This window comes from Mobula hypostoma, chromosome 6 (genome assembly GCF_963921235.1).
Source record: "Mobula hypostoma chromosome 6, sMobHyp1.1, whole genome shotgun sequence".
Lineage (NCBI taxonomy): Eukaryota > Metazoa > Chordata > Chondrichthyes > Myliobatiformes > Myliobatidae > Mobula > Mobula hypostoma.
Window position 1 is genome coordinate 184,794,686 of NC_086102.1, and position 121,896 is coordinate 184,916,581.

Genomic DNA, 121,896 nt, shown 5'->3' on the forward strand with positions numbered 1-121,896 from the left:
GGAGGGAGAGAGAAACCAGGGAATTATAGACCTGTTAGCCTGATATCAGTGGTGGGGAAACTGCTAGAGTCAGTTATCAAAGATGTGATAACAGCACATTTGGAAAGCGGTGAAATCATCGGACAAAGTCAGCATGGATTTGTGAAAGGAAAATCATGTCTGACGAATCTCATAGAATTTTTTGAGGATGTAACTAGTAGAGTGGATAGGGGAGAACCAGTGGATGTGGTATATTTGGATTTTCAAAAGGCTCTTGACAAGGTCCCACACAGGAGATTAGTGTGCAAACTTAAAGCACACGGTATTGGGGGTAAGGTATTGATGTGGATAGAGAATTGGTTAGCAGACAGGAAGCAAGGAGTGGGAATAAACGGGACCTTTTCAGAATGGCAGGCAGTGATGAGTGGGGTACCGCAAGGCTCAGTGCTGGGACCCCAGTTGTTTACAATATAAATGACTTGGGTGAGGGAATTAAATGCAGCATCTCCAAGTTTACGGATGACACGAAGCTGGGCGGCAGTGTTAGCTGTGAGGAGGATGCTAAGAGGGTGCAGGGTGACTTGGATAGGTTAGGTGAGTGGGCAAATTCATGGCAGATGCAATTTAATGTGGATAAATGTGAAGTTATCCACTTTGGTGGCAAAAACAGGAAAACAGATTATTATCTGAATGGTGGCCGATTATGAAAAGGGGAGGTGCAACGAGACCTGGGTGTCATTATACACCAGTCATTGAAAGTTTGCATGCAGGTACAGCATGCGGTGAAAAAGGCGAATGGTATGCTGGCATTTATAGCAAGAGGATTCGAGTACAGGAGCAGGGAGGTACTACTGCAGTTGTACAAGGCCTTGGTGAGACCACACCTGGAGTATTGTGTGCAGTTTGGTCCCCTAATCTGAGGAAAGACATCCTTGCCATAGAGGGAGTACGAAGAAGGTTCACCAGATTGATTCCTGGGATGGCAGGACTTTCATATGATGAAAGACTGGATGAACTAGGCTTATACTCATTGGAATTTAGAAGATTGAGGGGGGATCTCATTGAAACGTATAAAATCCTAAAGGGATTGGACAGGCTGGATGCAGGAAGATTGTTCCCGATGTTGGGGAAGTCCAGAACGAGGGGTCACAGTTTGAGGATAAAGGGGAAGCCTTTTAGGACCGAGATGAGGAAAAACTTCTTCACACAGAAAGTGGTGAATCTGTGGAATTCTCTGCCACAGGGAACAGTTGAGGCCAGTTCATTGACTATATTTAAGAGGGAGTTAGATATGGCCCTTGTGGCTACGGGGATCAGGGGGTATGGAGGGAAGGCTGGTGCAGGGTTCTAAGTTGGATGATCAGCCATGATCATACTGAATGGTGGTGCAGGCTTGAAGGGCCGAATGGCCTACTCCTGCACCTATTTTCTATGTTTCTACACACAAAATGCTGGAGGAACTCAGCAGGCTAGGCAGCATCTATGGAAAAAGTACAGTTGATGTTTCTGTCAGGTCAGTGAGTGTTTATTGGTTCGCGATCAACCCCAGTCTGCAGCTCCAAGAACACCACTGCTCTGAGCTGCATTTTAGACTCAATCTATAATCTACATTCAGATCTGACAACTTGTGACTGTTGAAATTAATATTTGCTATATTCCATAACTCCAGAATACACCCTAACGGTACAAATTCTTTACATTTCCTTCTCTTTAAACTGCCTAGGTTTACTTGGAAATTCATTATATTGTGTAAAATCTCACAGAAGGCTGAGATAGACTATTGGAGTATTGATATTGGATATTAAAAACATTGGACCTTCCTCAACTGCAATAGTATCCATTGGAAAGCCTCTGTCTTTTCTACTCACACGATAATGCCACTTCACTCCTCCAGCCCTCTTTTTCTGCTCAGGGCACTTGTAGTGCAATGTATTGGCTGGAAAGAAGAACAGAACAGGCCCTTTGGCCAGTGATGCTTGTGCTGAGCATGATGACAATTTAAAGTGATCCTTTCTACTTGATCCATATCCCTTCATTCACTCTGTTTCATGTGCCTCGCTATCTGCTTCCACTACCAACTGTGGTAGCACATTCCAGGTACATGACAGTCTGTAAGAAATTTGCTCCCTTTCACCTTCAAGCTATGCCCTCCAACATTCGATATGTCTACCCTGGGGAAAAGATTCTGGCAGTCTAGCCTATCAATGACTCATAATTTTATCAGGTCTCCCCTCATCTTCTGGCTGGAGCCCTAGGTCTGTGAATCTGCGAGTTCACCGGGGAAGTTTAGGGCATGCTGTCCATGAGCCCCTGGGGCTGAAGTTCTAGAGATGGCTTGTCCTGGGGTTGGTGTGGGTGTTTGCGGGGGGGGGTGGGGGGAAGGTGATGTGGAGAACAGGATTTGTTTTGCTGTTGTGTGGTTCTGTCAACATGATGAACATGCTATGTTGGTGGCACTTGTGGGTGCACACGAGTTGTGTTGGTTATTAACACAAATGGAATGTTTGACCCAAGAAAAGATGACTGGAGTTGCTGAGCACTTTTGCGCAAAGATGTATTTTCAGTGCGTCAAAAGTGTAACTTACCAAAATTTGTGAAAATAGCAAAAACTGCCAATATTTACAATAATTATCTACTAAAAAAAAGATCTATAATTATACTTGGCCAGTGTGATATCTATCTCTCCCTCTCTCCCTCTCCTCTGCCTCCTCTCCCCCTCTCCGTCATCTGCCTCTCCCCCTTTCTCCCTCCCTCCTCCTCTCTCCCTCTCTCTCTCATTTAGCCACCAGAATATACCATCTTTAATTATCCAAAGTTAACTTGAAACTACACATGAATTGGGATACGATACACTCCACAATGTAGTTATAGTCATATTACAGAATAAGTAGAAATATCTACTTTAAATGCAGTGTACATGTAATATATACACACTTACAGATCCCCATTACTATAGAAATGAAAGGTTCCACTGTGTATCATGGGAAAGTCAACATAAAGCCAACCCAAATATATCGACTCGGTTTTGGACCAAATGTGAGAATATACCGGGGAAGATGCTGAAGTGCTCACACTCAGTGTAACAACAGAATGACAAGGCAATATTTGTGCGTGTTGATGTTGCATATGTACAGAGAGCATTTACCGAGTGCCCTCCATCACATTACCACTCTCCTCTCTGGTGGCAACAATGCTCTTCAACCAAGAAAGGTAGTTTGCAGTAACCTTTCCTTCCCCAGCTTAATGATGGACACAGAATTCTAAGAGTTGGAACTCCAGTTACCACCGAGTTACTCTAGCTTTAAGGTACTTCATGTCTGTATACATTTCAATACCCTGTGGTCTGTATAACGGCCGAACCCCCACCAAGGAGGTAATACCGAAGACTGACAAGACACTCCTTTTCAATGCTGGAATACCTGGTTTCCCTTGGGAGCAGCTTTTGTCTCAGGTAAAGGACAGGTCGCTCTTCTCCAGGTTCTCCTTGGGCCAGCACTGCTCCAGTGCCTACTCCTGAGGTATCCACCTTGGACAAGGAATTATTTGTCAAACACGGGGTTCTGAAGAACAGGAGAAGATTACATTTGAGCTTTAAGGGCTTGAAAACTGTTCTCACACTCACTTGTCCACACCACTGCGTTGCTTACAGACTTCCCTTTAAGATTAGTGAGAGGTGCAGCCAGAGTGGTGAATTGGGGATTGAACCTGCAATACCACCCTACCAGATCCGGGAAGGACCACTTCCCTCTTGGCGTGAGGTTAAAGACAGTTGTGGATCACTTCCACTTTGTGCATCTGGGCTCAAACCTCTCCACATCCCAGCTGGTAGCCAAGGTATCTGCCATTTTTGTAGATTGAGGGAGAGACCGGCAGCGTGGATATTCGCCAGGACCCCGCGCAGATGGTCCAAGTGGTCTGACCATGCCTGGTTGTAGACAACATCGTCATTTAGGTAGGCCGCACTGCATTCCTCACAGCCTTAGAGCACTCAATCCATCAGCCACTGGAAGGTTGCTGGTACACCGTGAAGACCAAAGGCTGTCTCTGTGAACTGAAATAGATCCAGGGGTGTGCGGCAGGCAATGAAGGGTTTTGATTGGTCATCCAGGGGAACTTGCCTTTACAAAGGTCCAGTGTTGTAATACAGTTTTCCCTTTCCAGTGGGTCATCGATACAGGGCATAGGATTATCATCAAATAATAAAATGACATCCACCCTGTCTATCGCCACCAGCCTGTCGATTGCCATCACCCTGCCTATCTGTGCCACCCTGCCTATAGTCATAGTCATAGTCATACTTCATTGATCCCGGGGAAAATTGGTTTTCGTTATAGTTGCACCATAAATAATAAATAGTAATAAAACCATAAATACCTAAATAGTAATATGTAAATTATGCCAGGAAATAAGTACAGGACCAGCTTATTGGCTCAGGGTGTCTGACCCTCCAAGGGAGGAGTTGTAAAGTTTGATGGCCACAGGCAGGAATGACTTCCTATGACGCTCTGTGCTGCATCTCAGAGGAATGAGTCTCCGGCTGAATGTACTCCTGTGCCCACCCAGTACATTATGTAGTGGATGGGAGACATTGTCCAAGATGGCATGCAACTTGGACAGCATCCTGTTTTCAGTCACCTCTGTCAGAGAGTCCAGTTCCATCCCCACAACATCACTGGCCTTACGAATGAGTTTGTTGATTCTGTTGGTGTCTGCTACCCTCAGCCTGCTGACCCAGCACACAACAGCAAACATGATAGCACTGGCCACCACAGACTCGTAGAACATCCTCAGCATCGTCCGGCAGATGTTAAAGGACTTCAGTCTCCTCAGGAAATAGAGACGGCTCTGACCCTTCTTCTAGACAGCCTCAGTGTCTTTTGACCAGTCCAGTTTATTGTCAATTCGTATCCCCAGGTATTTGTAATCCTCCACCATGTCCACACTGACACCCTGGATAGAAACAGGGGTCACCGGTACCTTAGCTCTCCTCAGGTCTACCACCAGCTCCTTAGTCTTTTTCACATTAATTCTGCTCACACCATGTGACAAAGTTTCCTACCGTAGCCCTGTACTCAGCCTCATCTCTCTTGCTGATGCATCCAGCTATGGCAGAGTCACCAGAAAACTTCTGAAGATGACAAGACTCTGTGCAGTAGCTGAAGTCCGAGGTGTAAATGGTGAAGAGAAAGGGAGACAGGGAGACTATCTACTATCACCTTTGGGTACACCAAGGTTCCTTTGTTTCAGAATATTGCCTCGGCCCTGCCATTCAAGGTATAATCTTCTTTTCCCCCTTCCCCAAATGCATCACCTCACGAATGTCAAGAGTAAGTGTGCCATTGTTGTGATTACCAGCCAATCAATATCATTCTGTAGTTTGAGATTACCATCTATGATATCAACCCCACCAATTTTCATATCAGCTGCAGATGTATTCTTTATAACTCTGCTATTGATATCTGAATCATCAATGTGCAGGGCTTCCTGGGTTAAGAATCACCTGATTTACAGAAAAACAACTCTACATGGGTTCTGCCATTAAAGTATCTTTCAAGCTAGTAATAACATGTTTCATATATTTATTAATGACTGGATAGAATATATATTCCATTAGTTTAATTATGTGCAGTCTTTTTTTGTGGGCTCTTAGCTCCCAGTTTAGCATAGGCCATCGATGATCTCCTGTCTCCATCGTCCTCTGAAGTCGATGGTATGGCTGGAGTTCATCAACACTTCCGCAATCTGTTGCATCCACTGCACAGCTTCACCAGAGCCCTGTTGGTCTTCCTTATCCATTTTCACCTTTCATGATGGGGACATAGCTTTGGACTTTGAGAGGCAGTTACATGTAGTGTCAGGGTGATTGTTCAATGAAATGAAAAAGCATTACAGCAAGTGCATGCAGAGTGATTGGATATGGGTAGCCCTAAAAGATGGATGCAGTTGACTTACAGAAAACTGATTTTACAGGTAGTTCTCAGGAGTGCAATCTGTGGACTGCCTTTATATAACAAACAGCAAATGTCCTAACTCCAATTCCTATGGTACACCACTGGCCACTGGCGTCCAATCACAGCAATCCTCTACCATCACACTTCGTATTCTATTGCCAAGCCAATTTTGGGTCCAGTTTACAAACTTGGCACATCTTCCATATGGGACCTTATCAAAAGCCTCACTGAAAACTTTATCCCACACTGCAGTCATCAATATATTCAGTTCATCATCATGATTACTGTACGTGCTGTGTCATATGATGTGGCCAATTATGGTCATTTGAGCATTATTACTCTCGGTATATTTTTCTACAGAAGTAGTTTGCCATTACTTTCTTGTGGGCAGTGTCTAAACAAGATGGGTGACCCCAGCCATCATCAATACTCTTCCGAAACTGACTGCATGGCATCAGTGTTCGAATAACTAGGACTTGTGATATGCACCAGCTGCTCACCACCTGATCCCATGGCTTCACGTGACCCTCATCGAGGGGGGGGGCTAAGCGGGTGTTACACATTGCCCACGGGTGACCTGCACACTGGCACCTTCCACATCCTTTGGTAGAGATGTATCGCCACCCCGCCACCAGGATATTTAGTTACCTCTTCAAAATCTCGGTTCGCCAGATTCTTCAAGAAAGCCATGCTCACTATTCGTGATCGACCCTCGACTTTCCAAGTGTACGCTAATCCTGCCCCTCAGAATTTTTTCAAATGCCTTTCCTACCACTGATATTAGACTTAATGACCTTCTTAATTACGCATTCTTGATACCTCCACAAAATAGTTTAATCAGATTACGATGACCTGATCTAACAATTTCATTATGACTGTCCTTCATTATTCTGTATATTTTTACATGAAGGGTTATATTCTGTCTCAGAATGAACTGTCACGTACCTCGTGACAGGGATAAAGAAACCAGCAGAAATAGAAACCACTTTGGAGTCTCGTATTGCTATAAACTGCTAATATTTATTAGTAACTACGCAATACAATAATATAAATGAAGATAATTCACACAGGTTAGCAATGATTATATATATAAGTATGTAGATCAGTAAGTGTGGAAATATATGTATGAAAACCAAGCTTCTTTAAGTCTAGGGGTAAAAAGATACAGTCTTACGATGTTGAGTAAAGTTCAGTTCAGTTCAGTTCGTGGTATTTAGTTGAGTAGTGATGGAGAGAGAGCGAGAGAGTGAGTTGAGTCTTCAGGTGAGCTGATGCCGTCGATCTCCTCGTCGTCCTCCGAAATCCTTCACAAGTCTCCGACTGTGACTTTAACCAGGGGGACCGGTTTTCCTGTGGTGGAGCGATCACCCTGGCAAGGGTGGACACATAGACAACTCCCCACCCCACTCCCCAGTCAATCCCTTCTCCTTCACTGGAATAGCAATTTGGATCGATCCACCTGATCGATCCTCCAAAACCCACTTTCTCTGCGGGCACAACAATGCTCATTCAGTGTCCAGATCATTTGTCCGAGGTCTGTATCATCTGACCTCCTATTTATCTCCCTGTGCTGAGCATCACCTGTCATTCAAATAATCCCTCCTTCCTTTGTCTGTGAAGGAATGCAAGCAGGCAACAAGTCCTTGAAAGTAACATCAATAATGTCCTGTCGGTCACCATAGCAACTTTCGAGCTGCTGGGTGCTGTCTCCAATCCCAACTCAGTAGAAATCCAAAGTTACTTCCAATGCCTTAAAGTGACAGTCCAACTGTTAATCTTTGTCTCTCTCTCTCTTTTCAAAAGCAAACCATTAATGATAAATGTCTATCTCTGTCTCTCTTCAAAAGCAACATATCAGTGGTAAATAACTCTCTCTCTCTCTCTTCAAAAGCATGGTTAATAGGAGTACTCCAGGATCTCCTCACACTCCCCTTCCTCAGGGAAAAAAAATTGTCGAAGACGATTTTTAAAAAAATATCCATCACAGAGTTGTAAACCATACAGGGAAAAAAAACATCAGATGGCAAAGCAAAAACGTGTACAATTTCCAACTTAATATCAGGATAAGCAATCAGGTATGATGTTTTCAGTACCTTTTACATGTTTGATTTTTAAGTCACCTTCCTGCAATATCAGACTCCAATTTAACAACCTCCTATTCTTATCCTTCATCTTAGAGAATAGACAATAGACAATAGGTGCAGAAGTAGACCATTCGGCCCTTCGAGCCTGCACCGCCATTTTGAGATCATGGCTGATCATCTACTATCAATACCCGGTTCCTGCCTTGTCCCCATAACCCTTGATTCCCCTATCCATAAGATACCTACCTAGCTCCTTCTTGAAAGCATCCAGAGAATTGGCCTCCACTGCCTTCTGAGGCAGCGCGTTCCACACCTCCACAACTCTCTGGGAGAAGAAGTTCCTCCTCAACTCTGTCCTAAATGACCTACCCCTTATTCTTAAACCATGCCCTCTGGTACTGGACTCTCCCAGCATCTGGAACATATTTCCTGCCTCTAGCTTGTCCAATCCCTTAATAATCTTATATGTCTCAATCAGATCCCCCCTCAATCTCCTTAATTCCAGCATGTACAAGCCCAGTCTCTCTAACCTCTCTGCGTAAGACAGTCTGGACATCCCAGGAATTAACCTAGTGAACCTACGCTGCACCTCCTCCACAGCCAGGATGTCCTTCCTTAACCCTGGAGACCAAAACTGCACACAATACTCCAGGTGTGGTCTCACCAGGGCCCTGTACAAATGCAAAAGGATTTCCTTGCTCTTGTACTCAATTCCCTTTGTAATAAAGGCCAACATTCCATTAGCCTTCTTCACTGTCTGCTGCACTTGCTCATTCACCTTCAGAGACTGATGAACAAGTACTTCTAGATCTCTTTGTATTTCTCCCTTACCTAACTCCACACCGTTCAGATAATAATCTGCCTTCCTGTTCTTGCTCCCAAAGTGAATAACCTCACACTTATTCACATTAAATACCATCTGCCAAGTTTCTGCCCACTCACCCAGCCTATCCAAGTCACCTTGAATTCTCCTAACATGCTCATCACATGTCACACTGCCACCCAGCTTAGTATCATCAGCAAACTTGCTGATGTTATTCACAATGCCTTCCTCTAAATCATTGATGTAAATCGTAAACAGCTGTGGTCCCAATACCGAGCCCTGTGGCACTCCACTAGTCACCACCTGCCATTCCGAGAAACACCCATTCACTGCTACCCTTTGCTTTCTATCTGCCAACCAGTTTTCTATCCATGTCAATATCCTTCCCCCAATGCCATGAGCTCTGATTTTACCCACCAATCTCCTATGTGGTACCTTATCAAATGCCTTCTGAAAGTCAAGGTACACCACATCCACTGGATCTCCCACGTCTATCTTCCTGGTTACATCCTCGAAAAACTCCAATAGATTAGTCAAGCATGATTTGCCCTTGGTAAATCCATGCTGGCTCGGCCCAATCCTATCACTGCTATCAAGATATGCCGCTATTTCATCTTTAATAATGGACTCTAGCATCTTCTCCACTACTGATGTTTGGCTAACAGGGCGATAGTTCTCTGCTTTCTCCCTCCCTCCTTTCTTAAAAAGTGGGATAACATTAGCCATTCGCCAATCCTCAGGAACTGATCCTGAATCTAAGGAACATTGGAAAATGATCACCAATGCATCTGCAATTTCCAAAGCCACCTCCTTTAGTACCTTAGGATGCAGACCATCTGGACCTGGGGATTTGTCAGCCTTCAGTCCCATCAGTCTACTCATCACCGTTTCCTTCCTAATGTCAACCTGTTTCAGTTCCTCTGTTACCCTATGTCCTTGGCCTATCCATACATCTGGGAGATTTCTTGTGTCTTCCCTAGTGAAGACAGATCCAAAGTACTTATTAAATTCATCTGCCATTTCTCTGTTTCCCATAACAATTTTTACCATTTCATTCTTCAAGGGCCCAACATTGTTCTTAACTATCTTCCTTCTCTTCACATACCAAAAAAAACGTTTGCTATCCTCCTTTATATTCCTAGCTAGCTTGCGTTCATACCCTCATTTTTTCTCCTCGTATTGCCTTTTTAGTTAAGTTCTGTTGCTCCTTAAAAATTTCCCAATCATCCGTCTTCCCACTCACCTTAGCTCTGTTATACTTCTTTTTTAATGCTATGCTATCCCTGACTTCCTTTGTCAACCACTGTGGCTACTTTCCCCCCTTTGAATCCTTCCTTCTCCGGGGGATGAACTGATTTTGCACCTTGTGCATTATTCCCAAGAATTCCTGCCATTGCTGTTCCACTGTCTTTTCTGCTAAGATATCCGACCAGTCAACTTTGGCCAGCTCCTCCCTCATGGCTCCATAGTCTCCTTTGTTCAACTGCAATACTGACACTTCTGATCTGCCCTTATCCCTCTCAACTTGCAGATAAAAACTTATCATACTATGGTCACTACCTCCTAATGTCTCCTTTACTTCAAGAACACTTATCAAATCCTGTTCATTGCACAAAACTAAATCCAGAATAGCCTTATCCCTGGTCGGCTCTCGTACAAGCTGCTCCAAAAATGCATCCCGTAGGCACTCTACAAACTCCCTATCCTGGGGTCCAGTACCAACCTGATTTTCCCAGTTCACCTGCATGTTGAAATCCCCCATAACTACAGCGACATTTCCTTTGCCACATGCCATTGTTAACTTCCTATTCAACTTGCACCCAATATCCATGCTACTGTTTGGGGGCCTGTAGATAACACCTATTAGGGTCTTTTTGCCCTTACTGTTCCTCAGTTCTATCCACACTGACTCTACTTCTCCTGATTCTATGTCCCCCCTTGCAAGGGACTGAATCTCATTCCTCACCAACAGGGCCACCCCACCCCCTCTGCCCACCTTTCTGTCCCTTCGATAGCACGTATACCCTTGTACATTCAATTCCCAGGTCTGATCCCCCTGCAGCCATGTCTCCGTTATCCCAACAACATCATAGTTACCCATTCGCACCTGAGCTTCAAGCTCATCCGCCTTATTTCTGACACTTCGTGCATTCAGATATAGAATTTTTAACCCATTTCTCCTCTCTCTGTTTAAATCGTTGCCTATTGTGCATAACCCAGCTCCCCGAACTCTCACCGGGCTATACGCCCCTTGAATTTTGTTGTCCTTCTTAAATTTACTTACTCTTTCTGCACATTCAACTCCATGCTCCGTCAGACCATCCCTCTGCACATGTATCCTCCTTATCACTCGTTCCACCTCACCTTTCTCTACTTCACACTTAATATTCCGGAACCGTGTAGTCCCCACCTGTCCTTTATACTTCATCTCGCTATCCTCTCTCACATTCTGGATCCCTGCCCCCTGCAAATTTAGTTTAAACCCCCCCCAAGCAGCACTAGCAAACTTTCCTGCAAGAATGTTAGTACCCCTCCAGTTCAGGTGTAAACCGTCCCGTCGGAACAGATCCCACCTTCCCTGGAACAAAGCCCAAATATTTAAAAACCTGAAGCCCTCCCTCCTGCACCATCCTCTCAGCCATGTATTGGTCTGTATAATCATTCTGTTCCTCGCCTCACTCACACGTGGCACAGGTAGCAATCCTGAGATTGTTACCCTGGAGGTCCTGCCCTTCAGCTTCGCACCTAACTCCCTGAACTCACTACGCAGGACCCCCTCACTCTTCCTACCCACGTCGTTGGTCCCTACATGGACCACAACATCTGGATTCTTGCCCTCCCTCTCGAGAATAACCTGCACCCGATCTGAGATGCCCTGGACCCCAGCACCAGGGAGGTAACATACCATCTGAGACTCCCGATCTCCCCCAAAAAATCTCCTATCTGCCCCCCTGACTATAGAATCCCCTATCACTACCGCTGTCCTCTCTTCCCTCCTCCCCTTCTGAGTCGAGGGTCCAACCTCAGTGCCAGAGACAGGACCACTGCAACTTGTTCCTGGTAGGTCATCCCCACCAACAGTATCCAAAACGGTATACTTATTGTTGATAGGAATGGCCACAGGGGTGCCCTGCTCTCTCTGCCTGCTCCCCCTCCATCTCCTGACAGTCACCCAGATGTCTACTTCCCGTCTTTTCGGTGTGACTACCTCTCGATAACTCTTATCTATCTCTGTCTCTGCCTCCCGAATGATCCGTAGTTCATCCAGCTCCAGCTCCAATTCCCTAACTCGCTCTGATAGGAGCTGCAGCTGGATGCACCTTCTGCAGGCGTGGTCATCAGGGACAACTACGTTGACCCTGACCTCCCACATACTGCATACGGAGCACACCACTGGTCTAACTATCTCCCCCATTACCTGATCCCAGATTAATCAGAATAAATGAAAAAGCACCTACCGACCTAACCTTTTTTCCTCAGCAAGCACGTACTCAGGCTCACTGATTACCTCTCACCAAAGACCCCCTTACGCCGAAGCCCACTGAGCCAAAGCCCAGCACTCTGCTCCCGTGCACTCCGCTGCCCGCACCGACGCTGTCCGCACCTGAAAGTGGGCCTCTTTTTAAACTCCACGCTCGCCGCTGACGTCACCCACGCCTGCGCGGTTTTACCTTCCTCCTCAGGTAATGCCTAGGTAGTCCCAATCTTCCTCGGCCTACCTACAATGGCTGATCCTCCGATCCTCCGATCTCCAGTCGTCCGTCAACCTCCAGCACTCCTTGCTCCCTCACCGACGGGAGCAAGTTCTGTAAGAACTTTGCTGACATCGCTCTCCCCCTAACAAAACTCCTGGGGAAGAGTGAAAGATTTGAATGGAGTGACCTTTGCCAGGAGGCATTCGAACGTCTGAAAACCATCCTGTGCTCAAAGCACCTGATTTTTCAAAGCCATTTTCTATAACAACAGGCGTTAGTGATGAAGCTGCTGGGGCAGTACTCTTACAGAAGGGAGTGGATGTTATTGAACATCCAGTAGCTTATTTCTCAAAGAACTTTAATGTACACCAGAAAAATTATTCAACTGTTGAAAAGGAATTACTAGCACTTATTCTGGCTTTACAACGTTTTGACGCCTATGATCAGAGACCTCAAAACCTTTCTGTTGCTCAGAGACCACTTATGGTTTACATGGGTTGATGTTTCTAACTAAGATGAAGGATAAGAATAGGAGGTTGTTAAATTGGAGTCTGATATTGCAGGAAGGTGACTTAAAAATCAAACATGTAAAAGGTACTGAAAACATCATACCTGATTGCTTATCCTGATATTAAGTTGGAAATTGTACACGTTTTTGCTTTGTCACCTGATGTTTTTTTCCCCTGTATTATTTAAAACCCTGTGATGGACATTTAAAAAAAAATCGTCTTCGACAATTTTTTTTCCCTGAGGAAGGGGAGTGTGAGGAGATCCTGGAATACTCCTATTAACTGTGCTTTTGAAGAGGGAGAGAGAGAGACATTTATCATTGATGGTTTGCTTTTGAAAAGAGAGAGAGAGACGAAGATTAACGGTTGGACTGTCACTTTAAGGCATTGGAAGTAACTTTGGATTTCTACTGAGTTGGGTTTGGAGACAGTACCCAGCAGCTCGAAAGTTGCTATGGTGACCGAAGGCAGGTTGTTGATGTTACTTTCAAGGACTTGTTGCCTGCTTGCATTCCTTCACAGACAAAGGAAGGAGGGATTATTTGAATGACAGGTGATGCTCAGCACAGGGAGATAAATAGGAGGTCAGATGATACAGACCTCGGACACATGATCTGGACACTGAATGAGCATTGTTGTGCCCGCAGAGAAAGTGGGTTTTTGGAGGATCGATCAGGTGGATCGATCCAAATTGCTATTCCAGTGAAGGAGAAGGGATTGACTGGGGGGGGGGGGCGGGAAGTTGTCTATGTGTCCACCCTCGCCTGGGTGATAGCTCCACCACAGGAAAACCGGTCCCCCCTGGTTAAAGTCACATCGGTGACTTGTAAAGGATTTCGGAGGACGACGAGGAGATCAACGGCATCAGCTCACCTGAAGACTCAACTCACTCTCTCTCTCTCTCTCCATCACTACTCAACTAAATACCACGAACTGAACTGAACTGAACTTTACTCAACATCGTAAGACTGTATCTTTTTTTTACCCCTAGACTTAAAGTAGCTTGGTTTTCATACATATATTTCCACACTTACTGATCTACATTCTTATATGTATAATTATTGCTAACCTGTGTGAATTATCTTCATTTATATTACTGTATTGCGTAGTTACTAATAAATATTAGCAGTTTATAGCAATACGAGACTCCAAAGTGGTTTCTATTTCTGCTGGTTTCTTTATCCCTGTCACAAGGTACGTGACAGTTCATTCTGAGACAGAATATAACCCTTCATGTAAAAATATACAGAATAATGAAGGACAGTCATAATGAAATTGTTAGATCAGGTCATCGTAATCTGATTAAACTATTTTGTGGAGGTATCAAGAATGGGCAATTAAGAAGGTCATTAAGTCTAATATCAGTGGTAGGAAAGGCATTTGAAAAAATTCTGAGGGGCAGGATTAGCGTACACTTGGAAAGTCGAGGGTCGATCACGAATAGTGAGCATGGCTTTCTTGAAGAATCTGGCGAACCGAGATTTTGAAGAGGTAACTAAATATCCTGGTGGCGGGGTGGCGATACATCTCTACCAAAGGATGTGGAAGGTGCCAGTGTGCAGGTCACCCGTGGGCAATGTGTAACACCCGCTTAGCCCCCCTCCCCCCCCGATGAGGGTCACGTGAAGCCATGGGATCAGGTGGTGAGCAGCTGGTGCATATCACAAGTCCTAGTTATTCGAACACTGATGCCATGCAGTCAGTTTCGGAAGAGTATTGATGATGGCTGGGGTCACCCATCTTGTTTAGACACTGCCCACAAGAAAGTAATGGCAAACTACTTCTGTAGAAAAATATACCGAGAGTAATAATGCTCAAATGACCATAATTGGCCACATCATATGACACAGCACGTACAGTAATCATGATGATGAACTGAATATATTGATGACTGCAATGTGGGATAAGGTTTTCAGTGAGGCTTTTGATAAGGTCCCATATGGAAGATGTGCCAAGTTTGTAAACTGGACCCAAAATTGGCTTGGCAATAGAATACAAAGTGTGATGGTAGAGGATTGCTGTGATTAGACGCCAGTGGCCAGTGGTGTACCATAGGGATTGGAGTTAGGACATTTGCTGTTTGTTATATAAAGGCAGTCCACAGATTGCACTCCTGAGAACGACCTGTAAACCTAGTTTTCTGTAAGTCAACTGCATCCATTTTTTAGAGCTACCCATATCCAATCACTCTGCATGCACTTGCTGTAATGCTTTTTCATTTCATTGAACAATCACCCTGACACTACATGTAACTGCCTCTCAAAGTCCAAAGCTATGTCCCCATCATGAAAGGTGAAAATGGGTAAGGAAGACCAACAGGGCTCTGGTGAAGCTGTGCAGTGGATGCAACAGATTGCGGAAGTGTTGATGAACTCCAGCCATACCATCGACTTCAGAGGACGATGGAGACAGGAGATCATCGATGGCCTACGCTAAACTGGGAGCTAAGAGCCCACAAAAAAAGACTGCACATAATTAAACTAATGGAATATATATTCTATCCAGTCATTAATAAATATATGAAACATGTTATTACTAGCTTGAAAGATACTTTAATGGCAGAACCCATGTAGAGTTGTTTTTCTGTAAATCAGGTGATTCTTAACCCAGGAAGCCCTGCACATTGATGATTCAGATATCAATAGCAGAGTTATAAAGAATACATCTGCAGCTGATATGAAAATTGGTGGGGTTGATATCATAGATGGTAATCTCAAACTACAGAATGATATTGATTGGCTGGTAATCACAGCAATGGCACACTTACTCTTGACATTTGTGAGGTGATGCATTTGGGGAAGGGGGAAAAGAAGATTATACCTTGAATGGCAGGGCCGAGGCAATGTTCTGAAACAAAGGAACCTTGGTGTACCCAAAGGTGATGGCAGATAGGCAGTGTGGTACAGATAGATGGGGGGGTATCAGATAGGCAGGGTGGTACAGTTAGACAGGGTGATGGCAGAGAGATAGGGGGGTATCAGATAGGCAGGGTGGTACAGATAGACAGGGTGATGGCAGATAGGCAGGGTCATGGCAGATAGACAGCGTGGTGACAGATAGACAGGGTGGTGACAGATAGACAGGGTCGTGGCAGATAGACAGGGTGGTGACAGATAGGCAGGGTCGTGGCAGATAGACAGGGTGGTATCAGATAGACAGGGTGGTACAGATAGACAGGGTGGTATCAGATAGGCAGGGTGGTACAGATAGACAGGGTGGTGACAGATAGACAGGGTCGTGGTAGATAGACAGGGTGGTGACAAATAGGGTCGTGGCAGATAGACAGGGTGATGACAGATAGGCAGGGTCGTGGCAGATAGACAGGGTGGTGACAGATAGGCAGGGTCGTGGCAGATAGACAGGGTGGTATCAGATAGACAGGGTGGTACAGATAGACAGGATGGTGACAGATAGGTTGATGGCAGATAGACAGGGTGGTATTACAACTTTATATGATATTAATTATACCATAAGATATGATTATGAAGACACGTAGTCCTCTTTTATTGTCATTTAGTAATTCATGCATTAAGAAATGATACATTACTTCCTTCGGTGTGATATCACAAAATACAGGACAAACCAAGACTGAGAAAACTGACAAATCCACATAATTATAACATATAGTTACAAACAGTGTAACAATACCCCAACTTGATGAAGAAGTCTATGAGCACAATAAAGTTCAAAGTCTCTCAAATGTCCCACATCTCACGCAGACGGGAGAGGGAAGAAAAACTCTCCTTGCCATGCTGACCACAATCCGACTCTGAGTCATCCGAAAACTTCGAGCTCTGATCAGCTCTCCGACACTGAGTACTGAGCGCCATCTCTGTCCAAACGATTCGACCTCCTCCTCGGTCACCAAAAGCAGGCAAGGCTGGGGATTTTGAGGCCTACCCTCAGAAAGATTCCCTACCACACAGTAACGACAGCAGCGAACGGGCGTTTCAGAATTTTCTCCAGTTGTTCCTCTGTGCTTTCACGTCCATTCTCCATCAAATCAGAATTGTCCATGGCCCCTATTTAGCAGATACGACATCATTTTCACCGGAGAGCTGCGCACGCAAGGTGCGCTGCCATCTTCTCCTCCCGCCATGTAGGAGTGGAATTAAGTCTGTTCCACCAGTTCATCAAGACCGAACCATTTTCCCTCTCAGCCCCAATCTCCTGCCTTCTGTCTCCCAGTAATCAAGAATCTGTCAACCTCTGTGTTAAATATACTGAAGTCTGGCCTCCACTACTGTGGCAATGTATTCCACAGATTCACCATGCTCTGTCTAAAGAAATTCCTCCTTATCTCTGTTCTAAAAGGATGCCCCACTAATCTGAGGCTGTGTCCTCTGAGTCTCTCCCACCATAGAAAACATCCTCTCCACATCCACTCTATCAGAGTCTTTCAACATTCGACACATTTCAATTAGTTCACCCCTTATTCTTCAGAATTCCAGTGAGTACACCCCCAGAGCCATCGAACACTTTTCATATGACAAGTCATTCAATCCCGGAATCATTTTTGTGAACCTCCTTTGAACCCCTTCCACTGTCAGCATATCCTTTCTTAGATAAGAAACCCAAAACTGCACACAATACTCCAAGTGGGCCCTCACTGGTGCTTTATAAAGCCTCAGCATTACACCCTTGCTTTTATGTTCTAGTCCCCTTGAAGTGAACGCTTCCAGAAATTCCAGCCAGTTGCTGCTCTGCTGACATCCTTGCCAGTGGTCTTCGGCCACTACTGGAACATTGTGTGCGCTTCTGAATGACAAATTGGAGGGCAGCACATCATTGAAATAGAAAGATTGCAGAGGTCCTTCACCAGGATACTGAAGATTCAAAATTCAAGATGTGTCTAGGATGGAATGTTTCTGTTATGGGGAGAGACTAGATTTTATGGAATGTTTCTGTTACGGGGAGAGACTAGAGAGAACTCATTTTCTTTGGATCAGAGAAGGCTGGGAGGGCACTTGATGTGGATGTTCAATTTCATGAGAGGGACAGATAGGGTAAATAGTGAGAAAATATAGTATCAGATAAGTAATACACACAAAATGCTGGAAGGAACTCAGCAGGCCAGGCAGCATCTATGGAAGAGCATATAGTTGATGTTTCGGGCTGAGACCCTTCAGTTTGATTGGAGAAGAACATGAGGAGTCAGGGTAAAAGGTGGGGGAGGGAAGGGAGAAACACAAGGAGAGAGGTGAAACCGGGAAGGGGGAGGAGTGAAGTAGAGAGCTGGGAAGTTGATTGGTGAAAGAGATACAGGGCCAGAGAAGGGGGAATCTAATAGAAGAGGTCAGAAGGCAATGGGAAAAAGGAGGGGAGGAGCACCAAAGCGGGGCAATGGGCAGGCAAGGAAACAAGGAGAGAGAGGGAAATGGGAATGGGGAATGGGGGTGGGGTGGGCATGACCAGAAGTTCGAGAAATCAATGTTCATGTCATCAGGTTGGAGGCTATCCAGACGGACTACAAGGTGTTGCTCCTCCAACCTGAGTGTGGCCTCATAGCAACAGTAGAGGAGGCCATGGATGGACATGTCGGAATGGGAATGGGAAGTGGAATTAAAATGGGTGGCCACTAGGAGATCCTGGTTTTTCTGACGGATGGAGCGCAGGTTCTTGGCGAAGCAGTCTCCCGATCTATGTTGGGTCTCACTGATATACAAGAGGCCACACCAGGATCTCCAGATATCTCCTCAACAGGCTCACAGGTGAAGTGTCGCCTCACCTGGAAGGACTGTTTGGGGCCATGAATAGTAGTGAGGGAGGAGGTGTGGGGGGCAGGTGTAGCACTTGTTCCGCTTGCAAGGATAAGTGCCAGGAGGGAGATCAGTTGGGAGGGATGAATGGACAAGGGAGTCACCTAGGGAGCGATCCCTGTGGAAAGCAGAAAGTGGGGGGGGGGGAGAGAAAGATGTGCTTGGTGATGGGATCTCATTGGAGATGGCAAGAGAAATGTTGAAGACCCAAGGGTATAGCTTTGAGATGAAGAATAGAGGTTTAGAGGGATCTCTATTCAACAGCATCTGGATAAACCAGGGGTTCCCTGCCTTTTTATGCCAAGATCCCCTACATTATCTGAGGAGTTCGTGGACCCCAGATTGGAAACCCCTGCATATACCCCTTGAAATGATAAGGCTTTGTAAACTACGGACTAAGTGCTGGTGAAAGAGATTAGTACAGATAGGAACCTGATGTTCATCATTGATTATTGAAAACTACCTTAACTGTCTCTGCACAACATGGGTTAAATGGTCTTTCCTGCTGTCCTTGTTCTGCATGTGACCGTTCTGCTAGTTGTTTATTGCTCATGGCTGTTTGCACTATTGTCCTGTAAATTGTTGGTTGCAGTTTGTAGTGTAGGTTTTCAGAAATAAAACCATGGAGGTATTTTATGTTTCAGAAAAGCCATAGCAATTCATTTATTGAACACCAAAAGCTTAAAACAAAGCATCCTAAAAGTTCTTTACATAATTACATCAAAGTCAGACCCACCTGTTAAAGTGAACCCCAACTGAAGCTGACATTGTGGGCCCGTCCGGAGCTCGGACAAGCTGCCCAGCTCAGGTCCAAGTGGAAGAACAGCAGATGGCTCTGGCTCGTCCAGAGGTATGTTGACACGCTCATGGACACGTCATAATGCCAGGAGCATGGTAGTGGAGTCCTCCAAATCGTAGTGGGCCGGTTAACACATTCAGGTTTACCCCTCTTATCACTGTCTGGTGTGGGTGGGGCTACTGCATAGGACGGAATGAAGCAACAGAAAGTTGTTAAAATTAGTTAGCGCCATCTTGGGTACTAGACTCCATGGTATCCAAGACATCGTCAAGGAGCAGCGCTTCAGAAATGCATGTGCACGGCTGGGTAACAAACAGGAGTGGTGGCCTTGTTAAAACGTCGGTAATCACCACATGGGGCACACCATCGGGCAGGGATCGTATGGAGGAGCAAAGCCCAGACTGGCATACAATGCCAAATCTTTCCTTGCTGGCAAACTCAGCCTTTGGGTCCCGTCTACAAGTGCTGGCCAGTTGTAGAAATGTGGTGCCCGATCCCATGTTTGTGACTGTAGTGGAGAATGTGAGCTTGGTGAGGTTTGGGAATTCACCCAGCAGTCGAGAAACTCATACGCGGTGGTGCATGTGATTGACAGAGTCGTTGTGATTGACGAGTAAACTCATACACGGTGATGTATGTGATTGACAGAGTCGTTGTGATTGACGAGTAAACTCATACGCGGTGATGCATGTGATTGACAGAGTCGTTGTGATTGACGAGTAAACTCATACGCGGTGATGCATGTGATTGACAGAGTCGTTGTGATTGACGAGTAAACTCATACGCGGTGATGCATGTGATTGTCAGAGTCGTTGTGATTGACAAGTAAACTCATACGCGGTGATGCATGTGATTGTCAGAGTCGTTGTGATTGACGAGTAAACTCATACGCGGTGGTGCATGTGATTGTCAGAGTCATTGTGGAGAACTTACTGGGGGAGAAGGGTAACGACTCATTGAACACCAGAAACTCAAAACAAAGCACACTAAAAGTTCTTAACGTAATTACCTCATCACGTCAGACCCGCCTCTTAAAGTGAACCCCAACCCAATGTCAGTGGTTGTGAATTCTATACGTTTCCACCAATTACATTACCCTGCAGTAGTCTTGATGAAAGTGGGAATGGTGGAGAAACTAGCAGCTGACACAATTCTGTGTTACATGAGGAAGGGAAATAGCTAATCACATCCATCTGTTCTTCCAGGAGTAGATAGTGTTGTTTCTTATTTTGGCATGACTTGAGCAAAAACCAAAGCAATTACTGGGTTACAATTTCTGCCTGATTTGACTGCTAGTCTGTATAAGGAAGGAACCAAAAGCCCTAGAAAGTCACTCTGGCAACGACACCATGTCGAAGTGTTGTTCTTCTGCCTCTGTTGATAGTTGTACAGATGAAGTACCCCACTGATGAAAATATTAAGGGGCCTGGGAAAATTGACCTCTCCCATCTCGATGGCTGCATCCATTGGAGCTGCAAAGGGTGTTTGCTGATCTTCCTCAGCTGTTCCAGGACTGACAAAGGTCCTGAATCATGCCGTCAGGATTAGACCTGACCTGGGTTTATTACACCAACACTGCTATAGAGGGCCAGAGCAACTTGTGGGGGCCGTGAAGGATGAGATTTGGACCAAGCTGGAGCTGTGAGTCATCGAGCCTTCAGATAGTGAGTGGAGCAGTCCTATTGTTACTGCCAAGAAGCATGACACCAAGGTTATGCATTGATTTCCATAAGTTGAATACCATTTCATTATTTGATGCTTATGTCAACTGTACTTTTTCCATAGATGCTGCCTGGCCTGCTGAGTTCCTCCAGCATTTTGTGTGTGTTACACATTGATCTGAGATGTCTGCATATGCATGAATACAGCTCTGAGATGACAGTGATTAGCCTTCATTTAGGGTGTCTGGAGTGTTCAGTGTGAAGATTGTGGTGTTTGAAAATTTTAATTCAAAGGAAGCATTGTAGATACATTGTAACTATAGAATTCTCCTGCTGTCACCTTTGATCTTTTGTATATTAAATATCATGTAATACTGGATCAGAGAATCTCTTCTTCCAACAGTGCCTCCAGTTTAATGCCTTGTTTTGCTGAATAAAGAGTTCTATATCACCAGCTTCAGTGTCTCTCATGACTTTGTTCAGTCACAACAGAGCCCATCTCCAGCAGCACACACAGCCTTATACCAGCTGCTCTCCAAACATACACCCCACGTCACCTTTGGCCATCCAGCTTAAATTCTGGATTATTGAGTAAAACAGATGGCAAAGCATCAGGGTTTCAGATGAATTGCACGCCAAGTTATCAGCAGTTCTTTACTGTACATCCACAGCAGTACTTACCATCAATGTACTGGTTGCTCCTGTCTTCTATTTGGAAACTACAACCGGGATATTTATTGGTGTGCATATTGATCATGTTGAAAGCAGGTCAGTAATGGGCCTGGAACTGCAATTTCTCATTTTAAGCTAGAATTCAGCTTGTTGCTGATGGGACATTCACAAGTGAATATGTTAGTGCACCTAGGTAAGATGCCATTGAAAATTAATCTGCATCTTAATGCTTTGCAAGGCAAAAGTATAGGTACAATCAGAGATGAAAATAGTGAAGAAGCATTTGATTCAATGTGGCTTCGTGTTCAATTCATAAATACGAGAGAGTCTGCAGATGCTGGAAATGCAGAGCCACACACACAAAATGCTCAGCAGTTCAGGTAGCATCTAAGGAATTGAACAAACACTTGACATTTCAGGCCAAGTCCCTTCTTCAAGACTGGAAAGGAAGGGGAAGACTTAAGGAGGGGGTAGGGGAAGGAGACAGTGTAAGGGGCAGTACGTAGGTTAGTAAAGGAGGTGAAGCAAGAGAGATAGAAGGTGACAGGTGAAGCCAGGTGAGTAGGAAAGGTAAAGGGCTGGAGAGGAAAGAAGTTGATAGGACAGGAGGGTGGACCATAGGAGAACGAGGAGGAGTGCACCCAGGGGCTGACAGGCAGGCAAATAAAGGTAAGAAGTCAGAGTGGGGAAGAGAAGAAGAGGGGAGGGGGAAGGATTTTTTTCTTAAAATAGGAAGGAGAAATCAATATTCATGTCATCAGGCGGGAGGACGCACTGACGGAATATAAAGTGTTGCTCCTCCACCCTGAGGGTGGCCTCGTCTCAGCACAAAATTGAATTGACTTTATTTCTTACATCCTTCACATACATGAGTAAAAATCTTTACGTCTCTGTCTAAATCTGCAATTTGCAATCATAGTGATTTATAATAAGTAGAATAGTAAATGTAACATACAAATACACTCAAATCAGCATGAATTAATCAGTCTGATGGCCTGGTGGAAGGAGCTGTCCCAGAGCCTGTTGGTACTGGTTTTTTTGCTGCGGTACCGTTTCCCGGATGGTAGCAACTGGAATAGATTGTGGTTGGGGTGACTCGGGTCCTCAATAATCCTTCAGGCCCTTTTTTCACATCTGTCTTTGTAAATGTCCTGAATCGTGAAGTTCACAACTACAGATTGGGAATGGGAATGGAAATTAAAATGTTTAGCCACCAGGAATTCCTCTTTTGGTGGATGGAATGGAGATGCTCGATGGGGCATTTCCCCACCTTATGACGGGTCTCACCAATGTAGAGCAGGCTGCAATAGGAGCAGTGGACACAATTGCAAACAGTACAAAATGTTTGTTGTAATCACACATTCCAATTAATTTTATTGCTTTCTATTATTTCCCAATTGTATATTCTGATCTGTGGGATGAATTTCACTGCTTCATAATGGTACTTTACTTATTCACACCTACTCAGATAATGATCAGGAGGATGTATGCATTCGACTGCAAGGTATATCACAAGGTAATTTAGAGAGCACCAGTAAGAAAGATTATCTGGGAGAGAGAGAGAATGATGAAGCAGCAACTGATGGTGTCCAGGGAAAACAGGAAACACTCAGCTGTGGAATCAAATGACCGAAATCTTTACAATTTCTCTGATCTGGCAGTTTAAGTGCATACTTTGGTAGAGATAATGCCACCTCTTTAAACATCATTATCTTCATAATTTATAAATTCTTTGATAATAAAAGTACTTTGAAACTTCCATAATTTATTGTGTGTTACGTGTTCTAGTGTGCTTTACACCCTGGTTCGGAGAAACATTGTCTTGTTTCTACATACATTATATGGTTATATATGTTATATACATGTATATAGTTAAATATCAATAAACTTAATAATGCCATTCAGAATATTTCTCCAAATAAGCCAGAAAATTTACTATAGATGGCTGAGGAAAAAAAAAGTTGTGCCCAATTCAATCCTTGCAGCCAAGAAGCATGAAGCCTTGAGCACTATTTTGAAAAATTAAGACCAAAAAAATTAGAAGCAAGTGGAACTTTTTTTTGCCCAGGATAATCTGAAGCTTAACTGGGAAGCACAAGTGGCCTAATTGTAATGTTTAATAGAGATGTTTGAATTGACAACTGATTATATTTGCACTGTTTTACCAAGTTTCTTGAAATTTATACACAGTAAGGCATGCACTCAAATAAATTGATTCAAGCATCCATCAAGGATTAATAATTGCTGTTTAAACAAAGTGCACGTAGTTATAAGAAAATACACAGTTCTTTATTTTCTGGGTTAAGATAATAAATCAAAAAAATTACCTATTAATGAATCATTTAAACATTCATAAAAAATAAACTACATTTAAAGAATTTAGTATGATAAAAATTTCCCCTTTTCATTTTTAGAATGCTATGGAAAATCAACTGGTTAATGGATAAATCTAAAAAAAACATTGAAAATGGGCAGATTGAAGCAATGGTCACAATAGGCTTGGCAATTTCCAAGAGTGAATTTTTATCAAGGAAGAGAACAGAAAAGGGGCACAGATTGAGGTTCAACACCCTCCTCTTAAAGATGCAAGGTTATTTTTTGAAGTCTCAAGACAGTAGGGGCTGAATCAACAAGTCTAATGTGGTGATGTAAGAATACTGTGTAGCTGCTGGAAATCTGGAGCAACTCAGAAAATGCAGTAGGCACTGCAGGTCAGACAGCATCTACAGATTCAGGACTGGAAAGAAACAGGGGAGAAGCCAGAACAGAAGGGTGGAGGGAGGGGGTGGACTGAGAGCTGGCATGTAATAGGTAAATCCAGTAGAGAGGCAGAAGATAGGCAGGTGGTGAAGGGACTAGGAACAATGTAATAAGCTTGGAAGTGACAAAGGGCTGAAGATGGAAAGGGTGGTGGACCGTGGAATAAAGGGAAGGAAGTGAGCGAAGAACTGAAGGGAGGAATGTGTATGCAATGGCAGATTGAAAAGGCAGGAGAAAGAGAAGAGGTAACGCGGCCAGTAGGAATGGGAAAACAAAAGGCTGAGACAGATAGGAGTGGTTACCAGAAGCTGGAGAAATTATGTTCATGTCATCATTTGGAGATTACCAAGATGGAATACGAGGTGCTATTCCTCTAATTGACATCTGGCCTCAATTTGGCAGTACAAGAGGCCATAGACCGACAGGCTGGTGTGAGATGTTGTGGGATTGATTCTCTGAAGTACTGCCTTGTTGTTTAGTGGAAAATCCAGATCTGCCTTTGTTTTCTCTATCGTCAGTAAGTCACCTTTCCATGTGCTTTTTACTTTAAACGAATCATAGCATGACAGTTGATAAATTTCAATTCAAATGATTAAATATGTCTTTAATAAAAAGCTTCAATCAGAAACAGTAGCTGTGAAACTGGCAGATTGCATGTAGAGTAGATTAGTAGAGCTACTAGGACTTGATGGTTCGATCCCTATGGTAAGTTGGCACTCTCCATGTTGGCAGTGGGTTTGGAGTGGTGACAAGGAGGGAGGGTAGGTACGTCATCGGGGTCATCAGGTGGGCACCCTCCTTCTTTGCCATTTCGTTGATAAACCCACGATGTCTCCAGAGGGCTCAACGGTGCTACCTGGCGTCCCAGATACAACCCCCTCAGTTCCATACCCTCCTATCTTCATCTTGCAGCCCAGTTGTTGTCTTTCCTTTTAATCCAAATCCAATTGCTGCTTTCTTCCGCTGCGTTTGACAAGGACTTGATTGCTTGTTGGAGGGAGTGACTCCTCACCCCCATCTTCTTCAATAGACTGGTGGTAGATGTAAGCAATGAATCCCCTGCATCCCACTTCTACAGGGAAAATCTTGGTCCTCCAGCCATTCTGGGCAGCTTCAGTTGCCAGTTCAGAGTACTTGATCTTTTTCCTCTCATAAACTTCTTCGACACCATCTTCCCATGGTACTGTCAATTCCACAACATATGCCAGCTTGGCTGTTGTGGACCACAGGACCATGTCTGGCCGGAGTGTTGTAGCTGCAATGTCTGGGGGAAACACAAGCTTTTTTTCCCAAGTCCACGTCCATTTTCCAATCCCGAGCAACCTGCAGAATGCTTATATCTTTAGATGTTATCTGGTGCTCTGGAGGTTGGCCTGCTGGCACAAACCGTGTGATGTGGACATTTCCTGCCGATGTTTGTGGGAGAGCATTTGTGGTGATTCGCTTCTGTTCCAAGATTGATGCCAGCTGTCTGAGAACTTGGTTATGCCGCCAAGTGTACTGTTCCTGGATGAGGTTCATGGTGCATCCTGTTAAAATGTGCCCTAGTGATCCAGGTGCTTGAAAAGGAGAGCAAGCGGGGTCTTCTCCCCACCACTGGTTCAGGTTCTGGGGTATGCGTAGGAGGTCATATGTGGCTCTGATGACAAAACTTAGCCGAGATCCCTCCATCTCCCAGATGTCAAAGTGTATCTGGTTTAATTTGTATCTGGTTTAATTTGTATCTGTATGACCCTAAGCCCATCCAAGTGGTTGGCTCATTATTGTCTTCTCAGTTCTGCGGTAACTAGGTCACAGGCCTGGTTGATAGATAATCATATGTGCTCTGAGCAATGTACATATTTGTCTGATTTAAGATGTGCTCATCATTTACAACATTCATTTCTAACAGATATGCACTTTCTATCTATACAGAGAGATCATAAGAAGTTAGCATTAGGGATATTGTATTCATATCAACCAATGTAGTCAACTACCCTCTGTATCTGGAATTGAAAGTGTATCTTTGACAAGAAACACTCAACCTTTTCATTAGCTGTTCAACATTATGACCCCAAATTCAAAAGTTATGATTTCAACAGGGGAATTCAATGAAAGAATTACAGAAAAATTAAATTCCAATATAATGTTTTCATATCTGAAATAATTTAGTTATTTGAAAGTAATTAAATATTCTGGGTAAGCTTGAATGTCATTGAAAATAATGAACATGAAAGGAGTCACTGTGTTATCCACAACACTGTCAAACAAGTCTGTTGGATCACTTGGACTTTTTGAAGGGGGTGCGACCATTCCACCCTGTCCTCGACAGTAGATTCCAGTTAGTACTCGGGCATGATACGTGTACTTCATTCCATTCGCGTCAGGTTTTGAGTAAGTGTTGTGAGCAAAATAGTTTGCATTTACGGCAAAATAGGTGCCATTCCGATACATTGTGGCTACAAAAGAAAGTTAAACATTGCTTAATTGAGCAATACTATTTCCACTTATCAAACAGAAAACAAGTTAATCATTTTAAAGAAACAAACCAGAAACATTTGCTTCCAACATTCCAAGATTAAGCAGTTGTAAAGACTTTTCAAAAATATGATTTGAAAAATGGAAACTGGAAGATTTGGAGCAGAGGAGCTGGTGTTTAGTTTTCTGCGGTGATTAAGTGGTTTGTGCACTTTGTGGTCCTATGCTGAGTGGAAGCAATATCTTACTATTTTAAAATCAGGGTGATGTGCCTCAGATGAAAAGCATTTTGCATTTTATTCCTGCAATCTAGTTTACAAACCACTGTATTTTACAGCTTAAAGAAAGCAATTATCTAGAAGATTACAGAATATTGCTGATTAAAATAATGACAAATATTTCAAAACTAAATGATAATACATTTCTGGTTAAATATAAACATCAGAACATATTTTCTTTCCCTTTTGACTATTCATTGACCAATACTCTCCATATTCCAATTTCCAGATTTGCAATTTGCCCTTTTGATTAATATTTCATTGCATACCATTCCTTCCAGCATAGCTCTGGTTGAATCCATGACGACTGAATAAACTGAGTGTATCTGATGCAGTTCCATGGAATAAGTTCCTCTCATTATTAGTTCCAGGTGGATTTTTGTTATCAAGCTGTTGTTTTTTAATCATATAATTTTTCCAAAGAAATGGGTTTTGAAGTCTTTCAATCTGTTAACACAATTTCCTTGGTCAATTGTGCTTATAGTTTCAACAAAAATAATCTCAAACAAACTTACCTTCTATTACATAGGATGCTGTTCCTATCACATGAAATGCTGATTTCCAGCACCTGCATTTCTTAGAAACTTTCCAAATTCTCTTACAATCATTTATGTAGAAAGTATCTTAAGTATATACTGTACACTTTGCTTGACTGGTGGTCAGAATCTGTATTTAGTGATTAGGATACAAGGTTTGTGCTAGGATAGTCTGAATGCTTATTGATGTTAATATATGAGGATCAACCAAATACTGCATCCACACCAGGGTAAAGCAGTAGCAGAGCTGTGCTCTGCCCACACTCTTGTACGAGTCAGAGTGCTGGCACATGACAGTAGGTGACCTTGCCATACTGTTGTCATTCCACACCATGAGCCTCTGGAAAACCCTCTGTATTTTCTGGTCAAGAAAGATCTCTGTTGGATCTCCATTTATTTTCTGATCCTTAGGATTCTTTCAGGAGTCAGGAATAACGAGCATTCTTAATTATAAGATTTCAGTTTATTTTAGAGTACAAACATGCAAATACTAAACAAACTAAGTAAAGAGCCAAGAATCGATGCTAAGAGCTGTATTAATGAGGAGACAAAGAAATAAAGAAGAAGCCAAGCGGCCAAGATGGTGTCTCCAAAAATCCATTGCTTTTATAGAAAGAGAAATTTGTTAGATAGAGAATAAACTAGCTAATAGCCTACATAATTAAAACAATTACATAATGTGGATAATGCGCTAATACTTAGCCAATGAAAAATGAGAAAGGTGATAAACCGTTAATTTTAGCTGCTATACCATTTTCTGCCAAGTGGGGATGAACCACCACATACTGTGAAAAGTACGAGTTTGTTAAGAAGTATGAATCTTATAAAATGTTATTAAAAAAGTGGTTTCCAACATCTCCAACCATGCCCTACTCCTTCAGTGTCATCAAGAGGTGACGGACACAATCATCATGAGGAACTGTTGGAGATCGATTGGGCATGTGATGAGAGGAGAGGCTAACTCCATCATCAAGACAGCACTACACTGGACCCCTGATGGGTGGAGGACATGCAAGAGACCAAAGACAACTGGGCTCCGTACTTTAGAGGCAGAAATGAGGATCCTGAACCACACCTGGATTGCCAGGAGCTGTACCATCAATTTGCATGTCACTCAGGGTCCTGGACTATACATGCGTTTTCTTGTGCAATAATTTGTGTTTTCTCTTCTCTCACTATTTTGAATGTATACTATGCACCTTGGCCCCAGAGGAAAGCTGTCTCACTTTGACTGTATCCATGTACGGTTTGAATGATAATTAAACCTGATTTGATAATGTAGACGACGGTAGCTAGTACATGTCCAACTAAGATAAATGGTCACTATACTGTAACAGAGTATGGATACTACCAAAGATTTCACATAAATGTGACAAGAAAACAACAGGCATCATATGCTAATAATGAGTGAGGTCCTGATATGCACACACTCTGGGTAAGTATGAACACTAGAAAAAATTAGGCAATGAAAGGCATTTGGGAAACAGTGCATCTTTGTCCATGGTAGGTCATGTCTTAACAATCATAAAGTTTTTAGAAGTTACCAGGAAAATGGATGAAGGCAAGGCAGTGGAAGTTGTCTACATGGACTTTAAAAAGGTACTTAATAAGGTCCCACATGGGAACTTGGTCAAAAAGGTTCAGCATCTTGGTGTTCAAGATGAGATATTAAATTGGATTAGACATTGGCTTTGTGGGAGAAGCCAGAGAGTGGTAGTAGATGGTTGCCTCTCTGACTGGAGTCCTGTGACTAGTGGAGTGCTGCAGGGATCGGTGCTGGGTCCATTGTTGTTTGTCATCTGTATCAATGATCTGGATGATGGTGTGGTTAACTGGACCAGCATATTTGCAGATGACACCAAGATCATGAGTGTAGTGGACAGCGAGGAAAACAACCATGGCTTGCAGAGGATCTGGATCAGCTGGGAAAATAGGCTGAAAAATGGCAGATGGAATTTAGTGCAGACAAGTGTGAGGCGTTGCACTTCAGTAGGACAAAGGAATCTGGGAATACAGGTCCATAATTCATTGACGTGGTGTCACAGGTAGTTAGGATTGTCAAGAAAGCCTTTGGCATTGGCCTTCATTTATCAATGTACTGAGTAGAGAAGATGAGATGCTGAAGTTGTATAAGATGTTAGTGACCATTAGTGATGGGAACCTTGCATTTGGAGGGAAGGTTGAGTGAAGGTTGTGTTTATTCCAGAGACCAGCTGATTGAACTATGCAAACCGATGCCAGTGCCCAGAGTGTGGTCTGAGATCTCACAGGAGCTTAGGAGGTTATGCCGAAGCTGAAGGTCAGGAGAGGAGGCTAAGGCTGAGGAGGAAATATAAACCTTCTATCACCATGATCACCATGAGAAACGTGAGGTCCTTGGGAAATACGATGGTGGAACTTGGTGCACTGATTAAGACCCAGAGGGAATACTGGGAATGCAGAGTTTTGTGCTTAACTGAGACCTGACTACATGCACATTTCTGGACCACTACGCTACCCATGCCCGGCTAAAAGACTGTCTGAGTGGACAGAGATGTTACACTGAGCGGTAAGAAGGCGAGAAGAGGGATTGTAGTTTTTGTGAATAAAAGGTGGTGTAATCGCGACAATGTTACCGTAAAGGAACATTTATGTAGACTGGACCGAGCTCTTCGCCATTGGGATACGATCATATTATTTGCCTCGAGAATTCTCAACTACCATTTTAGCTGTTGTTTACATTCAACCCTCGGCTGACGTAAATCTAGCGTGTGTTGCTATTCTTTCGACTGTTGCTAGAGTACAGACTCAATATCCCAATACATTTGTGGCTGTTACTGGGGATTTTGATCATGTTTCTCTCGAGGCAACAATACCAAGGTTTTATCAATATGTCAGCTGCCCTACACGGAACAGAAAAACACTGGACCTTCTGTTTGCGAACGTAAATGATGCAGAAGTGCCGCTGCCCTACACAAGACAGCAGAACAGTGGACATTCTGTACGTGAGTGTAAAGGACGCAGACAGTGCCACTGTCCTTCCCCCACTCGACAGATCTGATCACAAGCCGGTCCTGCTGACACCCAGGTACGTGCCTCTTGTCCAGCGGCAGCCTGGGTCAACAAGGATTGTAAAGAGGTGGACTCAGGGTGTTCATGAGGCACTGCAGGAGTGCTTTGAGAGGACGGACTGGGTTGTGTTATGTGCACCACACAGGGAGGATATTAACAAAATGACTGATTGTATCACAGACTACATCAAATTCTGTGAGAACACCACAGACTATGCTGCAAGCCCTGAATCAGCAGTGACCTGAAAGAACTTTTGAATATGAGAAGAAAGCCTTCAGATCTGAATACAGACAAGTACTGAGTACAGAGTGAACTGAGGGTGAGGCTGAGGGAGTGCAAAGAATCCTACAAGAGGAAGCTGGAGTACAAGCTCCAGCAGAATAGAATAAGGGATGTGTGGTCGGGCATGGAGCAGATCACTGGCTTCGAGGTTAAGGAAAGGAAGATTGAGAGCTGCATGGATAGGGCCAATGAATTGAAGTTGTTTCTCAACAGGTTCAGCATGGGACCTCCTGCTGTCCCCCCCCCACCTGCCCAAAACACACACCTTCCCTGCCCCCAAAGCCTGTTCCCTCCATCCCTCCCTCCCCTCTGGTGAGTACTTGTGTTCCGAACCCCCCAACTTTGGAGTCTCCTGCCTCCATGGGGATGACCACCCTCCCCCACCTGACTGACTGCAGGTCAGGGTAAGAGACAGCTGGAGAGACTACATCAAGGCAAGTCTGCTGGACCCGATGGTATCAGCTCAGGGTACTGAAGGCCTGTGTGAGCCAGATGTCTGGTATTTTGCAGCATCTTTACAATCTGAGTCTGAGTCAGGAAAATATATGGTGCTATGAAAGACTTACTGCTTGTTTCCTGTACCCAAGAAGGTGACTTCATCTGGACTTACTGACTACAGACCAATTGCCCTCACATGTCATGTAATGAAGATACTGAAGAGGCTGGTCCTGACTTACCATAGACCGCAGATGAGATCTTCATTGGACCCTCTACAGCTTGCCTACCAACCTGATGTGGGAGTGATGAGGCCATCGTCTACCTGTTGCAGAGAGCTCACTCCCACCTGGATGATGCTGGTGGCATTGTGAGAATCACTTTTTTGATTTCTCTTGTGCCTTCAATACAATCCAGCCACTTCTTCTGAGCAAGGAGTGAAGCTGCAAAGGATGGGTGTAAACAAATCCACTATCTCCTGGATTACTGACTACCTGACAGATAGACCCCAGTTTGTACAGCGGGGTAGTTCTCCGTCTGAGATGGTGGAGAGTGGCACTGGAGCACCACCAGGGACTGTCCTGTCTCCACAATGTACACCTCAGACTTTCAGTACAAATCTGAGTCTTGCCACTTACAGAAGTTCTCTGATGACTCTGCAGTAGTTAAATGTAGCAGAGATGAGCAGGAGTTGAAGTATAGAAGACTGGTGGGCAAGTTTGTGGAGTGGAGCAGGAGGAATCACCTGCTCCTGAATGTGGCCAAAACCAGGGAGATGGTGATTGATTTTAGGAGGAAGAGGACTGTGACGAGTCCTGTACCTATTCTGGGAGAAGTTATTGCGATAGTGGAGGAGTACAAATACTTGGGTGTTCACCTTGACAACAGACTTGACTGGAAAACTGGAAAACCAGCACCAAGACTGTTTACAAGAGGGGATGAGCAGACTACTTTCAAAGGAAACTGAGATCCTTCAATATGTGCAGCAGGATGTTGGAGATCTTTTACCAGTCTGTTGTAGTGAGTGCAGTCTTCTTTGCTGCTTTATGTTGGTGGAGCCGCAGCAGTGCTGGTGATGCAAAAAGACTAAATAAACTCGTAAGAATGGCTGGATCCATCCTTGGCTACAACTTGGACTCTTCTGAGTTAGTGATGGAGAGGAGATCACTAAACAAACTGTTATCCGTTACGGACAATCAGACAGATTCTCTCCATGACCTACAGAATAAGCAGCGGATCACCCTTTCAAACAGACTCATTCAGCTCTGCTGTCACAAGGATCATTACAGAAAACCTTTCCTACCAAATGCGATAAGTACATACAACAGTCAATCACTGCGCGACAGAAGAACACACATCATAGTACAATAGTCTCTGCTTTGTTATTTTGTTCATTATTATTGCACATTAGTAAATTATTGCTTATATTATTATTCAGTACTTTATTAGTTAATATATTTATTATTGCTGCATTTTAAATGCTGCTACTGTAACAAAATAATTTTCCACGGAATCAATAAAGTACTTATTATTAATATGCTATGTTGAAATCGCATAAGATGTTGGTGAGGCCTAATTTGAAGTATTGTGTGCAGTTTTGGTCAAATACCTACAAAAAATATATAAATAAGGTTGAAAGAGTACAGAGAAAATTTGCAAGGATGTTGCCAGGACCTGAGTTATAAGGAAAGATTGAATCCGTGTGGACTTTATTCCTTGGAATGCAGAAGATTGAGGGGAGATTTGATCAAGGTATACAATATTATGAGAGGTATAGATAGGTTAAATGCAAGCAGACTTTTTCCACTGAGGTTGGGTGAAGATACAATCAGAGGTCATGGGTTAAGGGTAAAAGGTGAACAGTTTAACGGGAAACTGAGAGGAAACTTCTTCTCTCAGAAGGTTGTGAGAGTGTTGTATGAGTTGCCAGCACAAGTGGTGCATGTGAGCTCAGTGTTAATGTTTAAACGAAGTTTGGATAGGTACATGGATGGTAGGGGTATGGCGGGCTATGCTCCTTGTGCAAGGTCAATGGGAGTAGGCAGCTTAAATTGTTTTGGGGGTGGGGGGGGGTTGAAGGCCTGTTTCTGTACTGTGCCTTTCTATGACTCTATTGGGACAGGCAGCCACAAATCAAAGAAACCCAATGGAACTCGTTAAACAAAACACCATTAAACACCCATTCTGCAGAAAAGAAAGAAATCGTGCAAACAATAAAAGTAAACAAATGATACCCAGAAGTGAAGTTCACTAAAGTGATTCCACAGCCATGAAGCCAGTCACAGCCGATCTAGGAGCTCGTTAGTTTCAGGCCACAGCCTCAGCTGAGCACAGAGATGAGTAAACCTGGTGGAGTAGTGAGCTGAACACAGGCTCATCCCTCACCTCCAGCCCCAACACACTGACCTTTTCAATCTGGCCTGGGGCTTAAATCAGGCAAGCCTTGGGTTGTTTCTCATTCTCAGACCCAAGCCCAACTGCTTTGATACGCTGAAAACATATTAGATCTCTCCTTGTTAAGTTACAAGGTTATGAAGTACAAATGGGCTCATGATAATTAATTTGACATACCTTTACAATCTGACGCTGCGCAACAGTTGCTTTGAATGATTGTGCTACATCCTGATATTCTTTGGAATTCTGTTGGAGCTCCACAGATTTACTTTGTAAATTTTGCATGTCATCCCAATGTGTTGGTAGGCTATCAATTAGCGTTCCTGCAGATATGTCAAATAAATCATAATTATTACCTTTGTTCAAAGTTAATGTACTATCAACGTACATATATGTTACAGTACACAGTCGGGATTCATTTTCTTGCAGACTTACTCAATAAATCTGTAAAATAATCATAACAGAATCAATGAGAGACTGCCCAACTAGGGTGTACAACCAGAGTGTGGAAGAGGAGAAAATGCAAATACAAAAAAGAAAAGATGAAATAATAATAAATACACAATAAATATCGAGAACATGAGATGAAGAGTCCTTGAAAGTGAGTCCAATGGTTGTGGGAACACTTCAATGAAGTTGAGCGAAGTTACCCTCTTTGGTTCAAGAGCCTGAGGTTCATTTTCTTGTCAGCACTTACAGGAAAATAATAGAATAACATTTTATGAAAAACTATCTGAAAAAGTGTGCAAAAAAAGAAAAACTGAGCAAATAAAAAATACTGAAAGCACGAGTTGTTTAAAGGACAGTTTGTAGGTCATAGAATTAGTTCAGAGTATTGCTTAATGAAGTTATCCACAATGGTTCTGGAGCCTGATTGATGTAGGATAATAACTGTTCCTGAACCACGTGGTGTGGACTCTAAGGTTTCTGTATATATTGGCCGATGGTTGTAGTGAGAAGAAGTTGTTAGTCAAATGTGGGTTTTAGATGATCAGTGATAAACATTTTAGACCAGAGATAATTTCCACTTCTTTCTCTTTCCATTTGTGCAGCAGCAGCACAGTACAAAAGTATAAGTTAAATTTGTGCAAAAAGAGGAAATAAATAGTGAGGTAGTGTTCATGGGTTAAATGTCCATTCAGAAATCAGATAGCAGAGAGGAAGAAGCTGTTCCTGAATCATTGAGTGTGTGCCTTCAGGCTTCTGTACCTCTTCCCTGATGGTAGCAGCAAGAAGAGGGCATGTCCTGGGTGATGGGGGTCCGTAACGATGGATGCTGCCTTTTTGAGTCATCACTCCTTGTAAAACTCACCAGGTATAACAATCTGCACAAAATATTTCTCAGTTCAGGAACTGTCACTAAAAGTTACCCCACATGAGTACTGTATTGTTAAAAATGCCATAATTATACCTGAAGTTAATTCCATTGAAATAAACAGGGCAACATCCAGAGACAGAGGAAAAATACGGACATGACTGATGCATGATTTCTTGCACATGATTCAGAACAGCTGGAAGAATGGCAGGTGGGATTTAATCCAGACAAATGTGTTGCATTTGGCAGGGCAAACCAATGAATGGTGAGAAGAATGGGGAGGGCGGTAGAAAAAATGGATCTGGGAATACAGAAACTGCATCACAGGTTGGTAGAGTTGGAAAGAGAGCTTTGGGCATATTGGCTTTCATAAATCAGAGCATTAGACCATGAAACATCGGAGCAGAATTAGACCATCTGGAAAATTGAGTCTGCTCCACCATTCAATCATGGCTGATCCTTTTCTCCCCCTCCTTAGCCCCACTCTCTGACTTCCTCCCCATAACCTTTGATGCCATGGCCAATCAGGAGACCTATCAATTTCTGCCTTAAGTATATTCAATGACCTGGTCTCCACAGCTGCCTGTGTAAGAATTGCCGCAAATTCACCACCCTCTGTATCTCTGTTTTAAATGGATGCCTCTCTATCCTGAGGTAATGCCCTCTTGTCCTAGACTCCCCCACCAATGGAAACATCCTTTCCACCTCTATTATGTCTAGGCCTTTCAACATTTGAAAGGTTTCAATGAGATCCCCCCATCACCCTTCTAAATTCCAGTGAGTCTAGGTCCAGAGCCATCAAATGTTCCTCATATGATAATCCTTTTATTCCCAGGATCATTCTTATGAACCTACTCTGGACCGTCTTCAATGCCAACACATCTTTTCTAAGATAAGGAGCCCAAAATTGTTCACAATACTCAATGTGAGGCCTCATCAGCATTACATCCCCGCTCTTGTATTCCAGACCTCTTGAAATGAATGCTAACATTGCATTTGCCTTCCTCACCACTGACTCAACCTGCAAGTTTACCTTTAGGGTGTTCGGCAAAAGGACTCCCAAGTCCCTTTCTAGCTCTGGATTTTCTCCCCATTTAGAAAATAGTCTGCACATTTATTTCTTCTACAAAAGTACATGACCATGCATTTTCCAATATTGTATTTCATTTGCCACTTTCCTGCCTATTCTCCAAATCCAAGTCCTTCTGCAACGTTACTGTTTCCTCAACTCTACCTGCCCCTCCACCAATCTTTGTATCATCTGCAAACTTGGCATCAAAGCCATCTATTCCATCACTATATCATTGATATACAGCATAAAAAAGCAGTCCCAACATCAATCCCTGCAGAACACCACTTGTCACTGGCAGCCAACCAGAAAAAGATCCTTTTATTCCCACTCGCTGCCTCCTATCAATCAGCCATTTCTCCAACTATGCTAGTGACTTCCCAGTAATAGTACGGGCTGTTAACTTGGTAAGCAGCCTCATGTGTGGCACCTTGTCAAAAGCCTTCTGGAAGTCCAAATATACATCTACTGCATCCCCTTTATCTATCCTACTTGTAATATCCTCGAACAATTCCAACAGGTTTGTCAGGCAGATTTTTCCTTAAGGAAACCATGCCAACTTTGTCCTATCTTGTTCTGTGTCACCAAGTACTCCATAACCTCATCCATAACAATTGACTCCAACATCTTCTCAAACACTGAGGTCAGGCTATCTGGTCTATAATTTCCCATATGATGCCTCCTTCCTTTCTTAAAGAGCATTTTTCCAGTCCTCTGGAATCACGCCAGAGTCCAGTGATTCTTGAAAGATCATTACTAATGCCTCCACAATCTCTACCGCAACCTCTTTCAGAACACTAGGGTGCAGTTCATCTGGTCTGGGTGACTTGTGTACCCTTAGGTCTTTCAGCATATTGAGCACCTTCTCCCTTTCCCCTCCACTTACTTTCTTCCTTCGCACCCTTCAGTACTTGGCACACTGCTGGTGTCTCCACAGCGAAGACCGATGCAAGATACTCATTTAGTTCATCTGCCATCTCCTTAGCTCCCATTAATATTTCTTCGGCTGATTTTTTTCTGAGCATTGAGTACAGGAGTTGGGATGTTATGCTGAAGTTGCACAAGACACTGGTGAGGTCAAATTTGGAGTACTGTGTGCAGTTTTGATCACCTACCAACAGGAAAGATGTAAACAGGGTTGAAAGAATACAGAGAAAATATATAAGGGTGTTTCTGGGTATGGAGGAAAGATTGAATAGGTTAGGACTATATTCCTTAGAATGTAGAAGACTGAGAGGAGATTTGAAAGAGCTCAACATAATTATGAGAGGTATAAATAGGGTGAATGCAAGCAGGCTTTTTCTACTGAGGTTGGGTGGGACTATAACCACAGGTCATGGGTTAAGGGTGAAAGGTGAAAAGTTTAAGGGGAACATGAGGAGAAACTTCTTCAGTCAGAGGGTCGTGAGTGTGTGGAATGAGCTACCAGCACAAGCGATGTGTGCAAGCTTGATTTTTCAACGTTTAAGAGAAGTTTGGATCGGTACATGGATGGTAGGGATTCATATCAAGTTTGTCACCTATGTGCCTTGTTGTATGACGTAGGTGATCATGGACTTTTCATAATCATAACTGTTCTTGGCAATTTTTTCCCTACAGAAGTGGTTTGCCATTGCCTTCTTCGGGGCAGTGTCTTTACAAGATGACTGACCCCAGCCATTTTCAATGTTCTTCTGAGATTGTCTGGCGTCTGTGGTTGCAAATCCAGGACGTGATATGCATCAGGGGCTCTACGACCATCCACCACCTGCTCACATGGCTTCACATGACCCTGATTGGGGGGAGGGGAGCTAAGCATGTGCTACACCTTGCCTCAGGGTGAGTTGCAGGGTGGTGGAGGGAAGGAGTGTCTAACACCTTCTTTGGTAGAGACCTATCTCCTCCCTGCCACATAATGAGGAGGATAGATAGGGTAAACTCTGGCAGGCTTTTAACACGGGTTGGGTGAGGCTAGGTTAGAGGTAATAGGTTAAGGGCGAAAGTTGAACTATTTAAGGGAAACCTCTTCACTCAAAGGCAATGTGAGCATGGAATAAGCTGCTAGTGGAAGTGGTGGATGTAGATTTTATTGCAACAATTAAGAATACGACATGAAACGCTGTCGTAGGAAAGCAGAATCTATCAGAGATCCTCACCGCCAAAGCCATGCTCTTTTCACACTACTGCCATCAGGAAGAAGGTACAAGAGCTCAGGACTCGCACCACCAGGTTCAAGAACAGTTACTACCCATATAACCATATAACAATTACAGCACAGAAACAGGCCATCTTGGTCCTTCTAGTCCATGCCAATTGCTTACTCTCACCTAGTCCCACAGACCTGCACTCAGCCCATAACCCTCCATTCTTTTCCTGTCCATATAACTATCCAATTTTACTTTGAATGACAATATCGAACCTGCCTCTACCACTTCTGCTGGAAGCTTATTCCACACTGCTACCACTCTCTGAGTACCCCTCAGCCATCAGGCTCTTGAACAAAAGGGAATAACTACACTCACTGGCCCATCCAATGAGATGTTCCCACAACCAATGACCTCACTTTAAGGAGATGTTATTTTAAGTTCTCGTTATTTGTTGCTAATTATTTATATTTGCATCTGCAGTTTGTTGTCTTCTGCACTCTGGTTGATCTTTCATTGATTCTGTTACAGTCACTGTTCTACAGGTTTGCTGAGTATGCCCGCAGGAATAAAAGAATCTCAGGGTTGGATGTGATGACATTTGTATTCTGATAATGAAAGTTACTTTGAACTTTGGAAAAGTACATGGATGGGAGGAGTATGGAGGGCTACAGTCGAGATATAGGTGATGGGATTTGGCAGAGTAACAATTTGTTACAAAATAGATGGGCCAACATGTCTCATTCTCAGCTGGGCACTCTATGAGTATGAATGAAAAGAAACGTCCAAATTAAATACAATTAAAAATTTACCTTCAACTTTCGAAATCCTTTTCAAACTCATCTCACGTCTATTGACCCTTGCAGTACACTTGTTCATATCTACAACATATAGCTGATTGCAAAATATGAAAGCAATTTCAGCCTTTTGTTCAGTGAACGCCTTTTCCAGTATCAGGTTTGTAGCACTGTCAAATGCTATGAATTGACCGTTAACTTGAAACCGCCATTCAACCAAATTTTTGACAAGTTCCTCATCTCTTTTTTCAAGTTCATTGTTTCTGATGTAGTCAATCATCACCTGAATTTTTGTAAAGGCTTTCAGAACATCCTCTGTGATACCACAGATTTTTATCTGAGCTCCAGATTGGTTGCGTTGTAGTTCCAAAGAGATTTGAAGACTTTTCTGAAGCTGATGTAATTGTTCACATTCTTTTTCAGAGAATTTAAATAAGAAATCATTTTCAATAACTTCTTCACTCTGATCTTTTGAAACCATACTTTTTATGAAGGATATAGTACTTTCAATAGTTTGCTCATTGTTTCCACAGATCTCAAAATGAGCTGTCTCTATCCCATCTTTGAATTGAATATTTTCTTCAATGAAGGAGGCTGCATTTTCTTTCTTCTGTTCCCCAATAAACACTGATGTGACTGCTGTAATTACATCTGATATTAGCAGAAAAAGATTCACAAAATTACATAAAAGCACTGCATGCAGAGACACAGAATAGAAATTGAAAATCATTGTAACATCTACACTCATCTTGGATGAAATCTCTCTATGTTCACTCCGTCAAAACACTTGGTAACTTTAAATCAAGGAATCTGTTAGTCTGTTATGGTCATCTACTGTATCCAGTGCTCCCAGTGTGGCACTGTATATCGGTGAAATCTGACGTAGGTTGCGAGACTGCCTCGCTGAACACCTACACTCCATCTGCAAGAAAAAGCACAGGATTTCCCAGTGGTCACCCATTTTAATTCCACTTCCTAGTCCCATATGTCAGTCCATGGCCTCCTCTGCTGCTGCCTTGAGGTCACTCTCAGTTTGGAGGAGCAACACCTTATATTCCGTCCGGTTAGCCTCCAACCTGATGGCATGAACATTGATTTCTCGAATTTCTAGTCATGCACCCTCCCCTTCATCATTCCCATTTCCCTCTCTCACCTTATCTCCTTACCAGCCTATCACCTCCCTCTGGTGCTCCCACCCCTTTCCTTTCTTCCATGGCCTTCTGTCCTCTCCTATCAGATTCCCCCTTGTCCAGCCCCTTATCTCTTTCACCAATTGACTTCCCAGCTCTTTGCTTCACCCCTCCTCCCCTTCCCCCACCTTCTTACTCTGACTTCTCATCTTATTTTCTCCAGTCCTGATGAGGGTTTTGGCCTGAAACGTCAAATGTAAACTCTAAGCAGTAATTATCGCAATACTGCCTTTAGGAAATGTCACAAGCCATCTTCTTGGCTTTGAAGAAATGCCCATTACACCCACTATTTGCTTTCCCTTGTGACACCAGACAGAAAATTTTTATTTTCCTTAATCCCTGAATCTACATTGCTTGACCTTGGGCACTAGGCATTCTAGCAGCACCTTATCAAAGGGTTCTAAAAATTTAGACAAAATATATCTACTATATAACTACTGTTCTTGCCTTGTTTACCCTTTTAAGCAAGATTTTACTTCTGAACTCTACATTGAGAATTCCTGTTTCTAAAGTTTTGTCCATTAACCTCTCTTAACAGGAATCCATTATTTTACCTACATTTAATATTAAACGGACTAGTCCATAATTCTCTGTACTTTTAATACAGGTAATACACTAGATTTCACTATGCCTCTGACAATATCTTATATATAGTACATCACTGAACTGAACTAAACTGAATATTCCTGGACTGTTTCGATGACTCTGTCGTTTGATGATTTACATTCTGTGTTTTTCACTAGTTTTTTTGCTGTTTGAGTGGTTTGTTCCCCCCCGCCCCCCCGCATGTTGGGGGTTTGATCTTTTTCTTTGAATGGGTTTACTTTGTTTCATGGCTGTCTGAAGACTAATCTCAGTGTTGTATACTACATACATACTTTGATGATAAATGTACTCTGAATCTTGAATCACTGAAGGTCTTTTGTATCTCAACATCCTTTTAAAATTCATGATGCAAACCTGTTTTATTTTCTTGAGTTTTAGTTTATGTAATAAATCCTATTTTTCTATTTTAAAAGCATTTATCCCATTACTCATTCCAGTACAAAATATATTCTTCTTTTTAAAATGTCTGACACTTACTTGATATTCTTTTTATGAAAGATTCATTAACTGGAATATTAGATCCTTCACGCACTTTCATCCTGTTGTGAAATTCACTTAACATTTGAGGTTGAAAAATTACGATGCGAATCTTCTGCAAAGAAGCTGAAGGTTTCTTCTTTATAAATTCCACAACTGAATCAATCATTGCATCAGCAACATGGGAGGGGTTGGCATTTCCTTGTCCTGGTGATTGGCATAGAAACATTTTAAATTTACACATGTGATTTCGTTTACTAGCCACGATTAACCCCAAGTGCCAGGCAGAAGCACAGAAACTGTAGAGAACAGGCCATTTGTCTTTTTAAGACTGGAGAACCCATCTAGTGAGGTGTTGTGGGTGGAACTGAGGAATAAGAAAGGCCTGATCATGTTAATGGGGCTATACTGGAGACCACCCAACAGTCCAGGGATTTAGAGGAACAAATTTGTAGAGAGATCTCAGGTTGTTATAGTAGGTGATTTTAACTTTATACATATTAACTGGGACTCCCTTATTTTAACCGGACTAGATGGGATAGAGTTTGTCAAATGTGTTCAGGGATGTTTCCTTAACAAGTACATAAAAGTCTCAACAAGAGAGTGTGCAATACTTGATCTGCTATTAGGGAACGAGATAGGTCAGAAGTTTGTGTAGGGGAACACTTTGCATCTAATGAAGACAATGGCATTAGTTTCAAAGTAAATATAGAAAAAAGATAGGTCTGGTCCATGGGTTGAGATTCTAAATTGGATAAAGGCCAATACTGATGGCATCATGAACGATCTAGCAAGTGTGGATTGGGACAGACCGCTTTCTGGCAAAGGTGTACTTGGTAAGTGGGAGGCCTTCAAAAGTGGAATTTTGAGAGTACAAAACTTGTATGTGCCTGTCAGAATAAATGGTAAAGATAACAGCTTCAGGAAACCTTGGTTTTCAAGAGATATTGAGGCCGTGATTAACAGAGGCATAGGCAGGGAAGTTTCTCTGTTCATCTGATTATGGCAACCCATTTCTTGGTTTCTTGGCAAATCATTTGATTGGCAGCAAAGAATCCTGCTCTATAATTTCTTAAAATTAAAACCTTATCGGTTCATGGCCAATGAAACTAACACATTTTATATTACATTCACACATACTAATCTGAAGTAGGTTACTTTTTCTGCATTATTTTTCTTCTATGTTTCTTTTATTTTCTATTTTAACCATTTTCTTAAATTATTAAATATTTCAAATGTAAGGATGATAACAGTTAAGATTAAAGGTTAATTTCATACTTTATTACATTAATATCTTCAGCTGCCTGAATGATTATCACTTAGGAACCCTCACATAGACAACTACGGCACAGAAAGATCTTTTGGTCCAGCTAGCCCATGTTAAATTATTAATCTGCCTACTCCCATCGACCTGCCCCTGGACAATAACCCTTCATACCCCCCCCCCCATCCATATACATATCCAAACTTCTGTTAAATGTTGAAATCAAACTCAGAACCATCACTTCCACAGGCAGCTCGTCGTGCACTCTTAGCAACCTCAGTGAAAAGGATCCCCCCCCTCAAGGTTCCCCTTAAATATTTCACCTTTAACCCATGACCTCTGGTTTAAGTCTCACCCAACCTCAGTGCAAAACCCCATTGATACACTTCATAATTTGTATACCTTTATCAAATCTCCTCTCAATCTTCTATGTTCCAAGGAATAAAATCCTAATCTATTCAACCTTTCCCTATAATTCAGGTTCTCAATTCCCAGTAATGTCCTTGTAAATTTTCTCTGTTATCTTTCCTGGAGATAGGTGACCAAAACAGCACACAATACTCCAGATTAGGACATCTGGAACATAACATCCCAACTCCTGCACTCAGTACTTTATGAAGGTCCATGTGCCAAAAGCTTTCTTTACAACCCTCTTTACTTCTGAGTCCACTTTCAAAAAATTATGGATCTGTGTTCCCAGATCCCTTTGTTCTACCACACACCTCGGTACCTACTGCTCACCATGCAAGACTTACCCTGCTTTGTCTTGCCAAAGTGCAATACCTCACACTTGTCTGCATTAAATTCAATATGCCATTTTCAGCCCATTTTTCACACTGCAAGTTTTGATAGCCTTGCTCACCATCCCACGCCTCCAGTCTTGGTGTCATCCACAAATTAGTTTACATTATCACCCAGATTGTTAATATAGATGACAAAAAACAGACTCAGCACTGATCCCTGTGGCATACTACTAGTCAAAGGCCTCCAGTCAGAGAGGTAACTATCTACTACCACTCTTTGGTTTTCCCCTCATGAAGCTATTGTCGAATCTTATTTACTACCTCATTCTGAATACCAGGTGACTGAACCTGCTTTATTCATCTCCTATGTGGGACCTTCTCAAAGGACTTGCAGACAGCATCAACTTTAGAAACATAGAAAGCATACAGCACAATACAGGCCCTATGGCCCACAAAGCTGTACTGAACATGTCCTTACCTTACCCAGGGTTTACCCATAGACCTCTATTTTTCTAAGCTCCCTGTAGCCATCCAGGAGTCTCTTCAAAGACTCTATTGTTTTTGCCTCCACCACCGCCGCCAGCAGCCCATTCCATGCACTCACCACTCTGCGTAAAAAAACTTATCCCCAATATCTCCTCTGTACCTACTTCCAAGCAGCTTAAAACTATGCCTTCTCGTGCTAGCCAATTCAGCCCTGGGGAAAAGCCTCTGACTATCCACACAATCAATGCCTCTCATTATCTTGTACACCTCTATCAGGTCACCTCTCATCCTCTGTCGCTCCAAGGAGAAAAGGCCGAGTTCACTCAACCTCTTCTCATAAGGCATGCTTCCCAATCCAGGCAACATCCTTGTAAATCTCCTCTGCATCTTTTCTATGGTTTCTATGTCCTTCCTATAGTGAGGCAACCAGAACTGAGCATAGTACTCCAAGCGGGGTCTGACCGGGGTCCTATATAGCTGCAACATTACCTCTCCGAACTTTCCTGGTAACTTCCTTGAAAAACTGTAAGGTAGATTAGACACAACTTACAATGCACAAAACCATGTTGACTATCCTCAGTCAGTCCCAGTCTATCCAAATACTTATACATCCGGTCTCTTTGAATACTTTCCAATAAATTTCCCACTGCTGATGTCAGGTTCACCAGCCTATAATTTCCTGGCTGATTCTTGGAGCCTTTCTTAAACAGTGGAACAACATTTTCTATCCTCCAATTTTCCAACACATCACCCATAGCTATGGAATTTTTAAATTGCTTTGTTAGGGCCCCTGCAGTTTCTGCACAAGGTCTGAGGGAACACCTTATCAGCTCCTGGGGTTTTATCCACCCTAATTTTCCTCAAGACAATAAGCACCTCCTCTTCTGAAATCTGTATACAGTCCATGAGCTCATTGCTGTTTTGCCTTAATTCTATAAACTCTGGGCCCATCTGAGTAAATACAGATGCAAATAATCCATTTAAGATCTTCCCCATCTCATTGGCTACAAGCATAGATAACCATGCTGATCTTGAAGAGCATCAATTTTGTCCCTTGCTATCCTTTTGTTTTTCATATAGAAACATAGAAAATAGGTGCAGGAGTAGGCCATTCAGCCCTTCAAGCCTGCACCACCATTCAGTATCATCATGGCTGATCATCCAACTCAGAACCCTGTACCTGCCTTCTCTCCATACCCCCTGATCCCTTTAGCCACAAGGGCCATATCTAACTCCCTCTTAAATATAGCCAATGAACTGGCCTCAACTGTTTCCTATGGCAGAGAATTCCACAGATTCACCACTCTCTGTGTGAAGAAGTTTTTCCTCATCTCCAATCCTCAGGAACTAGTCCAGAATCTAAAGAGTTTTGAAAAATTATCACTAATGCATCCACTATTTCTTGGACTACTTCCTCAAGCACTCTGGGATGCAGACCATCTGGCCCTGGGGATTTATCTGCCTTCAATCCCTTCAATTTACCTAACACCACTTCCCTACTAACATGTATTTCCCTCAGTTCCTCCATCTCGCTAGACCCTCGGTCATCTACTATTTCTGGGTGATTGTTTATGTCCTCCTTAGTGAAGGCAGAACCAAAGTAGTTATTCAATTGGTCTGCCATGTCCTTGTTCCCCATGATCAATTCACCTGTTTCTGACTGTAAGGGACCTACATTTGGCTTAACCAGTCTTTTTCTTTTCACATATCTATAAAAGCTTTTACAGTCAGTTTGTATATTCCTTGCCAGTTTTCTCTCATAATCTTTTTTCCTTTTCCTAATTAACCCCTTTGTCCTCCTTTGCTCGACTCTGTATTTCTCCCAGTCCTCAGGTGTACTGCTTTTTCTGGCTAATTTGTATGTTTCTTCTTTGGAATTGATACTATCCCTAATTTCCCTTGTCAGCCATGGGTGCACTAGCTTCCCTGGTTTATTCTTTCGCCAAACTGGGATGAACAATTGTTGTAGTTCATCCATGCGATCTTCAAATGCTTGCCATTACATATCCACCATCAACCCTTTAAGTGTTATTTGCCAGTCTATCTTAGCTAATTCACGTCTCCTACCTTCAAAGTTACCCTTCTTTAAGTTCAGAACCTTTGTTTCCGAATTAGCTATGTCACTCTCCATCTTAATGAAGAATTCCACCATATTATGGTCACTCTTACCCAAGGGGCCTCTCACAACAAGATTGCTAATTAACCCTTCCTCATTGCTCAATACCCAGTCTAGAATGGCCTGCTCTCTAGTTGGTTCCTCGACATGTTGGTTCAGAAAACCATCCCGCATACATTCCGAGAAATCCTCTTCCTCAGCACCCTTACCAATTTGGTTCACCCAATCTATATGTCGTTTGAAGTCACCCATTATAACTGCTGTTCCTTTATTGCACGCATTTCTAATTTCCTGTTTGATGCCATCCCCAACCTCACTACTACTGTTAGGTGGCCTGTACACAACTCCCACCAGCGTTTTCTGCCCCTTAGTGTTATGCAGCTCTACCCATATCGATTCCACATTCCCCTGGCTAATGTCCTTCCTTTCTATTGCGTTAATCTCCTCTCTAACCAGCAATGCTACTCCACCTCCTTTTCTTTCATGTCTATCCCTCCTGAATATTGAATATCCCTGAATGTTGAGATCTCATCCTTGGTCACCCTGGAGCCATGTCTCTGTGATCCCAACTATATCATATTCATTAATAACTATCTGTACTTTAAATTCATCCATCTTGTTACGAATGCTCCTTACACAGACACACAAAGCCTTCAGGCTTGCTTTTACAACACTGTTCAGTTTTACATATAACTGAAGAAACCCTAGGAATTCTTCTTCAATTTGTTTACCAGAGCAACTTTATGCTCTCTTTTAGCCCTGATCTCCCTCTTAAGTGTGATTTTGCATTTGTCATTCTCAAGTACCTCATTTCATCTTTACTGCCTATACGTTCTGTGCATCTCCTCTTCTTATTAACCAGGGGCTCAATATCTTTTGAAAAAATGCATTGTATGTTTCAACTACCAACACAGTCCGAAGATGTGCTGGGACAGCCCGCAAGTGGCACTATGCTTCCAACACCAACACAGTGAGCCCGCAGCTATTAATCCTAACCTGTAGGTCCTTGACTGCTTGGGAGGAAACGGAGAACCCAAAAGAAGCCCATGTGATCACAGGGAGAAGAAAGGAAAAGAACGGTAAACTAAGGGAATCTCAGGTAAGAGAGCTGTTCAATTTGGTCAACAACGAAAAGAATGCATGTGTAAGGTTCAGGATAAGATTCTGAACATTTCAAAAGCCATGCCTAATTAGGGATTGTAAACATGGCTTTGTGTGGGGCAAGTCATGTCTTCAGATCTTGACTATGATTCTCAAGGTGATGAAGGTGATTGATGAAGAGCTCTGGATATTCCAGTTTAGTAAGGTCCCTCATGGTAGGCTCATAAAGGAGATTAAAATGCATGGGATTCATAAAGTTCTGTCCATTTGGATTCAAAACTGACATGCCCATAAAAGGTGTGGACTACTTTCTAAATGGGAAGTAAATTCAGTAGGATTCCTCATGTAGGAGTTTCCCTGAAGGTTAATTTGCAAGTTAAGTTGGTAGTAAGGAAAGCAAATGCAATGTTAGCATTCATTTCTAGGGAACTAGAATATTGTATCCATATTTAGAGATACAGTGCAGAAGAGGCCCTTCCAGCCCAATGAGGCGAACTGCTCAGCAACCCAGCTATTTAACACTACCCTAATCATAGGACAATTTACAATGACCAATTAACCTAGTAACTGGTACATTATGGACTGTGCGAGGAAACTGGAGCATCCGTAGGAAATCCACGTGGTTGACAGGGAGAACTCCTTACAGACAGTGCCGGAATTGAACTCTGAACTCTGGATTACCCCAAGCTGTAGCAGCTTCGCGGTAACCGCTACACTACTGTGTCACTCTTTATAAAAGCAAGCATGCAATGCTGAGGCTGTACAAGGCATTCACCAGAACACATCTGGAGTCCAGTATTTCAAACAGTTTTGGGCATCATACCTAAGAAAGGATATGCTAGGTGGTGAATCTGTGAAGTTCATTTCCACTGACAGCTGTGGAGCTCAAGTCATTGGGTATATTTAAAGCAGAAATTGATAGGTTCTTGATTAGTAAGGGTGATAAAAGTTATGAAAAGGAAGAAGAATGGGGTTGAGAGGGATAATAAATCAGCCATGACCTAATGGTGGAGCAAACCCAAAGAGCCAAGTGGCCCTCATTCTCCTCCCATGTCCTATTGTCTTATAGAAGACAGAGGATAGTCGTCAACAGGACTTATTCTGGCTTCAGATCTGTAACTAGAGGTGTCCTGCAGGAATCTGTTGGCTAGAAAGAATTAACATCTGTGAATTAGCTAACAGGAATAAGCTAAGGGCAAGAGAAGTTGACAAAGCAAATGTTTTTGTTCCTGCCATGTGGTCAAAGTAATGAAGGCTGCCATTTTGTGAGACTGTTCTTGCAGCCACCATTTTGTAAACTGTTTAGGGATGGCTCAACAAGAGCTAAACCTGAAACCATTTTCCAAATAAGAAGCTTTTAATTACATTATCTAAAAAAGGCAGGCTTGTAGAAAGAATGACCTATGCCTGAAATAGCCTGAGCCCGGTTTTTGGTGGGCCTAACTAAACAGGTTTGAACTAGTCTGATTTCAAAAGGACGAAGGAAGTTATCTGAGGCACAAGTATACTGCTTGTAGCCCTGAGTCAGATCCAAAGAGAAGCTCACACAAGTCAGTCAGATGAGCCCACGCCAACAAAGTCAAAATGTAACAATTCAATCTGATTAGCACAAGGATAAGAATAGGGAGTATGGACAGTATGAAATCAACCACTGCAGAAGTGGACGATCCCACTGTGGAAACGTAGAGATTACATCAGGATCAAGATCCTACCTTGCCATTCTCTTCAGATTTTGGTAATCGCAACATTATAGCATCTCTCTCACAAATTATCAAATCAAGTTCTCCAGTTGTAGCATGCATTGTGGAAGTAAGCACTAGGGTATGTACTTTCATCTAAACTGGAGTATCCAAAACTACGATTGCTGCCTGTTTCATCTCAAGCTCATTTTCAGACCAACTGCCTTCCCACGATCATAATCCACTAATTACATTCCCACATCTTACTGCATAATTCTTCTTATATAGTTTCTGTCATGGACTGGATATTAATATTTTGGCTCTTCTCAGTGTGTAGGGAAACTCCAAAAGGAGTGGGGAATAAAAAACATTAAGGGAAATACCAACCTGTACCAATGGCAGGGAAAGCAACTGATGAGAATTTCTGTTGTTCACATAGCTGCAGAACTTCACCAACTGTAGCTTTGATTTTAGTTGGATCTGTTTGTCCAACCATATGAATTATAGCTTGACACCGCAGTTTTCCTGGACTTGTTATTATTGCTGCACTGTTTGCCTGTGAGCCTATGAATTAAAGAAAGAATCATTTCATTTACTTTTTGCAGTCATTACATAAATAACAATTAAGTGTTCCTGTCCACTAATATTTGGACCATAGTACACAGGAGAATTAGGCCATTCGGCCCATTGAGTCTGCTCTGCTATTCCATCATTGTTGATTTATCATCTCCCTGTAAGCTCTAACAGTGTGTGTGTGTGTGTGTGTGTGTGTGTGTGTGTGTGTGTGTGTGTTCCCAGACATTGAAGTCAGGCTAACTGGCCCACAATTTCCTTTCTTCTGCCTCCCTCCGTTCTCAAAGAATGGAATGACATTTGCAAATTTCCAGTCTACAATGCCATAAGATATCAGAGCAGAATTAGGCCATTTGGCTCATCGAGTCTACTCTGCCACTTCATCATGGCCGATCCATTTTCCCTCTCAGCCTCAATCTTCTGCCTTCCCCCCGTATACCTTCCTGCCCTGACCAATCAAGAATCTATCAATCCATCTCTATCAATAGTTCCAGCAATAGTTTCAGTCCTCAGGAACCATTTCAGAATCTAGTGATTCTTCAAAAATCATTACTAATGCCTCCACAATCTCCTCAGACACCTTTCAGAACCCTGGGTGTAGACCATCTGGTCAAGGTGACTTTATTTCAGACCTGTCAGCTTCCCAGACACCTCCTCCTTGATAATAGCAATGTCACTCGCTTCTGCACCCTCCACATCCCACCCCCCCGCCGATACTCTCGAATTTCTGGAATACCACTGGTGTCTATTTGAATAGAGGTTTTTAAATTTTTAAAAATACTTTTAGAGATAAAGCATGGAACAGGATCTTCTGGACTAATGACCCACACCACCCAGCAACCCACCTACTTAACCCTAGCCTAATGACAGGACAAGTTACAATCAACAATTAACCTGCTAACTGGTACGTCTTTGCACTGTGGGAGGACACACACACACACACACACACACACACGGGAAGCTCATACAAACTTTTTTACCTTGGACACCAGAATTGAACTCCGACTCCGACCCCCCACCCACCCAAGCTGTATGAATCTTAAAACATTTTGACTTATGGCACTGTACAATATCTCATGCCACCTTACATCCCCATCGCTCACTAACTTGCTAAACAACACAAGCTACCTGTTCCACAATGTGTTGATTTAAACCTTTTGATTGTATAAATTCTTGCATGACTTCACCCCTCCAGCTTTGTAATGTTCTCAAAGTTCAGCATTCTTTCACCTCGTCAACCATGCACATGATCGACCCATCCATTGTTGGGTGGCGGGGTGGAGATACAGTACATCCCTACCAAAGGAGGTGTAGGACGCTCCTTCCCTCCGCTAGTCTGCAAAGCACCCTTGGGCAAGGTGCAGCCCCTGATCAGGGCCACATGATGCCATGGGAGTAGATGGTAGATGGTCATATGAGCAGCTGGTGCACATCACAAACCATAATGGCTGGGGTCATCCATCTTGTAAAGACACTGCCCAGAGGAAGGCAATGACAAACTACCTCTGCAGAAAAAATTGCCAAGAATAATCATGGTCATGGAAAGATGATGATCACCCACTTCATACGACATGGCATGTAATGTGGAATTCCTTCTCTAAATCCTCCTGCAGATTTTCCTGTAATTCATTTTAAAAACCTGCTCATACCCTCCTTTGGACTCTGTCCATTATGCATCTTTGTAGCACCGAGGAATGAGGAAGTTGGTACATCAGGAAACAGAGACAAACTTCTAAGATCGTGGTAGAGTGAAGGAACCTTGAAATATTTTGCAACTGTCATCATGTCTGTGAGCATTATCCACCCTGGAATAAGACAGCTTTGATATTCTCACTTGGTATGAATAATGAGAAAAATTTGTTGAGGGCAGTGGAGTGAAATGCTTGCCTGAAGACATCCGAGATCTAGAGATTGAAATATTAAAAAAAACAAAGTCCGAGAGTATATTGGGAAAAAGTGCACAGAGAATAGTCTTAGAAAAAGTTTTATTTCAAGCATTAGGCCTCTGTGGTTCTGCTTTCTGCTTCTGTTGTTCTGCCTTCTGACCTACACAGAGCTGTTTTGGCAGCTCTATTGGTAACTCTTCCATAACTAGAGGGGCACTGATTACATTTCTTGATAATCTTACATAAAATCTTTGCCTTTGTTTTAGTATACAGTGCCTTGTAAAAGTATTCAGCCCCTAAAACTTTGCTCACATAAATGAGTATTACAACCAGGATTTTTGATCAATTTAACCGAGGTATTGTATTTGTGAATCACACCTTGGAGCTCAGTGCAGTTCATTGTGAAAAAGTGGAAAAAATAGGAAACCAGAGCCACACTGCCTAGGTCAGGGTGCTCCTTTTTTCCTAGTACAGCTCCCCTCACCAAAAAAATAACAGGCAGAATTGCAAAGCATGAAAAACTAGAAATTCAAAAATATTCATTCTTCTTCGATCAGTACGTAGTTGACCCATTTCTCACAACTATTATAACCAGTAGTCTTTTGAGAAATCAGATTTACACCCCACATACTGCTTTGTGTTGAGGCCAAAATGTTCCTCTTCAGTCTCATTCGACCGCAAGACCTTCCCCCACATCTTTACATTATCTTCTAAGTAACACTTTGCAAAGTCTTTACGGGCAAGAATATGTTTTTTTCTTCAGCTAGGGCTTCTTGCTTGCCACTGTTCCATAAATACCCATTTTGTACAAACCCTTAGAGTTTGTGAAACCATGAACGTCATCTCTAGTTGCAGCCGGTGATTTCTGCAGCTTACTCAGAGTGACTGTTGGGGTCACAGTGGCCTCTCTTACAAGTGCCATTCTTCTCTGGCAGCTAAGTTTAGAGGGGCACCCTGACCTAGGCAGTGTGGCTCTGGTTTCCTGTTTTTTCCACTTTTTCACAATGGACTGTACTGAGTTCCGAGGTGTGTTCCGTGCCTCTGAGATAGTCTTGTACTTGTCTCCAGATCTGTGTTTCTTTATATAATTTCCCTGATTTGACTTGTATGATCTTTTGTCTGTGTTTTGGTTTGATCTGTTGAAAATCTACCATACAATTGTTCCTTACAGAGAACTGTATGAATTCATTGAAAACAAGTGATTCTCCAATTTTCTAAATCAACAAATTGCATGAGTTGGTAAGGTAATATAAAGTATTGGATCTGTGAAAAGTTAGTGTAGTAATTAAAAAGGGGGGCGAATACTTCTTCAGCCTCACAATTTTGGTTTTTAATTTTTAGTAAATTGTTGACATTTTGGAATTTTTCTTTTGATTTGACATGATGCACAATATTTTATCGATTAGCTCAACAAAAATCCAACTTCAATATCTTCTATATTTAGAAAATGAGAGAGTAAAATGTGAACATAATTGTGGGGGCTGAATACTTTTTCAAGGCACTGTAATATTTTGCCAATTGGAAGTTTAAGTTTAATACTAAAATGTTAAAATCCTATTGTACATTATAGGCAGAAAGGCAAAGAGATTGTTGAGCTGGAAGCTGTTTGGGTCTGTAAAAGAAAACAAATTCCAAACCTTTCTGATGGCACTCAGCTTCCACAGTTGGACCAGCAGCATCTAAAATCGCCTTGGAGACACCTGAAATTTAATTACAAACGAGTTGATTGATTTAATAGGAAAACCAGAATATTCTTAACCAGAGTAACACACACAAAACGCTGGAGGAACTCTGTTCCTAACCAACAACTGCCTTTTTATTGATCATATTTGATACTTTAAAAGTAAGTGTGCATGAATTGACAGAGATCTAAACTTAACAGTATTGCTGGTGGATTAATTCTAATAATAAACAGGTATGTCTTGGCATCACAAATCCGAGTACTGTCTCTTTTTATTGTCTCCATTTTTAGTTTTCCTTTTTGACAAAATGAGATGTGATTAAGTATGATCCTGCTTTATTGTAAACCAAACAAAGGCCAGATTTTTCTTTCAGCATGGTGTCTACTGATGACCTCAATGGGGCATTTTGTAAGCGTCTGAAATCATTGCTAATCTGGAATCTATTCCATTGAGGAATCACTCATGGAGCATCTCTGAATGAGGAAAGAAACATCAAGATGATGATCAATTGGACAGAAGTGTCCTCAGCGGCACACTTGCAGATCCGATGAGTTCAACTCGGTCCTTGTGTGCTGTCTATGTGGAGTTTGCACATGCTCCTTGTGACTGTGTGGAATGATGGAAACATTGAAAAGCCAAAGACTCCAAATGTTGAAGTTTCCTCCCCCATGCTAGAATTGTTGGAGTTAGTTAATTAACTGCTGTAAATTCCCGTAGTACATTGGGCACCATGTCAGGATAGCCGTTAGCACGATGCTATTCCAGCTCAGGGTGCTCCAGAGTTCAATTCTATTCCGTAAGGAGTCTGAACAGCCTCCCCATGGAATGCAAAAGTTTTCTCTGGGTTTGCTGGTTTCCTTCCACAGTCCAAAGATGTACCAGGTAGGTTAATTATTTTCCCGTGATTAGGTTAGGGTTAATCGGGCTTGTCAGGGGTTGCTGGGGCAGCGTGACTTGAAGGGCCAAAAGGGCGCTGTCACTAAATAAAATAAATAAATATTGGTAAGTGGTAGATGGTGGGAATGTACAGAGAATAAACTGGGTCAGGATAATATTAGTGTGAAAGAAAAAGGGTACTTGAAGGACGGTGGACTGAAGTCCCATTTCTATGCAGTGTCTGTGATTCATTGAATGAGGCACAGCACAATCCACAACATATAAAAAACAAACTAAAGCTGACTTCAAATCTTATACAGAAAATATACTGTGGCTAGCGAAATAAAGATAAGAGACAGACTACATTTGCTTTAAAAACCACCTGAAAAAGTACTTACTTTCTCCTTATCAAATGAGATGACATCCACGTAAAACTCATAACCAACATTTGAGAGTTTCTTCAGCAGTAATTGTCCTTCATTAAAATAAATCCTTTGATCCCATATGTGTTAGCCTTAACTTTTTAATTTATCTTCAACAGAGAAGGTTAGCAATTCAAAGTAAATTTATTATCAAAGTTCTTGTATGTCACCTTTGAAGACTCGTACGGCCAGATTTGGAAATAGTTTCTTTCCAACTGTGATAAGACTGCTGAATTTCAGATCCTGACCCGGATCTGGGCCGTACCCTCCAAATATCCGGATCTGCCTCTCGGTCTTTTTGCACCATCTTACTTCCCATTTTTCTATTTTCTATTTATGATTTCTAATTTAAAATTTTAATATTTACTAATTTTAACTATTTTTAATATTCTTAATATTTAATATTTGTAATCCAGGGAGTGTGAAGCGCAGAATCAAATATCGCTGTGATGATTGTATGTTCTAGTACCAATTGTTTGGCGACAATAAAGTATAAAATATATACAACCCTGAGATTAATATTCTTGTAGGTATACTCAACAGATCCATAACAGAATTACTTCATTTTGCAATGCTTTGCAATGACTAAATCTGTTAGTGTCTATCTGTACTGACTGCAATATGGGACCTATAGAGCAGCAGGCATACTCGGCAGATTCCTGACTGTGGCCGAGTGCTTCACGATCTCAGGAACTGCCTGGAAGATGCACACCTTTGGGGCTGGGAGGTCGGAAGTCGTGGGTGACCCGGTTCCTTGCAGATTTCACTAACTGAAGTGCTATGAGGGACTGAAACATCAAGACAGCAGACGGTGTATTTGCTGATCACCAGCTGCTCTTGAAGGAAGTCCCGTGCTCAAGCAATCCCCCTCTCTCTTTTATGATGGAGAGTGTGTGCCTGTTTGTCCCTGAGAAAGGAGGAACAGCGAGTTGCTGGTTCCCGCTCTCATTTTTGCAAATGAGCGAACGAGAGAGATAGAAATATAGAGACAGACAAACAGAGATGGGGGGAGTGGGAGTGGGGGAGAAGGGAGGTGGGAGAGAGTGTGGGGGACGGAGACAGAGACTTGAATGGTGGGTGGGGAGTCAGGGCTTCTGCTGGCGTGGGGGAGGGTCGATACCTTTGTGCAAGGCGGACTTCAGGTTTTCGATGTTTCTATCATTCTATGGGGTTTCTTTGTTTCATGGATGTCTGTGAAGAGAACAAATTTTAGGTTGTATACCTTATAGCTACTCTGATATTTAATATACTTTGAAACCTTTGGGACATTGGATTTTCCAATTTAATTACATCTACAATGTTAAAAGTTGCAATAACAGCAAGGCACCATCGTACAATTACAGTAAAATACAGCCAATTCTAAGCGAGTAAAATCAATACGAAAATTATGGGAATTGGGTTCTTCTTCAAATTATCTTGGAACAATGTGTTAAAATACCTGCTTTTAGTGTAAAATTGTCATTTGATGAGTTGACAATGACATCTGTGCTCTCCTTTGTAATATCTCCTGGTACCATCTGTAGTAAAATTGGTCCTACGAGCATTTCAGCCTGACCGGGTGTAGTCTCAGAGAGGTTTCCAATGAAAAGACCTGTAAAATGGTTCCAAGGTATCTCCTCAATTATACATTTCTTCATAGAACATTTTATTTTACTAATCAAATAGTCTTTAGAAACATGATAATACATTGCTTATGCAGTCCTCACATTTTTCTGTTTTTTGCAATCAGGCATGGCAAGGTCGAGACCTCCTGACAAAAAGGTGGATATAGGGAATAAACCATCAAGATCTAGACAGACAAGAGAAAATCTGCAGATGCTGGAAATCCAAGCAACTCACACAAAATGCTGGAGGAACTCAGCAGGCCAGGCAACATATATGGAAAACAGTACGATTGACGTTTCGGGCCGAAACCCTTTAGTAGGACTGGAGAAAAAAAGCTGAGGAGTAGATTTAAAAGGTGAGGGAGGGGAGAGAAATACAAGATGATAGGTGGAGGGATGAAATAAAGCTGGGGGGGGAGGGATGAAGTAAAGAGCTGGGAAGTTAATTGGTGAAAGAGACAGAAGGCCATGGAAGAAAGAAAAAGGGAGGAGCACCAGAGGGAGGCGATGGGTGGGCAAGGAGATAAGATGAGGGGGGAGGGATAAGGGGATGGGAAGCAGCGAAGGGGGGTGTGGGGAGCATTACCAGAAGTTTGAGAAACCGATATTTGTGCCAACAGGTTGGAGGCTACCCAAATAAAATATAAGGTGTTGTTGTTCCAATATAACTGTAGCCTCATCACGACAGTGGACGAAGCCGTGGATGGAAATATCGGAATAGGAATGGGAAATGGAATTAAAACAGGTGGCTACTGGGAGATCCCACTTGTTCTGGCGGATGGAGCGTAGATGCTCGGCAAAGTGATCTCCCAAACTATGCTGGGTCTCACTGATATACAGGAGGCCACACCGGGAGCACCAAACACAGTATATGACCACAACAGACTCACAGGTGAAGTGTCACTTCACCTGGTAGGACTGTTCAGGGCCCTGAATGTGAGGGAGGAAGTACAGAGGTAAGTGTAGCACATATTCTGCTTGGAAGGATAACTGCCAGGAGGAATGAATGGACAAGGGAGTCGTGCAGGGACCGATCCCTGCTGAAAGCAGAAAGTGGGGGCGGGAGGGAAAGATGTGCTTGGTAGTGGGATTCCGTTGGAGGTGGTGGAGGTTTTGGAGAATTATGTGTTGGACGTGGAGGCCAGTAGAGTGGTAGTTGAGGAAAAGAGGAACCCGATCCCTGGTATGGTGACAGGAGGATGCGGTTTAAGAGCAGTTGTGCATGAAATGGAAGAAACGTAGTTGAGGGCAGCGTTGATGGTGGAGGAAAGGAATCCCCTTTCTTTGAAAAAGGACATCTCCTTTGTTTTAGAATGAAAAGCCTCATCTGGAGAGCAGATGCAGCGGAGACGGTGGGATTGAGAGAAGGGGATGGTGTTGTTACAAGTAGCAGGGTGGGATGAGGTGTAGTCCAGGTCGCTGTGAGAGTCCATGGGTTTGTAATAGACATTGGTGGATAAGCTCAGTCCGGAGACAGAGACAGTGAGATGGAGAAAGGGAAGGGAGGTGTCGGAAATGGGCCAGGTCAATTTGAAGGCAGGGTGGAAGCTGGAGGCAAAGTGGATGAAGTTGACGAGTTCAGCACGGGTGCAAGAAGCAGCATCAATGCAGTCATCGATGTAGCATCGGAAAAGTGCGGGATGGTCACCAGTGTAGGCTTGGAACATGGACTGTTCCACGTAGCCGACAAACAGACAAGCATAGCTGGGACCTATTGAGTGCTCATGGCTATCCCCTTTGTGTGAAAGAAGTGGGAGGAGCCAAAGGAGAAATTACTTAGAGTGAGGACAAGTTCTGCTCGGCGGAGGAGAGTGGTGGAGGGGAACTGGTTAGCTCTGGTATCCAGAAAAAAACAAGAGAGCTTTGAGACCTTCCTGGTGGGGATGGAGGTGTATAGGGACTGGTCTTCCATGGTAAAAATAAGATGATGGGGGCCAGGGAACCTGAAATTATTGAAAAAAACCAAGAGTGTGCGAGGTTTCACAGATGTTGTTTGGAAGGGACTGAACTAGACAGGCTGATTTCTCCTGAGTTTCCATGAGTTGCTTGCATGTTGTGTGAACGGTAGCCTTCTCGGGATCTAGACGTTATTCCAAGATGCATAATAAGTGATGAAAAGGACCGTGGGCATGCAGAAAATGCATTTCTCACTGTAGAATGCACAGCATCAATTTTCAGTGGCCCAAGGATGAAGATATTACATTTTCCCTGTGTCTGTAACCTCAAAACTTGTTATTAACCATATCCAGTAACTTTACTGCTCAGTTCATTTTCACTTCCTGACATTGTGGAAGCAAGCCTGAAAAGGACTCACGAATTTCCTTTAAAAGATTTAGTGGAGTATTTACTTAAAAGAAAATCTTCAGAGAGAGTGAAGAAGAGGAAGCAAAGTATTTTTATTGGAGTTTTAAATATTTACAATCTAACAAAGATGAAGAAACCTTGCACTTGGCAACAAAGTATATATTTTTTAATCTGTTTGTGGTCTGGGAAAATAAACAAGATCTAATCAGCATTTGCAATAAACAGTGACCTACCCGTGGATTTCGGCTGATCAATAGGACCCGCAGTTTTTGGCTGCTTTGTAAAAACCTTTTGGAACTCCTGAGACATTGCCTATACAACAAAACACTGTTAATATTCCAAGAAACACACCGAATCACCATCTTAATAATAAACTAGTGAGTATACATCAGCCAGTCTTCAGTGGTGCTCATTCTTTCTTGTTGCCATTTGCACAATTTGTTTTTTTTTGTGTGAGGAGTGGGGGAGGGGGGGTGTGATGTTCTTGTTGCCATTTGCACAATTAGTTTTTTTTGCGTGGGGAGGTGGGTTTGAGTTCTTGTTGCTGTTTGTGCAATTTGTTGTTTTTTGCGTGGGGAAGTGGGTTTGATGTTCTTCTTGCAGTTTGCACAATTTGTTTTTTTTGCATGGGGAGGTGGGTTTGATGTTCTTGTTGCTGTTTGTGCAATTTGTTGTTTTTTGCGTGGGGAGGTGGGTTTGATGTTCTTGTTGCAGTTTGTGCAATTTGTTGTTTTTTGCGTGGGGAGGTGGGTTTGATGTTCTTGTTGCAGTTTGCACAATTTGTTTTTTTTTGCGTGAGGAGGTGGGTTTGATGTTCTTGTTGCTGTTTGTGCAAATCGTTGCTTTTTGCGTGGGGGGGATTGACGTTTTTCATTGAACAGCTTCCATGGTTGTCTTTCTTTCGTGGAACATGAATCTCAGGGTTGTATACTGCATACATTTATTTTAACATTGAAGTCTGTCATGAGCCTTGTGGCCCATCATGCCGGTTTCCATACTGCATACATACTTTGATAATAAATGTACTTTTGATCCTTGTGGGGAAATTATTGGAGAAGATCCTTAGAGACAGGATTTGTGAGCATTCGGATTAGGGTTAGCCAGCATGCCTTTTGTGAGAGACAGACTGAATACTTTGAGGAAGTGACAAAGCATATTTATGAAGGTAGAGCAGTGCATGTGGTGCATATAGATTTTAGTAAGGCATTTGATAAGGTTCCCCATGGTAAGCCCATTCAGAAGATTAGGAGGCATGGGATCTATGGAAACTTGGCTGTGTGGCTTCAGAATTGGCTTTAACAAAGAAGCAAGAATGTAGTTTGAGGTGGAGTATGAGGTGATCCACTCTGGATAGTTGAATTTGTCACAGACTACAGGGTTACTGGCTGTATTCTTAGCAGGGTGGGGGAACAAAGAGATTTTGGAGTCGATACAACCATTGTTGGTAGAATCTCAGGTGGTGATGAGAGGGCATACAGGAGTGAGATATGCCAACTAGTGGAGTGGTGCCATAGCAACAACCTGGCACTCAATGTCAGTAAGACGAAAGAACTGATTGTGAACTTCAGGAAGGGTAAGACGAAGGAACACATACTAATCTTCAGAGGGATCAGAAGTGGAGAGAGTGAGAAGCTTCAAGTTCCTGGGGGTCAAGATCTCTGAGGATCTAACCTGGTCCCAACATATCGATGTAGTTATAAAGAAGGCAAGACAGCGGCTATACTTTATTAGAAATTTGAAGAGATCTGGCATGTCAACACATACACCCAAAAACTTCTATAGTTGGACCATGGAGAGCATTCTGACAGGCTGCATCACTGTCTGGTATGGAGGGGCTACTGCACAGGACTGAAAGAAGCAGCAGAAAGTTGTAAGTCTAGTCAGCTCCATGTTGGGTACTAGCCTACAAAGTATCGAGGACATCTTCAAGGAGTGGTGCCTCAGAAAGGTAGTGTCCATTATTAAGGACCTCCAGCACCCAGGGCATGCCCTTTTCTCACTGATACCATCAGGTAGGAGGTACAGAAACCTGAAGGCACACACTCAGTGATTCAGGAACAGCTTCTTCTTCTCTTCCATCTGATTCCTAAATAGACATTGAATCTTTGGACACTGTTTCACTTATTAAAAAAACATATATAGTAATTCTGTTTTTGCACTTTTTAAAAAATCTGTTCAATATACATATACTGTAATTGATTTACTTATTTATTATTATATTTATTTTATTTTTTTTTCTCTGCTACATTATGTATTGCATTGAACTGTTGTTACTAAGTTAACAAATTTCACGTCACATGCTGGTGATAATAAATCTGATTCTGATTCTGATTCTGTCACAACTCTATAAAACCCTGGTTAGATCACACTTGGAATACTGTGTTCAGTTCTGGTTGCCTCATTATAGGAAGTTTGTGGAAGCTTTAGAGAGGGTGCAGAGGAGATTTACCATGTTGTTGCCTAGATTACAGAACAGGTCTTATGAGGACAGACTGAACGACCTTGGGGTTTTCTCTTTGAAGCAAAGAAAAACGAGAAGTGACTTGATAAAGGTGTACAAGATGACTTTTTTTCAGGATGGAAATGGCTCTTACAAGGGGGCATAATTTTAAGGTGATTAGAGGAAAGTATAGAGCTGATGTCAGCGGTAAACTGTTTTTTTTAAATACACAGAGAGTGGTGAGTGCATGGAATGAAAAGCCAAGGGTGATGGTAGAGGCAGATACATTAGGGACATTTATGAGACTCTTGGAAAGGTATATTGATGTAAGAAAAAAATGGAGAGTTATATGGGAGAGAGGAGTTAGACTGACCTTAGAGTAGAAACATAGAAAACCTACAGCATAATACAGGCCCTTCGGCCCACAAAGCTGTGCCGAATATGCCCTTACCCTGGAACTACCATCCAGGAGTCTCTTAAAAGACCCTATCGTATCCACCTCCACAACCGCCACCAGAAGCCCATTCCACGCACTCACCACTCTCTGCATAAAAAAACTTACCCGACATCTCCTCTGTACCTACTTCCAAGCACCTTAAAATTATGCCCTCTTGTGCTAGCCATTTCAGCCCTGGGGAAAAGCCTCTGACTATCCCATTCTACCTCACTTGGAGTACTGTGGGCAGTTTTGATTTCCTTATTTAAGAAAGGATGTGCTGACACGGGAGAGGGTACAGAGAAGATTCACTAGAATGATTCCGGGAATGAGAGGGTTAATATATGAGGAACGTTTGTCCGCTCTTGGACTGTATTCCTTGGAGTTTAGAAGAATGAGGGGAGATCTCATAGAAACATTTCGAATGTTGGAAGGCATGGACAGAATGGAAGTGGCAAAGTTATTTCCCATGATGGGGGAGTCTAGTACGAGAGGCATGACTTAAGGATTGAAGGGCGCCCATTCAGAACAGAAATGCGAAGAAATTTTTTTAGCCAGAGAATGGTGAATCTATTGAATTTGTTGCCATGAATGGCAGTGGAGGCCAAGTCACTGGGTGTATTTAAGGCAGAGATTGATAGGTATCTGAGTAGCCAGGGCATCAAAGGTTATGGTGAGAAGGTGGGGGAGTGGGACTAAATGGGAGAATGGATCAGCTCATGATAAAATGGCGGAGCAGACTCGATGGGCTGAATGGCCGACTTCTGCCCCTTTGTCTTATTGTCTTATGGTCTTATCCACACGATCAATGCCTCTCATTATCTTGTACACCTCTATCAGGTCACCTCTCATCCTCCGTCGCTCCAAGGCGAAAAGGCCGAGTTCACTCAGCCTATTCTCATAAGGCACGCTCCCCAATCCAGGCAACATCCTTGTAAATCTAGCAGGTTAAAAGGTTGGCACAACATTGTAGGTGGTTATATTCTATGTTCGAAATTCCATAATGTTGGGTAAAAAAAATGGAAACCTACTAAACAAGGACATAAAGTATAAATAGGGGATCTGGTATAGCTAGAACAACGCATACAAAATGCTGGAGGAACTTCTCCTCCTCTGCTAAACTTAGGCTGAAGGAGCAACACTGGGTATCCACTTGGGTAGTCTCCAACCTAATGCATGAACATCAGTTTCTCTAATGTCCAGTAATTACTCACAACATCCTTCTCTCCTTTTCCATTCTCTATCTGGTAAACCTCTCACACCTTCCTATCACCTCCCTTAACTGATGCTGGCAAAATTTCAGATGGTGAGAAGGGGCATGTAATGTATTGTGTGAGTATTCGTAGCATCAGAGTGCGTATGACGTCAGGACGTGGAAAAGGGTTTAAAAAAAAATGGAAGTCTGGTGAATAAACTTTGGTTGTTCAATCTACACCGATGTCCGAGTCACATCAATATTACATGGTGTCAGAAGAAAACGCGAAAAATAAAAAGGAAGAGAAGACACGTAAAAGATGTCACAGTTACAGCCACCGTCAGGTTTAAGCCGACAAGGTAATCTTGCTGAGAATTGGAAAATATGGATGCAGAAGTTTGAGCTGTTTTGCACCGCTAGCGGCCTAGCTGAAAAGACGGAGAAAGTGCAGTGTGCTACGTTTCTGCACGTAGCGGGAGAAGAGGCAATAAAGGTTTGCAACACGTTTGTCTTCCAAGATGATCAGCAAGATAAAATTGAAGTGTTGAAGAAAAAGTTTCAAGATTACTGCGAACCGAGAAAAAACTTACCGTTCATCCGACACCGGTTTTTCACGAGGGCTCAAGGACCAATAGAGACTATAGACGCCTACGTACCAGATTTAAAGAGCAAGGCAAAAGACTGAGTTCGGACAATTGCATGATTCTTTAATACGTGACAGGATTGTATGCGGCATACGAGATGTTCAAGTGAGAGGCAAGCTATTGAGAGAGGCAGATCTTACATTAGAAAAGGCGATTGATGTTTGCCGTGCCAGCAAGATCACGTCAAGTCAGGTCAAAGTGTTCAATGAAGAGATTGAAGTGCACAAAGTAAAAACCACGAAAACTGACAAGAGTAGGACAAAGCCAGCTCCACAGGATGATCAAAAGGAAGTTAATTGCAACAGGTGTGGTTATAAAAATGGATACAGAAAATGTCCAGCCTTTGGTCAGACATGCAAGTTATGCCAGAAAAGAAATCACTTTGCAAAGGTGTGCAGATCGAAGGAGCACGCAAGGAAAATGCATGCTGTGGAACAGAGTGAGGGCAACAGTGACATGTTCATTGGCACAGTTGAAGTGGAACAGGAGGTATGCATCAAGAATATTGACAATGCAGAGATGGAGGATGAAGATGATTGGACCCAAGATCTGATAATAAACAGGAGGAAAGTGACATTTAAGCTTGACACTGGGGCAAAGTGCAATGTAATGTCGGCAGAAACATTCAACTCACTGGACATCAGAGGAAGACTGGGCAAATCCACCAGCAAGCTTGTTGCATATTTCGGCCACAAGACAGCACCACTCGGCAAAAAAGCACTCTCCTGTGTGTACAAAGGTCAAAAATACAAGATCGAGTTTGAAATAGTGCGGCAACATGTTTCAACAATATTGGGCAAAGCAACATGCACAAAGCTAGGCCTGGTGAAGTGAACCTATGGTGTTGAAAAAGAAAATGACATTCTCAAAGACTTTGATAAATTGTTTTCTGGATTAGGATGTTTACCAGGGAAACACCATATCCAGATTGATCCAACTATTGCACCAGTCATGCATGCCCCAAGAAAGATTCCAGTAGCTCTCACGGATCGAGTAGTGGAGGAGCTACACAGAATGGAACAAATGGGAGTCATAACAAGACAAATAGAACCGACCGACTGGGTGAATAGTATGGTGACAGTGGTCACAGAAAAAAAGACAAGGATTTCCATGGATCCACAAGATCTCAACCAAGCCATCAAAAGAGAGCACTATCCGCTGCTCATGGTTGAAGAGGTTGTCTCCCGCAGGCCTAATGCAAAATACTTTTCAGTATTAGACGCAAATCAAGGCTTCTGGCAGATCAAGCTGGATGAAGAAAGTTCCAAATTATGCACTTTCAACACGCCCACAGGGAGATATCGTTTCCTGCATCTACCCTTTGGGATTTCTTCTGCATCAGAGGTATTCCAGAGATCCGTGGCACAAATGACTGAAGGCCTGGATGGGGTGGTCAACGTCATTGATGATTTGCTGATATGGGGTGACACAACTGAGGAACATGATCAGAGACTGAGGAAGCTCCTGGACAGAGCACGTGAGTACAACCTAAAACTGAACAAAAGTAAATGTAAGATCAGAACTACAGAGATCAAATACATAGGTCATGTGCTCAGTGCTGATGGGCTAAAACCAGATGATGAAAAGGTCAGAGCTGTGGTACAGCTACCACCACCCAAAGACAAGCAAGAACTATCGAGGTCCATGGGCATGATACAGTATCTTGCCAAATTCATTCCCAACTTATCAGAGGTCAGCGCTCCACTCCGAAAGCTACTAGAAAGCAACACTGGATGGCATTGGGAAGACGAACAAAAGAAAAGTTTTGACACATTGAAGCAGTTGGTTACCAATGCACCAGCACTCAAGTTCTATGATGTCAATAAACCGGTGACGATGTCTGTGGATGCCAGTTCGGAGGGAATAGGAGCTTCTTATACTGCAGGATGGGAGGCCTGTGGCGTATGGATCATGAGCACTTATGGACTGCCAATGCCGATATGCTCAAATCGAGAAGGAATTGCTCGCCATAGTTTATGGGTGTGAGAAGTTCCACGAATATGTATATGGCAAAGAAATCCAGGTTGAGAGTGATCACAAACCACTTGAGAGCATCTTCAAAGAGCCACTCCACCAAGCTCCTATGAGGCTGCAAAGGATGCTTCTCAGGCTACAGAGGTACACTCTCACAGTCATCTATAAGCCAGGAAAAGAACTGCACATCACTGATGCTTTGAGCCGTGCTTACCTCAAAGAGCGAAAGGAAGAGTTGCTAGGAAGAGATCTGGAGGTCAACTGGGTTACACCTCAGCTACCCATCTCTGAGGAGAAGTTGAACATGTTCAGGAAAGTGACTGCAGATGATCCTGAAATGCAAATACTAAGAGACATTACAATGAATGGATGGCCAACAGGAAGATGTTCCAAAGGAAATGCAGAAATACTAGACATTTAAAGAGGAAATCAGCTATGCATCAGGACTAATGTTCAAAACGGCAAAACTCATCGTACCAAACCAAATGAGACAGGAAATGCTCAACAGAATTCATGAGTCACACCTGGGGTTAGTGAAATGTAAAGAAAGAGCAAGAGACATTCTCTATTGGCCAGGCATGTCAACTCAGATAGAGGACATTGTGTCTCAGTGTGCTGTCTGTAATGAAAACAAAAACAGCAATCCAAGAGAGCCTCTGCTTCCCCACCCACTACCAGGAAGACCATGGGAGAAGATTGGCACAGATCTCTTTCACAACAACGGTACAGAATATCTGCTTTGTGTGGACTACTATTCAAAATATCCAGAGATCACCAAGTTAAGTGACACATCCAGCCAAGGTGTCATTACCGTAATGAAGTCGTCATTTGTAAGACATGGTATTTCTGATATCGTCGTTAGTGACAATGGTCCACAATATGCCAGTGGTGAGTTCAGAGGGTTCTCAGAAAGCTGGGAATTTCAACATGTTACTTCCAGTCCAGGGCATGCTCAGTCTAATGGACAAGCAGAGAGAACTGTACAAGCTGTCAAGAACATGCTCAAGAAGGTATATAGCAGCAATGGTGACCCTCACATTGCTCTGCTTGAATACCACAACACACCGATTGAGGGTGTGGGGTTCTCTCCTGTGCAGCTGTTGATGGGACGTCGTCTGAAGTCCAAACTGCCAACATCCACAACTCTACTGACTCCTGAAGGTAATGTTCAAGTACGTGACAAGCAAAAGTACAAGCAAATAAAGCAAAAGAGCTACTATGACAGACATACAAGACAGTTGCCAGATCTGCATACAGGTGAAAATGTCAGAATACAGAGAGGGGACACTTGGCAACCCGCTGTGGTTGTGAACAGACATCAGCAACCAAGATCCTTCATAGTTCGCACACCGGATGGAAGAGTCTACAGGAGGAACAGGAAGCATCTGCTGAAGACAGGCGAGAGTGAGTTTTCACGTACAGATGCACAGGACATTTCCACATGTACAGACATGGAAACAAATGACACCAAGAGTGATGCAGACCCCAAAGACACAGAGGTCACTGGAGAGACTGACACGGATGAAGGACAAGCACAGTCACAGTTGTATCACACACGGTCTGGGAGACAAGTCAAACTTCCAGCTACATACAGAGACTAGACATACAGTTTGAGGCAAAGTCACACATGTCATAAGTTCCAAGGTGTGAAATAAAAGGTTTATTAGTCTATGTTAGTAAAAGAAAATACACTGCTGTTAGTATTGTAAAATACAATGCAGAGTACAGTACAAGAAGGTAAGATTTTTTTAGTTTATGTCATGGTTGTTACACTGTGAGAAGGGCATACCTAGAGGCATTGTTTTGCTAATTCACAGTGTTGTAAAAAGAAAAAAAAATCTTGAGGAGGGGGATGTAATGTATTGTGTGAGTATTCGTAGCATCAGAGTGCGTATGACGTCAGGATGTGGAAAAAGGTTTAAAAAAAAAATGGAAGTCTGGTGAATAAACGTTGGTTGTTCAATCTACACCGGTGTCCGAGTCACATCAATATTACAGTTGAGTGGTGTCACAACAACCCTGCACTCAGCGTCACTAAGACCAAGGAGCTGATTGTAGACTTCAGGAAGGGGAAGTTGAGGATCACACACCAGACCTCATTGAGGGATCAGTAACAGGAAGTTTCTATTTGCTGGGTATTAACATCTCTGAAGACCTACCACCTCCTGCCTTCTCACTCCATCCCTACTTCCCCACCCACCCACCTTCTCCCCTCCCCTGGTCTCACCCTTCACCTGCCAGTTTGCAAACCTTCTCCTCCCTGCACCTGCTTATTCTGGTTTCAGCCCACTTCCTTCCCAGTCCCCATGAAGGGTCTCAGCCCAAAATAGAAACATAGAAAATCTACAGCACAATACAGGCCCTTCAGCCCACAAAGTTGTGCCGAACATGTCCCTATCTTACGAAATTACTACGGTTACCCATAGCCCTCTATTTTTCTAAGCTCCATGTACCTATCCAAAAGTCTCTTAAAAGGCCCTATCGTATCCGCCTCCACCACTGTTACCGGCAACCTATTCCACACACTCACCATTCTCTTGAGTAAAAAGCTTACCCTGACATGTCCTCTGTACCTATCCCCCCAGCACCTTAAACCTCTATCCTCTTGTGGCAACCATTTCAGCCCTGGGAAAAAGCCTCTGATTATCCACACGATCAATGCCTCTCATCATCTTATACACCTCTATCAGGTCACCTCTCATCCTCCGTCGATTGTTTATTTCCCCCCAGAGATTCCGCCTGACTTGCTGAGTTCCTCCAGCATTTTGTGTGTCACTAAGCAAAGATAGCTACTTATATCAGGTCTATAGTAGAGTCATAGAAAAGTACAACACTGAAACAGGCCCTTTGGCCCATCTAGTCCATGCCGAGTCATTTAAACTGCCCACTTCCATCGACCTGCACCGTGACCATAGCCCTCCATAGCCCTCCCATCCATATACTTGTCCAACCTTCTCTTAAAACATTGAAATCGAGCTTGCATGCACCACTTGTGCTGGCAGCTCGTTCCACACTCACAACACTCCGAGTGAAGAAGTTTTCCCTCACGTTCTCATTTAAACTTTTCACCTTTCACCCTTAAAACATGACCTCTACTTGCAGTCCCACTGAACCTCAGTTGAAAAAGCCTGCTTGTATTTACCCTATTTAAACCCCTCATAATTTTATATACCTCTATCAAATCTCTTCTCAATCTTCTATGTTCTGAGAAATAAAGTCCGAAGCTATTCAATCTTTCCTTATAACTCAGGTCCTCCAGACCTGCAACATCCTTGTAAATTTTCTCTGCACTCTTTCCATGTTTACATCTTTCCTGTAGGTAGGTGACCAAAACTGCACACAATACTCAAAATTTGGTCTCACCAATGTCTTATAAAACGGCAACATAACATCCCATCTCCTGTACTCAATAATTTTATTTATGAACCCCAATGTGCCAAAATTTTCATTACGACCCAATTACCTAGCACTTATGTAATTTAAATGAACAGCAAATAATGAAATATCATCAACCTATATTATTGACTCCTTTTCCCTCTACAGCAGAGGTTCACAACTTTTTTAATGTCGTGGACCCCTGCCTTTAACCAAGGGATCGGTGAACCCCCGGTTGGGAACCCCTACTGTTCAGACACTGCCTGACTGGCTGACTTATTTTCATAATTTACTGTTATTTGCTTTTGGTCCTAATTCCCATATCTATAACAGTGCAGCAAAGGAACAGGCCCTTTGGTCCATTGTTTCCATGCCAACCAAGGTGTATTAAAAAGGTGTGACTAATTTTAATCAGTATTATATTTAAGCAAATCGTGAAATAATAATTGGAATGTTAAATGTCCCTCATGAGTCAAAAATACAACTTATATCATCAGAAGTGGAATTAAGGATCCCTATCACCCACGACATGCCTCATTGCTACCATCAGGGAGGAGGTACAGAAGCCTGAAGGCACAATGATTCAGGACAGCTTCTTCCCCTCTGCCATCTGATTCCTAAATGGACATAGAACCCTTGAACACTATCTCAACACTTCTTTATTTCTATTTTTTGCATTACTTATTTAATTTAGCCATTTAATATATATGTATATTCAGACTGTAATTCACAGTTTTTTCCCCCTCTATTTTTAGGTATTGCTCTGTGCTGCTAGTGCAAAGTCAACTAATCTCATGACATATGCTGGTGGTTTCAAACCCGATTCTGCTGTTCAGGACTGTGATGATAATGTAATTTGTAAATTAGTAGATGGTTAACAAGTTTGCAGATGACGTCAAAACTGTTGGTATCATGGACAATGGAGAAGACTATTTAAGATTCCAACAGGACCTAGATGAACCGTGAAAGTGGGCCAAGGATCAAACATGTGAAGTATTGCATTTTAGTAAGTTAAACCAGGACTTAACAGTGAATGGTAGGGCTCTGAAGAATGTAGAATAGAGTGACCTAGAGATAGAAGTAGACAGCTCCCTCGATGTAGTGACTCAGGTAGACAGGGCAGTGAAGGAGGAGCTCAGTACACTCACCTTCAATAGTCGGGGCATTGATTACAGGAGATGGGACATCATGTTGTCATTGTACAAATTGCTGGTGAGACTACACTTGGTGTATTTTGCACAGATCTGGTCACGCAGCTATAGGAAGGATGCCATGAATCTGGAAAATGCGCAGGAAAAAAACCACGAGGCTGTTACTGAGACAAGAGGGTTTGAGTTATGAGGAGACAGTGGAGACAGTGGGACTTTTATTCCTGAAGCAAAGAGGACTTGGGGGGACCTTACAGATTTATAAAATCATGAAGAGGGTGGATAAGGTGAATGGTTGCAGTCTTTCACCCATGCAGGGGAGTCTAAAATTATAGGACATGGATTTAAGATGAGAGGGGACAGAATTTAAAAGGGAGCCGAGGGGAGGCCTTTTCCACACAGAGTATGGTGGGTATGTGAGGAAGCTGTACAGGCTGGTATAATTATAATGTTTAAAGGACAGGTACATGTTTAGAGCAGGGGTTCCTAGCCTTTATAATGCCATGGAGCCTTACCATTAACAGAGGGGTCCGTGGACCCCAACTTGAGAACCCCTGGATTAGAGGGTTATGGGACAAATATGGACCAATGGGACCAGCTCAGACAGACATCATAATGCGTGAGTTGGGTAAAAGGGGGCTGCTTTCTGTGCTGTACATATTTATGACTTTCAACATCTTAAATCACTCACAAATACATTTTTTGGTAATAACTCAAAGTCCTTGTACACCAACAGAAGCAAAACACACTATTGGCAATTTGTTACCAGCAGGCTTCACTGTGTGAATTGGGCAAAATAAGTTTAATCTCAATAATTCTTGTCAGTGACTATAATGCACACAGTTGCAAGGTTGCAATAGGAAGTGATATTGAAAGTAAGAAACTGGAAAGGGATTGCATCTCAGGTAAGGTTTTATTTTCATAAGTGTCTCTCTGTAAAGATTTGAGCTTTGTAGAGATTTGTGGGTTGCTGGTATCATAACGAAATACACAGAAAGTAGGAACCATATGAGTCAGAGGAGTAGATCTGTTCAAAGTTCAAAGTAAATTTATTGTTGAAGTACATGTACAAAATATATCACCATGTACAAACCTGAGATTCAATTTTGTGGGCATACTCAAAAAATCCAATAACCAATATAGAATTAATGAAAGACCCCACAAAACAGAATAGATAACCTATGTGCAAAAGACAATAAACTGTGCAAAAAAAGAAAGAAATAATAATATGCAAACAACAGGAATTCTGCAGATGCTGGAACTTCAAATAACACACATAAAAGTTGCTGGTGAACGCAACAGGCCAGGCAGCATCTCTAGGAAGAGGTACAGTTGACGTTTCAGGCCGAGACCCTTCGTCAGGACTAACTGAAGGAAGAGTGAGTAAGGGATTTGAAAGTTGGAGGGGGAGGGGGAGATGCAAAATGATAGGAGAAGACAGGAGGGGGAGGGATGGAGCCAAGAGCTGGACAGGTGATAGGCAAAAGGGATACGAGAGGATCATGGGACAGGAGGTCCGGGAAGAAAGACGGGGGGGGGGGACCCAGAGGATGGGCAAGGGATATATTCAGAGGGACAGAGGGAGAAAAAGGAAAGTGAGAGAAAGAATGTGTGTATAAAAATAAGTAACAGATGGGGTACGAGGGGGAGGTGGGGCATTAGCGGAAGTTAGAGAAGTCGATGTTCATGCCATCAGGTTGGAGGCTACCCAGACGGAATATAAGGTGCTGTTCCTCCAACCTGAGTGTGGCTTCATATTTACAGTAGAGGAGGCCGTGGATAGACATGTCAGAATGGGAATGGGATGTGGAATTAAAATGTGTGGCCACTGGGAGACCCTGCTTTCTCTGGCGGACAGAGCGTAGGTGTTCAGCAAAGCGGTCTCCCAGTCTGCGTTGGGTCTCGCCAATATATAGAAGGCCACATCGGGAGCACCGGACGCAGTATATCACCCCAGCCGACTCACAAGTCAAGTGTTGCCTCACCTGGAAGGACTGTCTGGGGCCCTGAATGGTGGTAAGGGAGGAAGTGTAAGGGCATGCGAGCACTTGTTCTGCTTACAAGGATAAGTGCCAGGAGGGAGATCAGTGGGGAGGGATGGGGGGGACGAATAGACAAGGGAGTCGCGTAGGGAGCGATCCCTGCGGAAAGCAGGGGGGGTGGAGGGAAAGATGTGCTTAGTGGTGGGATCCCGTTGGAGGTGGCGGAAGTTACGGAAAATAATATGTTGGACCCGGAGGCTGGTGGGGTAGTAGGTGAGGACCAGGGGAACCCTATTCCTAGTGGGGTGGCGAGAGGGATGGAGTGAGAGCAGATGTACGTGAAATGGGGGAGATGCGTTTAGCAGCAGAGTTGAAATAATATGATTGCTTACACTGGCACAATTAAGTGGCAAACATCAATCACCAAAATTTTGCTTTAAAATACAAACTCAGAAAAAAAACATACATTCTGCGAATGTGAACTGGACACCCAGATGGTATGTTGTCTCACAGGTGCCAGGGTCAGGGACATCTTGGATCGCATCCACAATGTTTTGGAGGGGGAGGGAGAGCAGCCAGATGTCTTGGTACATAATGGTACCAATAACATAGGAACGAAAAGCAAAGAGGTCCTGAAGAGAGAACTTAAGAGAGTTAGGCAGAAAGCTGAGAAGCAGGACCTCCAGGGTACTAATTTCTGGACTGACAGTGAAAGTAGAAGCAGTATGAATTGGCAGATTAATGTGTGGTTGAGAAGCTAGTGCAGGGAGGTTCTTGGGATCTCTTCTAGGGGAGGTATGACCTGCACAAAAGGAACCCAAGGGGGACCAGTATACTCGTGGGCAGGTTTGTTAGAGCTGTTGGGGAGAGTTTAAACTAACTTGCCTTGGGAACTGGGTGAAGGGGCTCAGGATAGGACGGATGGTAAAAAAGCAAAGATAGTGTGCAGTCAGGCTGACAAGAAGGGCAGGCAGATGATAGGACAAAACGAAACAGCAGAAGTTACAGTAGAGGCATTGGTGATGACTAAAAAAGAAATAGCAAGGCATCTGGAAAGAAATGGATCCATCAGGCAGATGCAGCATGGATTCAGCAAAGGCAGGTCCTGTTTGACAAACTTACTGGAGTTCTTCCACTATCCACTGCGCTCATTACATCTTCAGAGGGGAACTGATGGATGTTATTTACTTGGACTTCCAGAAGGCGTTTGATAAGGTGCCACATAAAAGACTTATCCATAAGGCTGCATAGAGTCGGGGGTGATGGATTAGCAAGCACAGAGGATAGATTAACTAATAGAAAGCAGAGAGCTGGGAAACATGAGTGCTATTCTGCTTGGCAATCAGTGGTGAGTGGTGTGCCACAGGGGTCGGTGCTGGGCCCACAACTGATCATGATATACATTAATGATCTGGAAGAGGGACCGTGTGTAGTGTGTCTAAGTTTGCTGATGATACTAAATTGAATGGAAAAGCAAATTGTGTGGAAGATACAGAGAGTCTGCAGAGAGATATAGATAGATTAAGTGAGTGGGCAAGGATCTGGCATATGGAGTATAATGTTGGTAACTGCAAGGTCATCCACTTTAGGAGAAATGGAAGAGCAGATTGTTATTTAAATTAGGGGTAGGCAACTTTAAGCACGAATGCTTTTCTAGCATGAGTTATTCATTAATTTGAGGTAAAACATAACTAGGTGTATTTAAATGGATAATTCCCATATTTCAAGTGTTTTATGGCATTTATCTGGCCCACTGTCCACTCATTAATACGCGATCCGGCCCACAGAGGCAAAAAGGTTGCTGACTCCGATTTAAATGGTAAAAAACTGCAGCATGCTGCTGTGCGGAGGGACTTGGGAGTGCTTGTGCACGAATCACAAAATATTTATTTACGGATGCAGCAAGCTTTCAAGAAGGCAAATGGAATGTTGGTCTTCATTGCTAGAGGGATTGACTTTAAGAGCAGGGAAGTGTTGCTGCAACTGTACAGGGTACTGGTGAGGCCGCACCTGGAGTACTGCAAACAGTTCTAGTCTCCTTACTTGAGGAAGGATATACTGCACTGGCTTTGGAGGCATGGCAGAGGAGAGGTTCTCTAGGTTGATTCAAGAGATGAGGGGTTTGACTATGAGGAGGATTGAGTCGCCTGGGACTGTACTCGCTGGAATTCAGAAGAATGAGTGGAGATCTTACAGAAACATATAAAATTATGAAAGGGATGGATAAGATAGATGCAGAAAAGTTGTTTCCACTAGTAGATGAGACTAGAACTAGGGGACATGGTCTCAAGATTCGGGGGAGTAGATTTAGGACAGAGATGAAGAGGAACTGCTTTTCTCAGAAAGTGGTGCATCTGTGGAATTCTCTGCCCAATGAAGCAGTGGATGCTACCGCAGTAAATATATTTAAGACAAGATTGGATAGATTTTTGCACAATAAGGGAATTAAGGGTTATGGGGAAAAGGTAGGTAGGTGGAGATGAGTCCTTGGCCAGATCAGGCCATGATCTTATTGAGTGGTGGAGCAGGCTCGATGGACCAGATGGCCTATTCCTTATGTTCTTAATATCTACAACTGGTATCATCCCAAAGTCACTACACAATCCCATGAAACAAATAGGGCTACACAACTACTGTATATCTATGTAAGTCTTCAGGAAGCCGCAATACTAAATACCACTAAAGTAGTCCAAAAGTCCCTAGCAATTGAGAGATGAGTGTGCTTGGCTATTCCCATACCTCAGGTTTCACCAGCTTGATCTGAGAACAAATATTTTTAAATACAATGATGATGATATTAAAAACACGAGAAAAATACTGAATTAAAAGAGGAAATTGAAAGACTATGGAACATGAACAGGGTATACTATGTCCCAACTGGTATTATCCCAAAGTCACTACACAATAGCATTAAACAATCAGGCCGACACAGCAATATTTATGTAAATCTCCAGAAAGCCACAATACTAAACACCATAGAATAGTCCAAACATTTCCAGGAATTGAGAAATGAGTGTACTTGGCTATGCCTGTACATCAGGTTTTATCAGCTTGAGTTGAGAAAAAATAAAAGTTACAGGTACGTTTATTATCAAAGTATGTATGCAGTATACAACTGAGATTCATCTTCTCCAGACAGCTACATAACAAAGAAAACCATGGATGCAGTTCAAATAAAACATCAACTCCCAAGTGGAAAAAAACACTAACTGTGTGAACGACAACAAGAGCAATAATAACTAAAAACACGAGATAAAGAGATCTTTTCATAGATGAAAGGAGACTTGGGTCTGGATTCAGTATAAGAGCCTTAATCACAAATAGTGAATCATCTGTTTAGACAGCTTGAAAGGAACAAACTTTATTGTTTTAAAACATAATAAAACTCAGTGCAAGAGCAATGATGTAATAATGACATTATGCAGTAAAATGAAGCCCATGTAGGAAGAATACTCATCACCGTATAACTAGCTAAGGCCAAGAACGGTATCACTGCTGCTGAAATGGAACAAATCTGTAAAAGAGTTGTGAGAATTGTTGAGGATTTGGTGAACCGAAGCAGTTAATTAAAGGGAAGGAAATTAGCTTTTGAAGGCACATTGATTTGGAAGGATTTGAAGTTGTCAACAAGATGGCAAATGAATCAGCAATAGTTCAGAGTTCCAGAAATGCACTCCATATAGAAACTGAATAACCCTGAAAATACTTCATCAAATTAATATTACTATAGAAAATACAAAGCAGAATCAAGGAAAAAAAATGCTCAATATATCAAAAAAGTAATAGCTAAAAACATTCAGTACAAGGTATGTAATTTTCTTCTAATCCTCACCTGAACAACAACATGATCATCAGGATGTACCACAAAGTAAACTTTCTTAAGATGAGCTGACCGTCTCTCAGAGCTGAACTTCAGAACTGTTTTAAACATAATCTGTGCAACAACATCCTTTGGGAAAGATAGCTTGCCACTACCAATTGCCGGGAATGCGATGGAATCCTGCTGCGACCCTTCAGTGTTCTTCAGGCAATCTTTGATTATGTCTTCGAAGACCTGAATCGCAATTTTACATTTTATCTTCAAGTCAATACAGAATTTTCAAAAAATATGATTTGCTCCACAGGTGCAAACAATAAAATGTGTTACCTTTTCGGCATTCCTACTTTGTTCCCAACGAGGAACAACAGCATGATACACTTCATTACAGTCAAGATTACATCCTTGAGTTTTATATACTATTCCCATGAAAGGTTGTTTTCTCTTCTGTTCTTCCCACAGTAATCGTTTGAGGCTTGGGCCGGCTTTCTCTAATATTGCTTCGGAAACTGCGCCTGAAGAAAGATCCAGATCCATTCCAATGATGTTGACAATGACACCAGCCTAGAAATTGGAAGTCAATTTTAAAAATAAAGGTAAAATACAATTTCTGGAATTACTACCAATTTCAAATAAATAAGTTACACTGAAGCCTTACTTTCATATCTTGAATATTTCCTTTGACGACAAGGATGTTTAGACCTTCTTTAGTTTGGGCTTCATGGAGACATTTAATACTTCTGTTTCTCATGTTGCCTGAGGAAATCCTGACCTGCTGTGAAGGTGAACTACTTATCAGGTCACCAAATACTTTCTGAACAGCATGGGAAACAGCACGGACAGACTGAGCATCATTATTTACCAAGTGGATCTCACTGAGTGTACTCCCTCCTTGTAAGTTTGCACAGTGTTCCCTGACTGTCATGGTAATTATTTCAGCACATAAATCCAGTGGAAATCCAAATATTCCAGAACTAATAGCAGGGATTGCTATAGATTTAAAGTTATAAGCTTCTGCTAGACGTAGACTCTCCTTCACGGCACTTCTTAATCTCTTTTTAGCTGTGTTTGGATCAGTAACTGACCACCTTGGACCAACTGCATGAATCACTGCGGAACACGGTAGTTTGCCAGATTCAGTAAGAACGGCCTCACCAGGCAGAAGAGGTCCTCGACGGTCAGTAATCCAATCACACTCTTCTTGCAACACTGTTCCAGCGGCATCTGATAGAGCTTTTGCAAGACCTCCAATATGCTTCAGATCTTCATTTGAGGAATTGACAACCACATCAACATGACTCTCACACAGGTCTCCTTTATAAACAGTAATGACAGGTCCATTAGGCATCTGTACTTTACAGGAAGTCGGGCTCAAGTCACCTTCCATGTGCTCAATAATTCTTACAATACAATGAAACTTTCTCTTTGCTGTGGAAAAAAGATATTCTTCATTTTCTTTGTAAGACTGCTTTACTCCTGGTGTATTCATTTTGAACATCTTACTGACTATTTTGGAAGCTTGACTTGAAAGTATATGCTCTGCCTGACAGACATTCTCTTCAGGACCAAGGACAGAAATACTTGCACTATTTTCCTTGTCATACACTTCTATTTGAACACCTGGAACATTAATTTTCTCAAAGGCCATCAAAAAGTACAGCACTCCACAAGATTTAAAAGGAATGCTTCTTTGAATGATTGGGTCCTTTTTGACAAATTCACTGAGCTTTTCAAGCTTTGCAGACAGCATCTGAGTAGCCAGAGATAATAATCTGCGCATGCCTGTCCAGGGTTTTCTCTTCAATATCAACCCGTTTACTTTGGGAATTCAATGATTTATCTAATTTTCCCTTTATATCTGTCCATTCATTCATTCTAATGACACTTATGTCTTGTATCTCAATACATCTGAAAGTGAAATGTCTTTTGACTTGCTTTTCTGCTTCACACAAAGTGTCTTCACTGCCAGTCAACACAGCAGAGTTGCCCTGAATGTCAAATGTAGCATTGATTCCATTTGATGTCAAAACGTGGGAGGAAACTTCTTGACAGTGTACTTTTCGTAGAAAGTCAACAAGACAAGGGTCCAGATTGATCTGTTTTTCCTTCACCTCAATGACTTTTTCTAATATCTTGCTTTTGGCACAATAAACATCCGAAGATAAACCATGTAATATTAAATGGCATGCATTTGGGCTGTACTTCATGTTAAGATTTGGAAATTGTTTGGTAAAACAGCTTTCAAGACCATTGTTTAATAATAAATCATATTTAGCTGGAGGAATTGCCACTACCTCAGATATACTTTGTTTTTCCCTTTCTAATTTTTTAATGGCATCATTCACAACTGATTCGAATGTTTGTTGCAGAATGTCCACACTCTCAGCCACGCCAGTGATGATTACTTTTCCCTTTGAAGTGTCTGGAATAACAACAACATTTTGGTTCAAATATTGACCCAAATCATTCTGAATTATTTCCCAAACTGATTTATTTGTGTCGTTTATATTAGTCGTGTACTTTGACAGAATAGAAACTAAATTATCTGAAGCCTCCTTTTTCCAGTTCTTTGCAAGATTCTCAAATGAACTCTCATGTTTGGAAAGTGCTGGGGAAATATTGACCAAGTTTGATTGGCCCAATTCTGGGAATGCAATATTACAGTGGCACGAGGACATTCTGTCCAGGATTTCTGCAATTCGCTTTTCATCTTGTTTAAGAAACTGTAGAATGTAGGAATCAATTTCAAACAGAAAGGGATCAGGCATTTTCACCACTGGTCTTTTGTTGCCATATAAAGCTGATCCAATAGATTCATAATAAGGATAGACATAAATTGGGATTTTAGAAATCTTGTGTTCTTCAGACAGAATGACATCCAGAACTGCAAGTAAAACAAAAACATTTTAGAGAATAATTGGTGAAATCAACTCAACTTACATGTTCATAAATTTCCAATTCATCATTATTTTCCAAAGTACTTATTACCTCCAGAATCTTCAAAAGAGATCACAGCTGCATTATGCTCCAATGTCATTTCTACAGAGCTTACAATTCTATTTCCATTTTTAGCACTTTCAAAGTATAGTTTTAGAATATCTTCACTGATGGTAGAAGGCAGGTTCTCCACTCGTAAACTCCTAGTTTTTTCCAGCATCTTTGCTCCAATTTTTTGCTGCTTTAGAAACTTGTTCGAACATTTTTGAATAAATTCAGAGAGATCTAAAAATAAAGTTGGAGGAAAAACAAATCTGTTAAAGGAATTCCAATTTTATTGAAAAATTTATAATTTAGTTATTAAAGATTTCAATTACAAAGCATGTCCAACTCAGAAACAACTCATTCAACTTGCCCATTATATGATGTTTAAGCTCACGTAAATATAAGGACATTTCTTTCTTCCCAATAGAATTGTTTTGAATGTATCGGTACTATTTTCAACCTCTCTCTGTTGTAGAAAGTTCCTAATTCCCCCCAGTCTTTTGGTAAAACTGTTCCTTTACATTTCCTTTCTGGATTACTTGCTGACTCTCTATTACAATGGCTTTACTTTATTCTTCCTTCGAAACCGAAACATTCTCCGTACAACATTCCTGTGTCACCCTACCACTGAGCTACCGTGGCACCCCAATGATACTGCAATACAGGATATATTTTGAAGATAAACCTTTAAAACCTGGATCTTTCACATTTATTTCTTTGCTAACCTTCAATCACTTCACAGCTCTAATGGAAAGTTACTGACCTGAAACACTGCACACAACTGTAGTACAGCAAAAACATAGAGCAATGGACGTGCTTAAAACTAATGAACAAAAATAGAATTCCATTCAAGGACTATTTCTATAAATCCTCAGGATTTAATTCTGGTGCATTTTTGTGCACTGACCCAGCTTTAGGTTTCTTTGGCAGGCAAGGAGCAGCAGGAATAAACTATCCTTGACAAAAAGAAGGCAAGACAGACTGCAAAAATAGAGGAATAAAATGTTATTTTAATTACACCTTCCTCTATTTTTCTGTGCAGAATTTTAAATAAATGGGAAGCAATAACCTATGTAATACATCTACATATTAAGAAATCAGCATTAATGAGAGAACCAGAATAATGGTAGAATGTGTACATACGCAGCCCCATTTAAGTGAATTCAGAGCTTAAAGCAAAGGTATGGCAGAATAACCTCATAAGGGCTCAAAATATCCATGGGATTTTTGTGACTGAGACCATGCATAAGATCTCGCTTTACGCTGATGATTTATTGGTTTATATATCTAATCCTGACGAATCTATTCCTGCCTTGCTAAAATTATTCATTGAATTTGGAGATTTTTCAGGATATAAAATAAATTTCAGTAAAAGTGAATTGTTTCCTTTAAATGATTCTGTCTCTATATATGATAATACTCCTTTTAAAGTCATGGATTCTTTTAGCTATTTAGGTATTATAATTACTAAAAAATATAAGGATCTTTTTAAAGCCAACTTTATTCCTCTAGTAGACTCTATGAGGTATTTATTTAGTAGATAGAGTCCACTTACATTTTCACTTGTTGGTCATATTCATATAGTTAAAATGATGATTTTACCAAAATTTTTTTTTTTATTTCAGAATATCCCTGTTTTTTTGACTAGGAAGTTTTTTGATCGGATTGATTCTATTGTTTTATCTTTTATTTGGAATAATAAAAGACCAAGAATTAGTAAATGTCACTTACAAAAATTGAAAAAGGATGGAGATCTTGCTTTGCCTAATCTAAGAATGTATTATTGGGCCGTTAATGTGCGATACATGTCCTTCTGGTTATACTGGGTTGATAAGAGTGATCGGCCAATTTGGGTAGACCTGGAACTGAAAGTTGTAAAACAGTTTTACTTAACCTCGTTATTGGGAGCTGCCTTACCTATACAATTAGCTAAAGTTGCTAATTTAAACCTATATCCTGTGATTAAGTATTCTTTACAAATTTGGCTCCAGTTCTGCAATTGTTTTACTCTTAAAAAATTTAAACTTTGTAGTTTAATTTATCAAAATTACTTTTTTAAGCCTTCTTTGAGTGATCCAATTATTTTACTTTGGTAAAATAAAGGTATTAATTCAGTTTTGGATTTATTTAAAGAAGATAAATTGATGTCTTTTGAACAATTAGTTGCTAAATACTCTCTTTCATACTCACATTTTCTGCAATACCTTCAATTTAGACATTTTTTACAAAAATATTTAAGTAATTTTCCTTACATATTGGAGGCTGACCTGTTAGATACTATTATGAGTATGAACCCTTTGATCTAGGGTTCTATTGGAAGAATTTATAATTTATTATTACAAATGGGATAAGCGTCCTTTATCTAAGATTAAACAGGATTGGGAAAAGGAACTCAGTTTGACTTTTATGATGGAGGATTGGATGCGGATTTTGAAGTTGGTTAACTCTTCAGTTTGTGCTAGCCATTCACTGATTGAATTTAAAATTGTACATCATTACCATTTGACAAAGGAGAGACTTTCTAAAATATTTTCTAATGTTGATAGTTATTGTGATAGATGTAAAACTGAGATAGCTATACTGTATTGGAACAATTTTGGAAGTCAGTTTTTTCAACAATTTCTAAAGCACTTAAAATTAATCTACAACCTAATAAATTAACTGTGCCTTTTTGGAATAATTCCTCAAAATATTCACGGTATTTCTATGTCTGACCAACATGTTATTGCATTTGTTACATTGATAGCTAGGAGGGCCATTTTGTTGAAGTGGAAGGATACATCAGCTCCCACTTTGTCACAATGGTTCTCTCAAGTGATGCTATGTCTTAGTTTGGAGAAAATTAGAAGTCGAACCTTTGAACCTGTATTTGATTTTGAGAAAAGATGGGGCTCATTTGCTCGTTATTATCATTAGAGCTGAGTAATAGATTTTTTCCACGATCTAGTTGTAATTTTTTTGGCATATTTTGTTTTCTTGCTGGTGGTTTGATGTTTATTTTTAGAAGCTTTTTGTATGACGCATGGCTCTGGGGTTGTACACCTAATGGGGTTTTCTCCCCCCACTTCTTCTGCTTGGTAGGTTCTTTTTGTTATCCCAATTATTTTTTCTATCTTTAAGATAATGTCTTTTTTGAGACATTGTAACTGTTGTTACTTCAATGTACTTGTGTTATTTCTTTTGTATAATATACCAATAAAAGGATCTGAAAAGAAAAGAAAAGAAATTTTCAACAAGAGAAAAGTTGAGATTTCACATTTGATCCCTTGATTAGAGCCTCCGCGGAGCGATACAATTCACCTACTTGTTAAAAACAGAAATAAAAATCATCTAAATCAGCCTGTTTACAATATATTAGATTAAAGCTTCTAATATTGTTTGTGAGAGGAGCCATTGAGAAAGACCAAAGGTATGGGGATTCTTCGTGTGAAGCACATTTGAAAAAATAATTCAGAACTGTCCGATTCCCATGAAATTGGTTAAAATGCCAACCATTTGCAATGGTAAATTGGGACCCAGATCATACTGCATGAAGCAGATAAATGGTTTGAGTGCAGTATTGTGGCTGTCCATCATGTCTGACGATGGCAGGACCTTGTGTGGGAGAGTTTTTAAAGTGGAAAAGCCATTGCACTGGGCAGTTCCACTCTTTCAACCTCGCAAGTGCAGGTCCAGTGGTACAAACAAGCATCACAAACCGGGGTCCTCCTTGGTTGCAGAGGACGGCCATGACGTCTTCTGTGCCTTGTCATGCCCTTTGCTTTCCAGGGAGCGTTACAGTACAGCCTTCCTGGCCATAGGATCTCACTATAGATCTCATTTGTCCAGTCGCCAGAGCTGATTTGCATGCTGGGATAGGCACGTCACTAACTCGCCCGTGTATGAGGCAGAGGGCTACCCTGGAGCCCAGTGATAGGCCACTTCAGAAATGGTACCTTCGTTTCAGATCATTTCAGTGATAACACCGAGAGCAAAATGACTTCCTTGTCTCCAATCTGGCTGTAAGTGTGTTAATAACAACACAATGAAGATACACAGGTGGTAAATGATGCTTGTCTGCAGGTCAGTAATATCACTGCTGCTTTTAAGGCAGCAAGTCAAATCAAGTTTATTGTCATTTAACTATATACCTCTACACCATCAAATGAAACCACATTTCTCCAGACTAGGATATAAAGCCATGACAGTGGCGACACGCGGCGAATGTTGAAGGGCATTCAGGACATCACCAACTACAGGACAACATCACCTGCCTGTGCTGGTGATGCCTCCCTCCCAGATGTGTCGAACAACTTCTACGCTCGTTTCAAGGCGGAAAATGACCCAGTGGTGAGGAAGACCAGTCCTTCTCCCAATGACCAGGTGCTGTGTCTTACCTTGGCCGATGTGAGGAGAACCGTGTGCAGCGTCAACCCACGGAAGGCTGCTGGAACAGACAATATTCCTGGCAGAGTGCTCAGAGGATGTGCAGACCAGCTGGCAGATGTTCTCACTGACATCATCAACATCTCCCTGAGCAGTGCCGTCGTTCCAACGTGCTTCAAGGCCGTCACCATTGTCGCCATGCCGAAGAAGTCTTCAGTGTCCTGCCTCATCGACTACCGTCCCGTTGCACTCACATCCATCATAATGAAGTGTTTCGAGAGGCTCGTAAAGACCATGCTGCCCCCCTCACTGGACCCCTTGCAGTTCGCCTACCGTCCCAATCGTTCAACAGACGACACCATCACCACCATTCTCCACCTGGTTCTCAGCCACATGGACAAAAAAGACACATACATTCGAATGCTGTTCATAGATTTCAGTTCGCCATTCAACACAATCATTCCTCAAAAACTGATTGGAAAGCTGAGCCTACTGGGCCTGAACACCTCCCTCTGCAACTGGATCCTAGACTTCCTGATTGGGAGACCTCAATCAGTCCGGATCGGGAGCAGCATCTCCAACACCATCACACTGAGCACGAGGTCCCCCCAGGGCTGTGTGCTCAGTCCACTGCTGTTCACTCTGCTGACCCACGACAGTGCTGCAACACACAGCTCGAATCACATTATCAAGTTCGTCGACGACACGACCATGGTGGGTCTCATCAGCAAGGACAATGAGTCAGCATACAGAGAGGAGGTGCAGCGGCTAACGGACTGGTGCAGAGCCAACAACCTGTTTCTGAATGTGAACAAAAGAGATGGTTGTTCACTTCAGGAGAGCACGGAGCGACCACTCTCCGCTGAACATCGACGGCTCCTCCGTAGAGGTCATTAAGAGCACCAAATTTCTTGGTGTTCAGCTGCTGGAGAATCTCACCTGGTCCCTCATCACCAGCTACATAGCAAAGAAAGCCCAGCAGCGTCTCTACTTTCTGTGAAGGCTAAGAAAAGTCTATCTTCCACCCCCCGCCCCCCCATCCTCACCACATTCTACAGAGGATATATTGAGAGTATCCTGAGCGGCTGCATCACTGCCTGGTTCGGAAATTGTACCGTCTCGGATCACAAGACCCTGCAGCGGATAGTGAGGTCAGCTGAAGGGATCATCGGGGTCTCTCTTCCTGCCATTACAGACATTTACACCACACGCTGCATCCGTAAAGCAAACAGCATTATGAAGGACCCCACACACCCCTCATACAAACTCTTCTCCCTCCTGCCATCTGGCAAAAGGTACCGAGGCATTCTGGCTCTCACGACCAGACTGTGCAACAGTTTCTTCCCCCACGCCATCAGACTCCTCAATACCCAGAGTCTAGCCTGATACCAACCTACACACACACACCCCCACACACACACTCACTCAACTGAACACCACTCCACTCCCTTTGCAAGTTTTGTTAATTTCTTTCACAATTCCTGCTAAAACATTGTTTACATTAGTGGTCACCAACCTTTTTAAGCCCAAGATCCCCTACCTAGACCTTAGTGAAAGGCAAGATCTACCTACTAAATCGTTTAGAGAAAAAGCAGCTCAGATTGTACTTCCAATTTGAGGCCCTTTATTTGGGCGAATTGTATTTGAATTACACAAAATACTTTTGTCAAACTCTCAAACTAATTAAAAAAAAACACTGTAACTAGCATATCAAACAGGCCATAGCTATCCTTCTTTAAGAATATTACAATACTTCACACCTTTAATTCTGTTTCATTATTTAATTTTATTTCAACATGAAAAATAAATGAATAAAAATTGTTGCACTCAGTGTGATGACTTGGGCTAAATACTTTCTGCTAGTTCCCTGAAGTTTGGCTCATAACTACTGACAGCCAGTCCGAGACAGCCTGTGAGTTGTCTGTCAGTAAGACAGCTCCTGTACTCAGATTTAATAATTTTCATCTGTGAAAATGCAATTTCACATAGATAAGTTGACCCAAAGTATGCACTGACACTGCGCATTGCTGGGGCCCCATCAGTAGCAATTGGCACCAGTTTATGAATGGGGATGTCATTTTCTTTTTTTTAATTTTATTTTTATTTGGATAAGGAATTCACAATTATCATGTACTTTTTTCACACATATAACCTTTTCCATTTTTTGATATGTATAAAACTACAATTATTTATAGATTCTTAAGTACACATTGAGATGATATAAAAGGAAAATAAACATTTAAATAGATAATTATGTACTGTGGTAAATCTAACCTATTAGGCTAAGTAATGAAATTAGTTGTTGAGAAAAATGGTAATAATAGTTTCCATACAACCCTTCTGGACCATTTCCACTGGTCCAAAATGTTGCATACAAGCCTATATACCAACCATTGTAGGTGTTTATATCCCAATTTGTTCGTGCTTGTTCCTGCCCGCAGACATAATTATCCAATCCCTATGTACTTATTTACTTAATTTTTTCATTTTTTTTTATCCCTTTCCCAAATCTTTCCCTTTACTTGTGTTAATTCTCTATTTTCCAAAAAAAAAAACAAACATTTAGACTAGGGGTGCTTACGTTAGCAATATTACTGTGTTGATGAGAAGAGCAATATAAATCATTAGGAGAGTCATCTAAAGTCTGCTCGCATTGGGGTTATATATTCAATCCATTTATTCCAGATTTGATAAAATGTTTCTTTTTGAGTTCTCAGGGAGTAAGTCAACTTTTCCATTTTAAATATTTCCAAGATAATTTCGTACCAATCTTCTAATGTAGGTGGTATTGGATTTAGCCATTTTCTAGTGATTGATTTCTTACTTGCCGCTAAGAGGGCCTGCAGCAACTTTATATCTTCCTTCTGTTCAAGGAACAATACATGCCCCAAATAGAGCGTCTCAAAGTTCAGAGGTATCTGGGACCTAAGTACCTTAACTAATGTTCTATGAATACCTTCCCAAAATAGACTTAATTTAGGGCAATCCCAGAAAATATGAAAATGATTTGCCTCCTTGGAGCCGCACCTTCTCCAACACATCACATTTGTATCTTTATATTTTTCCTGATATGGGGTCTTGAAGTATCTTATAATGTTTTTCCAACAATGTTCTCTCCAAGTCAAAGAATTAGTCGAGGACCATTGAAAGCTGCAGATTTTCCCCCAAGCCTCCTCTGAAAGTACCAACCCCGCTTCTTTCTCCCACTTCTCTTTAATATACAGTGTATTTACACTTTTAGCATGGGAGAGTGCATTATATAGGCGAGAAACTGATTTACTAGGTATTGAACTGCAAGCCGAATTCAGAATCTTGAAAAATTCTAATTCTACTGTTGATAGGTCTGTATATCTACAACTCTGGTTAACATAGTTTCGTATTTGAAGGTACCTAAAAAAGTCGTTATGTTCTAGGCCATGTTTGTCCTGCAGGATTTGGAAACTTTGTAATACTCTTTTATCTATAAATGAGAGGTAGGTTGTAAGACCTTTCTTTATCCATAGCTCAAATCTTTTATCTCCTCTGTTGGGAAGGAATTCGGTATCATATGCACACCATCTAAAGAGTTTTAACATGTTATTAATTCCACATGAATTAACCACCTTCTGCCATACTTTTAATGTAAGATTTATCCAAGCATTATTAAATTTTTCCAACTGGGCCATCAATCCTTTGTCAGCTATTGAGGCCTGAAGAGGAAAACTGTCAACTAATCCAAATTCTATTTCCTTCCATCCAGCCTTATATTCCCTATTACACCAATATAACAGAGGGGTTATCTGTGAGGCATAAAAATAATTTCTCAGGCGAGGAAGAACCATACCTCCTCCTTCCTTCCCTAACTGTAAGGTGTTATATCGAATTCTAGGTTTCCTTCCTTGCCAAATGAAGCGGGAAATCCATTTGTCCCATTCCCTGAATTGATTATCATCCACCACCACTGGTAAAGTACGGAAAAGATATAATAACCGAGGAAGAATATTCATTTTTATAGTATTTATCCTTGAATTTAAACTTAAAAAGGGGAGAAGATTCCATCTATGCATATCTGCTTTTATCTTTGAGATTAATGGCCCATAATTTACCTGTGACAGTGTTGAAAGATCCTTCGGCAGGGTTATTCCTAAATATTTTAATGATTTAGCTTCCCATTTAAGATCGTATGTATCCTGCAATTTTTTGGATGGTGTATAATTTAGGGACATAACCTGCGTTTTCTTTACATTTATTTTATAACCTGATATTTTCCCAAAGTCATCCAACAGTGTAAACAATCCTATAAATGATTTTTCTGGTTCAGTCAGATAGACCAAAACATCATCTGCGAATAACGCCACTTTCTGTTCAATCCCTGCCACCTTGATACCTTTTACGATTTCGCTCTGTCTTATTAGTTGGACAAGTGGTTCAATATATAGTGCAAAAAGGAGAGGAGAAATTGGGCATCCCTGTCTAGTGCCTCTCTCTAAAATGAAGGAGTCAGAGAGGTCCCCATTTATCTTAATTCGGGCTGTAGGGCTGTCATATAGAGTCTGAATTACTTTAATAAACCTTTCTTGAAAGCCGAATCTTCCTAACACTCTGTATAGGAATGCCCAACTAACCGAATCAAAAACTTTCTCAGCGTCCAATCCTACTACCATTGTCTCTGTCTCGTTCTTATTAACCTGTTCTAATATGTGCAGAGTTCTCCTTATGTTGTCCTGTGTTTGTCTTTGTTGAATAAATTCAGTCTGGTCTAAGTGGACTAGGCCAGGTAAAAGCTTTTCCAATCTGCACGCTAACATAGATGTAAATAGTTTGTAATCTAAATTAAGAACACTAATTGGCCGATAATTGCCACATTCTAGTTTATCTTTACCCTCTTTAGGAATAACTGAAATAATTGCTTCTCTCCAGGAAGGTGGAGTTTCTCCTCTCTGCAAGATCCAATTAAAGGTGTTAAGTAGTAATGGGGCTAACTGTGTCTTCAGGGACTTGTACCACTCTGAGGTAAACCCATCAGAACCCGGGGACTTTCCAGCCTTTAACCTAGAGATGGCCACGTTCAGTTCTTTGACAGTTACTGGTTCTAATAAACTTTCATTTTGTAAATCTCTAAGTTTAGGTAGATCTAAAAAATTCAATACACTGTCTATATAGGGCTCATTGGGGGCCCGGGGTTGGGAGTACAGCTCTCGATAATATGTTTCAAAACTCTGTTGAATTTTCCCTATTGTACTCTCCACAAGCTTTGTCTTTGGATTCTTTATTTTATGAATTGTATTGTCTGCTTGTTGTTTTCGTAACTTATATGCTAATAATCTAGCTGATTTACCTCCTACTTAATAATTCTTTTGTCTCAGGTAAAGAAAATTTCTTTGAGTTTCCTTCGTATAACTATCATCAATTTCACTTTGCAATTTCCTAATTTCCTGTTTTCGATTTGAATTACTTTTGTTGCTATCTACAACTTGAAGTTGTTTTAATTTTCCTTGAAGGTCTGCTAATTTTTGTGCATTGATTTTTTTCATGTGAGTAGTAATGGAAATAATTTTCCCTCTCAGTACAGCTTTCAATGTATCCCATAAAATCACTGGTGATGTTTCTCCCGTGTCATTAAGGTCTAGATATTCTTTGATTTCTCCCCTTAATTTCTCCATTACTTTCGGGTTATTGAGTATATGTGAGTTTAGCCTCCATAATGTTTTCCTCATTTTCCTTTCCAGGATTAGAGACATAGAGACTGGGCTATGATCCGACAGATCAATTGTTGCAATATTACAGTTTTTTACCCTGAGTCCATCTGTATTAAAGATAAAGAAATAGTCTATCCTTGAATAGGCTGAATGAGGGAAAGAGTAATATGTATAATCTTTACTAGTAGGGTGTAATTCCCTCCAGACATCTATAATTCCCAACTCCTCCATCAGTGAATTCACTTTCCAAGTCAGAAGTTTATTCTGAGTAACTATTCTTGAAGAATCTAATATAGGATTTAATCTAATATTAAAATCCCCTCCACAAATTACTACCCCTCGAGAACTGACCATTAGGTCAAAAATGTGTCTATAAAATGACCATTCACTACCTGGAGGAGCATAAACATTCAGCAATGTTATTTCTGTACCTTCTATTCTTCCTGTGATTTTTACAAACCGTCCTTCTTTGTCTCTAGTCTCTGAAATATGTTCATAATTAAGAGTACTTGATATTAAAGTAGCTACCCCTCTTTTGTGACTCAATTTATATGATGAATAAAATACATGCTTAAAGCCCATTCTTTTTAATTTTCCATGTTCAGATTGGCTCATATGTGTTTCCTGGAGGAAAGCTATTTGTGCCCTCTCTTTTTTCAATTTAGACATAATCTTATTTCTTTTAATTGGATTCAAAACCCCATTAACATTATAGGAAATTATTTTTACCAATTCAGTTTGCATTTTTCTCTAGTAGAAAAAAAGCACTCTCCTTTTCTAACCAAACAGTAAGCAATCCCTTCTCAACAGTAAACCAAGACATATAACCACACCCTAGACATTTCTGAACGTATAACATTTGAAAAATTTTCCCGACTTCCCACAGTGAGGCCTGAGCACCGACCCGCCTCAGTTCAGAGGAATAACCTCTATCTTCACCCTGTGTTAGAGGGCCCTCAGCAGTTTGAATAATCATAGAGAATTTTCTCCTATTTATGTCTCGACCATATTGCTATCATTCAAGTTATTCCGCCTAGTTTATTTTCAGTTACCAGTTTTCATTTTACTTTTAAGTCCGATTTACTCTTTTCAGTCATTTCTCTTAATTAATCTGTATTCTCTGTACATTCGCGTCTGAATATTTGCAGCTTTTCTTTGTAGTTTGACACTTTGGTTCGAGTGGAGCGTCCTCACCCCACTAACTGCCACAACTTCTGCCGAATCCTCTCCAGTAGCGCCTCCGGTTGGGTGATAACTTTAGTAGGTAGTCCCCGGTCCGCCAGGTCCAACGTTGCCTCCTCCGCCGTAGCGTAAGTTTTTGTCCCTTCGTCGTAAAAGTCTCTCAGCCGAGCTGGATACAGGGTCTGGAATCTGATGTTGTTTTTCTTCAGGACTCTCCGTGTTTCTGTATATTCCTTACGTCTGGCAAGAATCCCCGGTGCGTAGTCGTGGTCTAATCTGATTTTACAGTTGTTCCACATGAAACCTTTCTTTTGCCATGCTCTTTTAAGCACCTCTTCCTTCATTCTGTAACTGAGAAATCTGATCAGAATCGATCTGGGCTGGGCGCCTGCCGGAGGCTGTGGTGCCAACGCGCGGTGAGCCCTTTCTATCTGTAGGTCTTTTGCGGCCGGTATATCAAGGTTCTCTCTAAGCAGCTTCTCCACGAAGGGAATCATCAATCCGGGTTTACCTTCGGTTCCTTCGGGAACTCCGTAGATCCTCACATTTTCCCTTCTCGAGCGGCCTTCTTGATCTATTAGTTTCCACTGGAGCTGGTCTTGTAGCTTCAGCATTTCTGCTATCACTTCCTCGGCGTTTTGTAGCTTCTTTTCAATTCCAACAATCCTCGCTTCGGCTTCATCTATCCGCGAGTTAGTTTTTACTATTTCTCCTTTAATATCTTCCAGCTGTTTGTTGTTATCTTGTCGGAACTCGCGAATCTCTCTGAGAATCAAAGACAGAGTCACCAATTCCCCCTCATTATCTCCGTCCTGGCTTGCCGTGGGGGAGCTAGGCCCGTCGCCTTGCTGCGTCTCTTTATGTTTATCAGCCTTCGAAGCGGACTTTTTATTCTTGTTCTTAGACATCATCCTTGCCCCTTTTATTATTATAGTTATGCAATATTAAGTATTTGTCTAAATTCGATTTTGGGGCAGTTTACCTTCTTTTTTGTCGAGAGACCTTTTCCTTACGCCGCCATTCCCTTGATGACCCGGAAGTCCCCCCGGGGATGTCATTTTCACGGACATATTTTTAAAACTCATTGTAAATATCCTCACCTCTCGTTCTTTCCTTTAATTGCAAAAGAGTGAACAAATCCTCCTTTGTTGTAAAATCCTGGAAAGCCATTCTGGCAAATGCAAGCTGAGCTGTTTGCATTACATCCAGGGATTCATCTTCCAGCTGTTTGCTGTTATCTTGTTGGAACTCGCGCATCTCTCTGAGAATCAAAGACAGAGTCACCGATTCCCCCTCATTATCTCCGTCCTGGCTTGCCGTGGGGGAGCTAGTGAAAAATATTCACAGAGTGACAAGTCGATCCACGTCCTCCGACAGTGACTCTACCCTCCTTGTCACTGTGGCAGGGCCAGGCGGTATATTATGTATTGCAGTTGTGATGTCATTTTTGTTGTTAAAGTCATTAAAACAGTCTCTGCAGTAATGGTCATTGCTTCCCTGAATAAATCGCCATCTGTAAAAGGCTTCTTGTGTTTAGACAAAAGGTGACTGACACAAAATGATGCTTCAATAGCAGCCTTATTTTGAGCAGCATGTTTTGTGAAAAACGATTGCTGGGCCTTCAACCTCATTTACAGCTCCTCAACTTTCCAGGCACGAACTGCACTCTTTGGGGAGTTAAAGTTAAAGTCTGTCCCGAGCCTTATGGCCCATCAGACCGGTGCTTATGCCGGTTTCTGTGGCGATTGCCAATTGCGCCGCCTCTGATCTGGACCGACATTTACGTGCTGGGTGGCACCTAATTAATTAGCTTGTTTATTTTGGCTTTTTTCTTAAAGATGTGCTGGATGGGTTCCGGATACTGCTGCAAACCTGCATTCTTCGCGGCAATGTATCGGTCCACAGCCCGATGGTTGGGGACACTGCCGTATATTGATATTTGCGACAGTCTGTACTCTTATCTAATTTAATTGGTCACTTTGATGCAGAACAAGCTACGCTGAAAACGCGGTGCATGGCGGTGGAGCTACACATATGCGCACTGGACAGAAAGAACGGAACTAAAACCGCGCAACCCGGAAACAATCGCTCTTTATAAACAGTGCTCAACAGCAAAAGTATTGCTAAATTACCATTATCCTAATTAGTATTACTTATTTTTATGATGCTCACATTACAACAGTATTTGTGTATTTATTTTTGATTTTCTCGGGATCTACAGAGAAAGTCTCAAAGATCGACTGGTCGATTGCGATCGACAGGTTGGCGACCCCTAGTTTACATTTAGATCATTTATTATGCTGTAATTTGTCGTTTACTGTGCCTATTGTCTTGTTTATTAATTATTGTACTGTCTTGCACTGTTTTGTGCACTTTATGTAGTCCTGTGTAGGCCTGACGTCCAGTGTAGTTTTGTGTTGTTTCACGTAGAATAGTGTAGTTTTGTGTTGTCTCATGCAGCACCGTGGTCCTGGAGGAACGTTGTTTTGTTTTTACTGTGTTCTGTACCAGCAGTTATGGTTGAAATGACAATAAAAGTGACTTAACTTGACTTGATAAAGCACTGTAGTACATAAATCACATAATAACATATGAAAGCAAGGATGAAATCTACAGATAGATTACACACAAATAAGCTAAAGTGCATAAATTAAATATTGTAAGGTACAGAACAGATTTACCAGTGACACTTTGAATGCAATGCGGCAGCGAGTTCAGAAGCCTAACAGCCTGAGGGAAGAAACTGTTCCCCATCCTGACCGTTCTTGTTTTTAATGCATCGGAGTCTCCCGTCTGATGGTAAAAAAGTCAAAGAGAATGCTGGATGGATGGGTGGGATCCTTACGTAATGATCCTGATAAATGTCCCCGATGGGCGTTGGGGAGACACAATGATCCTCTCAGCCATTCTCTGAACTAGCAACTTCTGGTCTGTTGCTCGGCTGCTCCCATAGCAAATGGCGATGCAACTTGTCAGAGTGTTATTTTCCTTCTTACTGTTATATTGTTTCTTTTTAATGCGTGGATCACAGGGATACTTGGAATTAATCCATTAGTTGCTATGCACATGTTGCCCTTGCATAAAATATAGGAGCAGAATTAGGGCATTTGGCTTATTGAGTCTGCTTTGCCATTTCATCATGGCTGATCCAATTTTCCTCTCAATCCCAATCTCTGTTTACCATGAATCTCTGATGACTGTGGTTGGAGCCTTCTACAGGAATGAAATATTCTTCCTTCAAAGTTCGTACAACCTCTGGACTATCCAGAAAACAAAATAGTACAAGCTCTCGCTGCTGGCTCTCCAACAGGTTGGGTAAGAAAATATTCTTTGAGATAAAGAAGGAGCACACAGTCACTACTCAGATGGAGCCTGCTTCTGTAGTTGTGGTCTATATAGTTTGCAAACCTCATTAGAAAAGTGCAGGAGTCACATAAGTGATGTGTTACATGTAGATTGATTATCACTTCACATTTCCATTGACATCCATAGAGTCACAGAAAAGCACAGACCAGAAACAATCCTTTCAGCCCATCTAGTCTGAGCCAAACCATTTAAGCTGCCTACTCTCATTGACCTGCACTGGGTCCACACCCTCCATTTCTCTAGTATCCATGTACTTATCCAAACTTTGCTTAAAACATTCCAATCGAGTTTGCATCCACCACTTGTGCTGGCAGCTCGTTCCACATTCTCACGACCCTCCGAGAGAAGAAGCTCCCCTCACGTTCTCCTTAAACTTATAAAGCATGTTATCTGATAACAGCTTATAGAAGTGCACAATCCTCACTGAGCAATTCAGTTCTCTAATGTTTGGTAAATGATAACTTTATGCTACATACAAGAATATCTAGGACATTATTTGGCATTTAGATTAAAAACTCTTATATTGGTTCCATAAGGTTGTCACAGCCAGAGGAGTTAATGGGGAAAGCTCCCACTACCTATTAAATGCTTCCAATGGCAACGTCTCAGACAGCCTCTGACAACCACGTCCAGCGCCTGGCTTTCACGTGTGGCTTTGCTAATAAGCCTGGTGGAATTGTTTCTACTGATAGAATGTAGAAAGGCATGTTACTGGCACCATAAAACCAGTTGCTTCAGGTAGATGAGGCTTGTCAGCTGTGGTTGGCAGCTCATCTTGGAGAAGGAGATCTCTGATCTCAAACCTCCACAGCCTTGCGGCTAAACTCACTCATGGGGAAGGCTTCGGGAGTAAACCGAGGAAGAATCTGGACCTGGTGTTTCCAGGATAGTCTTACTTTGAGTTCACCGCTGACTGGCAACTCCTACAGTGCCGCTGGTCCCAAACTGTATTGGTCTCTGCAGTTCCTTTGGATTCATCAGCTGTGTGGAGAGGGCTACAGCTTGCTCACAATATCGTACTGCTCCAGCTTGCGTATCATGTAAACAGCTGTGATACAACATCCATGCTCAACCCTGACCAACATAGAGCCTCAGATAAATGAGGAACTGAAGTTTCCTACCATGAAACTAAAAGACTGAGCAAGATAAAAGGCATTATGGTCCCTCGAAACAACTACCATGCAGGATCTACTGTATATCTGAATGATTAATGTACTGACACCTGTTACACATTTCCATCTCTTATTACTTCTGTCATTATTTATGTCTAAAATAATAATTTATTTGCTGTATTTCAGTGGATAAACAAAGATACCTTAACACATTAAGCTACAAATTGATGAATTTTCACCCTTACCAATGTCAGTTTTGAAGGTGATGACAGCTGCATCCATATCGGTTATTATTTCCAAACTGAATTCACCACGTGCTTCTTCTAAATTAGTCAATTTTTCTACAAACAGAGATAAAAGTTCACACGTAACATCTTTAGGAAGGTCATATAGCAGAATAGACGAAGATTGTGAAAAAGTATTACTCCTTTTAGGATGAGAACTCTTCACCATTAACTGAATATTCTCCGCAAGATGGACCCTTTGTCTCAACACTGCTTGAGTATCTATAAAAGAACATCAACAATATAAATGTTAGTAAAATCCAGACGTTAACTCTCCCCACTCCCATCAGACCATGACTTACAAAGAAGAGTACTGCAAAGGGCAGGCCCTTTGGCCCACGATGTTGTGCCAACACTTTAAACTACTCATGCATCAGTCTGACCCTTCCCGCACACAGAGCCCTCCATTTTCTTTCATACACATGCCGAGCTAGGAATCTCTTAAATGTCCCTCATGTACTTGCCTCTGCCAACACCTTCAAAGTAAATTTTATTATCAAAGTACATACATGTCACCATAAACAACCCAAAGATTCATTCTCTTGTGGACGTACTCAACAAATCTATAGAATAATATCTATAACAGAATCAATGAAAGACCACCAAACTAGGGCATTCAACCAGAGTGCAGAAGACAACAACCTCTGTAAGTGCAAAAAGAAGAAACATAATAATAATAATAATAATAATAATAATAAATAATTAAGCAATAAATATTGAGAACATGAGATGAAGAGTCCTTGAAAGGGAGTCCATTGGCTGTGGGAACATTTCAATGGTGGAGCAAGTGAAGTTATCTCCTTTGGTTCAGGAGCCTGATGGTTGAGGGACAGTGACTGCCCCAGAATCTGGTGAGAGTCCTGAGGCTCTTGTACCTTCGTCCTGATGGCAGCAGTGAGAGGAGAGCATGTCCTGGGTGGTGGGCTTCCCTGATGATGGACACAACCTTCCTGCAACAGCATTTCATGCTAAACCTCCAGCTTTCTCTAAAATTACATGCAAAATACCTGACAGTATAAATGCATTTGATTTATGTGTGTTGCGCTGTTAATGATATTTTCTATTGCTTTTCTGATATTGAGTAAACTACTTGGTAATTTACAAAGATCACTGAAGGAATTCAACAGGTTGGCCAGCATCCACGGAAATGAATGAAGAGTCTACGTTTCAGGCCGAGACCCCTTTTTCAGGGCTGGAAAGGAAGGGGAAGCACACCAAAATATAAAAGGGGAGGGAGAGGAAGGAGAATAGCTGGAAGATGATAGGTGAAGCCAAGTGGGTGGGAAAGGTAAAAGGCTGGAGAGGAAGGAATCTGATAGGAGAAGAGAGTGAACCATAGGAGAAAGGGAAGGAGGAGGGAACTCAAGAGGCAGGTGAGAAGAGGTAAGAGGCCAGCCTGAGGAAGAGGGAAGGGGGAGTAATTAATTGTCTTGCTTTTTTGTTGCCAGGCCACACTTGGACAAATTTTCACTGACCTGGAATATTTTGATAAGAGGCATAGCTTAAAATCTTCTGTACTGGGTCACAAAAACAAAGGAGCTGGTTGTGGACTACAAGAGGAATGGAGACAGGCTAAGCCCTATTGACATCTATGGATCTGGGGTTGAGAGAATGAACAGCTTTAAGTTCCTCAGCATATACATCACTGAGGACCTCATGTTGTCTGTACATACCGGCTGTGTGGATGAAAAAAGTACCAGACGGTTGAAGAAGTTTTGTATGAGTTCCCAAATCCTAAGGACTTTCTACAGGGGTACAATTGAGAGCGTCCTGACTGGCTGCATCACTGCCTGGAACTGTACTTCCCTCAATAGCAAAACTCTGCAGAGAATGGTGTGGATAGCCCAACGCATCTGTAGATGTGAATTTCCCACTATTCAGAACATGTACAAGGACAGATGTGTAAAATGGGCCCGAAGGATCGTTGGAGACCCGAGTCACCCCAACCACAAACTGTTCCAGCTGCTACCATCCGGGAATCGGTACCACAGCATAAAAGCCAGGACCAACAGGCTCTGGGACATCTTCTTCCACCACGTACGTGAAGGATGTAAGAAACAAAGTCAATTCAATTAAAATTCAAGCTCAGATCCCATACTCTATTTAAATCATTTCTTTACAGTACAGAAAGGCATTCAACCAATCGACTTGACTTATTAAGCAATCTTAGTTGTTCCTTGGCTGTAACCAGCTCTCTCATCAATTTCTTTATGAAACTAATCAAATTGGCTGAAGTGATCCTTAGCAGGAATATGAGGTGGGTGAGTCATTCACTTGGAAATTCATACTGAATATGCTGGAGCTGCATCAGGTTTGACCAAAGGGATCACAAACTGGATTACACCAACACCAAGGATGGCAATGTTTTTAAAGCCTTCTTTAAAACCCAAGCAAGATCAGCAATTTCCTTTGTGAGAAAACACATGCCTGCTACTTTTCAAATTGTATGTTCAAATATACAGTATCAGGCAGACTGAATTAATTTTTCTTTTGTCCAAAATATCTGGATAAAGCCTTTCAGAGAAGAAGACCATAATTCCTAGGAGCAGAATCAGGCCATTCAGCTCGAGTCTGCTCTGCCTCCCACCATGGTTTTTTTATTGTCCTTCTCATCTCCATTCTTCTGCCTTTTCCCCATAACCTCCAACAACTTGATTAATCAATAACTTATCAACCTCTGCCCTAAATATATCCACTGGCTTGGCCTGCACAGCCATCTGTGACAAAGAATTCCAGATTTACCATCATGTTTAAAGAAAGTTTTCCTTCTCTCGGTCCCAGATGAACTTCCCTCAATTCTGAGGTTATGCCCTCTGGTCCTAGATTCCCCACTATAAAAAAATTCTCTCCACATCCACTCTATTCAGACTTTCAATGTTCAATAGGTCTCAATGAGATTCCCTCTCATTCTTCTAAACTCCATCAAGTAAAGCCCCAAAGTCATCAAACGCTTCTCATAGGTTAACACTTTCATTCCTGGGGTCATTCCCGTGAAACTCCTTTGGACCCTCTGATGCACTATCAATTATTCCAAAAGACTGGAAGTAGAGTAAATACTGAAAGGCTTTTATTAACAGTAAATGGACCAACGTCCATGCTGAGTATCTGTCCTGGACTGAGGGAGGAGCAGTAACACAATTGCCTTTTTTCAGGGGTCTGTGGGAGGAGCCACAGGAGCAGTCAGCAGAGGGGTGTGTCCAGGCATGTCCAGACAGGTAACCCAGTTAAAGTAAAAGTAAAGGTATCCGTTAGTCTTGAGAGACCATGGATCTGTGCCTGGAAAGTCTTCACTCTCCAGGGCGCAGGCCTGGGCAAGGTTGTATGGAAGACCACCAGTTGCCATGCTGCAAGTCTCCCCTCTCTATGACACCAATGTTGTCTGAGGGAAGGGCATTAGGACCCATACAGCTTGGCACTAGTGTCGTCGCAGAGCAATGTGTGATTAAGTGCCTTGCTCAAGGACACAACACACATTGCCTAGGCTGGGGTTCGAACTCACAACCTTCACGTCGCTAGTCCAATGCCTTAACCACTTGGCCACGTGCCCACCAGTTACAACCTATATATATGGTTTACCACACGCTCTCCAATGCCAGCACAACTTTTCTTAGATAAGGGGACCAGGGCTGCTCACAGTACTCTAAGTACTGTCTGAGCCATGCCTTATAAAGCCACAGCATTACATCCTTGCTTTTATATTCTAGTCCTCTTGAAATGAATGCTAATATTGCATTTGCTTTCCTCACCATCACCTCAACCTGGAAGTTAACATTTAGGGAATCCTGCACACGGACTCCCAAGTCCCTGTGCACCTCTCTTTTTTGAATTTTTTACCCAGTTACAAAATAGTCCACAACTTTATTTCTAAATTTTACTTTAATATCTAGGTTTATAAATTTTAAATTGTATATATAAATCATTAAAATTGGATTAATTCTAAACAGAGACAATGAAATGAAATAAATGGGCAGTAAGTAAATTTTACCCTATCATTGGAACCACTATCAAGGAAACAGCCGTTCAGGTTTTGACCAACTTCAGTTTTAATTGCAATCTCCCACGCTACTGTCCAGATTTTCTACCTACTTGATAGGATCGGTCATATTCAACACATGTTCAATTTGCGCAAGGGTGCTAAAAATCTGTAGAAAGCAGAAGTTGCACTATAGTATTGATGCAATCTTCCAATATCCCCTAAACTGAAGAACCCGGAGGGATTGCTGGAGAGGGTTTCAGGAGTTAGGATTGTTTTAGGATTGAAGAGAGGTTCAAGACTTATGGTTCCCATCAGTAAGGAGATGGAGATTTGGGGTAATTGGATTAAGATGGACACCCAGAGTGTTAAGGATATCGGGGAGCAGTGATACCCTTTTTTGTGATCACATAGAAGGAGTTTGGCTCAGGGAAGGAAAATTAGATTTGGCAAAGAAATCAGACTGATGACTGGGAAAGGCCAAACCAATCCCCTGGAAAGGGGCATCCAGAGAATATCGACAGTGAGGTTGGAAGCATTGTGAAAAAGGCAAATATTAAAAATAGGAGAAAAATTGACTTTTTTCTCAAGGTAGCCGATTGTTACACATTTTAAGTAACTCCAAACTTCAAATCAGATTTTTAGACGCATAGCCAAGATATTTTAATTTGATTAACTCTGAAGTATTTACTTCTGCCTTCTGCCTCAGTCACTCAATTCAACATAAAAAAGTGGAGCACAGAAACACGTTTATCTAGTCAATGCCTAAACCATTTAAGATACCTACTCCTTTCGATCTGCAGAGGGGCCATAGCCCTCCATACCCCTACCATCCATTATCTACCCAAACTTTGCTTAAACATTGAAATCGAGTTCACATCCACACTCTCACAACCCTCTGAGTGAAGAAGTTTTCCCTCATGTTCCCCTTAAACTTCTCACCTTCGACCCTTAACACATGACCTCTAGCTGTAGTCGCACCCAAGCTCTGCGGCAAAAGCCTGCTTACATTTACCCTATCAAAAGAGGAGGAGGAGAAGATAGCGGCACGACGCAGCTTATGCCGCCACTCCGGTGAATGACATCTGTAATCTGCCAAGTAGGGTGCTGTGCACAATCCTGATTTGATGGAGACCGATGTGAGAGAACAGAGGAACATCTGGAAAAACTTCTGAAATGCCTTTTTCCCTGCCGCTGTTACTGTGTGATCAAGAATCTCCGGAGGGGAAGGCCCCGAGTCCTCAGCTTTGCTTGTTGCTCGGCGGCCGGAACGGAGTTGAAGCGCTCGGCAGAGATAGTGCTTGGTGCTCGGTGTCGAAGGGCTGGTCGGAGACTCGAAGTTTTCGGACGGACTCAGAGTCAGCTATGGTCGGGTGCTTCCAATGCATCGACAGTTGTCGGTGCCTGGAGGTTTATGGCAGAGAGAGTTTCTCCCTTCTGCTGCCTGCTCTTGGGGACTATCGGTAGTCAATCGGAACTTAGAGACTTATTTTTTACCGTTCCCATGGTCTGCTCTTTATCAAATTATGGTATTGTTTTGCACTGCTGTAACTATATGTTATAATTATGTGGTCTTGTCAGTGTTAGTCTTTGCTTTGTCCTGTTTTTTTTGTGATATCACTCAAGAGGAACATTGTATCATTTCTTAATGCATGCATGCATTTCTAAATGACAATAAACGAGGACTGAGTGTCCTCATAATCTAATCTAATCTAAAAACTCCTCATAATTTTGTATACCTCTATCAAATCTCCTCTCAATAATCTAAATTCTAAGAAATAAAGTCTGAACCTATTCAATCTTTCCTTATAATCCCGGCAACATCCTTGTAATTTTTCTCCATTTACTTTCAACCTTGTTTATGTCCTTCCTCTAGGCTGGTGACCAGAACTGCACACAGTACTCAAAAAGGCCTCACCAACATCTTATACAACTTTGACATAACATCCATCTTTTGTACTCAGTACTTTGATTTATGAAGGCCAATGTGTCCAAAGCACATTCTAACTACTTTAGATGCGGGGTTTCAAGTCAACATATAAACATCATGCTGTTGTTAAACCCTTGTTTTACAAGCCCCTGTTATATCAAAATTTGTCAGTATCCTCACTTTCAGAGAATCAATTCTGTAACATTTTTAAAAGAAGCACAAGTACCTTTTCCTGGAGTGGGTCGGTTTCCTCTGCAAACCACAATCTGTCAAAGCATAAGAATAATGTCAAAATTGAAAAAAATCATAATACTGTTTTATGATGACCATTTACACAATGTACAGAAAACTTACATTTTGTTCTGGAGTTTGTGTTGCTCCTGCCTCATCCTTGCCCACAGCTGTCTCAGATGGAAGTCTGACAGCAAGATTAATAATCCCTTTCTTTTGCAGATCAATCTGGTGAGTTTTCTTCTCCAATACAAGGGACCTTACTAAAGAAATTATTAGAAGCAATTAGAGATATTAAATTTTGCTTTAAGTCACCATGTGTTTCAAACAAATAACTGAATATTTTGGACTGTATCACTGAACAGTAAAAATTTATGTGCTTATTTTCTTCAAAGTCAAATGCTGTATGTCAGCACATTATTCTGCCAACGTTCAGTAAAAGGAAGTCACCTTGTACAAATTAGCTCAGGTTTAACATCAATACTGTCTGAAAAGTTGTACATACATTCACCAGTTTCCATGATGTGAGAATGTAACTATATAATAATAATTCAATGCAACTATATAATATATATAGCTAGATAATTCAAAAGAAGAAATGGCAGCTGCAGTAACATGCACAAAAAGCTGGAGGAACTCAGCAGGTCGGGTAGCATCTATAGAAATGAATAAACAGTCAATGTTTTGGGCTGAGACCTTTCTTCAGGACTGAAGGGGCAAGGGCTGAAGCTAGAATAAGAAGGTGGGGGAGGTCAAGGAGGCAAGCTAGAAGGTCAGAGGTGAAGCTAGGTTGGTGGGAAAGGTCAAGGGCTGGAGAAGAAGAAATCTGACAGGAGTGGAGAGAGGTCTGTAGGAGAAAGGGGAGGAAGAGGGGACCCAGAGGAAGTGATAGGCAGGAGAAAAAAGGTAAGAGGCTATAGTGGGGAATAGAGGAAGAGGAGAGAGGGAAAATTTTTTTAAAAACTAGAAGGGGAAATTGATATTTACACCATCAGGTTGGAGACTACCCAGACAGAATATGAGGTATTGCTCCTCCACCCTGAGGGTGGCCTCATCTTGCCACAAGAGGAGGCCATAGGTTGACATGTCATGTTCAGTTTTGGTTACCCCACTAACAAAAAATGTTAGTAAATTGGAAAAAGTGCAGAAAAGATTTACAAGACTGTTGCCAGGACTTGAAAACTTAGTGAAAAGGAGAGTTTGGACAGGTTAGGATTTCATTGCTTGGAGTTTAGGACACTGACAGCGATCATAATTATGGAAAACTACAGCATAGAAACAGGCCTTTTGGCCCATCTCATCCATGCTGAACTATTAATCTACCTAGTCCCATCGACCTGCACCTGGACCACAGCCCTCCATGTCCCATCTCGACTATGTACCTATCCAAATTTCTCCCAAGTGTTGAAATCAAACCTGCATCCACCACTTCCGCTGGCAGCTCGTTCCACACTCACTACCCTCCGAGTGAAGAAACTCCCCTCATGTTCCCTGTGAACATTCCACCTTTTACCCTTAACCCACCACATCTAGTTCTAATCTCACCCACCCCAACTGGAAAAAGCCTGCTTGCATTTACCCAATCCATACCCTTCATAATTTTCTAAATTTCTATCAAATCTCCCCTAAATCTTGTACACTTCAAGGAATAAATTACTAAACTGTTCAATCTTTCCTTATAACTCATGTCCCCATGGCCTGGCGACATCCTTGTTAATTTTCTCTATACTCGTTCAACCTAGTTGACACCTTTCCTGTAGGTATGTGACCAGAACTGCACACAATGTTCCAAATCAGGCCTCACCAACGTGGTATACAACTTCAACACAACATCCCAAATCCTGTACTCAATACTTTGATTTATGAAGGCCAATGTGCCAAAGGTTTTTTTTATGACCAAATCTACCCATGATACACTTCCAAGGAAGTACGGATCTGTATTCCCAGATCCCACTGTTCTACCACACTCCTCAGTGCCTTACCGGTCCTACCTTAGCTTGTCCTACCAAAGTGCAACACCTCACAAATGCCTGCACTAAATTCCATATGGCATTTATCCAGCTGGTCCAGATTCCACTGCAAGCTTTTATAGTCTTCCTCACTGTCCACTACACCCCCAATACAAGGTGATTTTACAGGTGTATAAAATCATGAAGGACATAAATTGGGTAAATCCACTCAGACATTTTCCCAGTACTGAGGCAGTATCGATAACAGCTTTTAAAACACAATTGGACAGGTACATCCTTCAAGAGGACCACAACCTTATCATGGTTTGGAGACCTGCGTTCCTTTGGCTCCCGGTAGGGTCACCCATGCCAAACATATCAAAGAGTAGAAGCCAGACAAACAGTGGTCCACCAGACCTCCAGGTTTGGGGGTTCAGCTCAGGGCTTGTCCGAAACCCCTCTGGTCAAGATGACGCCAGTGCACAATTCTTTGGGTGACATCTTCCAGATGGTCAGTTATTTCACGTTTTCTATGCATATTACTTACCCTTTTTATCTTCATTGTATTTCGGAAACTGTTGGAGATGGTGACTTACAGTTTGGAGTTCAATTGAGTGATTTCCTGTTCAGCTGTCCCCAAGAAAATTCCAGCAGAGGACTGCAAGTACGAGTTGTCCCAAGCAGGAGATGAAAGAAGGGAATGCAGGGCCACGATTGACTCCATTTCTTGCTGCTCGAAGCATTGAGGAAGATTGAAACCGAGGCGAATGCGGAGGGGGCCAGGTCGACAGTTGCTCTTCACGCGTCAGGCTGGAAGCTGGGAGGCCGCGGGTTGCTGATCGCTCCCCGCTGAAGGACTGAATTCAAACAGTTGCTCTTCTCGATGCTGACAGAGGATGTATTCAGAGTTCCGAGACATATCTGATTATCGGTGTGGACTGTGGTCTCCTTCAGTTTTTCTGTTGTCTTTCTTGCTGCTGATTGACAGGTGGGCAATATGCTACATTTTAGGGCGATAGAGGGGTTGGACATTTGATGTTACTATTGTTTTTTTTGCATGGGGGTTGCTTGGGGTTAGGAGTTTGATGTCTTAGCTGCTGTGTCTGGATGGGTGATCTGGTAGTCTTTGTGTGAAGGAGGGGATTGGAGGTTGTGAGTTTTGTTTCTTTTTTGTACAGTGGGGGGTAGAGGAGATGCCTTTTCTTTCATCGACTTTGAGGTTTTTTCTGTATTTCATGACTATTATTATATGGAGAGGAAATCTCAGAGTTGTATTCTGCGTACATATTTTGATAATAACAAAAATGAACCTTTGAACAACCCTGACAGGTAAAACAAAATTGTTACAGAAACAGCAATGAAGAATCTCCCTACATCAGCGTGTGACAGTATTCCTGAGTCTCCACCTGGGACAGGTGTGACTGACAGTAGTGAAAACTGAAAGGAAGCCACTGACATGATGAAGGAAGCCCTGGACACCATCAGAGATGGAGGACCTTCCTTGCTGCCCTAAACACCAGTGGCGTAACAGGCAGTAAGTAAGTAAGGACAGGTACATGGATTGGAAAGTTTTCAAAAGTTATGTGCAAAATGCTTGTACCTAGGACTAGTTTGGTTGGGGTATCTTGTTTGGCATGGAGGGGCATTTTCCATGCTGTGAAATTGCATGACTCTATTAAATGCATTTTATTAAAGTATTGTGCAATGGACTGATCAGAAATTTTGAAATCTATGGATGAATGCCAGCTTAATATACAAACGTATAACTGATTAAAAAACTAAAAGCAGTGAGCAGTGAAGTTAACCCAATTGTCCCCATTTGATGATACAACCTCTATCACAAAATTCTAACTTCTTTTTACAGCTGTGCAAACCTACCATTGTGCTAAGCAGAAAATGCTTGTTACCTGAAAACTGTTTAGCACTTTAAATGTAATATGCACATCAAACTAACAAAAACCACAACTCACACACAAGTAAACGATATCAGGCAGTAAAAAAATACTGACAGTCATAAATGGCAAAAGTAAAATGTTTTGACTAGATGGCATTGGCCTTCAGTTCCTGGCTACCGACTTCCATTCGGTTTATTGTTACAACTTGTAACAGTGTTGTAACCTGAAACATTGACAATGTAAATATATTAAAGCTCTAAAATGTTTCTTTTCCAATACTTTTATTGATATTATATAAATTACATGAATACAAATACAAAATTCATAAGGATACAAGTAAATAATATGAATCACATTGCATTTAAATCACAGTAATATGATCACAGTATCCCATATTCCAAATCAATCATGTATAAAAAAAGATTGAATTATGAAATGAAACAGAATAAAATAATTGCACTTTATTTGAAAAAAATCTACCCCCACTACCAAAATGAGCTGGTTGGTTAAAAAAAAAGAAAAAGGAAGAATATCTTACCATATGATATTATAATAATAATAATGGCTCAGATCCATACTTTATTAACAGTCCAAAGATCGTGAAAATAATTCAGAAAGGGCCCCCATAACATTAGAAAATCATGTTTCGAATCAGAAATTGAACAACAAATCTTCTCTAGATCAAGGCACAACCTAACGTCAGATAGCCATTGAACTTGAGTGGGTGGGGTGGCCTCCTTCCACTTGAGCAAGATCACCCTCCTGGCCATAAGAGACATAAAGGCCAATACCCGCAAATTGGATGGCTTCAATGTTGTAGCACTATCCTCAACAATACCAAACAAGGCAGTCAAAGGATTGGCTTAAAGCTGACATTGAAAAGTGCAGAAAAAGTTTGAAATACGTCTTTCCAGAATTTTTCAAGGCTCGGACATGTCCAAAACATATGAATTAGTGTGGCCACTCCATTAGTACATCTATCACAGTAAGAGGAAATATCTGTGTAGAAACGGGAAGCTTGTCTTTAGATAGATGAACTCTATGTACCACTTTGAATTGTAATAAAGAATGAGGAGCACATAATGATGAAGAATTAATCAATTTTAAAATAATCTTCCAGCTCTCATCAGATATGAAAATCTGTAAATCTTTTTCCCAATCTCCTTTAATTTTATCTAAAGAGGCCTTTTTCAGTCCCAACAGTAGACCATAAATGTAAGATATTGAACCGTTTTCAAAGGGTTTCAGATTAAAAATTGTATCTATTATATTCTTATCTGGACTTGTAGGAAATGTTAAGTAATTGAGATCTTAAAAAATCTCTAATCTGTAAGTATCGAAAAAAGTGAGTGTTGGAAAGGTTAAATTTCGTTAAAAGTTGCACAAAAGAAGAGAGTTTCTGTCCATCAAACAAATCCTGAAATTGTTTAATACCCAATCTATCCCATTCTTTAAAAGAGAAGTCAATTAAAGATGGTTTAAAAAAACAATTAGAAAATATGGGACTTGAGAGGGAGAATCTCAATAAACCAAAATGTTTTCTAAACTGTAACCAAATCCTCAATGTATGTTTAACCACCACATTGTCAATTAGTTTATTTAAAGATAAAGGAAGTGAGGATCCAAGTAAAGAAGTAATGGGAAATTTTATAACAGAGTTGACTTCCAGAGAAACTCATGTAGGGCAATTCTCATGGTTAATGTAATATATCCAGAACATAATATTACGTATATTAACTGCCCAATAATATAACCTAAAATTGGGTAAGGCAAATCCTCCGTTCTGTTTGGGTTTCTGAAGGTGAGCTTTATTTATATGAAGTTTTTTATTCTTCCATATATATAGGAAGAAAGAATTGAATCCAAAGAGTCAAAAAAAGATTTAGGAATAAAAACAGGCACAGCTTGAAAAAGGTATATAAATTTAGGTAAGATATTCATTTTAATAGAATTGATTTGGCCAATCAGTGATAAAGGCAATTAGAAAGTGTTTTTTTTAACATAAATCAATAAACTTTAAAATTTTCCAAAAATAAATCTTTATAATTCTTAGTAATTGTTACTCCTAAATACATAAATTGTTTTCTTAAAATTTTAAAAGGAAGGTTAACATCAGTTGGTATTAAATTGTTTAAAGGAAACAGTTCACTCTTCTGTAAATTTAATTTATCTCCTGGGAACTGACTAAAATTAGTCAGTAAACGGAACACAAATGGTAAGGAGGTTGTAACATTAGATATAAAAAACAATAAGTCATCAGCATAGAGCGACACTTTATGAATAGTACCTCTCCTTAAAATACCAGTAATCTCTTTAGACTCTCGAAGAGCAATTGCTAAGGGTTCTAATTCCATATCAAAAAGCAGAGGGCTCAAAGGGCAACCTTGTCTAGTTCTACATTGGAGCTTAAAGGGTTTAGAATTCTGAAAATTAGTAAGAACCCGAGCGGAGGGAGATAAATAAAGTAATTTAATCCAAAGAATAAAATTAGGTCCAAAATTATATTTTTCTAAGGATGTAAATAGAAAGTTCCATTCAACTCTGTCAAAAGCCTTCTCTGCATCCAAAGATATCACACATTCTGATATTCCCTTAGATGGAGAGTACATAACATTTAACAAATGCTGTATATTAAAATGGGAATATCGATTTTTAATACATCTTGTCTGATCATCCGAAACTACAGAAGATATATAATATTTTCAAGTCTGCGAGCCAACACTTTAGATAAAATTTTAGTATCAAAATTGAGTAAAGAGATAGGTCTATACAAAGAACATTCAGTAGGATTCTTATTCTTTTTGAGAATGAGCAAAATGGAAACTTCATAAAAAGACTGCGGTAGTTTTCCTACCTTAAAGGAGCCTGTAAGGGTAGAACATAAGTGTGGTATAAGCAAGGAGGAAAAGCCTTATAAAGCTCTCCAGAGAATCCATCAGGTCCTGGGGATTTTCCAGAATGCAATTCTCAAATAGTCTGAGCAATTTGAGGGGAGGAGAAGATGTCGGCGTGACGCAGCATGCGCGGCCGCTCCGGAATTATATCGTATTTGTAAGTAGGATGATATGCACAATCCTGATTTGATAGAGACAGCACGGAGGAACATCTGGAGAAACTTCTGAAATGCCCACTTAGCTGCCGCTGTTACTGTGCGATCAAGAATCTCCGGAGGGGAAGGCCCCAAATCCTCGGCTTTGCCTATTGCCTGTTGCAGGGGCCAGGGTCAAAGCGCTCAGCAGAGATGGTGCTCAGTGCTCAGTGTTGGAGGGCCGGTCGGAGGCTCGAAGTTTTTGGACGGACTCAAGAGTCGGCTGTTGTTGGCTGCTTCCAGAGTGCTGCATCGGCAAGTTTGCGGTGCTGGAAGCTCATGGCAGGGAGAGTTTCTCCCTTCTACCGTCTGCATGAGATTATGGGACATTCGAGAGACTTCGAGACATTTTTTTACCGTGCCCATGGTCTGTTCTTATCACATTACAGTATTGCTTTGCACTGTTGTAACTATATCTTATAATTGTGGTTTTTGTCAGTTTTTTTAGTCTTGGTTTGTCTTGTGTTTCTGTGATATCATTCTGGAGGAACATTGTATCATTTCTTAATGCATGCATTACTAAATGACAATAGAAGAGGACTGCGTGTCCTCATAATCTAATCTAATCTAATTTCCTCCTGGGAAATGGGTTGATCCAATTGCCTACGATCATCTAACGAAAGATTAGGAATATTTAATTGATCTAAAAAATTATTCATTGCAATATTATCATTAACAGAGTCAGAACTATAGAATTTAGAATAAAATTCCCTAAAAGTGTCATTAATTTCAATGTGGTCAGTTGTCATGTCCCCATTAATTTTACGTATTTCTTTAATTTGCCGCTTGGCTGTAAACGGCTTCAATTGATTAGCCAGTAGCTTACCAGTTTTATCTCCGTGAATATGAAATTGACTTCTATCTTTTAAAAGTTGGCTTTCAATTGGATACGTTAAAAGAAGATCATATTTAGTTTTAGTTTCAATATGTCTCTTATATGTTTCAGGATCAGGTTCTGAAGCATATTAATGGTCCATTTGTTTTAACTGATTGGCTAGTTCATTTCTCTCTTGATTAGCTTTTTTAATAATGTTTGCAGTATAAAAAATAATTTGACCCCGGATGTATGCTTTAAAAGTATCCCATATAATAAGACTAGACGTCTCTTCCAACGTATTTTCTTCAAAAACAGAGTAATTTGATTCTCCATAAATTTTTAAAAGTCCTCATCGGATAACACAGTTAAATTAAATCGCCAAAATCTACTCATAGGGATAGGACCAGGAAGATTTAAAGATAGAAGTACAGGAGAGTGGTCAGAAATAGCAATCTCTTTATATTCGATCGATCGACCTAATGGAATTATTTGACTATCAATAAAAAATAACAAATCCTGTTATAAGAACGATGAACATGAGAGAAAAAAGAATACTCCCTGTCCATCGGATGGAGAAAACGCCAAGCATCAACTATTCCACATTTAGTTAGAAAGGACTGGATAAACAAAGTTGATTTATTAAGTGTGGCTGGTTTAATAGATGAGCGATCTAATACTGGATCTAACCAGCAGTTAAAATCTCCTCCCATCACAAGAGAGTAAGTACACAAATCTGGCAAAAATGAAAATGGACATTCAAAAAATCCTGGATCATCTACGTTGGGGGCATATACATTAGCAAAAACAATCAATTTACTGTCTAAACTCCCGGATACAGTAACAAATCGACCATTAGGGTCCGAAACAACTTTATGCTGAACAAAGGAAACTGTATTAACAACAAAAATCGAAACTCCACGTGATTTTGCATTAAACGAAGCATTGAATTGCATACCCTTCCACCGAGTAAAAAAAATGTAAGCTATCACAGCTGCGTATGTGCGTTTCTTGTATGAAAAAAATGGGTGCTTTTAATTTTTTAATATAAGCAAACACTTCATTCCTTTTGATGGGGTGATTCAGCCATTTCACATTCAAACTAAAGAAGTTAATATCTCAAACCATTTTAAATACCAATCAACATGTAATTAGAAGATCTGGCCATAAGTTGTTAAAACTAGAAAGCAAACCATAAGGCAGGGGTAGGCAACCTACGGTCCGCGGGCCAGATCCGGCCCGTGAGCAAATATGGGGATACCATGCTTATCTGGCCTGCGAGCGATTTTTCCTTATTCTGAGTGTTTCACGCGACCACACTGATGGACATGCATGGCGTCTTGTTACACTGGCCCCAGGTTCTGTTTTGTTCCAAACCAAACACTGGTATACACAAATGACGGGAAGGCAGACTACCTTATTAATATGTATTAGATACTCTCCGCGCACGCACAAGTTTTCAGGTGGGATCGTTCAAATTTGTAAACAGAAACAGCATCGCTGTGTTTTGACAAGAAATCCACGCTAAATATCCAGATATTTACATGTGCTATGATACTTGTTGAATAACTTGCATTTCAAAATAAAATCAAAGAAATAAATTCCAATGGCAATGAATGCAAAACGCAAGAAGGTTGACACTGAGTGCCGAAATTTCCAAGACACTTGGACACTAGATTACTTCTTCATCGAGCAAGCTGGGAAACCAGTTTGTCTCATTTGCCTAGAAAATGTTGCTGTGAAGAAGGTGGCAAATATCAGGTGACATTATGGGACCCACCATAGTGAAAATTTTAACAAGTTTACTGGGCAAGCAAGGAAAGATGAAGCTGAGCGAATGAAGGCTAGTTTCGGAAAACAAACGTCATTTTTTGCCAAGAAAAGCAGTGAAAATGAAGGAAATACCCATGCCTGCTACGAAATCTCAAAATGTATTGCAGAAAAGATGAAGCCTTTTACAAATGGAGAGTTTGTCAAAGAGTGCTTACTGGCAGTGGTGGCTATTGTTTGTCCTGAAAATAAATCTTTATTTGCAGCTATCATCCTGTCAGCAAGAACGATCACCCGGCGAGTTGAAGAAATGTCAGCAGATGTGAAAAGTTGTTTAAGGGATGCCTGCAACGAATTGCATTTTTTTTTTCAATTGCGCTTGATGAAAGCACAGACTTGAGAGACACTGCTCAACTTGTGGTGTTTGTGCGAGGACTGACCTCAACTTTTCAAATTTTTGAAGAGTTCATTCAATTAATTCCTATGAAGGACACGGTTACTGGAGCAGACATATTTGAAGCTTCGTTGAAAATGATGTCAGAAATGAAACTTAATGTGTCGAAGCTAACTGGCATCGCAACTGATGGGGCACCAGCAATGGTCGGACAGAAAAAAGGCATCATCGCATTGCTGCAAGGACAAATGGAAAACCTTGGAATCGCACAGAAACTGGTTAAAATTCATTGCGTTATCCATCAGGTGGCATTATGTGCCAAGTCTTTGAAATTAAAGGATATTATGGAAATTGTTGTGAAGGCAGTCAATCTGATCCTATCTCATGGATTCAATCATCGCCAGTTTCAGCAGTTTTTGTTGGATACGGAGGCAGAATATGGGGATCTGGCTTATTTCTGCAATGTACGCTGGCTTAGCTGAGGGTCAATGCCGGAAAGTGTATTTGCATTGCATGAAGAGGTGGTAATATTCCTTGAAAGCAAAAATGAGGATGCTTCACATTTTTGGGATCCTGGTTGGATTACAGCCTTGGCATTTCTTGTGGACATTACATCTCATTTAAATAACTCAAATTTACAACTTCAAGGAAAAAAATCAGCTGATACATGAGATGTACGGTCATATTGTGGCCTTTGCAAGAAAGCTGCAATTGTGGGAGTACCAGCTTCAAAAACGAAATTGTGCACATTTTCCTACTTTTCAAAAAAGTAAAGCACAGATCCAGGCATTTTTGTGAATATGGTCCAAGAACTGAGAAAAAAGTTTTCATCTCGTTTTGCTGATTTTCGCTTGCATGCAAATGAGTTCAAGCTGTCTGCTACTCTATTTGATGCGGAAGTGGACACTGCATCAGAAATTTTTCGAATGGAATTGATTGAAATGCAGTGTGATGACATATTGAGATTGAAATTTCATTCTGAAGATGTGTCAGTGCTTGACTTCTATAGAAAATATATTCATCCAAGTGGGAAGTATCCTAACTTAATGGACCATGCAAAAAAGATGGCTTCATTGTTTGGCAGCACTTATCTGTGTAAGCAATTATTTTCAAAAATGAAGCACACCAAGAACCATTTGAGAACAAGATTGACTGCTGCCCATCTGGATAATGTCTTGCTCTTGGCATCAACAAGTCGGACACCCAATATTGAGAAGCTTTCAAACAACAAACAGCATCAAGTTCCACATTGATTTATCGACTGTTTGCATTAAAATTTTCTTTTTTATTATACTTAATTTACCACCATTCAATGCATCATGTTCATAAGTTTTATGTTTAAAGATTCTGTGTCCTAGATTCAAAAGATGCCTTGATTGAAATAAATTGCAACTAAACTGAGTTCTTTGATTACTAATTGGCATCCTTGGTTAAGCACAAATGATTTTCGAGCATGCGTTATTCATTAATTTGAGGCAAAACATAACTAGATGTATTTAAATGGATGATTCCCATATTTCAAGTTCTGTATGGCATTTATCTGGCCCACCGTCCACTCATTAATACGCGATCCAGCCCACAGAGGCAAAAAGGTTGCTGACCCCTGCCGTAAGGTTAGGTATTCAAACAACCATATATTCAACACAATACAGCTCCCAGAGAAACATAGGCCCTACCCCCCCTCCACTCAAAGCGAGAAAGCTGACTAATAGACAGTTAGTGAGCTAAGAACTAAGTTCCCTCCCCAAATAATCCTGTTGACAGAAAAAAACTCCAGTCCTACAAGGTTATTATGTCCCTACCAAGACACAACATAAAAAGAAAAATAACTCAGTATTCAAAAATATAGAAGGATCAGTTTAAACAAATTCAAAGAAATCTGCATTAAAATAAAGCCTCAAAAAGGGTAAAATAAAAAAGTATCAAAAAAAACAGAAGACGATATATGAATAGCTAAAACATAAGCCTGATGAAACCTTATTTCAAATTCATATTAACAGAAGAAAAAAAACTGATCAAATAAGAAATGTAACAGTTTTAGACTTCATCCTTCAGAAACATTTTTGCTTCTTCAACCGACTTTATTCTTTTTCACAATCCGTTCTTCATAACAATACTCAGACGGCCTGAGAACCGAAGGGATGGTTTGTATCCTTTATTGTAAAATTCCCACGTAACTTCTTCCTACTTTGGGCGAACAGACGTCCACAAATATAACCTTGTAATTTTGGAAATTGATCATTCCTTGTCGACGGGTATGGCGAATTAAAAGGTCCTTAATATGAAATCCATGAAAGCTTAGTATGACCGATCTGGGTCTCGCCACCAACGACAATGGCTTCGAAGTCGGAGAGCGATATGCTCGATCGAGCTTCGGCTCGGAAGTCAATAAAGCAGGGAAAAGCTTTTTCAGAAAGTTTGCAATAAACTTCGTAGGGTCAGCGCCTTCAATTGATTCTTCAAGACCCAGAATTCGCAAGTTATTTCTCCTGTTTCTATTCTCAAGACTGATGATCCTTTTCATCATTTTATCATTGGATAAAGATAACTCTTTGCAGAGTTTAATTGTATCATCAACGTCCTCTTCAAGTGTCATTAGCTTCGCAATATTTTCCTGAATTCGGTTCTCATGCTCAGATAAAGTTTGTTGAATTGTATCCAATTTGCCGTTAAGTCATTGAATCTCCTCAGAAAATTCCAATTTTCTGATTGAATGCAAAGTGACTGGGGATTCATTTTCTGTTTCCCTTTCTTTTGCAGTCACTTTGGTTCTTTTCCCAGCCACAGTAAAGCAGTATTAAAGTATTACAATAAAGTTTCAAAAAAAAGACTGGTAGGAGACAATTAAGTAAACAGGGTAGGAGCAATCTGAAAATGATGTTACTCCATCAGCTGCCAACAGAGCTCTCCTAAATTGTTTCAAAGTAAAGGTTGTAGTATGTTTATTATTTAGAAAATCTATGGATTACATTCATTAATACATAATTAACTACAGGATTTTTCACAGTTATATTAGCATAATTTTGAAATTATATAATAGAAAATCCAGCTGTGTGGCACAAAGACTATGTGCATGGGAGCAGTTCAGTTACTGCACAGCCATGGAGCTTAGAGGGAACAGTGATCTCTGATACATCTTTTGTCCTGTCCAAACACTCTTGTCACTTTGCTTGCAACTTAAATTTTATTCTTTTTCTCATTCCACAAACGTTCACTGACATCCTGAGATTTTCCAGCAGTTTCTTTTATTTCTGATTTCCAGCCCCTGCAATTTTTTTGGATTTTCATGTGTTACACATTGCTGTTCCCAGAGCTGTATCTAAATTCAAGATTTAAAATTAAAATTAGTAACTCATTTACTCTCAAACTGCATACCATGTGCTATGGGAGAATGCAATGTACAGTGTATACCACAATATATTGCGTGATGCAGCACATTAAGGACAAACGGCGTTCCTGTGACAATAACAAAGATCTTTATTCATTCTGCAATTATGTAGGGGGAAATGACTTCCTCAGAGGCCAGTATTTTCTATATATGTTGATACCGGAATTAACAGCCTAAATAGCCCCCAAACTGATAGCATGAATAGTGATTTCTCTAACTTCCCCTTCCCTCTCCTTTTCTCTTCACCTGTCTATCAACTCTGGCCCCACTCCATCTTTCTACTTGATAAACATGTGGCCATCCAAATCTCTGTTGACTGTGTGGAAACTGTGGCAAGGCATGGGTTAATTAATGTTGAGGCAAGTATAAAGTTGCAGATAGAGTGCAGACAGCCAAGGCAAGTGAGGCCTGCTTCCCTCCTGCACTGCAGGAGATGGGCACAATTTTGGCTTACCGCAACAATCAGGTAACTGATGGATTCAAGCAACACAAACCAAAGGACAATTACTTTACCAACTTCTAAATAGTATCATTGGTTCACTTTTTGCCTCCAACTTTCACTATGTCCTCAAATTTACTGTCCATTACCGACACCTACTCCCCTTTCTCAATCTCACTGTCTCTATCTCTAGAGACAGCTTATCGACTGATGTCTATTATACAACCACTGACTCCCATAGCTACCTGGACTTTACCTCTTCCCACCCTGACACTCGTAAAAACGCCATCTCTTTCTCTCAATTCCTCCGTCTCCGCTGCATCTGCTCTCAGGATGAGGCTTTTCATTCCAGTACGAAGGAGATGTCCTCCTTTTTTAAAGAAAGGGGCTTCCATTCCTCCACCATCAATGCTGCCTTCAACTGCATCTCTCCCATTTCACGCATGTCTGGACTCACCCCATCCTCCCACCACCCTATCAGGGATAGGGTTCATCTTGTTCTCACCTACCACACCACCTGCCTCTGTGTCCAGCACGTAGTTCTCCAGAACTTCCGCCATTTGCAAGATGTCGCCACCAAGCACATTTTTTCCCTCCCCACCCCCACTTTCTCCAGGGATTGGTCCCTAAGTAACTCCCTTGTCCATTTGTCCCTCCTTGCAAGCAGAACAAGTACACCACCTGCCTCGACACCTCCTCCCTCACTACCATTCAGGGTCCCAAACAGTCCTTCCAGGTGAGGCAACACTTCACCCATGAGTCTGTTGTTGTTATCTACTGTGTCCAGTGCTCCTGGTATATCAGTGAGACCCACTGGAGATTGGGAGACTGCTTCACCAAGCAGGAACGCTCCATCCACCAGGATCTCCCAGTGGCCACTCATTTTAATTCCACTTCCCATTCCCATTCCAAAAATTCTATCCATGGTCTCCCTTACTGTCGCGATAGGGTGCACTCAGGTTGGAAGAACAACATCTTATGTTTTGTCTGAGTAACCTCCAACCCGATGGCATGAACATTGATTTCTCAAACTTTCATTAATGCCCCCCATCCCTCTCAATCGTGCTTTATTTTACAAGTGCACAAGGGAACAGTATGGCCCCTGTCACAACACTGTTCTGAAACCTAAAAAGAGAAATGACATTTTAATACAGAATTGAGCAGCAGTTAGATACTGACCATTTGATAAACTGCGTATGTTTGAATTCCTTACTTGCAAAATCAATCACCATTTGCAATACAAGTGTAAAAGTCAATTGAAACTACAGGCTAACAACCAATGATACTATAAAGAGAAAATCTGCCGATGTGGGAAATCCAAACAACTCACACAAAATGCTGGAGGAACTCAGTAGACCAGACAGCATCTATGGAAAAGAGTTCAGTCGACGTTTCAGGCTGAGACCCTTCAGCAGGACTGGAGAGAGAAAGCTGAGGAGTAGATTTAAAAGGTGGGAGCTGGGGAGAGAGAAACACAAGGTGATAGGTGAAACTTGAAGTGGGGAGGGTTGAAGTTGGGAAGTTGATTGGTGAAAGAGATACAGGGTTGGAGAAAGGGGAATCCAATAGGATTTTAATTGGAAGAAAGAAAAAGGGGGAGGAGCACAAGAGGGAGGTGATGGGCAGGCAAGGAGATGAGGTGAGAGAGAGAAAAGGGGATGGGGAATGGTGAGGGGGGGGGAAGATATAGGCCTGGAGATTAAAGAAATATGGGGGGGCGGTGAGAACCATGTACAACTGGAATAACCAGTATCGATCAGCAGTAATAGTATCTCTGCCGATTAACTGGAGTCTGAAAACCCATCACATTCCACCTCACAAACTGCACACCTGCCAGTCAGGCACCTCCTGCCCCGTACGGAGAAGAGTCCGCAGTCCCCACACTGGCCTCATTAGCCACCTCAAATTCCCAAAACCTCAGTCTTGAGAGACTGCTTGAGGAAAGATCACCAGCAAGTGAGTTGTTGTCAAAGGAATAATCAGCAATTTAAATAGTAATAATTATAAAATTACTAATTTTGGTAACTATTCCTCTGCCTAGGACAAACTGGGCAAGCGAAGGGACGGAAGCAACACCTGAGTCAACAGCCAAGGTTCTCTGACAGACATGTTGGACTAAAGCATACTGCACGGACAGCTGTGCAAAAGGAGTATGACGTTGTCCCTCAAGGTAAGAGATCAGTATACCGAGAGAAGAAACTAAAGTGTAGACTATCTTCCAAATGGAGAGAAATTTCAAAATCTGTGGTATACAGGGATTTGGAAACCATCCTGCAGGATTCCCTAAAGGTTAAAGCCGAAGGTGAGGAAGGCAAATGTGATATTAGCATTCATTTTTAGAAAACTAGAATATAAAAGCAAGGATGCAATGTTGAGGCTTTGGAAAGCACTGGTGAGGCCTCACTTGAGTGTATTGTGACCATCTTTGAGTCCTTTATCTAAGAAACAATGTGCTGAAATTGGAGAGGGTTGAAAGGAGGTTCACAAAAATAATTCCAGCATTGAAAGGCTTGTCATATGAGCAGCATCTGAAGTCTCTGGGTCTCTAACCACTGGAATTCAGAAGAATGAGGAATAACCTCACTGAAACCTATCTACTGCTCTGACTTTTTCCTGTTGTTCCTCTCACCCTTGAAACCAATCAAATGTTGAAAAGCCTTGAGAAGTTGGATGTGGAGCGGATGTTTCCTATGGTGGGGAAGTCTAAGACCATAAGATACAGTCTCAGAATAAAGGGACTTCTATTTAGAACAGAGATTCGGAATTTCTTTAGCCAGAAGTCAGTGAATCTGTGGAATTTGTTGCCACAGGCAGCTGTGGAGGGCAAGTTGTTGGGTATATTGAAGGTAGAATTGATTCTTGGTTGATCAGGGCATGAGGGGATATGGTGAGAAGGCAAGCGATTGGGGCTGAGAGGGAAATGATGTAATGCTGGAACAGACTCAATGGGCCAAATGGCCTAATTCTGTTCCTATATCTTATGGTTTTATGCTTCCTTCACATAACCATATAGGACATTTGGATTAGAACCATTTCTGCTTTTCAATATATCGCACAGATTCATCTTAAATTCAGTGATAACACTATTTGTATTAGGATTTCTTAACTTAGGACATAGAAACATAGAAAACCTACAGCACAATACAGGCCCTTCAGCCCAGAATGCTGTGCCGAACATGTCCTTACTTTAGAAATGACCTAGGGTTGCACATAGCCCTCTATTTTTCTGAGCTCCATGTACCTGTCCAGGAGTCTCTTAAAAGACCCTATCGCATCCGCCTCCACCACTGTCCAGCAGCCCATCCCATACACTCATGACTCTCTGTGTAAAGAACTTACCCCTGACATCTCTGTACCTACTTCCAAGCACCTTAAAACTGTGCCCTCTTGTGCTAGTCATCTCAGCCCTGGGAAAAAGCCTCTGACTATCCACACAATCAATGCCTCTCATCATCTTATACACCTCTATCAGGTCACCTCTCATCCTCCGTCGCTCCAAGCAAAAAAGGCCAAGTTCATTCAACCTATTCTCATAAGGCATGCTCCCCAATCCAGACAACATCCTTGTAAATCTCCTCTGCAGCCTTTCTATGGTTTTCACATCCTTCCTATAGTGAGGCGACTAGAACTGAGCACAGTACTCCAAGTGGGGCCTGACAGGGTCCTATATAGCTGGAGCATTACCCCTCAGCTTCTAAACTCAATCCCACTGTTGATGAAGGCCGATGCACTGTAAGCTTTCTTAACCACAGAGTCAACCTGTGCAGCAGCTTTGAGTGTTCTATGGTTTCAGACCCCGAGATCCCTCTGATTCTCCACACTGCCAAGTACCATTAATACTATATTCTGCCATCATATTTGATCTACCAAAACGAACAACCTCAGACTTATCAGGATTGAACTCCATCTGCCAGTTCCCAGCCCAGTTTTGCATCCTATAAATGTCTCGCTGTAAGCTCTGACAGCCCTCCACACTATCCACAACACCTCCAACCTTTGTGTCATCAGCAAATTTACTAACCCATCCCTCCAGTTCTTCATCCAGGTAATTTATAAAGACCGCGAAGAGTAGGGATTCCAGAACAGCTCCTTGAGTCACACCACTGGTCACTGACCTCCATGCAGAATATGCCTTCTGTGGGCAAACCAATTCTGGATCCACAAAGCAATGTCCCCTTGAATCCCATGCCTCCTTACTTTCTCAATAAGCCTTGCATGGAGTACCTTATCAAATGCCTTGCTGAAATCCATATACACTACATCTACTGCTCTACCTTCATCAATGTGTTTAGTCACATCCTCAAAAAATTCAATCAGGCTCGTAAGGCACGACCTGCCTTTCGCAAAGCCATGCTGACTTTTCCTAATCATACTAAGCCTCTCCAAATGTTCAGAAATCCTGCCTATCAGGATCTTCTCCATCAACTTACCAACCACTAAAGTAAGACTCACTGGTCTATAATTTCCTGGGCTATCTCTACTCCCGTTCTTGAATAATGGAACAACATTCGCAACCCTCCAATCTTCTGGAACCCCTCCTGTCCCCATTGATGATGCAAAGATCATCGCCAGAGAATCAGCAATCTGCTCCCTTGCCTCCCACAGTAGCCTGGGGTACATCTTGTCCAGTCCTGGTGACTTATCCAACTTGATGCTTTCCAAAAGCTCCAGCACATCCTTTTTCTTAATATCTACATGCTCAAGCTTTTCAGTCTGCTGTAAGTCATCCCTACAATTGCCAAGATCCTTTTCCATAGTGAATACTGAAGCAAAGTACTCATTAAATACCTCTGCTATCTCCTCTGGTTCCATACACACTTTCCCACTTGATCGGTCTTATTCTCTCATGTCTTATCCTCTGGCTCTTCACATACTTGTAGAATGACTTGGATTTTTCCTTAATCCTGTCCGCCAAGGCCTTCTCATGGCCCCTTCTGGCCCTCCTAATTTCTTTCTTAAGCTCCTTCCTGCTAGCCTTATAATCTTCTAGATCTCTATCATTACCTAGTTTTTTGAACCTTTCGTAAGCTCTCCTGTGCTTCTTGACTAGATTTATAACAGCCTTTGCACACCATGGTTCCTGTACCCTACCATCCTTTCCCTGTCTCATTGGAATGTATTTACGCAGAACTCCATGCAAATATCCTCTGAACATTTGCCACATTTCTTCCGTAAGTTTCCCTGAGAACAACTGTTGCCAATTTATGCTTCCAAGTTCCTGCCTGATAGCCTCATATTTCCCCTTACTCCAATTAAACACTTTCTTAACTTGTCAGTTCCTATCCCTCTCCAATGCTATGGTAAAGGAGATAGAACTGTGATCACTATCTCCAAAATGCACTCCCACTAACAGATCTGACACCTGACCTGGTTCATTTCCCAATACCAGATCAAGTACAGCCTCTCCTCTTGTAGGCGTATCTACATATTGTGTCAAGAAACCTTCTTGAACACACCTAACAAACTCCACCCCATCTAAACCCTGTTATTATTACACCTTTCCAGAATCTGTCTCCCTATCTGCTCCTCAATGTCCCTGTTACTATTGGGTGGTCTATAAAAAACACCCAGCCCAGTTATTGACCCCTTCCTGTTCCTAACTTCCACCCAAAGACACTCTGTAGATAATCCCTCCATGTCTTCCTCCTTTTCCACAGCAGTGACACTATCTGATCAACAGTGCCACGCCCCCATCTCTTTTGCCTCCCTCCCTGTCCTTTCTGAAACAACTAAAACCCGGCACTTGAAGTAACCATTCCTGCCCTGAGCCATCAAAGTCTCTGTAATGGCCACAACATCATAGCTCTAAGTACTAATCCACGCTCCAAGCTCATCCCCTTTGTTCATAATAGTCCTTGCATTAAAATAGACACATCTCAAACCCGAGAAAATCTGAAGAAGCTGGAAATTCTAGCAACACACACCAAATGCTGGTGGAAAGCAGCAGAAAAGGCAGCATCTATAGGAAGATGTACCCTTCGACGAAGGGTCCCAGCCCGAAACGTCGACTGTACTTCTTCTTATAGATGCTGCCTGGCCTGCTGCGTTCCACCAGCATTTAGTGTGTGTTTCACATCTCAAACCATCGGTCCGAGCGCGTCTCTTCTCTATCACCCGCCTATCCTCCCTCTCGCACTGTCTCCAAGCTTTCTCTATTTGTGAGCCAACTGCCTCTTCAGTTCGGTTCCCAACCCGCAAATCCTAGTTTAAACTCTCCCCAATAGCCTTAGCAAACCTCCCCGGAAAAAAAAAACACAAGAAAAGGACATAGGATACAATTGCAAAACATAAAATAACTTCAATTCCAGAAGCACACAACGTTTTGGCAAGATTTGATATTTTGTTTGATTAAAAACGAATTTCCCCATAACAACTTGGCCGACATAGGTAATCATATTGGCATCAGTGATAAAGTATTTGCGGAGCGTAGCAACAACCCATTTTCATCATGGGTTTGCAGCCTATCAGTGCAGAGATAAATATTAAACTTTCTCAAAGCAAGGAATTGATAGCGCAAAGTTTCCTTTCCTTTCTCCGGGCAGTAAACACGGCCATTTTCCAATCTGTGAACCTTAAGGATATTACAAATCCTAATCTTACAAATATTAATGTCGTAAAATACGAGAGCTTCAAGATCTGTTGGGCTAAATTCTTCTCCCTCCCTCACTATCGAGTCTTAACTAACACTGCACTATCAAAAGCCAAATAAATCTGCTTCTGAAATAACTATAATCTCAACTGAAATGAATTCTAACGGTTCTAAAAATGAATTCTAACGATTTGGGAGCGAGTTAGAAACTCACGCACTTTCGTCACTGACGAAGCGTACCACGGCTTGGTTTGAGACAGGATCGTCATATTCCACGATACATTCTCCGCCGTTAGATTTCTTCTTGCTTTGGAAATAAATCTGCAGTTTATTTCTGAAAAAGGTAGCGTCGTCCCCAAATCCCATTTGCCCTCGACTATGAGAGGATAGTGGTAACCACCGTCTGCAGCCATCTTCCACAAGCGAATGGAAACTACCCTCGTCCTCTCCGGTTGTTGTCAGTTTCATTTTCGTTTTCCGTGAAAATAACTTTTACTAGGCTTGAAGAAAATAGGAAATAACCTTGCACTGTTATTTCCTTTGTTAACGTAAACACTCAAAATTCGCCTTTGAATATGCCCAAAACGCACTTTGTACCAGGGGAATCAAGGTATTATAAATATGAATGGGATAGGTTTCCTCGAGGAGTAAAATAGCATGTGACATATTGGCCCCATTAACCGAAACTAGGGAGATAACCGAAAGCATTTGAGGCTTGCTACCACCCAAACTGGACCCCCTACAATTTGCCTACCGACATAACTAATCAACAGACGACACAATAGCCACTGCTCTACATACCATCCTTACACATTTGGAGAAGATGGATGCTTATGTGAGAATGCTGTTCTTGGACTACAGTTCAGCATTCAACACCATAATTCCCTCCAGGCTCGACAAGAAGTTCAGAGACCTTGGCATGACCCTGCCTTGTGCAGCTGGATCCTGTACTTCCTGTCAGATCGCCGGCAGGTGGTAAGAGTGGGCTCCCTCACCCCCTGACTCTCAATACAGGAGC

The 121,896-nt window shown here is 41.7% G+C and overlaps 1 protein-coding gene across 1 annotated transcript; it reads right to left on the reverse strand.

Annotated features, from left to right (window-relative positions):
- Positions 1-22,840: 22,840 nt before the first annotated feature.
- Positions 22,841-121,572, reverse strand: LOC134348677 (protein mono-ADP-ribosyltransferase PARP14-like). The gene is given in 18 exon segments (XM_063052449.1): positions 22,841-27,130; positions 27,697-27,874; positions 34,303-34,448; positions 39,445-40,080; positions 41,703-41,909; positions 49,479-49,655; positions 53,188-53,250; positions 55,969-56,121; positions 58,672-58,750; positions 75,465-75,686; positions 75,780-76,013; positions 76,108-77,182; positions 77,184-78,333; positions 78,438-78,671; positions 94,380-94,640; positions 100,548-100,587; positions 100,676-100,815; positions 121,097-121,572. Coding segments are annotated over 18 exon segments (5,532 nt in total). The 5' UTR covers positions 121,347-121,572; the 3' UTR covers positions 22,841-26,843.
- Between the last annotated feature and the right edge of the window lie 324 nt (positions 121,573-121,896).